Here is a 144,179-nt window from a genome sequence, read left to right on the forward strand (position 1 = left end):
AAGCTTCAGGAAGGAAAGAACGCATGGAAGAGTGAAAGAACACTGTGCATAACTGGTAAAGAGGAAACCATTACTGTACAGTAATCTTAATTAATTTGCTCTGTTCATTGTCATGAACAGAGCCCAAAGCTGCAAACATTAAATAATGTGTTGCAACTTTCCAAGGGTAGTTGTTGTGAGACACAACCAGCAGGTCAGTATAACTGATAAATGTCTCAGATTCGCTTCAGTTTGGCAGCTGTAAAAACAGTATTATCCAAAGTATTTGTCTGTTTTATGTACTTCCTCTTACCCAGTCAGGAACACTTTTTTCATGATCAATACTGGAGTTCTGGTAACTTATAAATGTCTTTATTTTGCTGAGAGACCAATAATTCTGGTGCAGTTGGTGGCAGAAATCTCTGGATAGGTGCCCTCTCTAATAGAAAAAGATATAGCTTTTGTTTTCTTCTTTCTGGTATTTCCTGAGTATCTGAAACTTTTCTACTTCCATTATAGCTGAAAGAAGAAAATCCATCTCCTTCAGTATTTTAAATCAAGAACTTTGCAGGGATAACATGCTGTGAAAATGAGAGACAGAAGATGTCTTATTTCTCCTCTGTCCAACTTTTATGGTTTTGTTAAATATTTAATATTATATTAATAATCTTAGTAGTGGCTCGGAAAATTACTAGAGGCTAGTTAAAGAGGTCAAGTTATTACAGGCATGTCGCCCTCTGAAACTAAGAGATCAATGGGTGTCTCAGTGAGCTCTCAGAAATGTCGTGTTCCCAAATCTTTAGCAACTCTTGAAAATCCAGTGAGCAGCTTGGATCACTCCAGGGAGGAATAAATGTGAGTTGCACAAAGAAAAGGTACAGTGGTGATGAACTAAACCTTCAAGACATCCAGAACAATCAATATACGAATGAAAGGCAGTGGAAATCAAACTGGGCAGTAAATTATTCTGTAAGAACAGTTCAGAAATAAACAGCGTTTTTCAAGGATAAAGAAATTCAGAACAGCAAAGCTGACCCAGAAACGAAACCAAGAACAGCATCTGGGTGACAGCTGCAAATTTTCTTGCTGCAGTTCCCTATTAAAAAAAATAAAAATGCTAGGGCTTTCCACATCTCCAAGTTGCTGAATGAAGGCAAGACTATCAATTTAGCTTCACTAAATTCAGTGGCAAAACATAGCTGATCTTACAGGAGGCAGGCCTTCACTTTACATTTCAGAACCAACTCTCTTGAGGTGCAGTTTGTCACAATAAGTTCAATGATCTCACGATTCACACAAAAGAACAAACCAATGAGATGGAAGCATATTAAACAGCACAGGGAAATAACTCAATGAAAATGCAATTGAGCATTTTTTTTCCAGAGGTTGATAGTGTATCAGCACTAAACTCCCTGTCTGAGTCTATTCTTTTTAACTGAATGTGATCATGGAAATGTTCAGATGTGGAAAAGCCTTCGAGAGAATTTCCTTTCATTCCCATCTCTTTTTCTAGAGCACGAAAGTGATGGATGTGCATCTTTTAACTAGCTGATCAAGGTAAAATGTTGACATCTGCAGAACACAGAAGGAAGAAAAGCTATTAAAAGCTGTGTTTTCTTCATGGCTGTAAGCTAGTCTGATCTTTTTTACTTTGAAGACCAGAAATACAACTACCTTCACATCAGTATGTTCAATGGGGCATCTAAAATAAAATGAGACACAAAAGATATTCAGTGCTATATTAAAAAGCTGACATGAAAAAAAAATCAATGTTTTCACAGTACATCTTCTCAAAATATTTTCCTATTTGTAATTTTGGTCTGAGTTGCAGCCAAAAGATATCACCACATTATTTCACTTCATGAAAGTACTGGACAACATCAAGGTCTCTGTGACTCCTTTAATGTGTTTTCCACAGTGGAATTTATTTTGGAAACATGCAAGCAAATAATATTGCATTTAAGATCTATATAGTTTGATCAAGTTATCACTAACATACCGATTTTTTATACCAGAAGGGGCCTTCATGGGAACAAAGATCAACTGTTTATGCTGTTGGTCTTCATGTCTAACAAAAATCAGTCATTGTCCCATTATCGTCTTCTTTTATGAGCATTTCTGTGCAGTCAGTGCCAAGTTATTCAAAAGTCTATCACAAAACCACAACAGAAGGAAAAATGAAGCAAGGCATTCTTTCAAATAAGGCTCTTTACATGCTGTTTTTCAGTTCATTTTTGCTTGTAATTATACAGAGAGCTCAGCAGTCTTGCACTACCCATATCACTTAACCTTCATAAAACAGCAACATTGCTTGGGTACTTGTGCAGTTTTCCTACCCATACTATCAAGAATGCAAAGAACTTGCTCTCTGAGCAAATGTTTGCAAAGCACAGAAATATTGTCTTCATTATGTTACTCTCTGCAACGTTCAGGTCTAATTTCAAAGCAGCAGCAGCCCTTTCCCACCTGCTTTTCATCTCCACAGTTTTTGAAAAAATGAGAGGAAAAGTATATACAATGAAAATTGAACTTTTAAACAATTTCCTTCTTTAAAACAACCAGACTACGCAAACTGCTCAATTGTGCATGAGATATTTGGGAACTCAGACTTGTTTCTATTTGTTTTGCATCTGTATTTCTCTAGGATTCCCTTGGCTCAGCTTTGCAACAGCTTTCCCAGAAGTGTCATCAGTACCTCTCAGCCCCCGAGAGTCATTCCCCTGAGAATTCTTGGAAATTGAGTTGTTCTTCCTTGTTGGCCTCCATCAGTAAACTCTCATTTATATGCTGTCCAAACATTTCAAGTATTTTCTCCAGATTTTGGATGAGACAGTGGAAGTCCTTTTTACTTCAAAATGCACTGCCAGAAGAAGGATGACTCTGTCAAGCGTTGTGGCACAGGTGAAAGAAACGTTAACCAGGTTTAAGCATAAGCATTTCTAATTTGTTTGTTTGTCTTTGTTTTGAAATGCAAATGCTTGTCAGCACTTCTCTAAGTTCAGGGATGGTCTTGATCCATACATTATAATTCTGTGTCAATAGGAAAATACACATCTTAGAACTAGTAGCCATCCTGCAGATCTGTGATCAAAATTTTGTCATTGAAATATACTGACTACCAATGAGCTGAGGTTTTATTGAATGCTTAAATATTTCAGGCCACCGGACAATCAAATAGCAGCATATCTACTAAGACTGGTAATAATAAAGAACACAAAGACTATGAGGCATGGCTAGCAGACACTGCGTATATTTTGTGAAGAAATAAAAAAATAATTTAAAATATAGACTTTAAATGGAATTGCCTCTGCAAAACTTTCTGTTTGGAAGACAGAAGGGAATCTTTTTTTATGAAAACATGGGCATCTGGTTAAGCTTGTCCTAGGGACATATTTAATGCCAGAAGAAGACAGATGGGAGATCAATGCAAGACAATTCAGAGAAATATTTTAATCACTTCTCTAAATTTCTGCCAGACACATGCGTTTCTTTATTGCACATCAGGCTGCAGGACATGTTTTTGATACTTAACTCTCCACAATTAGAAGAAAACATAAAGAATGAATAGCTTTGGTTCTCCTTTAAATGCTCCTCAGTTCACCCCAGAATTATTCTCCTGCAGTCTAAAGGGCATATGGCTATAATCAGGATCACTCTTTGAAATGCCATTTGTTTGTTCATTTCACTGATAACCAGCCAGGCAGTCTATGGAGTTATTGTATAATTTCCATTTGTGGATGCTAATATTTGTCATATAGCTTCCAGTGTGGAGTAAAATTCAGTGATCAGGAAGCCAGCCTGCACATCTAGCTTCACTTATGTGCAAGACAGATGTCTTGCATGGTCCTAAGAAATGACATGCCAGTTTTCCCAATGAAGTCAAAAGACTGTGTTCCAGGTCCTATGGCAAAAGGCATTTCTACTTGTAAGACAGACATTGGTTAAGATACCATGGACAGGAAGGCTCACCATCAACCCATCAGTTAGCAAGTGACTCTTCCGGTCCACTGCAGTTTTCGTTGTTTCTTTTTCCAAATCATCCTTGTCACTCTCTCTAGGTAAAGCTACATCACAGCCATTCCTGTGATCAACACTTGGCAGATAGAGATGACCTCCTGAGCAGATAGTAGTCAGCTCACATACGGTCCCAGCAGGATGGAGCTCAGCAAACACCAGACACCCATGTCCTCAGGCAAGCAAGCTGCTAATACTGGACTCAGTGCTGCCATGGCTACAATGCTCACAGCACATGAGGAATGAAGTTTGTGTGGCTTAAAATACTCATGGTAGTTCAAGCAGTTCCTCAGGCAGACAGTCTCATTCTCAGCAACAGCCATCAATCAGAAATCCAAAAAGAAATTGACAACTGAAGCTCAGAGCCTCTCATGTGTTTTCTTTACCAAATGCCTTGCAGACTGAATTTGTTAGAAGTTTTATTCATACTTCAGACAGGGGAAGTCTCTCCTCCTTCCATCCCCTCACCTCTAGATGTCACAGCCTATTTGAAGACTATTCCCATTCTAGTTGATTTTTGGTACTTGGCATTTCCAAATGATTGTGTGAATAACACTAATAGAACACACACACATCATTCTCAACACACCTTTCAAGAAATGAACAGACACATATAAATTTTCAGTAGTTTTATTGAAAAATGCCTCTTTCATTTCAGAAATAAATAATATAAGGCAGTGAAATTCACAATTTGCAGTTAAAATATAAAAGCAGCAATTCTATATCCATAGTCTTGCAAACAATTTCCAACTGCTTTTGATAACTAAGAAACATTGTATTCTGAAAAAAATTCCATACTAAATATACAACATAAACATGCAATTCCACCTCTGCAGGATTGACTGCAATTTGGCATAAATGTTACTGTGTCTAAAAACAAGGAGATTTTAGGCATTATTAAACTGTATCCAGTTGATACAATGATTTCAGCTACTTAATGTTTGTGGTGTTTAAAGGAGATGTATAAGAGCAGTATATGCTCTGCAAAGTGTAACTAAGAAAGTAAGAAAATGACAATGATACTGGAAGGAGAGGGAAAATGTTGTTTCCTTTTTAACTAGATTATGTAGACCTGTGATCTGACTGACCTGCAAACATGCGTTTGAGAAAGAAGAAAAATTTAGAGCTAAAGCAGACAGTCCTTAGAAAATTTGCAGCAGCTCTATGGTTATTTTTGGTTTGGTTTTTTGGTTTTCCTTTTTTTTTATTTGGTTGCTTTTACAGTATTTTAATGAAAAGGCAGCACTGAGATAACTGAATGCACGTTATTAACCTGTATATAGCTACTATAAGCAATAGTATTTTACAAGCATTTCCAGAGCAATATGAATTCTCTACGTACACATGTTGCTATCCCCACACAAGCAAGACACAACACAGGGGTGCGTCTGATATGAAAAGACCAGAAAGCTACACTGCAAAAGAACTGATGCACTCTCCCTGTGGGTATCTGCAAGTGCAAGTATAGCAAAAACCAAAACCACCAACCAAAAAAACCCAAACAAGACACAGATCTTTAATGGATTTGTTTATGCTTTTCTTGACAGTGACCTTTTCCAGCGCATGTGCTCAGGGTATTCTGGTGAATGCATTTCAACGCCATAGTCCTCATACTCGTCCTCTCTCCTTTCTGACTCCATAGGTACTACAAAGGGTTCACCTTCAGGTTGATAGGGTCCGCTTTCAGGCACGTATGGTTCTGGTTGAAAATAGTTGTCCGATTGAACATAATAGTTATCGCATGTCTTTGAATCCACAAACACAACGAAAGTTAGTTTGTCTACATAATGTTAGTCCAATCTTATTTTCACATAATAAATATATAAATTAATAGTTCATGGGAAGGGTAGTTTTTAGTTTCAGCCATGAATAATTTTTGGCAGTAAAATAATAGACTAGAATTCATTTTGAAAGGTTTTGTATTTATCATACGCAAAACAATGAAGAAAGGGTCTTAAATTAGGCAAGGGGACCCATTATTTTAAAAGAAAGAAAAACATGAAAGCAAATAAAATAAAAATATTATTTTACAGCTACTTCAGTAAATCAAAACACTGGACTTTATTTTAGACTGTGTAATTAATAGAAGGCATGGAACAGGTATAGTACACAGGTGGGTTTGGCATATACTAATTTTCTCTGAGAATGGGAAAGTAAGTGTAGACATAACTGTCACCAGCGGCAATATACAGTACATGTCATTTTCTCATGCTGTTCCTCGTAACAAACCGAGTTACAGCTGGTGCTTCAGGAACACCAAAAACTACAGCAAAACAGAAGAAAAATAATTATAAAACTTTGGTATTTATAACTGCAGTTACAGAATCCAACAAGATTACATATAGAAAAAAGACACATGCCCCGATTCAGACATGTTGGGAACAAGCAACAGACAGGTAGGTTTCATAGGCTGTCAAAGATGTTATTCCGGCATACAGCAAGCAGCAGCAGGCTTTTATGCAAAAGCATCATGAAGAGTTGTTAACAGATTTTAGCAGATACGGTCCCATACAAATCATTTACAAGCCACAATTAGTTTACTATTTACATAAGTCGTTTGTCATTTACCAGGTTAAATCTGTCTCTTCTAATGGCATTACCTTTGCTGGTTAGTAGTTTTATAAGCCTCCTTCACCGCTGAGGCTTTTGATGGTCTGGATCTTTTTTTAAAAAAGAAAGACTGTCTGTTTTATTATTGAAATGCAACAGGCTTAAGGAATTGTCATCACTGTCCTTTATCTCATTCATGAGTTGTGTTAGTAAAAAGAATCTCCCCATTCTAGGAGGCCAACATGGTTCAAAAACCATAATCCGTGGTGAAATATCCATACGGACTCATTTTCTAATAAGCACGTGCGCAAACATCTCAGAAACAGGATTTTCAGGTATTCAAACTGTAAGCAGCACTGGCGACTTAGAAAATGTGTTAGCCGAAACCTGAAACAGGTCAAAGATGATGTTAGTCTTTTAAAAAGTCCATCTGATGTGCAAAAACATACTTTCATTCAACTAAATACGTAACAGTTAAGTCATAGGCATATATTTATATATGTATACATAGCTGCTTACTAGAAAGGAGAACACTGATGAATCACAGGCACAATTTTCTTTCTTTTTCATTTAAGTAAGAATTTTGTGTAGATCTGCATAACAATCTGGCTCTTTAACCAACAACACTGAGTCTGCAGGTGTGTACATATATATATATATATTTAAAATATTTTTTTTTTCTTTTCATGGGTACATGCACAATATGCTATCAGCAAATCATATCCAATAGTAGTATCACATACACTAATTTTGAGATGTTGCAATGCATACATATTAATTTGTTAACAATACTGTGGTCCTGCAGGATCCCCATGTTAAAATATATTGCAATCTTTCCAGCTAGAAACGGGTGGCTGCTGTAACCCTTTATTTTGATTCCAGAAGCAGCCTACTGTTTTGAGCTAGAGTGGAAAGCTGATATGACCCAGGGCTAATCAGAGACTCTGCGGTGTTTAACTCTGCAGAATTTGTGTGACACTGGTGTTTTTCAGTTGTCTGCACTATATCATCAAATGGATTTCCTTTGTGGAAAAATTTTATTTCAAGTATCAATTTTGCAGAAATAACCCTGACATTGCTCAAAAAGAGACACACGGAAATTGCCAACCACAGCATTCTTTTTATTTTTCAAGAGAAACATGGAGAATTCAACCTTGTTCTGAAGACAGTTGGAAGGGGAGGGGATGGAGGGGAAAAAAGAAGAAGAAAATCGTCACTTAGATCCTATAAGCAACATTATCAACTAAGACTAAAATATTTAGTCACTACTTCCTATTTAAAGTGAATCACACATAACATCAAGTATATCTGCATCAAAGTCCAAATGACTGCTCATATACCTCCATATTACAAGGCAGCCCCGTTTATTGCAACCATTTCCTCCTGATTCAGTACGTCCAGGCTAGGAGGATTGTCTCAAGCAAAGCAGCTCAATATGAACAGCCATATCTGTGAAGGCTATTTAAGGCAAGTTTTGTTCACAACCTACCTGGGAATCCTTGGCCGTTGTAAGGGATGCTTGCACACTGGGATGAATCACAATATCCTGGTGGCCCTGGGGGACCTCGAATACCCGCATTTCCAGGACGACCGGGTGGCCCTGGTGGTCCTCGGGATCCTGTGGAGCCTGGTGGACCAGTTCTAGATTCTCCTTGTGGACCTAATTTTAGAATTGAAGGGTTGGGGGGTTGGTTTTTTTTAAGAGTTATCTTGATAAAGGAGGTAACGTTACTGCTGTCTAGACTGCACAGACCAGGCTATGTGTTTGGTGAGAAAATACTTGCACTTTGTTGCTATATGGAGGTCAACAGAAAGAAAAACGGAAGAAAACTAGAAATGTGACTCATCATCAGTTGCTTCCCTGTGTGTGGCTTATTTAAGGATTTATTCACAGAAACTGAATTAGTAGGGGTTGAGCCAAGTAAGAAAGATCAATGAATTCTCTGGTTTACTTCCCCTCCGTGTAAGATACGAAGATCTCAAGGGAAACTACTAGATTAGACAAGCACACTGGATTTCAATTAAAATATAGGAGCACATTAATTCTGCTACCCTGTAGCCCCAGGATAGATGAGGTAATGTTTTTTTTGGAACTAGTCTTATTACAGTTAGCAGAAAAGCAAAGCTTCAAGTAATTTGAGCTACAACTTGCAGCAAGCATCTTATGGGACTTGTAATGAACTACAAGCAGAAACAAATGATGCAGCTGATTTCTGCCAAGGCATCAGTGAACAAAATTGCATGATACAAAGAGCAAAACCAACAGTCAAATCATCTGACTCTGTCATTTGGTAACTCTGCATGTAGGTGTATTTTGTAGTCTGGGGACAATTTGTAGTTCTGTAACCACAATTTAAAAATAGAACTAGATACAGCAAAACTATCATCTGATAACACTTATGAAAATATCTGCCAAATATTTGGACAATGTATTTTCATGAAATGCATTTTCACACCAGGAAGCATGCCGGATGAGTAAATTACAAGATAAAATTAAATATCTATTAGTCACATCCAAAAATCTTTTTAAATTCCCCTTTTTTTGGAGGATTTTCCAGTAACTTCTAATACATATCAAAAACATGAACTGGATAAGGTAAAGCATGTTCATTCACCATATGTATTGTGGTTCCCTGTGAAGAAATGTTGTCTTTTTCTCTACTTTTCTGTTATCTGATAAAACCAGAAATATTTACCAGGTGGTCCTGGCAAACCTCGTGGTCCTTGAGATCCAGTCCCTCTTTCACCTTTCTCTCCAGGCATTCCTACAGAATTAAAAATAATAATAATAATAATAATAATAATAATAATAATAATAATAATAATAATAAACCAAAGGAAGGAAAACACACCAACAAATACTTCTTCATGCTTTCTCATCGATATTAATATTTAGTTCCCATTATTAATGTAACAAGGCTGGTTCAAATCTTATTTTGTACTGATGTCGAAATGTTCATTTGGGAAAATAATTTGGATGTAAAAATAAAATAGGATGCAGAGGTAATTTAGTGTGAATAAACTTTCTCAAAGAAAGAAAAATCTTTGAGATACTTAAAACACCATATAACCTTATTATTTTAAACTATAAACAGGAAGGTATATTCAAGGTTGTATACTTCTGCTAAAAAGGATGCTTTATACTTTCTTAGAAACAGTTATGAAATAAGTTTAAGAAAGAACAAGATGAAGAAGTTCATTCCTACTTGATTATTTCCAGTCTTTTTTAAAGATTATACTAAAAAAATACACTAGAAAACACAGCACTGGGTCTATGCAACAGTAGAGTAGCAGGAATAAGCAAAGGCCACAGCACCTTACAGTAAAAACACTCCATGTCATTGCAGTGATCCAAAGCAGTCACAGAATAGGTTTATCCGTATGCTCAAATTCAGTTCAGAGCTGCTTCCCTCTCAGAGTACTGCAAAGAGCCAAGGATGTGGACCTAATTCTTTCAGTTTGTACTTTTTATTCTTAGTAATGACTCATTTTCTTTCTTAGTCATAACTCTGTTCTGCAAAGAGTTGTGTTACTCTAAACAGCCTTTCAAGATGTAGCTGTTTAGTGCCAGAAGAGTTCTGAGAACATTCACTTTCCTGGGATATCCTGTGGGAGCCTGAAACAGCAGTGAAAACGTTACACCAACTTGTGTTTCATGAAACATGAGCAATGAGGAAAGCAGAGGAAATGACTGATTTAATGAACCTTGTCCTCCAGACCATCAGTGTCCCTCATGTAATCCAACTGACCTACCAGGCTACTGATAGGTGTGGGCTTCCTAGTCTGATATGGTCAAGGGATCAGCTCCTCTGGCAGCCTCTGCACTATGTCCACTGTGGAATATACAGTTGCCTTGGAATTTGCTCACCTCTTTCACCGGGTGGTCCTTGGACCCCAGGAGGACCTGGGAATCCTGGTCTTCCTCCAGGTCCAGGCTCTCCTCTTGACCCAGCAGCTCCCGGGGGACCAGGTGGTCCCGGTGGCCCTGGCTGGTTACGATTTGAGTAGTAATCATTCGGGATTTGATTCAGCATTTGATTGAACCGGCTCATTTGACCTTCAACAGGAAAGAAAATGGCTCAATAAACCATGTGAAATAAGTGAAAGTCTTTTATCAGAGTGGGAAGGAATAAAAAATTATTTCTCTCATTCAATAAATTAGTGGTGAACAAGTACAGATGAATTAGGAAGACTTAAGATGAATGTCTGTTAAAAAAGCTGAATGTGAATGGAGGAGGGAGAGAAGAAAAGTGAGGGGAATTCTGGAAGCCAATAGCATTGACACAAAATAATTTACAAGAAATTTACAAGAAATAATTTACAAGAAATTTAAATCACAAAATAAGCATTTGTTTAAAACACTCTTGCTCTCAGAATTCTGATTAGAGGTTGTTTCTACTCTGAGTAACAGAAAGGACTTGTTACACTTCTAATGGTGGAGTATCATATTCCTACGTACCTTCAGAGCTCTGAAGTTACCACAAACACGGTATAAATTATTCATGTGGAGAGCTAGCAGGACACAATCTACGAAGTCACTTTCTTAAGCCTGTAGGATGCACAGGCTTGTACCTATATACCTTCTGCATATAGGCAAATTTTATTTCCGAAGAAAGATGCCTGAATAAAAACATTAGCATTGTGAAACTATGCAGAAAGGGGCCCTTAACACGGGACCTGGTCTTGCCCTACCGGATTAGTGTACTGTGCCAGTCCTACTATGAGCCTGAAAAGATGAGCTGAACACAATAAAAATAAGGCCAGGATGTTCAAAAAAGAGATGCTAAAAGATCTCAGATAACACATTCTTATTAATAAACCTAATAAATTAATGAACGTACTTTCCTTCCTCTGTGACGGATCACTAATAAAAGTGTTTTTAATATCAGCCATCACAGACATTTTAAAGGACATGCTGTCCTCCTCCATGTACACAAGTGTTATTAAGGTCCAAAAGGTATATTTGTTTATCTCAGTCAGCACTTACTCTCGTTACAGAAACAATATTAAGAACAATTTATGGGCATATTTGTCTCTGTCCTCCTCAGCTGGTCTACTGATCACAAAAGCACTGCCTCAGGATCAGAAAGTTTCTCTAGAGAACACTTTCACAGGCTGCAGAGCTGCACTGTGTGGCAGCAGAGGACTGATTTTCAATTTGCAGTCCTTATCTATATAAATATTATTTTTACTTGCATAGCACAGCTTATTCTATGCACAGTATTTACCCAATAGTCCTCTGTCTTTCCCTGCTAGTAAAGTACCTGCAGCGAGTATTCTTTTTCTCACTGATTCCCTCCTTCTGAAGATATCTTTAATGAGAAAATGCATACTGATTTTATGACAAAGATAAAGTAATTTTGGACCAGACTGCAAAAGGAAGCTCACCTTCCTTGTACTTGCATTTAGTATTAGTCTTGCATGTGTATTTCCAAAGGTCACAGATTAGTTCATGATCAAGCTAGCCATTCGTATCTGGCCAAAATTTAGTGCTACATTTTTTCCACCAAATAATTGGCATTGGACAGCTATCAGATCACTCAAGCTCTTGCTATGCTCTGTGGCCGATATCCCTCACCTTAAACCATTGTTTTAACAAGCAAAGTAGTAAGTTGTTAGTGTGAGAAACAAAGCAAGCAACACTGTTTACCATTTATCAGTTGTTCACAAACTTGTCTTGCAACTGCTCGCATCATGTTCTGAGAAGCAATGTCACCCTAAATAATCAAAACCAAAACAAGTGTTTTATTAGCAAGTGTCTGTGCTTTTAAAGACATAGTGTTTACTTAAAAAAATTGGTGAAAAACTGACTTTAAAGTAGACTTACTCTGTCACCTTTCTCTCCCTTCATTCCAGGTGCACCCTAAAATAAATATAAAAAAAATAAAATAACTGAACAATTATGTTATTCCACCTCACCTATAGGTTTGGGACATGCAATTTTACAAAACATTTTGATTCCTTCAAGAAGACAGAACTGGTCGCCCTTGAACTTTACATTTCAGACATGCTAAAGCAGGTGCCAGAAAAGACTGGACAAGCAATGACCTTTTGTGCGTGATCAAATACACTGACAGATGCAGAAGAAAAAGATCTGAAGGAAAAATTCAAACTAGGGCCAAAGGAACTGATGTATTTTGACACTGGGACCACATTGGCAATTGGAAAGATGAATTTCTGGGATCACATTTCTGTAAATAGTGAATGGTCTTGTATGAGTTATATATGACTGTTTAATTTTAAGTCTTAAGTCAACTCATCATTAAAGAAGGCAAGCTAGGAAGAATAACACATCTAGGGAGGGCAACTGTCTCCTTGGACCCACAAGAAACAGACCCTGTGTTAAACAAAAAAGCACTATGCAGGGGTGATGTATAAGACGGAGAGAGATGCCATTAAGTTCTTATTCTATTTATAATGACAGCTTCTGTGTTCATCCTCAACCATTTCCAGTCTTATAATAGTCTCATAGATGTCTCAGCTTGAGCTGCTTTATAATTATTGACATTTGCAAGAGCCAACTTTTGTCGAACAGCAGTTTCTATTTACCTTTGAGAACTCTAGTAGTTGTTGTGGGTATTTTGTTTTTCAACAATACTGTGTAAGAAGCCAACCAGAAGTACTGATTCTAGTTTTTATATATGCATGTGTCTATGGCCAGAAAAAATCAGGTATACTGTGAAGATGTTTTTTAGTGTTGAACTGGATATATGAATGCATAGTCTACTCTGCAAGAAAATTGTGTGTGTGCTCTTCTCACACAACATTTTGAGATTTTACCCTTATATTTGCATTCCACTCCTAGCAAAGAAAAGCATTGAGAGAGAGCAAACCATACTTTCCAAAGAAAATGTAATTACAGTGCTTGGTATGATTGATTTTTAAAGAGTTTTTAAATGGACAGTAATAATCTGAGAAGGGTGTTTATGATTTGCTTTGGTCTATTTGGCATGATTTTGGCTGCTGTGAAAATTGCAGATGCCCATTCAAAATAAGTTGAAAATTAGGTTCATAGACATTTATTTTAGCCACTAGGCTGCCCTTTGAAAAATCTAAAAATCTGCAAAATGTTTTAAAACTATTATTTTAATTTTGACATAAAAATATAAAACAAAGTAGAAAACAAATCTTCATTTTCAGCAAGAGCTGCTTAGGAAGTTATCATGAATAGCCCTTCCAATGGTCTTGAATACTCACTGTGAGAAATGCCACATGTGCCAAATTCCAGGGCAGTACATTCAAAACTTTGCCCTAAACTGTGGCTCCTGGAGTGGCCAATGTGAGTTTTACAGGTGACTTCAGTGAGTCCTCTTAAAAACCTATTGTAAATTCACTTCCCAGAATGTGTCAAAAGAACACAGGAGCTTTGTTAGTCAAGCACAAAGGGTATGAGTTCAAATAGATTTTCACTTCTATCCTAAATTACTTAGCGTAAGACAATATTTCAAAGGTGAAAGACCAGTTTGGTCATCTGCTGCTCTGCAAGGCTCTCCATGTAGTTACACATATATCTTAAGTATTACTGCTTTTTACATCGTAGTATTTCTTTAAGGAGTTTGTTTATCACCATTATCAAAGCAAAGGCTAAGTGTGGGCAGCAGCTGTTTCTCATAACATTCCTACAGTACCCACAATTAATTTCAAGAACATGAGACAACAAATCATTCCACTGAGGTCACAGCAGATACAATTCAAATGTGGTGGCACTGTTTCATAGACTTGCATTGAGGTTTGGTGCAAAGAAATTCCCTTGGAGTATGTCAGGGTGTGAAGTCAGAATGCTGTTTGAGCTTCTCTGCAGCAGTGTTGCATACTCCTACCCCATAACACGCCACATAAAATGAGGCAGCTCATCCATCAGTGAGTTAAGTAGTTGGCATACGGTACATTTGCATCATGCATAACAGATTGTTCATGCAAAATTAATTGTATAGACTCAAATGAAAGATTTAGACTAGTGACACCATAAATGTGCCACTGGAACAAATTATGCCACCAATGACACAGTTACTAATATGTACACAATGTACCCATCAAACTGATGGGCCTTTCACTCTTTCACTCTGTCTTTCACTCTTTGATTTGTATCTTTTCTTATTCTGTGAAGTCCACAGGGGAAAGATTTGCCTTTGAGTTTTATCTTAGCACAGACGCATGCTGAAACAGACCATGGACTTGTAAATGCCATAATAAGATAAATAAACTAACAACTTAAACCATATGACATATCGACCTGTCATTCTCTAATAATTAACATTGTGGTAAATGCTGATGTACTGAAGCTCTAAAAAAGGTGTAATTTGACTCTTTATTCAACAGCCATTAAGATCTCAGTCAAAAACTACCACACATATCTGAAACAGCCGTTGAACAGAACTACAGTTCTTTCACTGTTCTAGCCTATAACATGAAAATCTGGGGGTAAAAAAAAATTAGCAGACTATATGGTGCTTCTCTTTCTGTTTGAAACTTGGCAACTTTTTGCTATTTTCTAAAAATCTATTAATTTTATATTACCTCCTGAGGACATATTTATAACACCTGCTCATTTTAATTCACATTCTTTTTATGGCTTTCATGGTACAATCTTGTACGATTTTGACCAGAAGCAAATCATGCAGTATGTTTTCTCATTTTTTCACTATGTAAGTGCAAGCATCAGAAGTCAGATATCTGGTCTACTGTATCAGCAATATTCTAATAATTACTTAAAATGCCTGGTTCCAATGAATTCACTCGCTGGTGCATTCACACACCAGAACTATAAACAGAAGAGAAGAGAAATGAAGCAAACTTAAAATGTCTAAATGTTATTTCTGGAAATACTTTTTCTGACCAGTCAAGAAAAGTTCTTCATGCTGTCTGCAGCCATAAGCCATGGTGGTAAGACAGGAAGGTGTTCTGGTAACAAAAGCACAACATTGCTTCAAAGTATTGCCAGCAAAGGCTCCCTAGCTAGAAAAATGCTAAGGCTATTCCTTAATTATAAGTGATACATAGTCAACTTTACAATTCACTGAAATCAAATGAGCCTCATTCTTCAACATGTGACTTTGCAAAAGATACAACAATTAAGCCTTATGATTGGAAATCTATAGACTTTTCCTAACTAATTTTAAAATTTAAAGACTAGAGGCTGACTGTCTCTGTTAAAAACATTTTCCATCTGGATATTTTAGAAATATGTTTTCCAAACTATAATTGCAATTGCAATTACTGAGTTGATATTTACATCTTCCTCCCACTTGGTAATATTCTTCTTAAATTTCATTTCATTTTCTTTTAATAGAGAAAAAGCTGCAATTTAGTCAACTGCTTGCCATCATTGTGAGAGTCAGCAGCTGCTGCTGACATTCTGTTTTGTTGACATCCTGCAATGAGGGAGTTACTTGGGGTCAGTGTGAGGAAAAGCTAGTTTATGCTGTATGTGGGATTTTTCTGAGCTGTGGGATGAAGGCCGAGACTGCAAAGTTCTATGGCTGAAGGAGGAAAAAACAAAGGAAGTTTTGCTATTTTTACTTTAAAAGATAATGAGCTCTATTGTTTTCCTCAAAAGAATGTTTGCTCCTCACAAGAACCACCAGTTAGCTGTTCCCAAAGCAGTTTCTTTTTGAGACCTCATCTGGGATGTCTTCATAGATGGACACAAGATCAGTGAATACATGGCAGCAGAGCATGGAAAATACGCAGAAACTGTATTTAACTCAGAACAAACATCTGCCTTATGTGCTTGGAATTACCCTTTAAAGGTTTTCACAGGCTGTTTGGTCTCGGAGGCATCAGTCTAACAGTACCTTATATATAAAGCATAAATGTCTTACACTGTTTCCTGGGGTCATTCTAGATCAACAAAGTCAGATCCCATTGTCAGAGTCCACTTTATAAACAAGACAGCTCCACCTTAAAATGGTTTTGTCAGCCTATCCATCTGTTGCCATTTTCCTTCTCACACCTATAAAACAACTATACTGGAACCTCTCTGGTAGTCCAAGATCTTCTATTTCCCATTACATTTATTTAAAAAAATGTTTACCCATTTCTTCTTGAGCCAATATCCTCTTTTAGCTCAATGACTCTTTCTTACCCTTGCTGGCTGTTACCCTATGATGTATGTACCAATTTGTCACTCTCTGTTTGACCAGAGGACAGATATATTAGCTTCATCTAAGACAGCCAATGCTCAGTTCTCAAGAGATTTACTGACTCATTTGTGTTCTTACTGCTCCTTTCTTTGTCACTTTGTCATTACACTGAAAAAATACATAAGTTTCTCTGGGTAGTACTTGTAAGCAGATTTATAAAGTTGAATTTCCTATTTCCACGACAATTCAGTTAGTGCTTCAAGTATCATCTTGTTCTAGTATAAGTACACATTGAGGTAGAGAAATGTTTACAGCTACATTTGTGGTGCGGTCTGCCTCAGCTTAGCACATTAGTGGTATTTAAGACATCAGAAAAGAGATGCATTCACTGCATTCACTGGAAATGTCTTCACAACATCAAGGCTCCTCATCATTTGCATGTAACTGTGTATCTTTTGCCTGAGATGTTCCTTGCTTTGTAGGGGTCTACCACCTGATTGGCACTGCATAGTATCAACAATATTGGTTGTTCAGGTAGAAGAAAAAAAGGCAGATGTAGTAAAAAATTATTTACTTCTTGTATTTACCAGAGGCAACATGAAACCTCATGATCTTTCTCCAGGACAGGAAGTTACAAATTCAGGCAGGCCTGAACTGTAACTCAGGACACTGCAAGTTGTTTTTGGCTGTTAAGTAGCACCTTTGGCAATTCTAATAGTGAACACAAAGAAAAGCGTTTAAATTCTGTCAGCCAGGAGTTTGATAAAACATCTGTGCAAGGTGCAAGCCAGAATGCCTGCTGGGATCTGTTCTAGAAACATAAGAAATGGCCAATATGATGCACAGTGTCACATTACAGGAAAGTGCAAGAATTGGGGGAAAAAAATTATTTCTCGCTGAAAGGAACTCTTAAGATTAGAGTGTAGAACTTACACGTGGTGCTTGGACAGGAGTTGACTGCCTTGCTTTGCAAAAGCACTGAAACAGGGCTTCTAGCAAAATTTCCTTCTATGCAAGTTATTTACCTGCAGAAGATCTTTGCTGCTGAACTGGGTCAGCTATCCAGTGTCCCAGGTGAAGGAAAACTTGGATACACCTGGTAGCATGAAGCTCTTGTCTGAACAAATTGCAGCACCTTGTGCCCCAACTGTGTCTATCAAGTATCTGACACGGCAGGAATATTACATTAGCAGTGTATGTCTAAAGGCAGGAAAACTTCAGTGCTTTCCTAAGACACTCAGTGTCCTCTACTGCAAGGAGAAATGGGATTTATAGTCTGGCAAACACAGATTGAATTCAACATTTGTATGAGAAAATGACCCATCTTCCAGGAGCTCCTGGGAACTTCCACACCATAACCATCAAGTTTCTCAGCCTACTACGTGTTCTTCCAAATTATCCAGCTGTCATGTACACAATTATATTGAAGTGGGATGCAAAATCCTGGCTGATTGCTAGTCATTAAGTACAAATCATTAATGACTTCCTATTTCAATTGCTGTCTCCACTCCTGACTCAAAAACAGTTTCTCAGAGATCCTATAAATGAATAAATTCCAATTTCTCCTGAAACTGTTTGTGGGAGGCAGCATCTCTTGTCCTTTGTCTCTGTTCGGGATACACTTGAAAGTTTAGAATAGAGCCTGCAGAAACCACCACAAAATAATCATAGAGTCATTAAATGGTTTGGGTTGGAGGGACCTTACAGATCATCTAGTTCCAATGGATCCTGCCATGGGCAGGGACACTTTCCACTAGACCAGGTCCTCAAAGCTCCATCCAGCCTTACTTTGAACACTGTCAGGGATAGGGCACCCACAACTTCTCTGGGAAGCCCATTCCAGTGCCTTACCACTCTCTTGGTGAAAAATTTCCTCTTTAAATCTAATCTAAATCTACCCTCTTTCAGTTTAAAGCCATTACCCCTTGTCCTATCACTACATGCCCTTGTAAAAAGTCCCTCTCCAGTGTTCTTCTAGGTTCCCTTTAGGTACTGCAAGGCTGTTATAAGGTCTTCCCAGAGCCTTCTCTTCTCCAGGTTGAACAACCCAAACTCCCTCAGCTTGTCCTCATAGATGAGGTGCTCCAGCCCTCTGATCATCTTTGTGGCTCTCCTCTGCACTCTCTCCAACAGGTCCATGTCCTTCTTACTTTGGGTGCCCCAGAGCTGGACACAATACCCCAGGTGGGGTCTCACAAGAGCAGAGTAGAGGGGGAGAATCACCTCCCTCTATATGCAGGTCACACATCTTTTAATGCAGCCCAGTACATGGTTGGCTTTCTGGGCTACAAGTGCACATTGCTGGCTCATATTGAGCTTCTCATCAATGAACACCTCCAAGTCTTTCTGAATCAATTCTCCACCCAACCTGTATTTGTGCTTGGAATTGTGTCAACCCATGTGCAGGACCTTGCACTTGGCCTTCTTGAAGTTCATGAGGTTCACACAGCTTCAGGTCTCAAGCCTGTCAAGGTCCCTCTGGATGGCATTCGTCCCCTCCAGCGTGTCAACCACACCACACAGCTTGGTGCTATTGGAAGACTTGCTGAGGTTGTGTTTGGTCCCACTGTCAATGTTGCAAACAAAGATGTTAAACAGGGCCGGTCCCAATACTGGTCCCTGAGGAACATCACTTGTCACTTGTCACTTGGACATCAAGTCATTGACTGCAACTCTTTTGAGTGCGACCATCCAGCCAATTCCTTATCCACTGAGTGGTCCATCCATCAAATCCATGTCTCTCCAATATAGACACAAGAATGCCATGCAGGACAGTGTCAAATGCTTTGCACAACTCCAGGTAGAAAAATAATTTTGAAATCACATTGTATAAAACACAAAAAGTTTTCATAACAGAAGTGATTATGTAATATTATCAAAGATTGTCCACCTTCAGCAGTGTACCACTTTTTCATTAAACACACACGTACACAAATATAAAGACTTTCAAGTCATTTTGCTGACCTAGTTCTTCATGCTTCTGCAGTGTAGAAATATATGTCTTGGCGCATAATAACCTGCAATCTTTTTAGTGGAAACCAAAGACCACAATTTCCAGCCCCAAATATTAAACTCAGCAAAATGGTATACTGTAAAAACAAAATTGTTCAAAAAAAGACTTGTGGTCTTCGGTCAGCTCCACCATATTAACCACTGTTATAAGTGTAAGACAAGTGTTTAAAGCAAGGAGAAGTCTCATATTCTTCAACAGACTGTAATTTTAAATTTGATACTGTAAGTGTATAATTATCTTACTGGTGTCCCACGATCTCCTGGCTTCCCCGGTTTTCCACTTGGACCAGCAACTCCTGGAACTCCTGGGGCACCCTAAAGCAGAAGACAAGTAAAGTGAATTGTGGAAATCCACAACAGGCTAAGCACTCATAAGAAATGTGTTATTGTATTGAGTACAAAGCAATACTGAAAATGGATCCTATCACGTTTTTGGTTTTGTTTTCGTTTTCTGTTAGGTACCTATCAGGCTTGAAAACTTTCCTCTGGAAAAAAGAGTTCGTTTCTTCATGGGAATGTGTCCTTTAACATAACACCACAGTTTAATGGGCATTTCTGAATCTAACAATGCAGAGAGTGTCTATATGTTTTTGGTATCACTCTTAATGACAGCTTCTTAAAAGAGTACAAGACAGTTTGATGTTCTAACTTCATCTAGCACATCTGTGATCCATGCAAAAGTCCACAAGTCCATAAAAGTCATTCTAGTGATACTAGATAAGAATGAACAAATGAAAGACCAGTGTTAGATTATGTGACAAAAGCTCATCTGCTCACGCACAAAACAACATCAGAAAGACAATTGTGAGGGAGAGGGGGCAGCCCAAATAATACCCTGACCCAGTGACTCCTGTCTATATAAATATATATGATGTAAATGTGTGCTCTGTGTATGTGTGTCTACTGGGAATACATCTTCCACCTTACTACTGGTTGGAGCCGATAACATGGAACTGCAGCAACTTGGGCTCTCTGATCCAGCATAATATGTTTTCTCTAACAACCAGCACATTTTCTAACATGGTCCCACAAAACACAATGAAGGAGCTTTTTAAGCAAAAACTAATCCTCAAATACTCTTGTCAAGAAAAACTTGTATTAATGTTGTGGGTTTTTTTCACTAGACTATGAGTAATGAGCTGATTGGTTTCAGTAGACCCAGCTGTGCATTCAAAGATCATGGCTAAAGAACCAGGCAAATTCATTGCTCCCTTATTTACACTGGCAGATACCATTTTCAAAACCACTCAATGATTGTTTGTGAATACATGCTTTCCACAGCTGTCTGATCACCTTGTACTGAGAGTTTCCCAGATCCATTTCAGAAACTGAAAATGTCAATGCGGCATTCTCTTGGCTCAGTTCTCTTACTTCAGAGTATACCAAAGACAAAATTATATTTACCGCTGGTCCTGGTGGGCCTCTGGGACCTGTGGGACCATCTTTTCCTGTGAAACCCTATTCAAAAACAAAAGCATGATCAGAGATTAACTTAAGACTGTAGCCTGATTAAAATGGCCTTTAAGATTATGTAATTGCAGTACTTCTGATTACTACTAGAATGTATTTTGAAACCTATCCACAATGTAAGTTAAAAAATAGCTATCATAACTAATGCTGGAGAAGGCTATGGAACAATGAGCTTCAGCCAATTTAGATCATGTTCAGCTGCTATTGTTTAACTGAAAATGAAATCTGTCTCTCTCAATATTTTTAAGAAAAGGAATCATTCTGTCCCAGAGGAGCTAGATCTTTCTTTTTGCTCTTCTCTTACTCACAGATTAGCTGGAAAATCTGAGGTTTCTAAATGAAGAACAACCTCCCTCTTGGATACTTCCTCTGCAAGAAGAGATGCTGAGAAATCCCATTTCAATAATCTAGCATAGCATTCACAAACACTGATGGTCCGTGGCCCACTAATGACCCATCAATCCAATGGGTTGTTCTTTGGTAAGTATCTATCACATGGTGGTCTGTTTTCATTTCCAGCTATCAACTCCCACTCAAGGATAAGTGTAAATGCATGTATCAGCTATTAATTTTGACTGTAAAGGTAAGATGTAGCTTCAATTATCTCAAAGATGATATGCCACTGTGAAGGCAAAAGAGATTTGCTTAGTTGACCTCAAATTAGGAGAAAGGGATTGCAACAACTCCAAAATGAAATACATGTGTGCATGCCCTTCGTTATGATGACATTTCAGAATCCCCCAACTAAATCAAAGATCTTAGCTCCAGGCAGTCAAAGGTTAAGGAGTAAACTTGACCTTCACAGTAAGAATGGCATAGACAGATTCTTTACAGATACAATGTCTCCCAGACATTGGGACAAGCAGAGTTTCAAAGGGATCTGCCTGCAGCAGCAAGTGTGTGGAAGACAGCAGGGCTCAGTTGACATGCTGTTCTATGGGTGCAGGCATATGAGAACCTAGTCAGGAGAGTGAGCAGTGCAATTTCTACAGAAGCTATTTGATTATCCTGTGGCTATCTGGGATGGTTTTCATCCCCATTTTTTTCCAGTCATTCCACTATAACCTCTAAAATTCAATCACAACTATTATTGTCCTCTTAAAGAAATCTAATCTAATCTAAAATTTGGATACTGATAAAATTACTCCTTTTGAAAGGCATTTGAAAACAGAAAAATATGATAAAGAAGTAAGAAAAAGTTGCTTGCTCTTTTCAGAAGATAAACTGAGGAAACCTTACCCTTTCTCCTGGAGGTCCCATTGGGCCTGGCGGACCAGGTAAACCTGGGGTTCCCTAGAGGGAAAAGGAATAATAAACTGTGTCCATGACAGAACAAACATCACTGCTATGTTAATCATCCCAGTATATATGCACACATGTAAATATTTAACTGTCTTCAATGTTGCTTTTTGACAATTGCAAAAATAAAACAAAACTTTAGGAGAAACCATTTATTTTATATACATGACACAAGAGTCTTCACCCTCACCCTACTTTTTACTTCCATTTCTTTACCAGCCCATAATTCACCTTCAAAAGTAATTTTCAGTACTGTTCCCATAAAACAGATATATCTAGTTTACTGCCTTTACAAGCATGTCTTAAGATGTCAGTTAATCCTTTAACACCTGGTACTAAAGCTTAGCTGCAGTCATCTAATCAGAGTGTATCTAAAGAAACAGGAATTTGACTCCTTTATTATTCTTTTCCCTGTATTGTATTACTGTTTAACACCCTGCTGCTTTATTGTGCACATTCTAAATTCTGTTTCTGTTCCTTGTAGGTTCTGGGTAGTGAAAAAACCTAAAATTAAACCAGCAGGCTATATTAGAGGACACTCAGGAATAATTTCACTCAACACTCTGTAGGATCGGTACCACTGTTGTAGGAACTGGGTATTTAACAGCCTTTTCTCATGTTGACATGTTCTTCCTCCTTTTCTACCTAATCTCACCATACGCTGAAATGTAGCATTGCTTTCTACAGGACATTACTCGGCCCTAAATGTACGTTACTCAGGCTTATAAAGACTAATAAAACCGGTAAAGAATACAAGGCCCTTGATCCATGACTGACCTTATCTGATATATGAAATTAAGTCCACACCACCATTTAATCATCTCCCATATAGTCTTTATATCCCCAGTGAAATCAAGGATAATATAGTAACCAACCACATGTGTAGATCAATGACCTTAGATTACCCAAATCTGGCTGCTTATCAAAAAAAACCCTAATCCTACTTTACAATATAGAAACCTGCAAGGAAGTGAAATGTAATATTGATTTCTTCTTTCAGAAAGCATACAATTAATGTCTCAAGACCATTTGACTTCCAAAAATAGAAAGCAATTAGACAACATTGCTGCAGACGGGTTCAGCAAAGGTTCTGCAACCTTTTTTTTTAGGAAGACATTTAACTGCAGGTGGTCAGAAGTTGAGGGACCTTCCTGAGGAGTTATCAGTTTACTTTTTCTAATCCAATGGTCTGTCTCTGTGCATTCACAGTTGTCCAGATGGACATTTGGCTTAACTCAGTACAGCTGTTCCTTCACTCTTGCTGTTTTGAATGGTTTACTATTTCTACATTCCAAACTCCTAAGTGTAAGATAATTATGTTTCCAAAACTATTGCTTAGGAAGGTATGAGAAGAGCCCATGACTCCTAATGATATCAAAGACAGCTGTCCAGCAGCCAGCCTGCACCAAGAATAGTGTAAAATGACATTGTCTTGTCTCAGCATCAACCTACCGATCGCCCTGGTAGTCCAGGCTGGCCAGCATCACCTTTCATTCCTTGACGACCCTATAATTTACATAAATTATTAGTAGAAATTCTGAATTACAGAACAGACCAGCAAAATCACAGAATCATTTGTGTAAATGGACACAATTTTTTTTCCTGCAAAATATTTAAATTAAGGAATCCGTAAGGCAACTGTGCATTATGGAATAAATCAAGATACACATACCTCAACTGAAGCAATACTGACCATCTCAGAATTGTTGGCAAATGCAAGATGACTTGTTGGCATTTTATTACAAACATAGGAAAGCAGACATTTGAAGGGGGTACATGTTTTCATAAGGAAGTGACACAGACTTTTCAGTAACAGAGACTGATGCCAATGTCTTTCCAAGCAGGAAAGTAGGGAAAGGTTGCATGTTTTCTCCCAACGGCTCTTATCTTTCTCAACTGATAAATGGAGCTGTCTACACTCATGAAAGCTAAAAGCTCTGTCTTTTAAAATTATCACTATTTTTCTCTAACCCATGATCTAAAAGGTATTATGCACTTCTAGGACAAAAGGGGTAGGAGCACATGAACAAGCAATATATTGCCTTTTTCAACTAGCTCGCATTCCTCATACACTACAGCAGTAGTATAAATGAACAGTTTAAACCCACATGAGCTAAATTTGACAACACAGTATTTATTTTCCACAGTGCTTTGCATGATAGTTCAGCATAAAGAACCATTGATGACATGCAAATAATCAAACAATTTGAAAACATAGCCTGCCAATGTGAACCGCAATTGATATGAAAAATGAAATTACATGATGCAAAAGTGGCGCTCTAACTTATTAACTAACGAGAAGTTCCATCAATGTTGATGTTTTTGTTCTTCAGAGGTTTTTAAACTGAATGTGACAAGTATATGTATTTATTGTACTCTAAATAGAAAAAGAATGTGTTTGGCCTTTCTTGCTGTTTAGCACCTCTACATCATCTTGATGAAGTTTTTCCTTCCGGTATATAACAAAAAATTGAAAAGCATCTACACTGGTTAACAAGACCTTTCTGCTTTCTCCTTACAAAAGAGAAGGTGTACCTAACATCTATCTTAAAACAAATTTGTTTTCCATTTCCAAAATTACATTACAGACTGAGAAGATAACCCGATTTCAAATGCAAACACAAATGACATGCAGACATAAATTCTATTTTTTTATAAACTTCATATTTTAATCAGAGACTTCATACAAAAAGGTCCTGATTATTTTAAAATTCAACCTAATCCTAAACAGGAAACATGAAAATTATGTTTTGGGTGATTACTTATTAAAATATGGCAAAAGCAGACTTAATACATTCAGAATGTAGACAAAGGGTTACCTATGCTATCTGCTATGAAAAACAATCTGGTGAGACTTCATCAGTGTTAACAGATACTCTGGCTTTCAAGGCATGTACATGAAATCAGAAATAGCCTTTTGCTAAAATGCGCATGATGTTGCCAAGAAAGCCCACTAGGAAGGAAGAGCTGGTTTGTATGCCTAGATCTAGGTACCTATTGTCTCTCTGAACTTTCAGCTACTGGTTTAAGTTCAGAAAATAGGAGTTGGACATGTAAATCTATGAGAAAGTCTTCAGAGTAATATTGCATGCTTGATTTTCCTGCACCGCAGCTTGTTAGCTTTGATTCCTAGAACTTGAAGGCCATAGCAACTCTACAGAAAAGCTAAGATTAGAAACATAGCACAATATATGTTACAATGCTTAGACTCTGTCCATTCATAGGCGTCCCATAAGCACATGTAACATTCAGGATAGAACATGCTATTGTATTGAAAGAAACTGTTTCAGAAAGAGACTTGTATCATAATACTACTGTGTTGCAGGGAAAAATGAATGTTAAGGAAAAGCTGTCACCCTCTTCCCAAGACCATCATCCCCACAGACAGCTTTGACTCCACACACATTTCCACGCATACTCAGAATGGCCACTCACCGGTTCACCTGGGATTGACAGCCCATTGGGGCCCTGCGGACCTGGGGGACCTTGAGGGCCAGGAGGACCTGTCTCACCACGAGGACCAGGTGGCCCCTTAAAGCAGAAAATTAAAACAAGATTATAAATGACAACACCTTCTTGGGTGTGTAACTGCAAAATTCTTTGGGTTAGACACTTAAGGTAAGTCAGAAGCCTGGAGACACATTTAATACTTCAGAACAACCATGGAAATAGTTATCCAAGAAGCATATGCTTTCATAAGCTATTCTCTGATTCATGTTGGTGGTCTTAGGCCAATACACACCTTCTGCTAGTGTTAATTAAGAATATAAATAAGTCTTCTCTATGCAGCAGAAAAGACTACAATGCTGCAAAGTGTGTATTAGGATGCCGATACATGTACTTGGGTTTCTTAGTGTGCAGTCAATACCTCTGGGGCTAGATACATACATAGGCTGTGTATATATAGTCTCAAATAGATAGGCTGTACCTAAATAACAATAGGCATGTTTCCAAGTAAATTGTTATTCTCCATTCTTAGCTCAACACAGAACTAAGTATGCAAATTATCATACAGGTAAACCTGTAGCAACATTATAGGTTCATTCCAGAAAGAAACTTACAGATGATCCAGTCAAACCTCTTTCACCTCTGGGACCTTTAGCGCCTGGACCACCCTAAAGTGAATATTTGAAAACAAAATGTATTTCACATAGAGAAAGCAAGGGTACATCATACTGGTGTGCATTATGAATCTTCTTTATCAAACTCTTATGTGAAAACCCAAAGTTCTGAAGTGTCTAGATCACACTGCTAAAAAGACTATTAGAATAACAGATGCATCAGAAAATCGGGTAAATCCTTGCTGGTTCAGCATATGAAAAATTATTGTCTTTTGTGTCTATGCAGATATAAACTTCTTCAATTTATATTCATCAAAATCTCTGGATACCTCTCTAGTAGACTGTCAGAAAACTCAACTGGGTTTCAATTCCTTGTGCAGCATTTTTTATAGCCTCAAAGTAGAAGGACTACTGGGTTGTGTGTAACTCCCTTATATTCACAGCACTTGGTAGGAGCATAACCATTCCATAAATTACTGTCTCTCCACATTTAAAAAAAAAAAAAAAAAAGGAGGAAAAAAAAATTAATTTATTTCCCTGACAGAGTAAGGAATCCTTCCTTGGAGTGAAATCCTGACTCTGTATTTAGGAAAAATATTTGCACAGTCCATTAAAAATATCTTGTACATGAAGTGCAAGGCAGCTGAGATTTGGCCAGATTCTTTCAACCTGTCAGACAATGAGGAGCTATTCACAATGATCACATTGGAAATATGGGAAAAGGATTTTTATATAACAAGTCGAGCTGCTAAGTACTGCCCAGCTGTGTTTTAAACTACGATGAAAGGGGAACTGATTACCATGATGTTATGGACATGTTGACAGAAACATTTGTCAGCCCCTCTGACTGATCTTTGTTTCACAAAACCACAACACAAACCTACTTCCATAAATTTAAAAATCAGAGAATCTGACTATTGCTAATAGTTCCTTACAGCTGGTCCGGGGGGTCCTGGAGGTCCCACACTGTCTTGAGTACAGGTGCAAGCATTTGGAAGAGCTGGACATTTTGCTTCATCTCTCTGAAAATTCAATCACAACTATTATTGTCCTCTTAAAGAAAAGTACTTGGTGGCAACATATTTTTCCAAAACAATAAAAGCAAGATTCTCTATTATCCTGTTTTCAAGTACAAGTAAAACTCATGGCTAAACAGAAGTTTCCAAATGTTTCTACAGGACCTTTCATGTTTTCAGCATATTTTCTCTGCAAGCTATACAAGACACTAACAACAGAGGCACAGGCAAAATCAAATTCATATTCAATTTCTGTTGTACTAATATTTAAATCCGTTAGACAATCAGCTTGCAGTGACAGAGAATAAACTAGTTAATTTTTGAATACCAATCTAAGAACAGATTAGATAGCAATAATATAGCTATTCCATTCATAATACCCAGGATCTTCCATATCACTGAAATACAAAATGTAACTGACATTTTTTCCACTATTCCTAAGGAACTCAACTCTAGCACATCATAATCTTTCTCCCTCAGATACAAAACTTTGAAATGCAGTATTATTCACTGACTGTTCTGACAACTGTGATTTAGATGTGTTGTCAGTACAAGGTATAATACCAGGCTAACACTGATGTTGTTAAATTTGCTATTAATAATGATTTTCTGAATAACCTCTGGTTCATTTATACTTACCATCGAAGGAAGATCACAGCATCTGTCTCTGCTAGTCCAAACTGGACTGCATACGATGTCAAAATTCTGTATTTCTAACTGTAAAAGAAAGGATGACTCTTGAAAGATACTAGAGGCGTTATTTATGAAATCTACTGACATTATCATTAAAAATTACTCCTCAAACAATCTATTTCTATTGCAGTTAGCATTAATCAGAATTTCACTTCTTTTTGGACACTGACAGAAAAACTATTTCAAATAATAAAAAAATTAAAACCAAGCCTACATAAGGCTACAAGAACTTGAAGCCCTGATGCTTGCTCTTACTCTGAGGCAAAAAGTAATGAAATAGAGTGACTTACGTAATATTTTGCAATACTTAATGGATAATACCAATGAACCACTACATCAACTGAGTGCCTGTGCACTTCAATATGAAATCTGTCTGAAAACTTCTGGGCCAGCTTTAAGGACTGTAGTCCTTGGGTCATATATTAATGTAGATCATGTATGGAACTGACATTAGTGGAGAAAAGTTCTGCAGAAAGGCTGAAGTGGGGATCTTAGGTAGACTATGGTAAAAGCAGTTTCCTCTCTTTTTTTTCACCCCAGGAGCTATGATTCTGCAGTTTGGTACATACAAGCAAACATTTGGTGATGAGCATCAAGAATCTTCAGCAGTTAAAGTTTGTACACATGGGTCAGATTGCAGACTTAAATCTTCTAATATGAAGCTGAAGTAATGGCACTGATTATATATTAAGTATAGTTAGCTATCAAGAAAATTTATGTGCCCTTCATAGCAGCAGCCACTATTATATTAAAGGTTTATGGATAATAAAGCCAGTTGGGATTACTCTGATCACCCAGTACAAAACAGACCATAGGACTTGCCAGAGCTAAAATTTGCTCATTAGCATTTGTCTTTTAGAAAACAAAACAATCTTCATTTAAAGATTTCTAATGATAGAAAATCCACAGTAAATGGCCCAATGACTAAATGTTCTCCCCGTTAAAAGAAAAACATTTCCACTCTTGTTTGAATTCACCTGAATACAACTTTCAACTATTAGATTTTTGTTCTTGTGGTTCTGCTAGAATAAGATGCTAACAAGACGAAACTTCTCAGTTAAGTATATTGCGTCTTGTAGTACAAACACTTGAAAGCTTTGGGTGTAATACTGGTTTCTTAGAAATCCTTAATCTCTAATTTATTTCCTCAGAAAATTTCAAGGGCTTACATTAATGAATGGATTATTGTTTATTGCTTACTGTTGCTGATCTCCGGTCACCTTTCATAAGTTTCCCAAGTATTTCATAGCCATCAGTTGTGATGTTTCCAGCCTCCTTAATTGGTTTTTCCAGTATTTCACTGCAGTCAATGTAAATCTTGACATTTGATGAAGTTACAACAATATGGACCTGAAAAAAAGTTCAACATAGTATTTAGAAAAGGCACTTAGGCATATTTAACACTTTAACAGTATTTCAGTGTTTAGGTTATAGTGTTTTAAATTTCCTTCCTAGTAATCTTGTTTTACTTTAAACTGGTGTAAAAATTCAAACTCAAGAAAAGTCTATTACTTCAGTAACCTATTTAAAATGTGTTTAAGGTCAACAAGATGAATACACAAGCACAGCTTATTTAATAAAACAGTTGAACTGCAATGATCTATTTTAAAAGCTTGCCTGAAAATTGCTTTAAGATGGCATAAAAGTAAAAAATAAAAATATTTTTTGAGAGGAAGTATATATAAGCTGTTCTTGTCCTCTTCTGATGGCTAGAACCACACAAGAAGTTTATGAGTCTGTGACTGCCCACTGGCTAATAGACTCTCTGTGTACTTCAGAGAGTAGATTGTTTCTGATCCAAAGATCCAGGGTTCCGTTTCCACAGATGACTCAACCAGAGGCATTAGTTGCATTGAGGTACAGGAAGTGAGCAGAGAAGCCTGCCCAGAAAAAGGCAAAATAATGGAAGATGCAAGACAGAAATTTCCATGAGAGAAATTTGGCTACAAAAGCATATGTCAAAGTAAGGAGAAACACGGAAGAAGAGGAAGAGATTAATTACTGGAAATAAGAGAAACTTAGGAGGGAGAAAAGAATGACTAACAAAGGGAGAGTAAATCTACCAGGAGAAGATAATTAAGTGTTTGAGTAAAACCCAGTAAACCTTAGACAGAAGGAACAAAATTGAAGCATAATTTACCATTCCAAAAATTTGTAGTACATGTGATGAATGTTAAGAAAATTAATTTCCTATGTATCTATGAAAACAGAAGACATTCAGGAGTCTCCAAGAAAGCAACAAGGGTCTGATTAGTAAATCTAATATGCAGTTGAAGGAAGAATATCTCAAAACAACAGAAAGGTTTCAGTGGCTTTATATGCCTTACATGCTGCATGTATTTTATATACACCATTTTAACATCTAAGTAATTGCTAAAATATCAACACAGTAAGACCATCAGTAAAGAATCCTTGAAGTATGTGTCTTTTTTAAAGCTTCTATTATCACAGTACATAACCCTTCAGAAACATATTGCTATTTGATGACTGCTTAAAAAAATTGGCATAAAGTTGAAACAGAGATTCCCTTAAATGTCCTGAGTCAACAACTGCCTGAACAAACTCCTAGGAATTCTTTTTTCCATATTAAATATTTTCTCATGTGGAGTGGTCTGGAAGGCGACAGCATAGCTTATCTAAAACTCTAAACACTATGTGCTTATGCTTTATGTATTGAAATTAAGACTTTTGAAACTGCTCTCTTTTTTTTGTAATCTGAAATGCAGCTGGCATCACAGTTTAATTCTCTGTGCTATATACACAAGTGGATTTTGTAATTAACATTCCTAACATTGTTCAATAATCAAATAAAATAACAGTGGAAAGATAAGTGAGTGTGTCCAAAGTATATTTTGGTATTAAATACCAAACTTTCCACAAAATAAAATAAGCACCAAGCCAAAATTTTATATTCATTATCATTTATACATCATATACTCAGTCATTTGATTATATGAATAAATTTTATAGGTTAACTAATGTATCAGTTTAAACTCATCACAGATCTAATTTACTAATTCTATCTATCCAAAGCAGTCAAAAATAAGCAGGGGTCCCCCAAATTATTGACTCGGCTCACTGCTGATTTGATGCTGGAACTGAATTTCAGCCTGAATCTCATGGCCCAAGCATAAAGCTAATAAAAATATGCATTTAGTGTTTACAGTAAATAAAACATTTCTGCATTCAATCTTGCTATATTTTGTTGAAAACAAAATGTTAACAGAAACATTCTCTTCAATTTCTAACACACCAACATAAAGCATCTCTTTGGATCGTTTCCGGTCCCAAAAAGCTCAGGTTTTAAGAAAGAAAACACACTTTAATCTTTCTCTCTGGACGCCTTTTAAGAGAAGTTTGATGTTGTTCTGATCTACTGCTAAACAAACCACATCAATAAGCTGAGAAAACTATTATCCCGTAAGTACATTAGCAGAAAGACATACACTCATAATGAGTTGCTGTGGCTAACTACTGCAAAACTGCAACCTAAAAGGAAGTCGAGCATGGTACGAACAAGGAAGCAGAAGTCATCTGTCTCTCCAATACATTCAGTTATAAATTTAAGGACTGTCTCAGGCAGTCAGGATTTTTCTTGTGGGACCTGCCAGATTCAACAGCTTTCATCATAGCCATGCTACGCAAAGTGTTCAAGTATGCCAAAGCAAATTCCCCCGCACAGTTAGGTGTAGTTAACTGTGCTTCGCTGAGTGAGCCAGTAAGTCATCGAATGAAAGCCACAAAAATGTTGATATTTTGGAAAACGTTCTCTTGCATTCTAAAGATTTGTCATTTTTTTGAAACTGAATGGCAAGAGAAAATGCAGAAGTAGCTTTTGAAATGTGTTAAACTTACTTTCCTTCCTTTATTCAGCTAAAACTACTGCTGTCCTTTATTAGGAGGTAATCAACATGCCTGATACATAGGGCTTTCCCAGCACATGAGGTGGAGAATCCCACAGTGCTATAATTAACAACCTGACTCATATAGCAATATCAGTAATCATCCTGGAGACAATCCAGAAGAGTCAACTCAGTTGCATGGTGAAAGATCCCAAGTAGAGTTCTTTAAATGAAGGCTACTCCAGTTACTTTAAATACTACCAAAATCTGAACTTTTGTTTCCTTTCTGGGGAAAAAAAAAAATTACAAACTGCACTTAATAACTGATGCTTTGTTAATTTTTGCTTAACAAAGAGTCTCACAAGCAAGAATTCATAGTTTGAGAGCTTTGAGATAATTTGCAAATGGCTGTTACTCCTGTACATGCTTTGGTATCTTAGGATTGATTTCTGTTCATATGTATGAGCGTACTTAACTATTAAAATAATAGAAAATGCTTGATTTCTATTTCACCTGTAGCTGGTTTTCACCAGCAAGTGTAACAAACAGTTCTACATGACTGTTAGTGTTGCTGGAGTTGAATGTTGGTCCCCATTTGCTCTGATAAATGAACAGAGATTCACTCTAAGTGCTGTCTGATAATTCTGCTCAGCTCTATTACATTTAGAGGAACTACAAGGAAAAACATGACTCTAAGTTTCAATTGAATTAGCAGCAGACTGCTGGCAGTACAGCATGTAGAAAGCTTCACACCACCAATCTGGAGAAGGGAAGTCTCAACTCTCATACTGATATCTAAAATGTGACATGCTACATGCTGCTCTGTGTTTTAACAGTAGTTCTTGGTGATAAGATGACTGAACTTTTACACCAAAACAATATCTATCCTACCCTTTATTGACAGTATTTCTCATCCCAGTAGATTAAGACATTTCCTCAAAATTCTGTTGTCCTACTAAGCTATCAAAAAAAAAAAAAAAAAAAAAAAAAAAAAGAAGAAAGGCAAAAAGTCATTTGCCAAGGAGAAAAGCCTACCTACAAGTTTCAGTCACAAAGCCAGTGACATAAACATGTCTTTGCATATGCAAAAATAATTAGCCATTAAATAATATACCTGAGAATAAATGAACATGATATCGAAGCAGTTTGGGAAATTATCCTCTGTCAAATTCTGAGGAAACCAATAGTTTTTATACCCTGTTTCCCTGAAAATAAGATCTACCCTGAAAATAAGCCCTGGCATGACTTTTCAGGATTTTTGAGGATGCTCGAAATATGAGCCCTACTTCAAAAATAAGCCCTAGTTACAGTTCATTTAAAATGTCAATTTAAATAGTGCACAGGCAGCTGTGCATATAAAAAAGCAATAAGTTTTGGAGCAAAAATTAATATAAGACCCTGTCTTAATTTCGGGGAAACGAGATAGTAGTGTGTGATTATTGTAGTCATCTCTGTTTTAAACAGAAGGAAGTCACAAAACATAATGCTGGCACCAGCCAGCTTTCTCTGCTTTCAGCCTAGCAGAGCTGGGTTGACAACGTGGCCTCCAGTATCTGCAAGTCGACAGATGCAACCTCTTATCTGTATCCTCAGAGGAGTGCTGGTAGTGACTAGTCATGCAGGAGAGGGTATCATAAAGAAAACAAATAGTATACTCCAGCCATATTTAGTCATCAGAAGAAAACTAAACTAAACAGAAGGGAGATAAAGGAAAACATGAGAATGTGCATTTCGGCTGGCTAAAAATGTTGCAATTGCAACTCACTTTCTTGCTTTAAGCATATACGCTTAACACAGCAGGAAAATAATTTTTAACTTGTGTTTTAGACATATATGTAACACGAGTCAAATCATCTCCCGATGACTAGAGGCAAGGAAACCTGGGAGGATCAAGTTTTCATCATTTCATAAAATTAGAAAAGCGAGCACACAGTTACCACAACTGAAGGCAGATGCAGTAACATGTAAGGATTTCGCTAGCCATTTTAACAACTCAAAGAACATGAATTTCATTATAAATTGCAAACAGATAATGTGATTTTTTTATGTGATCTCTGTTGCTATTGTTGCTTCCTCAGTTAATATTACTTTGGAGTACTTTGGAATATTTTAGGGCCAGTGAATGTAAGTCAAAAATATACCAATACATGCACACATACCAAATATATACATATATACGTATTATGTTCATTAAACCTGTGGATCTTATTCAACATGCTATTCGCCTCCCAAAATTGGTTCCCTGCCTTTTTATGTTAAGTCAATAGCTATTTGCTTCCTGTGGTTATCTCTTCTTCTCTGAATGATTCCAAATCACTACACACACCCCCAATCTTTTGTCATCACGACATTTTCTTCTTTTCCAGTCTGTCTTTTATTCTTGCTCTTTCATGTGCCAGGAATCACGCTATGATATCTTTTTCATATATATCCCTCCACTTACACAATCTTGACAAATTCTTGATGAAATCTTGATGAATCTCTTACACTTGTTCAAAGTAGGCCTTTAACTCAATTAAAAAGAGGAAGAAAAAAAAAATAGAGCCATAATTTCAGAGATCTAGTCAACTTACAGAAGTATACAAAGACTGGATAAAACTGACAGTGACTTCTGTTTGCTCATCTTTTGTTTCAAAGAACAGCACTTCAGAAAGCAACATTCATAATTTCAATTTTTTACCTTGTGGAAGCTTCCATAAAAGATTTTCTTTACTTCATCATTATCGAAAGTTACAGTTTGAACCTCTCCCCTTGTATCCTTGTTAAAGAATGAAAGCACTTTGCTGGCAGCTGCAATGAATGAATATAATACATTTCATTTTATACGTACTACTGAAACTACCATCCTAAGATACACTTATGGATAAAATGTAGGATACCACTCAAATGGGTAAACGTAGTTATAGGTGATGTTACTGACCCATAAGTACATAGATGTATATTCTTATAGTTTTAGACATAATATCAAAGTTGAAAAATAGCTTAGCTGAAAAAATAATTGACGTGCAAAGTAAAATATATATATTTTAAAACTAAAAACATATAATCCTTTTACCATGTAAGAATGCTTTGGTTTTGGAAATATTTGGGAAGAGTGTATGCATAGTAACGTAATCTATAAATGCACAATAAGCAAAATCATTCTTACGATCAAGCACAATTCCAACTTGTGGTTTGTAATCTCTGTCTGTAATCTGCCAAATTGCAAAAGGCTCATTGGGGGATTCAGGAAGAAGGCGGAATAACAGGATGATAGTGTACGACTGTGGCAATCCTTCTGGGTGAATCTCCCTGTTAAGACAATATGAGGACATTTTTTCACATAGAAACATATGAGGAAAATAAGATAATCATCATTTGCTCTTTTTCAAAGAAAGGGCATGAGAGTAACAGGGAAACCACAGTGTTTTATGGAACTGAGCATTTAAACTACTCTCTCAAACAGAAAAGAACTTTGTGATAAAAATCATTGTGTGATTTGTTAAGATGAACTTACAGCCTGTCTTCAATTGGCCCAGGCACCATGGTTATGGAGGAAGCCAGAACATGACCAAGAACTCTAGAAGGTGTATTACTGTGGCAAGTTTCTGCATAAACTACACATATTTTAAATTCTTTGATGATAAATACAGAAAATAGGACCATAGCCCTATTAGCTTTTCATCCAGCCTGTTTTAGACAGGAAACAGAAAACAGTGCTTAACGATTGCTGCCCTTGAGGCACAGATAGAATGAAGGATGTATTTAATGTATTGCCTGCAACTGGTGATGCATTTGGACTCCACCTCATTCATCAGTGGCTGAGGTTTATATTTGTGATGTTCAGACTGTTAGACATCAGGAAAACAGAAAGCCAAAAGTAAATAAAAACATGCATTAAATGGCCTCCAGCATTTTCTAATGGAGAAGGGAGAGAATGAAGGAAGGGATCTGTAAGGAGGTAGATTCTGCTTCTCCTTAATCATTATAACAGAACTGAGAAGAGCATTTGGCCTCATGAACTTTAACACGGAAATCTCAAAATCAAGCAAGAAGCTGCTCTGTATTCTGGGCAAAGCTTATATGATTATGAACACTGCAATAAAAGCACCATCACAAAGTCAGCAACACGACACCAAACACTACAAGAAATAAAATATTAAAGTAAATATAGCAATGTTATTTATACTTCAGATATGGAAACAACTATGCCATCAGGATCAGAATGCTTTTATTACTTTGCTAACTCAGTCTACAGTGAGTTTTATTTTCTGGTTTCTCATGAAAAATAAGCACCCAGAATACTCTGGAAAGTCTACTACACATCTTAGAGAAGACTACATACTATGTATCACAACCTTCCAAAAAAATGAAATAAATAGGAAGTCGGTCTTTTTATAATATTATCCTGCTAAATGCGGGTTAAATCTTAATGGAAGAGCAGTGCAAAACAAGATCCTGGTGACTGGGATTATCTGTACTTCCTTAGATTGTAAAAATCCAGGCTATCAGAGATCTATCACTGCCATCACTGTAATGGCATGTCAGTGAACTCAAAGAGTCCTCAAGTACTCCACTTTTAAAGTTGTGAGATCAGAAGGCTGCCAAAAAGAAACAATTTCTTCATACACCTCAGCTCCTGTGCCTGTGATCTGATCTTTACCTGATCTGGCAGATTGCAAATTTCAAGGGTTTGTGTGAAAAGATTAAATTTCCTTAAATTTAATAGGAACAATGGATATATTTAGGCTTCTCCTCTGACTCAGAATGACTTTTTTGAAACTTACTTAAATAGATGGCACAGAAACAAATGTAAAAAAAAAAAAAAAAAAAAAGAGAGAGAGATACTGTTCTTACTGTTCTCCTCTTCCTAAAACTAACTTGCTAATTAATTTTTTCTTTAGTCTGTGTGTGTGTGTGAAAAAATGTTGGAAAGAATGACCATATATTTACTTCTCCATAACCAAGCTCTAAGACCACAGGCCCATGAAAACTCTACTCCATTTGCCAAATACAGCAACTGTATTAGAGGAGAAACTACCCTAAGTCAATGGCGTCAATGTGCTGCCTACGGCTGCATGAATAATGTCCCTGCAAAAAGTGGTGCCCATACCTCCATATTGAAGCCATTTGCCTCTGGCAATGTGGAGCTTGGTTTATTAAGGACGCTGTTGCACAACTGCCTAAGGACAAACTGTGCATTTTATGTAACTTGAATGGTTAAAATGCACAATCTCAAAGAAAAGAAAATAATCAACTGGATTAATAGTGAACAAATTGCAACAGAAGAAATAGATTAGCATTTAATGAGAACAATGATAGATGTTCTTTAGAATACATTTCTTGGAATTCAGTAAAAAGAATGCTAAATCAATGCATCTTCCATAAGATTCTAATTCTATCATCTCTAAACTCTATTAATCCTTCCTCACCTTCTTTCCATAAATATAAACCTTTCAGGTTTACTTACCGTATTGGCTGACTGACAAAGGCATTTTTGTGGAGTCTATATGCTACGTAGCTTGGGAAAGAGCCTGATTCCAGTGATACGCCTTGTACAGAAGCAAAATGCTTCTCTGTTAGATTATATGATTCCAACATCTTGAAACCTTTAAAGACAGAGAGAAAACAGAAAAATAAAAACACTGTAGAGCTGTAAAAGGCATGAACCTATGCCAAAATGTTAGACAGTTTCTTACCAGGTGAAGTGTATCCATCCAAGTAAATAAGAGGGCAAGCTAAAAGACATGAAAAACATATAATTCAAAACTATGAAACCTAACAGGATATTAACACATATATACTTCATAAAGTTTTATTACCAAAAAGTCTGTACTATTATTAATTATCAGCTAACATTTTTATACTTGTCATGCTGTGTTCTGTTTTGTGGCAGAATTACAGAATTTTTACTCATTACTGTTAGTAGGATATTTCTGCAATGACAAATAGTATGCAATAACAAATGAACCCCCCAAATATTTTAAGAGTCTGATTCATAATAAGAAAGGAGAACAATTACACAGTCTTTCCATGAATATTTAAGGCATGAGTCAGGCTGTATAATAGCTATCAGATTCACAAGGAAAAACTGCAGATTTATACGTCTCCTCGGGAGCCAGCAGATGAGGCAGTTGGGGAGTACACAGTTGCACGTGACAGGCCTGAGAATTTCTCATTTTTGCCATAGAAGGATTTCACTTGAGTAAACATCTGATTTGAGAGAATTTTAAACCAACATCACACACTATAGCTGAACCTCTTTAGCAGGCCTAGACCAGTGATAAATAAGAGACCTATTGTGCCCCTGAGTTCACATTAGGCAAAATTCTACTTTCTTTTAAAAAGCAATAGGTCTCACTCACTGTTATATTCCTTTTGTTATATTAGTACTTTTAAAATGTGAGACAAGTTTACATAAAATGCAATACCTACTTCAACATTTTTAAAAAGTAACTTGCTCACTTAAACTCTGTCCAGTTATTGCAAAACCTAACTTTTATACATAAACATTTCTTTTGATGTACCTTAAATGGCATGGCAACTGTAGCAGTATGTAAATAAATAAGTTAATTTGGGAAAAGGGAAATTTATGTCTTCTACTTACTTGAGGTAGCTGTCTCACACACAAAGGTGACGAGGTTATCTTGAATCTTTTCAAAGGCATCAAAGTCATCAACAATAAATACATGACGCTCACTGGGCTTGCTGGCAATCTTAGCCAGTTCGTTGTAATCTACATCAGCCACGCCAACCACAAAGACACTGAAGCCTGTAAAAATAACACTTGTTACTTGAAATGTAGTAAATATGTGTTACCATTTTTCAGGTCAATATTTTACAAGCCATCTCTATCATTGATTTCCCAGGCTCTACCAAATCTTTTACCTGGCCTTCAGCATAAGCATGCAATCTGGAGATTCTTTCACCTTATCAAAGGTCAGGAGGGGTTAAACTCAGTTTTGGATCTTTCTTTTAAAACTTTCTCCTCCTTCCTTCATTGAATCAGAAATAGTGTGGCCAGTAGGACTAGGGAAGTAATCATCCCCCTGTACTGGCACTAGTGAACCCAAACCTTCAATATTTTTTCAGTCTTGTGGTCCTCACAACAAGAAAGACATGGAGGTGCTGGAGAGGGTTCAGAGAAGGGCAACGAAGATCGTGAAGTGTCTGGAGAGCAAGTCTTACAAGAAGTAGCTGAGGGATCTGGGATTGTTTAGTCTGGAGAAAAAGAGACTGAGGGGAGACCTTATCGCTCTCTGAAAGGAGGTTGTAGTGAGGTGGGTGTCAGTTTGTTCTCCCAAGTAACAAGCAATAGAACAAAAGGAAAAGGCCCCAAGTTGCACCAGGGTGGTTTAGATTGGATATTAGTAAAAACTTCTTCACGGAAAGGGTTGTCAGGCATTGGAACAGGCTGCCCAGGGAAGTGGTTGAGTCACCATCCCTGGAGGTGTTTAAAACACATGTAGATGTGGCACTTAGGGACATGGTCTAGTGGTGGACTTGGCAATGTTAGGTAATGGTTTTTGTTGGGCATTATGCAAGCTCACACAGACTTGGCTACATAGTCCCCTCACTCTTCCATACAAAATGTACAATTCTTTCAACTCTACAATGTCTTAAATTTGTTCTGTGTCCAAATCTCTGTGCACACCATTAGTTAACCAGTTCTCTAACTGTTGTCATCTCCTGCATTTCATGCTTCTCAGTTTCCCTTTCACTTTCTTAGGGTGCTAGTCATCTCACCAGTTTTTACTTTCCAAGTTAACAATAAGTTTAACCTAGTTATCTACTCTTCTACAATCAGCAGGGAGACATGGGCAGATTCAGAATGCAATTCATCTCACTAGGTGTGAAATCATAATCTCCTTGCTTTTGCCAAGAAAAGTTGGACCAGATGATCTTTGTGGTCCCTTACAAGCTGGTATTCTTTGATTCTGTGATTCTTTGTCAGGGTGGTTTTCCTTTTCTAAATCCTTAAATTAGTGTTTCCTTGCTTTCTGTGTCAAGTTTTTGTTTGCTGCTGTCTTCTAGCATTTACAGAATTCTGTCTATGACTCATTTCTTCATTTCCCTTCTCCTACCTAAGCCTCTCTTTGCCATAACAGAGAACAAGGGGAGGGGAGGGAAAAAAAAAAAAAAAAAAAAATCACTACACAATTCAGCACTATATAGAAAAAAAAAAATCCCACACAAAATTTCATCAACAAGCAAGTGCACAGACACTGGAAAATCTGGTTGGAGGCTAAAAGGAGAATTCTCACTTATTGCAAATGTGCAAATGACAAAGCTATCTTTGTCTATATTTTTAATTTTTCAAAAAGAAATGGGGGGTAATTATTCCTCTGTAGCCAATTCTGGTGAAGCTTTGGCTGAAATACTCTGTCCAGCTTTTAGCACAACGTTTAAGACTCAAAGAAACCAAAGTAAGTAGAGAGGACAGGAAAAATGATAAGAGGTTTAGAAAACATGGTCAAGAGGAGGTTGAAGGATATGAGTTTGTTTAGCCTAGAAAGGAGAAGATGAAGTGGAAATGACAACAGACTTCAAGCATGAAGGCCCACTGTAGTGAACAGTGATCAATTGTTTTGCTAGTTAACTAGGTAAATGAAAATAAGACCATAAAATCATTAGCATCAATAACATAAAGGCAAATTTTGAGGCAAAGCTTTCCAACTATTATGGCAGTTAAGTACTGAAGCAGATTATCCAGGGAGACTGTAGAGACTTATGAATACATTAGCCAAACATCTTTATAAGTCATCTAGACAGAGCTGATTCCTTCAGATCACAGAGGCAGAGAAGACCACCACTTGTGTTTTACATGCCAGTGATTCCCATAAGGAAGTACATAATCTGCTTACCCAGGGAAAAGAACTCCAGGTACATCATGCACTGAAATGCAAAACTGCTGGGTGCAGGGACAGGAATAGACTCATATAAGCCACATTCAGTAAATCTGAAGAGGAAGCGCAATGCTTCTCAGCTCAAAAGATAACGAAGGGGTCAATTCAGATCCAGCTCCACCAAAAGCAGTTACTTTAACTGGAGATCCACTGGTTTATACCAGGTAAAACATAAAGCTCAAAAAGCCAGGCCCATTGCACCAAAAGCACTAGAATGCTGTGCTGTATATTTCACAATGATCCCTGGCGTCCACACAGCAAGGAGAGAAAGAAGTAACCGAAAGTCACATCTGTGAAATGATATGCATGAGAGTTACTTGAAAGCCTTGGGAAGCCACATCCTTCCCCAGAAAGAAAGCAGAGGAAGAAAAAGTGACGTCTGGCCCAGGGTCTAAATTCTTTAAATAGTTTTGAGTTTTCCCCAAGTACTCAGAATACCCTTCTGAGTCCATAAATGATGAGTAAAGTTTTCCCAGATAACTGATGCACCACTTATAATTGCATTGCTTAACACATAAGGGAATGAAACAGCCAGGTACTGTGAATTGCTTACCAGAGTGCTGTATGACTGTTGCTGCTTTCCTCACCTCATCCTGAGACCGACCATCTGTGACAACAACAAGTACCTTGGGAACACCTCGCCTCATGCCACTCTCCCAAGTCAAAACCTTTTCTTTGATAAATGTTAAGGCTTTGCCTGCAAAGTGCACAATGAACAAGGTGTCAGCCATATTATCTACAAGAGAAGAAATCCCTTACTTTGAAAGGGCAACAGCCACAAATCTAAAACAAAAGAACATAAAAACCTAACTCTTCAGCCACGTAATATTACGATAATGAGGCAGTTTCTGAAATCATTTTATCTTAAAGAAATATAATTACCACTCAGAATTACCTGTCCTTGTGTTTCCTCCTCTGTACTGAATATTTTGAAGAGCTCCCAGGGCCTGGGCCTTGTCATCAAATGTATTCAGTTTAAATTCAGATTTCGCCTCATCACTGTACTGCACAAATGAAACCTGAAATGGAATATACCACAGTGTTCAGTCTCATACTTCCATATTCAGACCAACCCTCTCCACTGAAATACATATTGTGGTATAGTAGTAGGCATTAAATAATTGCAAAATCTTTTTCATATCTGTATGATTATACGCACACATAGAGATTTACAAACACAAATATCATCACAGATATGCACATGACACTTTTTTCCTTCTTTCTCTTTTCTGTAAGAAATATGATGTGACCTTAAATACACATGATTAAAATATTGCTATTACTATGATGCATATACATATAGTGTTTATTGTCTGCTTCTGAGCAGAGGTACAGTATTTACAAAAACTCTTCCTTTTTTTAAATTAGGAAATACAAAGTCTATTTGGCAATAATATGTCAACAAAATTGGATATATACAAAATTGTGTAGTATCTTGCCTTAAACGCTAGAATACAATCACTGAACCTGTATTCTGAAATAATCTTTAAATATTATATTTATATATTTCATTTTACTCCTTCTAATATTCTGTAAAATTACAATATTATACTAATTTGATGCTGAATAGACATCTCTCTATATGTGTATATTCACATGTATTTATCGAAGCAAATTCCGCTTTTTAAATTATAAATACCCAGTTCAAAACCTGAGATTGTTGCAATTATTTCAAGAGGTATGTGAGTTAAATATTTTACTAAACATTAGCATACACATATCTCTGTCACATGTCTCTGTCACCTCTATTACGCTTCTCTATCTCTAGGCTGGGGACCCATACATATTCATGGGAAAAAAAAATATTATAAAACAAACAAACAAATGGAAAGGAAAACTACCGGTATAGATTAGAGCTAAGAAGGATAAAGAATGTCTGAGACAAAGCCAAGTGTGAGGGGTATCTTTTCCTTTAAATGTCTGGAGAGTTGAAGATAGAGAATCAAAGATCTAAAAACATTCTTAGAAGATGAAAGGCAGTTCATGAGCAGTGTAAGTAGTTTTTATAGTTACTGGACAAAATCTCTCCCACAATTTCCCACAAAAAAAAAACAAAAACAAAACCAAAACAAGCAAACGAAAAGAAACAAACAACAACACACAAAAAAAACCCCACACCTTCAGTTCAGCCTTTTAACTAAGGAAGGTGCACTGCACCTGTAAGTCATTGCAGTGCTCCAGAAATACCTCTTGAGAAGCGCGCTCGCATCTCATATCATTCACTTTATCTTGTGAAACAGAAATGGCCATGGGAACCTAAGCAGTGATCTCATCCGTCTTCCCATAAGCGGAAGAAAACCAGTACTGGTGCAAGGCTCACAGTAAGAAGCCTGGCAGGAAATGTCTTTGACATGACTATGACCAGCCCAGAAATGCGGAAAGTCCTCAATGGCTATTACTGTTCAGTCTTTCAAGATGCATTAATTCATTAAGAGGACTAACTTTTCACCTTTTCACACTTTTACTATGCCCACTGTGGAGTGGACCCATGTTATCTGTCTTTAGGATGGGATGAAGAGATCTCTGGAAGAGTGTTTCTCAAGGGGATTCTGTCTACTTACTGCACTGGGATTCCAGGCAGCTCAACAAGACAAGGCGCTAATGGCCAGCCAGCTGGTCTCTACACCTACACGACTCCTTTCTTGCACTGAGAAATTAAAACATAACCCTAACTCAACAGGCAGGCTGCCCCCAAAACAGATGATATGACACAGACAAAACCTAGCATTTAACAACTAAGCAGTGTGCCGATTGTTGATGCCCTATACAAAGAAATAAAAATATAAAATTAATCATACGTTGACCATACATGACTCCAGTTTCTCTGTCTGGAGGATTCACACACACTACAACTTTTATCTTGTGGAGTAGTAACCTCTCATGATAGACTAAATTCCCTTTGTATTTACAAAATGACCAATATATTTCATAAATAGTTACACATGCACACTTGTACACATGCATTGTACGACAATCTAATTAAAAAAAAAAAAAAAAAAAAAAAAAGACAGCATTCTGAAAGGAAGTAAAAAACAGATGTAACTTCATTAATTCGGTTTCGTCTTTAGCTTCCCTCCAAAATATACCAAATGGAAATTTAAAAACCTACCTGGATTCCAGCAGGATTAATCAAGTCAAAGGCTCCTACTGTATTAAAAACAAATTTCACTACTTTGTTGAAGTTATCATCACCAATACTCCAGGAAGCATCAGTCAAAAATACTATGTCTGCTTTGGCACCCCTGCATACTGAAAGACCAAGAAAAGGAAAACTTAAAACACATCAATCATATAACTATGAAATAAAGTGCATTGCTCCAAAATTTTAAAATTCAAGAATGACAAATATTCAGCAAGCTTCTACTCCCACACAGTCAACCTGGCAGATGGCTAATGTTCAACACAAAAACATTTAATAAAAAATTTCAAATGAAAGTTCAAGAAATAAAGAAGAGCTCAAATATCAAATGTAAATGTTTTAAATTACTTAAATTACTTTTTTTTTTTTTTTTCTGAGTATCTACCATAAAACATAGATTGTCTGCTCAGGGCAGACAGACTCGCAGACTTGCTGCAGGGCTATAGAACATCCTTATTTTTTTTGCCCAATTTATGCACCTTTCTGTTCTAAACCAGGAAATGCTGAAGTCTCGTAAAGCTCGAGAGCAAATGGATGGCATCAGAAAACTGGTCTCAAACTTCCCTAAAGTGCTGTACTAGTTTTAAACATATTTAAATTTATGAAAAACAGCGTTAAACTCTGAAGCAGTGCAGCATCTACAGAAAAATAATGAATAATTCTACAAATAAACATACCATCTCGAGCTGGAGGAATTGTGGGAGGTGGAGGAGGGGTAGGTGGTGGAGTTGGTGCCTCTGTAGGTTTGAGCACTGAAATGAAATAATTTTTTTACTCCATGTAAATCATTTCATTCAAGGAAAAACTCTATGTATTATATTGCCACACAGAAAGTTTCTAATCTTTTCTCACTAACCTAAACAATACACAATTGACAAGGAAACATTCATTGTGTTACAACAATAAAAATATTATAATTATTGTTTAAAAAGGTACATGGTTTCATTATAACAGGAACATTTTTACATGAGCTGAGTAACACTGTACTTTGATAATGCATCTGTTTTTCATCCAAGTGCTAGGAAATATTTGGTTTGAAGAAGAGCATAGGCATTTCTCTTTCCCTCATCAGCTGTAGTTGAAATTGCACTGAGTTGAGTTGAATTGCACTTAAAAAGAGGTATTGAAAGGCACTTAGGAGCAAGACAAGTTCTAGAGTTGAAACAAGACAAATTCTAGAACCAAAACTTAAGCTTCACAGTATCTATTACCTACCTGTACGCTCCCTCATAGAGACTGGAGGTCCTTCGAGGTTAGGGGTCTGTACAAAGACAGTAGCATTGTATTCTGTGTCTGGTGAGAGGCCAGTAAAACAATGGCTTGTTTCTGATCCACGGACAGTGATTTCCTGTCCCCTGGAACCTGTCAAAAAAGCCCAATGGAAACAAATTTAAACCCCAGTATTCCCTTTTTAATATTTGTACAAATAACTGTAGAGATTAGACACTTCTTGAGGGGAGGTTGGAGCAGATGGGACAGCAGTCTTGTCCCATAGAAGTCTTTCTAGACCAAGATTATGTGGTGACTATGCACCCTGGAGCATACTGGAGAGTCACACTGCAGTGTATATATGAAACCCAGGTAACTAACAGATTCTCACTAATGAATATTAACTAGACAATGAACAGCACTCCCTCTTTGCACCTTTTTCACCACTCTATAAAAACAGGTCATGATGCATCATAGCTTCTGGTGGGTGCTTGCTGCCATCCCAAATAAACATTGCTGTCACTGAAATAAGGTAATTATGTTTCCAGAAAATGCAAAAAATAAAATTCACTTGCCATCAGTTGGGTTTAGCTTCAGTCTGTACGAAGTTGCTGACCGATGAGGTGACCATCGAATACAGAATGTATTCCAACCCACATTGTAACTTGTTACATCAGTGACATTCAAATATACTATGAACAGAGAAAGAGAGAAATTGTTCTCTGGAAAACAGTATGTAATGGATGAAGCACATCAAAACTATAGTAGCAGTGCTGGTCCAGAACTTGATTTTTAAAGTACTCACAGAAGGAAAGAGCAGTTATAGTGAAATCTCTTCATTTTCTGTTATGCTTTAGAGAATCCAGCCTAGCTATTTACAAAGGCTCAAAGTCTGATACCCTTCCTGTTTTAGGTAACAGTCCATTTTTATGAGATTTCACATAAAGTAAGTTGAGTTCTTGATAAAATAAGAAACTTCCAAAAATCAGAATCTGACCTATATATGGCAGTATGAAAACAATGTACTGAGTCAACAAAACTCAGGATTCTTGATTCATCTCAACCAAATAAATTTTTAGAAATTTCTTAACTAAGGCCATCAATAAAATCATCTCCTTCCAAAAAACTGAAGTTTCAATCACTGGATATTCCCTTGAGATAAAAGCAGAGTAGCAAAAAGCCAAGACCTGCTTAGTGTGATTAGATTCTGTAGTACCCCATAGACAGTCAAAGATTGATTCCAACTATAGCTGAAAAAAATTTTAGGAGGCAGACTAGAAAATTTTTTGTCACCAAATTGTAATTTAAAACTGTATTTCCATTACTCTTCCCAAACTTAGTGTCTTTACGATCTACACCATGGACAGATGATAAGCATTCTCCATGAGAGGATATTCAGACTTTCTAACAACCAGACTTAAAAATCCTTTCTTAATCAAAGTTATTTCAGATCAGCATATGTATCTAACATGATTACCAAAAGAAGTCATTTTGACTCACATGTAGTGCCTTGATCTGTCAAGGGTATGCTCATTCCAGAATCATACTGGGCATAAACATTCACATCGTAAGTAGTACTAGGAGACAGATTATGCAAGGTGTAGGAAGTCACTTCTCCCACAAAAACCTCCATGGGCTCATTCGAACCTTGAGTTGAAAGGAAGCATTAAGTAAGTAAAGAGAGGGAAAGGCTCGTGATTAGGTGAGCTACAAACCCATCCACCATCTTTTACATCTCATTATTGCAAATCTGAGTTTTTTGAAAACAAAACATACTAATTTATTGAATTTTAGTATGTTAGACTGTTGCAAACAGAATGTACACACAACTTTACAAACTATTGTGCAATGTTAGTGGTTAATTTAACTTATAGGAAGGTATTTACATCGTTTCACTGCCACAGAAAATTAAGGTTCTGAAGGACATTAGTACCTTAATAAACATCCAATACTCATTTCATATACACCAGTTCATATCCCCAGAAGGACAAGAGGCATTACAGAAAATAACAAGCGTGGCCCAGGACTTGATCCACTCACTGTATTAAATTTTAACTCTACAATTCAATCAATCTCTGTAATTGAATGTATGAAACATTGTATTTGATAGTTTGTGCTTCTTCTAAAATACTGATAACAAGACTAAAGCTTCCATCAAAAGTCCTATTCTGATCTCCCATTAACCATTCAGTGATCTGAAAGTGAACTCAGAACAAAGAGGTTTTCTTACCCACAGGTTTGTATACAATTTTATAGCCAAGAACAGGGGACGGGGAAGGATCCCAGGAAACTCTGAATCGTGTATACCATTCATCAGTTATATACATATTTTGAGGGGGAAGTAGTCCAACTAAAAAGGAAGAAAAGCACTCTAATTAGACTAGTGACTGTTTTTCAGCCTCTAGAAGCTTACATTCTAGCTCTCATAGGTAATAATCACAATAATGTAGTGCTCAAGGAATATGTGTCATACATTCAAAAAGTGATATATAATATTAAAATTAATTACCAGTTCTGCCATTTCCAGTCAGTTGTCCACCATCTCCATCTTCATACACAGCCACAACAGTAATTTTATATGGCGTATCTGATTGCAGTGGTTGTAGTATCACATTATTTCTTATCCCAGGAACTGTTGTCTATAATACAAAAGAAACAGAACTAAACAAGCTCACAGTCCTGTATCTGATCAATAATAAGAGTAACTAGGAGTAAAAATTTGTTTTGACACTTGGCACACTTTTTTTGTGCCACTGTAGATAAAGTCATTTGGGATATCATAAGGGTTATAGCCTATAAACAATTATCAGTATTTGTTATTTTAAATTATAAAATGCTGTGATCAGTGCAAAAAGATAAAACAAATTGACTCTTCAGTCCCTACCTTTACATCAGACTGAGATGCTGCTAGTTCTTCACTAAGAATTCCCTACTGTTCCCTCATAGAAAGGAAAAAGTAATGAAGATGTATTTCAAGACAGAAAAAGAGAGGGAAAAGCTCCTAAAATGAGGATAGAAGTCAAAGTGATTCACGCTACTCATCAGTTTCATTTCTACTTTTTCATTATCCTCATCTTAGGATATCATTTTCTTGGCAGAAACAACAGTTAAGTCTGAAAAGGAAGATCTAAATATTTTAATATGTAAAAATGTGTCTGTTTATGGATCTCTCAACCTCTCAACTTCTGGGTGCAGCCATGAGGTATTGTCCTCTTCTAATGAGAAGATAGGTGTAATCCAAAAAGGGACACTGCTCCATAAAATGACAATAAAGCGCTGAAACTACAGAAAGTAACTTGAGATATCTATCTCAAAAGCATATCCCAGTCAACATTTTCCATTATTACTTGACAAAAATTTTCAGTTGTTTGAGTCTTGCTGCTTTTATGACATGTCAAATATTTTCTACAAAGAAGATATGTGTGTTGAAAAATATGTGTGTCCTGATTAACAGGTCCAGTAGGGAATTTTCAAACACTGAATTTTCAGCCTGTCCTGTACAATAACATAAAAGCAGGAATAGCATTTGAATGACGCTCTGTACATGTTATATTTTGGCTGGTGACAGTCAGCAGGAATTCTGTCATTGACCTCTAGAAGGTCTGATTTTGGTTTTGCTATAAACACTCAGAATTTTATAAACTTCAGATTAACTTGTGCTGTCATTAAGCTGCAGGAAATTAAACACAAACACAATTCATAGTGAATCTTACAAAAGCAAGTGAGATGCTGAATCAAAGTTACCACTGCTTTATTATTAAACTCTGGCAACCCTTTTCCATTTATAAAATGGAGTTTATTCTGTATCTTAGCACACTGACTTCATAATGAATAGAGTATGAAGCAACAGATGGCTATTCACTGTAGCACAATGTTTGAACTAAATGTCAGAAAGCAAGTTCTGCTCAGAATCTTCTGATTAATGTGTGACTCACATATTTAACATTATTTTACATACAAGATGGTTCATTAAACCATACATGTTCTGCAACTTTGTGGAAAAAAAATGTTTCATACAAGCTATGTCTTCTCAGCATTGACAACAATGACTAAAGGACCACAGGGTATGCAGAGCATACTACTTATAGAGCAGGTATCTGTTTTTCCGTACCCAAAAGAATCAACTGAGAATGTCGCAATCCATACTAAGGAATTACAGAACTTACATATTCATCGATAGGGTCTCCCACAGTGGGTGAATAAATTATTCTGTATTGCTGGACTGGCCCATCAGCATGGTCCCATTGTACAGAAAGGCTGTTTGTGGTCTCATCGAACACTCTCACATTCCTTGGACCACTGCGTGGCACTAAAGAGAGAAAATGCAGAAGGTTGTATGTAGCATGAGTCTTCCAGCTCAGTGTCACTCTCCCTGATTCAAACACTAAACTGAAGCCAAAGCTAAGGGCCCTCCCTGAAACCCTGAATAAACATATACAGGTAGATTTTGTCAAGAATAATATAGCAGTGCCTGAAGACCTTAAATAGAAATAGGGCCTTAACTGGATGAACTGGAGCAGTATGGAAGAGAGAGAACATCAGAGGGATGTGCAAAGTGAGTATCCACAAACATGCTGCTTCTCAGACTTTTGCAGACAAGTATAACTATAGCCTGTCACATCTGCAAGTTTTAGATGAATATGGGAGTTTAACAGAGGAAGTATAGAAGCAGAAGAAGAAAGGTGAACTATTACTGTCAGAGACAGTTTCTTTACATGTTACTTCTAAAATTAAGTAAAAAAGTAATAAAGAAGCCAAGCCTAAGCCAATCAAGATCCCACAAACTAGGTTGTAACAAGGACATTTTGGTGTTTAAGAATTTCCAGGAAAAAAAAAAAAATCTGGGAAGGTTGGCATAGACAGTTATCATGTAAGACACACAACAGGAAGCACAATTTTTTTTCTCTTGATGGCAAATTCTACCCATCTTAGTGTGCTATTTTTTTCCAAAGGACAAATTGTTATTTATCTGCAATCACATTTTAAAGAACAGGTTTTAAACTCTTCAACATTCAAATTAGACTTATTTCACAAGTGAAAATTACATTAGTGATTATGCATGTACCTCAGCTGCCAGGCAACATAGCAAAAGCACCCATCCATGGAAGCCTATAATTGCTTCAGCCATAATTCAGATGCATTGATGTAAGAGTTGCACTGAATGGCTTACATTAATTGAGGCTGCAATCAATCATATAAACCCTTCACACACCAATTTTAACATATCATTCACAAAGAAAACACTGAACGCCTCTTACATGTTCTTCCTTGTGCTTGGCTTGGATTTCCTTCTCCATCTGCATACAGAGCTATAACATTTATTGAGTAAGGAGTGTCAGGAGCCAAACGCTCCAGCATCACATCACGAGTGTTGCCTGGTACCACAATCTAAAACAGAAACAAAAGGCACCTTTATTTAAAAAGCTTCAGTTTATACCATATCTTGTTCAAATGAACAATTTGAATGAAATACAGGAATACAATCATGGTGCACACTTTCAAAGAAAAACAATACAAGTTTAAAAATAAAAATTCAAGAGCAGGTGTAAAATAATGACAAATACATAAGGAGTTCTTGTTCTGCAAATGGAATTGTTATTTTTTTACATTTTACATGAAAATAGTTCAGAGGAAAAAAAAAAAAAAGAAATATTCAGGAACCGAAACCAAAAAAAAAGTAAATCCTGGTTTACCGATGTATAAATGGCATACTCTAATGGGTACTAATAGACAGGTTCCCACTCATGTGTGAAATAATATGCAGTTTCACTTTACAGATGCAAATTCTTTCACTTCCGTACATAAAAATATATTCATCAGTATGGGTACAATATAGGTATACATTTTGTGTGAGACCATTCAAAGGCTTAGGCCTAAAACTGTACCTATTTCTATACAAATCCAAGAACACTTCACATCTGGAAGACAAACTTTCACCCATATCCAGACTTTGCTGCTCACCAAGACCTACTTAACACTAATAATTTGAGGTAAACAGATTGTTTAGTGGTAAAATCACATGAACTTGGCATCTGGTTTCATAATTAAGCATTTTGTAATAAATCTCTGTTGTTCCCTTGTCTCTTCTTAAAAAAAAATCTCTCTCTCTATATATATAGATTTTACCTCATCTTTACCTGCAGTATGATAAAGGATACTCAATCCTCAGTTTTAAATGGAAGGGTCTTATTTCTTTTACTTCACCAAATCAAACATTCATTTACAATGGACTGAATTCCTATAGACACAACGTTTTCAGTAGAGGGCAAACAGTTAGTCTGAGTTTATTATTATTGTTCTACACGCATTAAGGAAGCAATATCCTCCACAAACTTTTAAAGAATAGTATAAAAAACAGATTACTTACAGATTCTGACGGCCTTGGGCCAGACAGTGGAGCGTAATTAATTCTATATTGCTGTACTGGACCTGGAGCAGGTTCCCATCGGACATTCATGCTGTTTGGTGTGGGATTGTAAACCTGAATGTTTCTTGGTGTTCCTCTCTCCACTAGACCAAGGATAAATTAAACTATGCTTTACAAAGTTGCTTAGGTAAGTTCCAGTTCTACTTGAATTTACAACAGTGCTCAAAGGAAGCTGAAAAGCACATCAGCCCAAGATAAATGCATCACTTTTGTTACCACAAAATCTACAAATCTGAGAATCTCAGTGATTAGTCTTTGAGAACATCTCTGTCACGCTGCAAAGTACATCTGTTTATACTGCAAATTGAAGGTACACAACACTTTGTCACCATATGGTTAATCGGACAGGTATGAAATATAGCCACAAACTACACAGTGCAGGTCATGTTGATGTTAGGAGCTCAAACTCCCTGGAAAATTTTAAGTACATGGTAAGAATATTAGCATGGATTAACACCAATGTTTGCCATTTGTTCACCAGTATTGCTACTGGCACTACAATTAAAATTTTACTATTGAGTGGAAGCGAACAGTGAGTGGGCTGCACAACATAAGAGCTGAGCTTACTTGAGATATGTGGACTGAAAGTCTCCACTTGAATAAGCAAAGAAAACAGAATAAGTTACAGAGCTGCAGCCATAAGCAACCAGGTAAACAGATTTTCTTACACTTATGCTTTGGGGAAAATAAATTTCTACTTTTGATGTAAAATCAATTTCTAATGATCTGAGTCACTCACACAAAAATATCCTAACATTTTCTTGAAAAGGACTATTTTACTTACAAGTTCTTCCAGTGTCAGAGGTACGTCCACCATCCCCCTCTGGGAAAACTGGAACCACAGTTACAGTGTAAGGTGTGTTGGGTTCAAGAGTCCTCAGGATGACATAGTTTGTGTTTCCTGGTACTGTGGTCTACAAATTTAAAAAGAAAGGTAGAGGCATGACATTTACATAAATATGTAAAATTTCAAGCTTTTTGTATCTCTCTTACTCCTCTGCTGCATCTAATTTCTAGACTGGATGTGATAAAATCTTTACAAAAGATGAAGCCTGAAGTAACAGGGTGCATGGTATATTCTGGAATTGCCTTTTAAGAAGATTCTGTCTTGGGCTTAACAAAAATGGTTATTAAATCCTATGCTCTCCTATGTAATCCCCAAAGTTTTCTTCACTTTTGGCTCCAGAATTTGTTATACTAATCTGCAGTGATCTCTTTAATAGCTACTGTTTAGCAGCTCACAGGCATTAAAAGGTCACTATTTTAATTTAATAAATAAATAAATAAATAACACTACAACATGCTAATGGAAATACATAATGAGCAACTCACTTTATTTAGTAAAACTCCACAGAATTTAAGAATATTTATCATCAGTATCTCTCTAGATGCTATTGAAAGAGTGGCAATTCAAGTACACTTCATTTCACGGGCACAGATTGCACAGATGTGGAAAAAGTAACACAAATTGGAAAGAATATTTTCCCAATCTGCAACAAGGGTTTGCTCTTTAAAAATTTAGTAATTTTAGGAGATTAGAATAAGAGACCTGTATGGATTTTTCTGTCTTCACTAATATCATCCTGCTGACTGCCTACAGCCACATGACTTCTTAGCAATAAAAATGGACTGAAATGAGGTCTGCTGACCTAATAGCCTTTTGTACACCCTGAAGTCAGTTTTACATTTGCATTCACTTGCCTACGAATAAACAAACAAAAAATTGTGTGTGCTGTTAAGTCCCTGTGCTAAGAACGAATCCCTGAAGGTTTACTATATAAAATCTAACATCTCTAATACCTATGGGAGTAACTGACTTCCATGAAGGTGCTCTGTATTTTCTCCAGGAGAACTATGAACAGAGAAAAAGCCAGTGCATAGGCAAACAAGACCCACTTCACTCAGCAACATTTCTCTCACTACCACCATGAGCCACAGTTTATCTGGGACAGTGAGATACACATGAATTATTTACCATTTCCTCTGCACCTCCAGCTGTAGGTCCATAAAACACTTTATACTGACGAGGATTTCCTTCTGCATGATCCCATCGAACGTTCAGAGTACTGGTGGTTGGGTCATAAACTAGCAAGTTCTTCACAGTAGTGAGAGGCTCTGAAACAGATCAATGAGCTATCAGAAATGTGGAACCACATTCTCTCACCTGTGCTGTCAGATCATGCCTATGTAATGTATCATTAGGAAATTTAAAAAACAACAGGTTTTTCATGTTAAATGTTATTTCTCTTAATTAATGAGAACACATTAGCCTCATCTAATAGCATAAGGAATGCTAAACATAGTAAGAAAAATTTATTTCTGGACAGTATTTTAGAATTAGACAATGAGTTAATTAGGATTTTCTTCTTCATTCCTCACCAAACACATTGCTATGTCTGACTTTTCACTGCAGACTCAAAAGTAGACTAATTATTTTTCACTACATTTATAGTTATATAATTAATTGTTTTAAAATAGTTAATTGTTTTTTATGCCTGAAGTGCCTCTGATAACAAATCAATGCTTTCTATAGCAGGATCAAAATAATGCCATCATCATAAAACGGTACAGTCTCAAAGCGCACATTGTAAAGGTCAGTCTCTGAACTGAAGGTGCTGACAGGAAACTAGTAAACTTACACTTAATAGCACACATATGAGAGCCACATGCCTTCAGATGCTTGAAGGTGTTTGCTAAATTGTGACACAGGGCAATTAAACAGATTAAAATGAGGGAGAAGTTCCATGGTAGCACCAAGGTCTCTCTCAACCTCTAAAAGCTGGGCATCCAGTCTATGGTAGTGGTCCAGGGTTTCTCTGCAGCCAGTAGACTGACAGGCCTTCTTACTTCAGATATTTGAAACCCATCAATGGACAAATATTGATGGGATTAATTTCACCACAATAATTTTTTCTCAGCTAATTTGACAAGCAATGTATCAATGCTGTTTCCCATCTAGTAAGAATATCTCAAGAAGTTACTTACTGGTTCTGCCTCGTCCTGTCATTCGTCCCCCTTCACCATCTGCGTACATTGATGACACAGTAATAGCATATGGTGTGTCGGGCTGCAGCTTCTGTATTACCACACTGTTCTGCCGCCCTCCAACCATAGTCTGCAATAAATAAAAGGAAAATATCAAAATCACTTTTATGCTGCCCCTTTTATTCTTACTATCACAGTGAAGAATGTAAGCATTTGATGCAGAGCAGAAAACGCCATGATATATGCTGCAATGCTCTTGTGATTGGCACTGACAGTAGACATTGAACAACAGTAATATTTAGTACAAATTCATCTTAGCAAGTTTAGACAGAGTCCAGTGACACAAAGCCAGTATTCTTTAAGACCTCCAGACTTGCATATAACCACAATTATATATCAACTGCCAGTTTTGTGCCAGCACAGTGTTGCCTCTGACTGTATCATGTTGAAATCAAAGACAGCCTTTTATTCAGTTTGACAGATTTCAGATTGGTTTCTTTAGGCTCTACTCTCAGGTACAATCCAGGCATGGAATAAATTATAACACTCTGTAGATCTCTAATGTACATTTGATAGAATATCAACATTGTCTCTCCATAATTTCAAATATTTTACAAAATGATACTTCAGCTTCTAAAACATCTTTGTTAAGAGTCTAAAATTATTATGCATCTTTCATTTCAATTTTTCTTTTACATATACTCCTTCAATCATAATCTCCACCAAGTAAAAGATTTACAGTGCACTGAGAATGATACTTAGATTCTTCAGTCATGAGCTTTCGGGGTTTTAATTGTGTGAAATTACACTTATTCAAGAGCATTCTTTGTACTTTTAAGACCATCTGCACATTTTCAAAGCCTATTCAGCAAATACGTTTGTCATAACACTTAAAAGCTTCTGGTGATGAAGAACTGATAATGAGCAAGCATTTAAACATCTTCACATTTCATAGAAGTAGATTATTTTAATTTACAAGGATACATTTTATTTGTGCTCAAGCATACAAAGTTCGGTTCAAAGAAAAAACTGCTTTTAGCATCCCATCGTGGCTGTCTTCACATTTTAGTATCTGTTTGTCTTTCAAAATCCCACCGTTAATAATCATCGTGGTCCCTGGAGTTCAGTGCTCAGCTTTTGCAGTGTTGTCTTCAGGTAATCTGTACTCTTTCTTGGTACTAGGGATGTTAAATGTCAGACAGCAATAAAAACCTTCTAGAACTTCTATTTTAAATATTTCAATTGGGCCACTGTTACTGCCTACCCAGCAGCTGCAGCTTAATAAAATATCACAGTAGCAAAAAAAGCAGACAAGGAATTACTATCATATAACTGAGAATTATTTGTAGATGGATGTTAAAATGCCATGAATAAGTAAGTAAGTGTTCTGTGTGCTGCCCTCAAAAAGAGGTATTTTCCCCTGGAGTGCATCCGGTTTTGAACAGTTAAGTCTATGAAATCTGTTCTTTGCATAAATTTCAGCAGAATGATCATAATTCCTTTTTTATTCCAGTACCAGCAATTAATTACAGATATTAATCAACCTTACTGCTGTTCTTTATTCTTCCAGTGATTTCTCACTAAGCTTGTATTCAACTTCTCAATTCAGTCAACAGCTCAATTACCTCAACTTAAATGCACATTGTTCAGACTAGAGTAAAAATGGGTGCATGTGTCCAACTGATTCTAAAGTAAACATTCCTCGATAGGCTTCTAAATGTGTGATCTCCGATTACAGGAGCAAGTTAAATGTGTGTGGTTCTCATCTGAAAGTGTTCCTCTGAGTCATTTGGCAGTAACCACAACACCCTCCCACTGCAGAACAGGGCATTTTTAAGTAGCACACATTTCTGATAAACAGGCTGAACGAATTACCATTCCCAAGCTGTGTTGTGTAGGCTGCCAGAAGTCAGCACAGCTCTTGCTGACGACTCGAGGAAAGCTGGCTGATCATACAGTACTGGCTCTCCCTATCATCACAGTTGCTCAGTCATATTAAAAGACATTATAATACGTAAAACACTTCTCCAGCATATGTTTTACATGGATTTGTTTCTGCAACTGCCACTTCTGGGCAGTTATTCTGTCCCTAGCATAGTAAGTGACAGTCTCTACTGTCCACAGTATGTTCCACTGCAAAGTCCCTCTGATAGCATGTGAACCACACCATGAAAACAAATGGAAGTAATCATGGTAGTTCATTTGCTGATTGTTGGCATAACCATGTATCTGTGATTTTTAGTCTTATGTGCTGATTGACTTCTTCCTCAACACTTCACTTAGTTATATCCATAGATTATGTGATTTTCAAGAAAAGAGGCTGTATCCAAAGTTAATGTTGCTCCATAAAGAGCATTCTATCTGGGATTTGAAAGGGGAGAAATAAAAATGTGGGAATATATACTTATTCACTACAAATATAAAACTTCATCTAAAAGATGATTAATATATACACTGTTGTGCTTTAAAAATAAATTATTTTAATGGATTACTTTGCAGAAGTATCATTTTAGATTGAATAACTATAGTACATCAAAATTAGTTACCGACTGTTCAGGGCCATCCCCACTGATAGGCTGGTAAATGATCCTGTATCTCTGCACTCGACCACTGGCAGGATCCCACTTCACAGTCAAACTGTGTGAAGTTGCATTATACACTTGAAGGTTTCGTGGGCCACTCTTTGGGGCTGAGAAATGTAATAAATAAAATAATAAGTATGTAATTCAAGCAAAAAGCGTGGACAAAGACTTCATTCATAGTTTGAGGGCTGCATGAATTCCTGATCAAGAGCAGAATGCCCTAATTCTAAGACGACAAATGTGTAATATTAGTAAAATAATAAACATGTGGTAAACTAGTGTTCAATATTCTTCCAAATATACAATAATATATATTAAATTATCTCAGTTTTTTAATGTCAACATTGCTCACAGTTTAGAAAAAAAGATGGCTATGAGTTTTCTTTAATAACTCCATACCTGCAAATTCAGATTCTTACCTTGTGTGGTGATAGGTACCAAGGGTACTAGAAAAAAGTAGAAAGAGTTTTCAGAATTCTTGTATATGTATGCCTTCTGATTTAATAAGTATGAATATCAACATACAGAAACCCTTTATTTACTTACATGTTCGTTCACTGCCAATGAGGTCATCACTTTCTGACTCATCAGGATAGATGGCAGTAATTGAGATATCATATAATGTATCTGGATTCAGATTTTCAAAGACCACACTATTCTCATCCCCGTTTAAGATAGTCTTATGGAGAAATTTAAAAAAAAAAAAAAAAAACAAAACAAAAAAAAAAAGAAAAAAAAAAAAAGAAAAAAGGAAGCAAATAAATAAAGACAAAACAAACAGAGAGTGGGATATAACTTGAGTAAATTTTTACACAGTAACATCACTAAAAGTGTCTCTAAGTATGTGTTCTACACCTTCTTACTGAATTTCCATTGAGCACAACAGGAGGGCTTGCAAGTTATAGGCCACTTACTAATTACACTTCCGATTTTAAAAATATAACCTCTGAGAAACTGCCCACAAAATCTTATGGTGACTAGCCTTACCTCCTGTTTTTCTGGTCTTCCATAGGGTCCCCAGGTTATTCTATACAGAGAGACATCTGAAGCTCCATGATCCCAAGTTCCTCTGAAACTGTTTGTGGTTACATCTGTGATTCTGAGATTGACTGGTGCTGGCACAGGCTCTATTATGAGAAAAGAAAAATTATTCCACAAATATAACTACAAAATATATACAGTTAAACCAAGGAATTACTCAGACAAAGAATTTAGATTATGTAGAAGATTGACCTCCCAATTACCATGCTTCTAATGACTACAATAAAATTCTGTAGTATAACCCAGCCCACCTACACTAAGCAAATGATAGAATCATAGAATCACAGAATCATAGAATCATTTCAGTTGGAAGAGACCCTCAAGATCATCAAGTCCAACCATAAGGTTACATCACCAGGTCATCACCTGATAAAACAGACACATCTCTACCAACCCCCATAGAGGTCACAACTCACATGCCTACTCAAAACAACTGAAGTCCTGGCTCTTATGTTTTGGAGTTAGGAGGAGTGATTATGAACTCCCACACACAGAGGTCAAGCTCGTGCGTGAGTTTCTCACAGATCTTGAAATTCTTTATATAAGCCAAATAAGTCTTGACTGAATTACACCACGTATTTAGAAAGAATTCACAGAGGTTAACTGTAGGTTAAGGAGGCCAAATATTATAGTCACTAGGAAGAAATGAGTAAATAGGTAAAACCAGAGTTCTTTGGCAGAGCTTTTCTCTTTTTTCTTACACACATATTCACACAAAACCACAGCTATAGATGAAAGGCAAGCACACAAACACATTCTTAAATACACTAGGCTACAAAATGAAAAATTCAGAAGTAAAAAAAAAAAAGACATCATATGCATGTACATCAGAGTGAGGGACTTAACTTTGCTCATTTTTCTTCTAGCTCTTCTGGTTAGCTGTCTTCTTCAATCAGAAGCCAAGATCAGAATGAAGGCTTCTCTGAGCTTTCTCCTTTCAGTCTCTCACCACTCTTGTACAAAGATCACCTCTTACCATTTGTGCGACATCTTTTCCCTGCCTCTATTTGTTGAGTTCGCTCAAATGCTGCCTTTGTGATTCTCTAAAAGTACGGACTGTTTAGCATTCCATGGCACAAAATCTCTCTTGGATCAGAAGCAAGATCATGTCTCTGTAATCCTCAAACATATGCTCCAGCTTCCTACTCACTTTACTTGACTCCTGCAAGGACTTGCTAAACCTTTCTTTCACCCTCACACATATTTTCTTACTAATTCTACCCCTACACTCCTCATGCAACCACTAAGCAGAAATAATTTTGCTTTAGTTGCTGGTCTGTCACCTCTCTGCAGACTGCAGGCTCAGTGTTTACTGCAGTAAGACACTGAACTCATAGAAGATTTCCAAGGATTATTATATTGCAAATAATGCTACAAATGCAAGTAAAATACTTCTCAGATTAAATTACAATTCCACCTAAACTCAGAAATGCATTGTAACACATACAACTTAAATAGAACATAAGGCAAAAATAACCACAATAAAGCTAAACTTACGAGTGACAGCTTCTGCATTTACCGGTAGGGATTCCCCTTCGTCATATACAGCAACAACTTTTATGTTATACAGCGTTTGGGAGGAAAGGTCAGAGAGAGTAGTGCTTGTTTTGAGTCTGTCAATTTCCACCTAAGAATAAAAGCAGTGACTTAAGAATTGAAAATTGCTTTATTCTGACCCTGTATTTAATTAAATGGCAGAAATTCATGTACTGACAGAGAAGTATTCTGCACTAAATTTTGCCCTTTACTCCTAAATTTATACCTGAATATTGAGTGTTATCTACTAACTCCCCCTTGCAAAGCATATTGTCTCAGATACTCATACTACTTGTGGAGCTTTCGCTGCTTCATTCTTTTGGAAATAAGGATGCAGACTGAATGTCCAGGAAATTCTCATTCCCTTGCAAAAACACACTTAATCCTCCAAGAGCTGATTCATGCCTAGAAGTGCAATTATGGAAAGCTTCCACATAACTCAAAAACATCTCTAACAATGCTCACACATTCTGACAGTGGACAAAGGGGCTATCATATCTCTATTCCACTACCCTGTCCTCCTAATTGTAAGCTGGTTCTTAGGGCTAGGCAAGATAACAGGCAGAGAGTAGAAATGTCTATTGATCAAAGTATGGGAAAAGTCTCCAGGATTTTTCCTCTCTGGAGGAGGAGAAATAGGGGAGTACGCAAAGAAATCTATCTCATGCTAATTCAGTTTCCAAGAAATCAGTACCCTTTCCTGACTGGAGTCACCATGAACTTTATTCTTGGTAGTGGCTTGTTATACTACTTATACTATTATTTTAGTAACCTAGCTCCTCAAAATAAAACTGTTTTCTAGTACTTTCAAGACTCTTCCTGTCATTTACCTCCTTTACATCAGCTTCTTCAGCTATTTTGTATCTTAGGATGTATTTTCGAACATTTCCTGGGGCAGGATCCCAAAGGACATTCATGCTGCTGTGAGTAACATCCTGAATTGTTAAGCCTCTGGGTCCAGGCAAAGGTACTGTAAAAATAGCAACAGTAGCAAGTGAAAATACTGTTCATGGCAAAGGGATAGGTCTCTCAGATAAATAATTGAATTATTTTCATGGATTTCGTTGAAATGGAGACAATAACATTCTGGGAATTTCGTTGCTCTGACCATTAGGTGAGATAACTAAGTAGTTTATTGTCCCAGCAATGAGCAGAATAGCTATAAACTCCAGTAGCTCCACCTTTTTAAATTACAAGCACAATACTTTTGGAAGTATCAGTGCTTAGATCATAACTTTTGTTGGTAACAGCAACTTTTCATGTACAGTTAAGGGTTTAATATTTTTTAAGAACATCCAAATAACCGTAATGAGTGCATCTAGCCCAGAAATACCTCTGCCAATAGGAAATATCTAAGGAAAGACATAAAAAAGTAAACCATGTTTAGATCAATTTTCTCTTGATATGGGATGTTTCCTTAGCATTTCCTATACTTTAAAGAATGTCTGAATTCAGGAACAAGGTTTCTAAGTTAATGCAAGAAAAACTGAGACATTATTTAAAACACTATAACCTGGAGATTGTCAAGACAACTTTCTTCATTATTCAAGGAAGAAACTTTTTTCTTCCTCTTTTAATAGTTAGTCCCTTTTAATCGAAATAATCTCTAAGATCTTTTGGAAATGTATGAGTGTTAGTAAACATGGACAAGATGGTCTTCTAAATAAAACAGACTGTATAGAAACTCTTTCATGAAATAAAATTGAAATTAAATGTTGCTGAAACAATAACAAGGCAAAAATCAAGATGTCCATACATGTCACTTCCTGGGTGGTGAGTGGGTCACTGGTGATATCACCAAATAATACATAAGCTGTTAAAGTGTACTCAGTGTTGGGGATGAGATCTACCAGCTGCACTTCATTCACTGATGGTCCAACACGCATCTGCACATGAAAAATAACACACCATGTTTAAAAACTGAAGGAAGCAATGGCAGAAAAGCAAGCAATGATTTAACCTCAAGGGAATTTTGTTTGTGAGATTCACAGTATATTTTCAGCTTCCTGACTGATGTAATTGTATACAATATCCCAGTAAGTTAACCATACTTCAAGAAGTACATGCCATTTTCTTTTGACTGTTATGATAGATCAAGAAAATCTATCAGCTTTTCTTAATTTATTTTTTGTAGAGAACAGGTAGTGAAGATAAGTTCTCTTACCTCTTTCTCTGTGGTTGGGACTGTGGCATTCGCAGGTTCATATGTTAACAAATAACCAGTAGCTCCATTGAGAGGTTCCCATCTCACTCGCATGGAAGTTGATCCAATGTCATAAACATTCAAGTTTCTGACTGAAGAGATTGGCACTGTCAAGTAAAAAAAGTACATATTAATTTATTTCCTTCACCTTCTCCTTTCATACTTCACATCACAGGTAGTACCACTGAGAATATTGTACATGGGTATTAGGGTACATTACAGGTAGTGGAAAGGTGATCTGCAAGAAGTGGTACTTTAAGTTCGTTTAAGAATGAGGCAATGGTTGTCACATTTTGAACATGCTACAGATTTGCTATACACACAGCTAAAACTGTCTTACACGTCTGCACTGGAACACTTGAATGTTCTAAAAAGCAACATTAGCTCGCATAAATGCTCTAATATGAAACAATATGACTGATTTGGGATCTATACTTGTAAAAGGAATTTTTGTACTTTCTTCTTGTTTTCTATATTTCTCAAATTATTTAATAAACATCAAAAATTGTCACATATTTCATATAAATAATGTACATAGTTTAACAGTTCCTGACAAGCCTAATACAGAACAATCAAAGAAATGAAATAAACATCTAACATTCAGTATTCTTAAAGGGTCAGGAAAGTCACTCTATGTTGCATTTAGCACAAATATACCTAAATCCATCATATAGACCACTAATAGTAGAAATGTGCCTAAGTTATGTCTCATAGAAGTGATGTAATTACCTTGAACTGGATTTTTGTTAATCTTATAAAATTAAATTGAATTACTATCATATTCTGGCTGCTAGTAGCAGAAATTAATTATCTGGCACAGAAAAAAAAAAAGGAAGTAAATGTTTGTCTATGATCAGATTTCAGGAATTTATAAACTCTGTCTCGTAATTCATGTCTGTTGCTCTAGTCTCGTACAGCTGTGCTTTATGAGCCTGGAGAGAAGCTGGGACAAACATTTTTTACCACACTGCAGTTACACTTTCTTAAAGTTTTCCAGACAAGATCTGAACAACCGGTGTGACACAACACAATTTGGTCATTCAAATTAAAAATGCTGTTGCCTCTAAGAAGAAATCCCATAGTGCTAAAAGTTCTACTGGGCAGTTACCCAGATGCCAGCTGCATGTTAACATGTTACTCAAGTTCCATTTGTAACTTACAAGTTGTTTCCCTGCCGATCAGAGGTTCACTGCTTTCATCTTCTACCACAGAAAACACATTAACAACATATTCTGTTTCAGGTTTCAGATCTTTCAGAACTGTAGTTGTTTCCATCCTACTTACATAAAACTACATAAAAGAGAAGCAATATTAACCACTGTACAACAAATGCATTTGTAATCTTTTCTCTAAGAAAAAAAAAATCATTCCTTGTGAAACTTTTCAGAAATAAATGGCATAGAACTAAAAACAAGTATGGTCTTAATCTTTTGTGAATTTTGTCTGACAATATACCATTATTTTTGCAAAGCAAGTTGTAGGGAAATCTCAGACAGACAGTCGTTTTCAATAGAGCTGGATATATCTAGGAGAACTCATTGCCCATTCTGCCTTCACACACGGTTTACATTTTTATATTACACAGGAACATAAAGAAAGTGCCAGGGATATATGTTACCACCTTGGAAAAAAGTTCTAACACTCAGAATAATCTAGATGGTTACAGCACATGGCATTAGGAACACCTTGCAGAACAGAAATGACAGCAAGCAGTCAAGCTCTAAAGTCAGTGTGCACTGGAATGACTGCTCCAACCTTAATCAAAGGTCAAATTCTGAGGTTGTGATTTATCAAGATGGAATTCTCCATGAGTCAAATCTGAGTTAAGATTTAAAAGTCTCATTCAGAGATGGGAAATTCAGAGTTAGGTACAGAGAGTCATCTAACATCATTCTCCTAAATACTGTTCTCTCTGGTTGAAGAAAGTGATGAGTAATTCAGATTGCCTAGAATCAAGGGTTGCCAGTTAACGGCTCTCTATGCAGAGAACTAATAACCACAAGATGAGTTTGACCATGTTCATTAAACAGTTTGGAGGATATGCTTAGGCACAGATTCAAAGTACCATCATGTAGTGTTAATCTAAGCACTACCTCACAACCTGTATCACTCACTGTCTTTTTTTCTATTAACAAGAAAAAGTACTAAGAAGACAGTGAACCGTGAGTATGCTCAGAAAATTTATGCTACAGACATAATTAAATCAATATATGACAGTGGAATATGAACAGAAAGGATTTACTAGAAATACCAGTCAACTTTTTTTAAGAAATACATTTTACTCCTGGATTTATGATTTAAATTTTTAAAAAATCATTTTTATGCTCCTGCTTCTTGTTATTTTGTGTGTCATTTACCAAGGCAAGATATTCTTGACCTTGGGAGTCTTTTTTCATTTGCTGTTATACAGCAAACACACAAACTTCAAAGTGACATTAATGTGATGTGGAAGCCCAAGTCAGAGATGAACATATAGTACAAACCTGTTGAGGGCTACCTCCAGAGGTAGGGTAATATTCAACTCTGTATCTATCAACACTCTCAGGAGGTGGACTCCATCTCAGCCTGAAAGAACGAGGTGTCACTTCTGAAATAACTAGGTTAGAAGGAGGTGGCAAATCACCTACAAGTGAAAGCAAATTAAAAAATTATTGATTTATCTTATATCATCAGAAATAAAAACAGGAGACAAAAAATACTTAGGAAAAACAAAACAAACCCCATCACACTAGGTGCTTGCTTATATTTTTGTTTCTTCATGAATTTCTAAAACAACTGTATGAAGAGATAGCTCACCATCACTCCTTCAAGACCAAACAAACCCACTATCATTCCTATTCCACCTTCAACACCAGTGTTTCACTGGAGAACCATCAACTAACATCACTGTTTTTTCACACCAGGCTTTGCTTTTGGGCTGTCAGACATTAATACTTGAGCAGTGCAGCATCAAAGAACCTGCCACACCGAGCAAAAAGGTGACACACTGAGCAACATACTTCCCAATTCTGGGAGAGAAGGCGGCACATCCAGCCATGTCATGCTGTGTTAGGTATAACACAGTCATTGTTAAAAGGAAAGGAAGAACCCCTGCAGGGTAGTCCAGGTGGTCTGCACAACTTCCTCACACCAGCAGCTGAAAAAACAGCCAAGAGCTACACAGTGCTCCTAGCAAGTAATAAAAAGGAATTAGCAGTGCAAGCACGTAAATGGAAAAAATTATGAATTAGATTGAAAATATCATGTACCTGGACCTTTCACACTGTTACACAGATTCGTGGTTACATCATCAACAATGCTAGCCAGGAAGGAGAAATCTGCAACGTTGTAAGCATGGATGTCATCTGGATCCGTTGCAATCTGCTTCAATTCATTTTCATCTGCATTTTTAATACCTTACAGAGAAGACATGAAAACAAAACTTGATAGAAATGACAGCCACGAAACACAAAGCCATGAACTTAAGTTCCTAAACACATGCTTTGAATACCCTTTTAGGTACTTATGTATGTTGTCACTTCCCTGTGCAGATGAGTAGGAGGGGGCTGGCATGGGCCACCTCATCATATAATACTTACCAATTGCATAAAGTTCCACTCCCTCATCTCTGAGTCTTCTTGAAGGGGTGACTACATCATCTTGTGATTTGCCATCAGTTATGAGAACACCAATTTTGCGAGCTCTGGGCCTTAAGCCTGCATCTTGTCTGAAGCTATTTTTTAAGATGAAATCCAAGGCCATTCCTAACATGATGCAAAGAAGGCAACCATCACTATAAACTATTTCCACATAGTAGTCATAACAAAGGAGTATTTCATCCTAGTGATTTCACCCTGACAACATCATTCCACAATTTACTTCCTTCTAGAATCACTTGGAATCTAGTTGCAGCCCATCATCTAGAGTTACCAGCAACTGATACTATTTCAGCCCTTTCAAAGTCTCTAATCTCTTATCTTTTATGCATCACCCTCCTATCTGATCTCCTCTAGCCTCCCTTCTGGGTCCTCACCTTGTCTTCATCCCAACCTTGACAAGGAGCTGCCTTTTCTTCTTCTTCTATGCTCAACAGCAACACAAGCTCTTTATCACCCAGGCTCTCCTCCATCACTTCTCTTCAGGTTTCCGCTGAATTTATGTCTACGTGCTATGCCTGTTCTCTTCCAAACATACTGAATTGAACTGTAAGGTCCTTTCATCACAGGCAAATTTGAGCTCACTGAACATTACTGAGGTCAACTACTGGAGTTGTTTTTATTGGAGCTTGGGGAAAATCCTGGCAGTGTGACATACCTGTTAGAGTATTGCCTCCTTTGTATGGTAAGTTGGCTACAGCCTCTAACAAAGCCTGTTTGGTTTGGTAAGCATTGAGATTCCATTCTGTCCTGGGATCTCCACTATATTGTGCAAGACCTGGAAGAAAAGCCATCATTATGCAGTTATTATGTGGCTGTGTAGTAGTTATACCTCATTTTTCCCTCCAACGTATGAAGACTTACCAATCTGTACTTTGTCAGGACCAATATCAAAAACTTCAACAATACGGGCAATGAAGTTCCTGATAGTTTTGAAATTTGGCCGCCCGATACTCCATGAGCCGTCCACCAGCAGCACGATATCAGCTTCTGCTCTGGTTCTACATTCTAGACCTGCCATGTCAACCAGACAAATGAAACCTTAGCATGATAGCTTTCAACCAGGAAAATATAGCCTTAGCATGATAGCTTTCTTTCCCCATCCTTTTATGTGACATATGTTGAGTTAGCTTCCAAAATAGCTCTATTTTCATTCACTGGCAGTCTTTCAAGTATGACCTACTTGTGAACATTATTCACACTAGTCACTGGTTCCATGGCAAAAGCTGTATAAATTTGTTCATGTATGTCTCCTTTTATAAGTAAGTCTTCACAAATGCCAAGGCCAGTGCTGCTCTTTGTTGTCATGCCATCATCTGTTTCAGTCTTTAAAGACGGTTGATAACTTGTTTTCAGAGATTTTGAAAAAGACTACTAAGCTAACCACTGACATGGCCATGAGCATTATCAGATTATCCAAATTTACAGTATTTGCGTCTGTCATGGTTGACTAACATACTGCTCAATTTCAAATATGTAATAGTGGAGTTAATAACATATAATACAACCATTTTCAAATAAATAACATTTCTGAATTTTCAGGGGAAAAAGATATAGTAAATACAGGTGGTATAGAAGTTTGCACATCCAGGAAAGAAAGAACACAATTTAAAGAAAATACACAAACATAAACGCAGGTCAAGAGATAGAGATGGGACAAGAACAAACATTTATATAAAGCTGCAATGTTCTGAAAAGGTAGGAAGTTATATCAGATATCTGCAGTTTACAAATTACACAATAAAATATGCATCATATTGTTTTCATCACAAGGAAAATCACAAAATATTTGTACAAAACAGAGAGACACAATTATTTTATCCACAGCCATTTGAAAAAAGAAAAAAAAAAATAAAGATCCTTGCTCTCTCTCTTTTCTTGTAGATTGTGTTACCAGCTGCAAATTTTCTGGCTTCCAGCCATCAGAGCTTCTGGTCTTTATATGGAAGAAATCCCATTGAGAAAAATCAGCCACACTCATCACAGTTGAAAGATATTGTGATTTCATATATGTTCCACATAATTGATCCAACACTGTAGGCTCATGAATAAAACTATTCCATGTACCTGGGGGTTAAAAGCATGATCCTCTTCTGCATAGAAAATATAGATCTAGTCTTTAGTCAGGACAATAAAATCAGTTGGGAGTAAGGTTTAAGTAAAACCATGTTAGTTCAAAAAATTACATGCATAAATTTAATATGGAAGTTAAAGTTAGCTTCATGTACAATATAAAAGTTAAATTATTTTGACTTTTATTTTTCTTCCAACTACCATAGTTCCCCACATGGAAAATTCCAGCAAAGGCACCAGATCTAGGGTGACTTTTTTTCCCCTATTAATAAATAATGTACTATTACATTTACAGTCCCAGATATAAAATTCATTTTTCACATTAACCATGACTCAAATCCATGCATTAGTAAAACTAATTAGCTTAAAGAATATAACACTGGAGACAGAAATGACAGCTGCTGTAATAAAAAATAACAAACCACCTTTGGTGCAATTTTTTTTCTGGCAGACTTATTACAGCGTTACTCTAAAGTAACTGATGGTCTGTTATGTAGTTTTTCTCAGTTTTATCCTCTTGTATTAGACAGAATAGGACAGCAATTAATTAAGAAGTCTCTAAAAATGTTGTCAATAAAGTTGCACAAGGGGAATATTTTTTGCACAGCCCAGTGTGGAACCAAGGCATCAAAGAGGTTAAGTGAAAACAATATAGAGTAAATTGTTAGAAACATTTTCTTTCTTTAAACTCTGAAAAGCCTTTGCAGTTAGGTTCTTTCTCCTAACAAATTCTCTCTGATGGATATGCTAGCCTCAGAATGGCAGAGGAGAAAAATCTTTACATGTATACTTGGCTACTAATAAGCAAAGACCTGATTTCCATGAAGGAGGACTGAGCCCCAAAACTCTCCTCATCCAATATTAATTAAGAGTATGGAGACACAACTACTAGCATGCAAAGGCCCAAGGAAGCTGCTATCATAACATTCATAAAAAATTTGACTGGAAGGTTTAGCTACACAGGGAGAAATTCCCAAACAGACAGAGGACAGCACTCAGCAATTGCATTTCTGAACTAAGTCTCCTCCTTCTATATTTAAAAAAAAAAAAAAAAAAAAAAAATTAAATAATGTTTCATACCATCTCAAATAATACACAACAACACTGGGACATTCCCAACTATCAGATCTTTGTTCATTATGACATCTTAGTCTTAAAAGGAAAAGTCACCATATAAGGACAAGCCAAGGGCTAAAGATCTGCTTAAAATCCTTTGTTCTACTCCTGTGAACACCCCTGTAGATAAGCCACGATCTCTGTTCAAGAATTTGACCTTGTGATTTAACACAGATGTGGATGGCTTGAAAATGTAATGCAGATGGCTTTGAGTAACCAGCAAAACGTGGTTGCCTGAGTTACTGTCTTCATAAGATCATCTACAGGGTGCAGAGGATTAGAATTGTGAAGTGGGGCATACTTAGTAGTCATTTCAGACTAGAGGTTATGTCATCAGGGTAGGGAGTATACTGAATCCTGTAAATAAGTATTTGTGTACATTAAATAAATGATAAAAATATTGGTAAATTTTTGGTCTTTTTTTTTAATCCAAAAGCCAAGACTGCCTTTTCTTCAATTCAATCACGTTTACCTCTAGATAAAAATGGCTCCGAAGTGGTATCTGAAAGGGTGGTCATCTCTTGTCCAACCAGAGGGCTGCTCTCTCCTCCATCAAACATTCCAAAAACATTTACCTTATAGGTAGTTCCTGCCCTGCAATAGTTAAAGAAAGGCACTGTAACTAAAGTTACTTGGCTAACTAAAAGCTGACATTTCACTTATGAAATTCTCACAGAAAAACATCCCCCGTGGAAAAGATGTTAAAAAGTGAAGCCCAAAGATTTCCACAAGAGAATGAAGTTTTGACAATGTAAAACCTGAATCTAGATTCCATACTTAAATTTATAGCTTTCTTCATTCAAGTAATTTAAGACTAATTAAGGCTAATATGATAAGTAATTAATGATTCTACTTTAGTATATTTGCATAACAGATTTTGACGTGGTCTTAAGCCTACTTTATAAATCCAGGCCTCCAGGAAAATAAATCAAGAACTAAACTAGGCTTTTTTTAACATGAGGTAAGGAACTTTTGGGAGGAAACTTTAGAAATCCCAACTTTCTCCAGTGTCCCATTAGCTTTCTCATATGTGAAATGCAGAACACAACCTCTGCCCACATCTTTGCCTCCTTCAGTTCCTGTGAGAAGTGGTTTGAATAAGCTCACAAAAAGCCCTGCCAGGTGCCTTTCAGAGACTGCATAACAAGATCCTTGTAGCTTATTGACAAAATTACTTCCTTACTTACAGTAGATTTTGCCAGGCATTTCAATCCCAGATCATGATTGAACAAAACCCTAAGATGAAGTTATTTACAAAAAAAAGGACATGAATTATTATTATCCATACCTAAGCTCCTCCAATACCACTGTGCTGTCATATGGCCCAACTATTAATTCTCCAAGACTCCTGTCATCTTCAGTAGGGTGGAAAGTTACTTTGTACCCCTTCACTCGCCCTGGGGCTGGCTCCCAGGTTACTCGGAAACTTGACATAGTTGAATCAGAAGTTCTCAGATTCCTAGGTGGCTTAAAAGGAGATGCTGCAAGGATGGAAAAATGGATTTAAATCAAGTCTGGGTATGGAGAAAAAAAAAAAAAAAAAAAAAGTATGCTTTTATGTAAAAATCTATAAAATCTATATGCAAATCTAGTATTAGTGGCAGCCCTAAACTCTTTGTGTCTTTCCTTTGACATAAAGACAAGTATGAAGAGGTGAAAGGTGAGATTCGCTTCCCCTAATTTTAGCCATCTAACCAACAGCTAAGTGGGTATGTTTGTGATCAAGGCTCCCTCTACGGTCAACAGACTGAGGGATAGATAGTAATTCATCTTGCCTATCTTAAACTTCCATCTGATCTTCCAACAAATATTGGCAATAGGTGGACTAACCACCATCAGTCTTCCTTTTCATTAATTATAGACTAGCCCTCTCTCTTTTAAATGGCAACAAGAGGTGAGCCATATAGATCAAAAGAGAGATATGGGAACAGCTTCCACTCAAACGGACACTGGAAAAATCAGAATTTACTGCGGGCAAAAGTTACAGCCAGCTTATACTCAGTCATCAGTATCACTTTTCAATTTGCTCCCTCAGAGTTCTGGGTCTCACAGGTCAGAGCATGGAAAGGGTGGAAGCAAGGAAGTTTTTGTAGAAAAGGTCCTGCCAACAGTCCTCTCCCTTTACATGCTCAGAGCCTGGCAGTTCAAACAACTTCACCAACCACAGTATGTCAAAAAATAATTCTTCAGGGGGGTGCCAGCCAAACAGCATGAGGTTTTTAGGTCAAGAGCAACTTCCTCTGAAGACTGATGGCTACCCAGTGCAGGTCAGTACTCAGAGACAGACAGTGGTCAATAAGCCTGCTGCTAGCTTCTGCATCACTTTTGCTCCTGCATCAATCTGAAGTGCAGTCATAGAAATACTGCAGCAGCATAATCTCAAAGTTGTAAAAATGGGAATCAGAGTAAATGGAAAGTCAGCACTATAGCTTTGGAGTGAAAATGTGGAGGGGAAAAAGTGAGTTTGTCTTATCCCTGTGCCTATGCAATTATTTAACTATAGCTGAAAGGTCATCAATATCTTCAGATTGTGAATTCTGATAAGAAACAGTGGACATAAGTCCAGTATTTTCAACTAGAGTTTACACTGTATTTACACTCTCAATATCAACACTAAAAAGCTGTGCCCAGACTATGCCATAGTGAAGTTTCCAATAAATCAAACCTCTAACATTTTCTTCAGTTTGCATATAAATTCATGATCTTGGCAGACTCTGCTATACTTTTCTGTGTATCATGGTTATTAATTTTAAGCACAAAACTTTAATTATCAAATCTTGTACTAACTTGTAATACATACCTGTTGTTCCTTCTGCTTTTCTTGATTTTCCTTGTCCAAAATCATAAATTGGAACAACACTGAGGTCATATGTAGTTCGCGGCTTAAGTCGCTTTAACACTATGCTTGTAGCAGGGGCATTTACTCTTCCAAACATCTGTCTTCCTCCAGTGCGTGGTCGGTAGTACACACGATAAGACAAGACTTTCCCAGGTGAAGGCTGCCACGTAACTCTCATTGAATTTTCTGTCTCGTTGTCTACTGTCACAGTCCTGGCATTTGGTGACACTTTTCAGTGTAAAAATATGGATAAATGTTTACTTTGTCACATAAAGATATGTTCAAATGCATGCCTACAAAATTCCTACAAAATGCCATATTAATAAAATTTAAAAAAAAAAAAAAGGTGCCCTCTTTAAAATGACAGTATTTTATTGTGGGGAAGACACACGGAAATGTCGGAGACCATTGTTAAATTATCTTTTAATTGCAATTGTCTCAACAAATATAAGTGTTTTTTTCCAGTACAGAGGAAAAAAGAGGAAAAAAAAAAAAGGAAGTATAGATTACATGATGACACAGCATAATTGGGAGTTTTATTTAGCCACACTTTTCAAAAATCTGTTAAGCAATGGATTCAGCACTCTCAAAATGAGAGTGATAAACTATAAAGCCATTGTTTTTTTATGAACACAATGTCCTATACAGTTTAGATTTTGTAAGTTTTGAATTTGCAGTTCTGATAATCTACTGGTAAATACCTAAACTGCTGGGTGTTGGGCTACATACAAACTATCCTGCAAATTGTGATGAGTGACTTTTCAAACGCTTGGAAAATCACTAACCACTGTTTGCAGGATAGTATATGTGCTGAAATAGGCACATCAACTAATAAAACATTTTCTCTACAAATTGCAGCACTCAGCTTCTAGGAGATATTTTCCAGACTGTACAAATGTTACAAATGATCTGAAGTGAACTGAAAGGTATGTAATGCTGGCTGTCAGCTGGAATAAGCCATCTAGGTTTTGGCAAAACAGAACCTTCTTGGCATGCCAGAATTGGTCCATATTTCATCACACGGTAAGGCAGGCTTTGCAGGCTGCAGTATCCTCTCCCAGTCCTAGGAACTAAGGCTTTCTAATTGTGTTTGCAAAAGAAAGATGCAGTGCTAGTTAGTCTCAGGTCTGGGTCTATCGATAGGCCTGACAGCAAGTTCCTTTAGGAGCAACAAACAGCACGACCAAGCTGTCTACTTAACCTGTAGAAGGCTGGAGAGCTAATGTTGCTGTTCTTGCAAAAAGAAGGAAGATGGAGGGTAGCAGTCTGCTTTGGCTCTGGGGAGTCAGCTCTTACCAATGGCAGCAATCCCTACTCTTGCAAGGCCTTAAGAGCAGCTCTACTGGGTCAAGGACAAAGGTTAACATAGTTCAGCAGCCTGTCTCCAACAGTAGTCAAAACAGATGCTTAGGAACGAGAACAAGAACGTGTAAACACATATGTTGCTTGCCCAGAGCACTCCCTCAGGCTTTGTCTTCACATGACCCCTTTAGGCAAACAACAGAAACATCAAGGCTGATCCAGGGCATCCCTTCATTCATTTTGTCTTGTCTACTTGCCAGTTCTTGCTGTACAGCAATAACCTATCCCTGGCCCCTCAGTGTTTTTCAATTTGCCTAAACTGCAGGAGAGACTTGAGCCTGCTTTGACTAATAGTACCTAATGTTTATCAAATAAGAAAAAAGACGAGCCTCAGGAAAGGTAAATAACAAACATCAAAATCACCCAGTGAGCCTCAGTTTGAGGACTGTGAAGACTGGAAAGGGAAATAGCTTGGAAAGGAAATTCATTGATTCTGTAGGCATTTACCCCACCATTTCTCCTTATTTTATCCATAATATTTCTTCCACCTGATTTCCAGCAGTTACACAAAACCTATGACAGTCTGGCTTCGGAGTAATTTGCAGACAAAATCACATCTAAAGCTGGAAGTAATTGTTGCTGAATCCAGATCTACATGACATAGAAGATGTTTTCCTTGTTTTTCATGGTCAAGCAAAAATCCAGAATTGACTGATCCAAGGTGGCATTTTGTTCTTAGGGGGAGGGGGAACCACTTTTCAGAAAAAAACAAAACTAAGAAAAATAAGGTCCATTTTCTTTAAAATACAATGATTTTACCAAAAACAGAACGTTACATATGGTAGTAATGTTGTGCTACACTCACCATCAGTAAAAGCCTCTCCTTCTACTGGGTCTCCCTCTCCACTGCTGTAGGTTGCATATACTGAAATCCTGTATTTAGTCTCTGGCTCCAAGCCTTCTAGCACAGCATCCACTGTTTTTCCAGGGACCCTCTTCTCTCCCATTGTATCATCATAGAGTGATTTCCATACTATCCTATAATCATGAACTGCTCCTGGAGCTGGTGTCCATGATAACCCAACTGTAGTGTCAGTTATGTCTGTTGTAATCAAATTACGTGGCGAACCACGTTCTGCAAGAAATAAAAGAGCGAATTGTCTTTAAAGTACAAATAGTGACAGTTAGCAAAGCACAAATGGAGAAGCAAATTGATCATAAGAGCAAAATCAAACTTTTCACATCAATATTAGTTTGAATAACATATATTTGTAGTTTCAAGAGGAAACTGATGGAATTTTCAACGAAATGTTTAAAGCTGACTTTAGACTGTGAATCATTCTAACCCTTATCATGCAGGATATTTAGCAGTTTTGCTTTAGAATGTGTAAAATAAAAATGGCATTAATCAAAGACTTGGAATGTGCTTAGATGTGCTACAGCTCATTTGAGTAGGTTTTAAGTCTCAAGTAAATAATTTTATTTCATTCATCTTCATCCTCATATGTGTAACTTTCTTCTGAGGAGTAAATAAAAGATTTTCACCTGAGTGAAACAGTCCTTTCTCCGACAAACTTATCTTCTTATCTAATAGCACTATTCTTATCTTCCAGAGTACCACTTACCAGATCTACCAGCTATGTCATTTTATGTTTATAACTAATGTGCAGTGTGTTTACTTCATGCCACAGTTACAGTAGAAAACATTCTCCATCTTTCCACTCATAAGACTTGTACCTCTTTCCTCCCTGTAGTTTGTTCCAGCCAGCTTGGAATGAAGGAAACAGCTCATTAGTCTGTGAAATCCAGTTGTCAGCTGAATGCATGAGTGTCACCTAACACACCAGAGTAATTCCACTGCTTTAATATGGAGCTTATGGCTCTGAAGTGGTGCAGTGAAAGATGTGCCTCTGTTTAATGTTTAATGTACATTTATAACATATGTTCAATTTTCCTATTCCAGTGGCTGGCTTTTGATGGCAGGAAAGGAGCACGGACTGGTGGGTTTAGTGCAATGGCTTCATGTTAGCAAAATCTGCAAAAGGGATCTACAAAACCAGATCCACATACACACAGAAGCGCTTGGTTCTTTGGTGTGTATCTGTGTGGCCTACAGGACACTCCTGAGAGACTGCTTAGCAAGAGGACTTCAACACTTGAGGTGGTCTCACGGCCTCACAGTTAAGTTTACCTACACTGATAAAAATGTATCCCTATATTATACCACAGCAGCCACAGGACCAGAGTCAAATTTTGAACACAGAGAAATTAAGTTCCTATCCAATTTCCACTGCTTAGGCTCGTTACAAGAACAGGCCTCACTGTTTTCAGAAGCATAAAGAAGCTTCAGTCCAAGACTGAGCAACTAGTTGCTCAGTCATACAACGTGTTTTCACTTTTCATATTCATTTGTCTTTTGTTTCCACCACAAATCTGCAACATTTCCAAACTTAATCCCACAGGACCAAACAGAACTATTAATACCCATAGAAAGGCTTCATTTTGGAAATATCTCATAGCCAGCACAACTTCATTAAAACTGGGTGAACGAATCCCACTTGGCTTAACGATTAATGGAAATTAATATCGACCTATCTGAAAACAAGGTTTACAGTATAATAAAGATTCATCAGATACACAGATTACAGAATCAGAGAGTATCACAAAGCTGACTCTCAAATATAGCAAGTAGAGCATGTAACAGTATTCCTTTGTGTTATGGAGGGGTTTCTGATTTTAATTCACAGTCTTGGGACATCCTACCATGTTCTTCTGGAGGCGATTCTTTTTCTACCCTAACTCTACATCGGTTCTTACAATTTTACTCTTCAAACCAATTTTTTTTACAATATAAATCACCACAACTTATGGCATGTTCTATTAAAAAAAAAAAAAAAAAAAAAAAAGTTAAGATACAGTGTTTTTGGTAAAGTTAACTTGTTTATCATTTCACAACAGCCGTTTCATATAGTGAAAAAGTTTTAGTGAAAAGGTCTGATTCAACTCATGCTTCATGCAGTCTCACTGAATTCAATGACTACACTAAATGAAAGCCAGGGCTGAATCTAAACTCCAAAGACCAATTTTCCTGGAAGCCTGAAAAAAAGATTTGCCTTCAAAAGTAAATTACACCAATTTTTCTGTCTGCTCTTAAGCTTTTACTCCCAAACCTTGGCTTTTTCATACAATAAAGAAAATATTAAGGCAATCCAAATGGAAAAAATATGGAAAACCTAACTTGATAGAATGCACAGATGTCTCACAATAAAAACCTTTCTTTCCATATTTTAATGTAATATAAATATACAAGTCACTTTACTTTGGCTACTTTAAAACATGGCTCTGCCACAACATGATTTCAGTATTAAAGTATCTGCTACCACAGCACAATTTTTTGCAAGCCTACTCCTGGATGCTACAGCTAATGATACATGTTGGAAACACTGCAAAAATAAGTGCATATTTAAAACCATTATTAATTAAGTCATTACTGAGATCGTTAAATAACAGAGAAAAATAATTTGTTTGGAATAGACTGTAATGAACACCAGTTACTGTAATATGTTGATTCTGAAAGAAATATCCTTTGGAACTAAATGTCTTTTTTATAAGGCAAGGTAAGAGAGGGAAAAGGGACTGGGATTTCTACCAAACCACTAGAACTAAATGGAAAATTTTTACTTCAAACAGTTGGAAACTGCTGACAAGACAACTTACCTACTAAAGGAAATTAGACTTTTTATATGTTACCCTGCAACTGAGAACATTTCTTTAACATACCACACTAACTTGATTTGCACCTCATGTGTGAGGTGGAAGTTGACTGACAGCTTTTTTCTGCTTCATTGGATCTCCTACAAGCGTTTTTGTATTAGGGGAGCAGCTGTGTTTAAGATGCAGTCCAACTGTAAGTCTTAAATTATTAGGATTCCATCAAGTAAGCTGCTACACTCAGGGTCAAGAAATGTATTCATGTTCCACAGTAACACTGGTATATTGTAGTGACTAGCAAACAGCAGTCAGACCTGTGAGATATTTTCCCTCGGATTAAAACAAAATACCTAGTTACTTAATTTATGTTTTAAAAAAAATAAAACAACAGTAACACCTAAGCAGTCATTCTATTCTTTGTTCCACATGTTCAGAAATGCCTGTTGTACACCCACTTCTTGTTTGCTTGTTAAACAGAATGGATAAGGAACATGGAAAGACAATGCAGACTGTAAGAAAGAAAACCGCTGGCTGGCTGGCTGGCTCACAAGTGGATAACAATCAAAAGACTCCCACTTTTTCCTGACTTGAAGTAAAAGTTAAAGTGCCCATCACTTCATACAGCCCCCAACAGTCATCAGCAATTATCCCTTAACAGGCACTAGGTCCTGTGATGCTCTGAAGCACTGAAGCAGCTGGTGTAAGCACAGCTGTAAGCCATGGTATGTACACAGTAGAACAAGGTGCTTGCACAGACAGGCCAAACCTCTGCCTGGGCAAGCAATCCAGTCACTGGTTTCAGATTCTCTTCAACAGTCTTTAGCTCAGAGCTACAGTCTGCCTCCAGTCCCTCATATGTCTCTACCATCACTCCATGCAGACACACTCTCAAAAATTAACTTCATAATTTTCAGACAGGTGCTTTTACACCCAGTTCTGGATTTTTGCTATGTCCAGTTTTTGTGCTAAGTTTTCCCACTATAGTATGCCAGAGACACAATATAGTATTAAGAGTTTCCCTGTGTCCACTTGGCCCACTTCCCATGGTTCTCCAACAGTCACTGTTGTTATTGAACACAAGACTGTGAATCAGCTAAAATTAAAATGTTGACGTACATAAAAATCAAATGGCTTTATTCAAATGGCCTTTCCCCTCAGAAACATTTACACAACTCCAGCTGATTTCCATAGTAGCTGTACATGCAGTTAAGGCCCAAATTTAAAAAATTTTCTGTATGTGCTCTTAAAAACAACTTTCAAAATCAACCTGCAGCAGTAAATTTCATGCAGAGCCATGGATTTTTTTCAGCTAAACATAGGATTGATCTAAGCCAGCATCCTAAAAGCTCAGAATCAACTAAATAAATGAACCTCCTCTTGCACTCTTGCAGAGACATATACCAAAATTTTATGGCCTGAGTCCTGCATTGTTTACAATGGGGATACGTCAGGAGTATCCCATTAGGTCAGCAGGGTAAGTTGTCACAGCCAAGGATCCAAATGCACACATCAGATGAGATGGTAGCAGATGGCCCTGTTAGAGCAGGTCTCTTGCTCTTCTGCTAGCGGAAATGGAGAAAGACGAGAAGCTGCAAACCAGGACAGTTCTGACCCAAAACAGAGGAACTTTGGCCAGAGCACTCCTGAGTCCCTGCTCTAGGATAAAGCCAACAGGAATTCATACTCAGTCCCTTTAACATTTTATCTGTCTTTTCCAACAGTTAACCAGTTAACACTGCTCTCGACTGTCTGGAAATATCTTCTTATTTTTCATTCAACCTTCCCCGTGCTTTTTTTTTTAATACATATTTCACTTCCTATATAAAACAAAAATAATTGTCCACAGATTATCAAAAGTCAGTTTCAAATGCCAGACTCCAAAATCTTGGAATGTATAATTTTAACAATGCATGAAACAGCATTAAATCTTCCGAGGACACTGAGTCCTTGTTTCTCTTGGGACGGAAGCAGCACTATGCAGTCTGAACATTACGTAAAGTCCCTGTGATTTGCTAAAAACCTCATTGTAATGAAATGTCAGTTGAATTTGTACTAGTCTGTCTGTAGGAGGTCATTCATTTCTAAAGCATTCTCATGTTGCTATAGAAACACCCCAAAGAAATAATTTATTTACCAAAGAACTTCTATCCATTTTCTGACCAAAAAAGAGCCCCGCCCTCCCCCCCCCAAAAAAAAACCAAAACACTAAAATAAGAAATGCTTACAACATAAAATAAAACTGAAAAGTGACTCAGTGACTCAGTCATTACAACCTTTCTAATATATTGCTTTAGTACAGCCTAATTCTCACAGCACAAATAGCTACCCATCAACAGGGTGGCAGGATTGGGCCTTATTTCTCTGAAATATAATGATTCTCATTCTAAAGGGAAAGAGACTATGACATAATTATTTCTCGAATTTATCTCCTTAACATAATGCACCAAACCTCTTATTGTTCCTTCTAAAACATACAAAAGAAAGAAAATGGGTTGTTATCTCTGCTAATGTAAACTAGCAGTCGTATTTATTTAAAAAAACTATGTCCTCTTACACCAACAGTATTTCTATCTATCTTAGGAATTTCACTTTGAAATTTCTCAGTACAAGCAAGATGGGAATGTGACCCTTGATTCTTTTTCGGGGAAAAAAAATAAAGGCTTTTTTTCTAAATTGCTCTTAAACTTGTATTTAAAAGTGTAATGACTCCCCTGCTTAGAGTCAGTAACTGAAATACTCTCAAATCTGTTCTGAAAATTATATAAATGCCAGCAAAAAAAGACACTCATAAAATAGATATGCAGTTTTCAAACTTTTCAGACATTCATTAGGATTAAATATTTATGTGTAGATTGCTTAATCTAGCAATGCATTTGTTTCTCTTTAAAACAACTTCACATTATGAAAGTTAATCTCTTTAGCAGCTAATGTACAGTATGTTCTTTTCATCTGACAGCACGCCTTTGGGCAGAAAACCAAATTCTTGCCAGACTTGCAACCATCTCTTTTATTAAAAAACAGATTAGAAAAACAGTAGCTCTTGCAAACTGCTCGATGTCTGTTGCATTTATGCTCACTGCCCTCACCACATTTATCATTGTATTTTATTTCTAGTAAATGATGGCTTGGATAAGACCATATGATCACCAAGAAACTTGAAAGCCAAATGGTTTCTTTGGGGTGTTTGGGGATAAGGGGGAGACTTTTCCCTTAGGCATTTCTGTGGGTGTTTCTTGCTTGTTCTCCAGTCTGTATTACGCATCACTGAATACAGCAATCAGTGCTAACTTGTTTAGTTCCCTCAGTTTTCTTGTTCCATCACACAGCAAATGGCAGCCTGCACTGATTTAATTTACTTTAGCAGTTCCAATGACTTTGTGTGAGCTGAGGGGAATCACAGCCAACAAAATGTGTCTGAGGAAAGTTTTCCATGGCACCTTTATAGAAGGGCTCCAACTCAAAGCTGCCTAGTGAAGGATCACCATGCACTTTTGAAAGTGAGAGGATAAAAGTGGAGAGTTTTCTACAGCACATATTTTGCACGTGCGGTTATGTTTAATGCAGTATGAAATATAAAGCCCCAGAACTTTCACCTCCGGACAGTACTTCATATATGCAGACAAAATCAGCCAGTAACTGAAGTAACTGAAAGAGGCTGTGTAAAAGATTGGAACACTATAAATTTTCTAAAATCTGGAATACTGAAGAAGAAAAGCACACTCCCTCAACAGAGGAACAAAAAAGTTGTTTCCCTTTTCCCACTCCACAAACACATAAACAACATAAAGCCATTATCTCTGAATAACGATTACCTGTATGGTATGGAATAGCACCCTCAGAAATGAATAATTTTCTGATTAGTCACTTGCTAAACTCTCTGTAACATGTTGTCTGTGAACAGTTCATAAAATTCTGGTCCTCTGGCATGTGTTTATCTTTGGGCTGGACCAGATAGCTATGCAAACAGTTTGTGGAAGAGATTATCTACAGTTACTTGGGGGGGTATTTGCAATCTCTGCTTTATGCAGAGAAACAATAAGGGTAAGCGTATACTTAGCAAAAAGAAAAACAAAAGGAGAAGCAGAGATTACCCATCTGGTACATGATCTCGAGCACACAGAATGGTTGATGGGTTTGTGTGGTTTTCCTGAGCAAGCCATTTCAAAACACCAAAAAACTGCCCTGCAAGGGCAAAGCAGAGGAAGAGGAGGAACTTCCAAGGGCCATTTGTAACTGCTCCAAACTACTTTGCAGAAAACATACATAAATGAAGGACCTTCAATGAATGTCTGGGCAGACATGTTATTGCAAATCATGTTAAAGCAGTCTAGAAGATTATCAGTTTTTCTTTCTCTGCTGAAGGCTACCCTTGCAACCAAGACAGAGTAACTGACCATGTGGGTTCTCCTACTACTTGCAGAGTAAAATATATCATTACTGAAGGCAGTAAGAATGTTTGTCTACACCCTTAGTCATAGGAGACCATTTAGTGACTCATTAAAATTCCATAAGCATCCAAGACCTTGGATTTTGCATTTCTTGCCACTTGATTATACGATTGCTGGAGAAGCTACTTTATCCACCTCCTCTTTACCCACTTTCTTATTAATTCTGAAATATTCACTACATCCAAACTGTTTTCTCTTAGACTACATATCAATACCATAAACTAACTGCCCCAGTTTGAAAAGCAATCTCAAACATTGCTCTTGATATGATGATGGCCTGCAACTACAGTATCACTGACTGAATAGGTTTGGTGAGAATTCATATGGTGAAGACATCAAGTAAACCCCACTGGGATTCCTGATACAGGAAAATACTGAAGTGCTCAGTACTTCACTGCCGTTGGCAATGAAAAACACACACCACACTATTTTGTTTCTCAGACACCATGGCTCATGGAAAAAGTAACTGAAAAACTAAACACTTTTTTATGCTTCCTTTCACAGCTTTTTTGTCATTACTGTTGATAAGTTTATTTCTCCAGGAGTTAAGATCTGTCCCATTCCCAGCCTGAGTCAGACAAATTATTTCAGCTAATACTTAAGTATTCTCTTCACCAACCTGTGTAACTTTTCAGCTGAGTCCAACCATGTTTATTTTAGCTTCACAGGCAGCATGACTTATTTTTTCAAGTAAATTTCTATACTAAGCTTTGAAGTTTTAATGTTACCTTTTAGTTCCAAAACTGCAATCGTTTTATTCTTAATTGCCTGGTTTTCCTCAAAGGTTTTGTCTTTTTGTCATACAATGAGGTAAGACAGTGCCATACAATGAAATATTGTCTTATATGTACTTCAACAGACATTCTGAGAACCTTTCACAACAATAGTCAGAGAGTGTTTCAAAATATCTATGGACCATGTCCAGAGAGTTTTGGCCTAATTCAAGTATTTTATTACCACATGAAACTGCAGATACGCTGATTACTGAAATACACGGTGGATGTTCCATAAGAAAACATCATGATTTATGCCTCTGCTCTACAAACTGAAGTTTGTATTCTATTCATTACATTCGATCATCCAGTAATGACTGACATCTGTATATGCTCTTACCAAAATTTTATCTAACTGAAAAAAATGTAATATACAGCTTTAATGTGAAGAGTAATGTTTTCTTGAGTGCAACCTGATAGGATTTTCAAATCCAGTTGAATCTTCAAAGGATATGCATTTGAGTCACAAAGCTATACCTGTCAAAATTATGAAAGTAATTTTAAATTTGGGGTTCTTCCAGCTGAGGAACTGAATAAAAAGCAATCCGGCTAAGTGACAGGATGCTCATTTATTCATATTTATCACAAGACAAAGTTGGTCACAGAATGTTTGGCATAAGGTTTTAATTCAGTTGTTTAAAGTAAAACCTCTTGCAGGAATGCTTCTGTGTCTTTTTAAGTGCAACATCTACTTTAGACTCCCTGTAGTTGCATATAAATACATTCATGAGCTATAGCCAACTGTCCTTTTGAATTCTTTGACTCTTCTTATTGACAGTTTATCGCTGCAGAAAGTCCAAATCAGAATCAGAGCCCTCCTGGGGTTTGGGGGGAAGCACTGAAATGACAAGACAGTCTCTACCTGGGACTGAATTCTGGTTTTCTGACTACTCTGTCCTTTTTATTCTGCTGTATATCATTCACTGCTCTCTCTATCTAGAACTCATTTTAACTGAAGGTCTAGGTAACGCCTTAAAATACTTTTCTATTGCTCAAGTTTTATGATAGGGTAAAAATCTAAGAGCTCCATGCTAACAAAGCATCTCTCACAGGTTTATTACAAAGATACCAAATACAAACCTTTTCACTAAATGTAAACAATTAACTTGATCAACCCTTCACTAAAATTTGGGGCATCTCCATAAGGAAGTGGACAATTCAGTCTGTTTAACAGAGAGACAGAGGCCTCTCAAGATTTCCAAAGTAAGACCAAGGCATCTCAGCATACACTACAGCCCTCTGGGATGCGGAGATGTGAATTCAAACTCTCCCAAACTGAGCAAGGCCTACATATCCATGCTCCCTCTTCTCCCAGTAAAATGTTAGACTTAATAGACTACCATACAAAAGGAAGTGGCAGCACCACCATCAACAGGAAAGTTCACTAAGCCCTGATCACCTCTGGCTTATGTGGGTGATACAGGCAGAACCCAGCTCCCTGTTCTCCTTTATCTGGATCTCAGCAATGTTCTGGGCAGGAGGCAGGTTCTTGTGTCCTGCAAAAGGAGCGCTTTGAATCTTGCATGGGTTGAGAAAATGAGAGAGTTAAAGAACTTTCAGCATTAATTGTAAGGTGCCTGATTCTCTGGTGTCTGCACCCTGTCTCAGTGTAAACAGGGGGATTGGATCATTGTCTGAGACTTAGGTAGTGAAGCAGGCAGGGAGTTGGTACCTAGCTCTCAGTTGCTCCTTCTGTAGTCAACAAACAGACAAATGTTCTTTGAAGGAAAAATGAGATCTCAGATGGACTACCTGCCTCCCGGTTGTGTTTGCCTTTCTTCATCAATCACAGAAGAATCCTAGAGAGTCCATGATGTGAACTGTGATTTTCACATAAGTGTCTGAATCTTAGTGGGATGAATTGAGCACTTTGGTGAATCATTGCAACAGATTTGTTTGTTCATTTGTTTCCTATTTAAACTAGGTTTTCTGGTTTGTTTCCTAACCTATGTCATACACAAAAAGTTAAACTGACAGAGAAACTGAGAGCCAAGTATATCCCTACTATAACAGCATTAGCGTCAATGGACGAGTTTTGATTCCACATAAATAATCTGTAAGATGTTTTCAAGTGCTGTGCCTACACAGCTGCAGTGTCAGACTTCAGCAATACATACCTGGCCAGCACAGAACACAGTCACACTTCCTTTCATGGCCTAGGAAGCAGCTTTCCTTGTCCTCTGACAATTAACAGATGACACTGAGAATGCTCACAGAGAAGAAGTCTGGGAAATTCTCTGCTCAAAGGCAGAGTGAGAGCAGCCTCCCCTCCTTATAAGAAAGTTTTTGGCTCTGACTTATGCTTTTGCCAGTATTCTGTTAATGCTCTGCTCCATATTCTTATTCCTAATAGTTAAAAGCAGGATATGATTCATTACTCCTTTGCCTAAGCTTGACATTGCCTAGACTGAACATCTTTCAGTCTCAATACAGTAGAAACCCTGCACATTTTAAAATGAAACATTTTAACCCCATTAATTAATACTATTATATTAAGGACAATCTGTCACTGAAACTGCTTGGAAATTGAGTTATAAGACAAAATATTTCACCAATGCTGGTGTAGAAGTGCAGTCAGTTTTGGCTGGTGCTTTTGGCTGGTTTTTGGCTGGTGCTCTGGCAACACCTTTTTCAAGAGAACAAGAGTCCCCTCCACAACCAGTGATTTGATCCTACTGTTTTCTCCAATGGACAGCAGGCTTGAAAAAATCCTATGAAGTAGGAGAATGTCTTTATGCCTATATTCCATTTACATATTTACTTCTACAGAAAACTCGGGAAGGCAATATACTTTAAGGCATCTTAAAAGTAAATCAAATAAATGAATAACTGTACAGAAAGAATAAATAATTACCTTCAAGTGTTTCTCCCTCTCCAGAAAGGGCCTCTCCTGCTCCAGAAGCATACAGGGCAGACACAGTCAAAGTGTACCTCGTGGCTTGATCTAAGCCTTTCAGCACTTTGGAGGTAGTGTCACCTTTCACAGTCACTTCCTTAGTTTCACCTCCTGTGACTGGAGTGTATGTTATAAAGTACTGCTGCACTTTGCCAGGAGCAGCACTCCAAGACAGCTTCATTGTTGATGTTGTAGCATCAGAAACTCTCAAATTTCTTGGATTTCCTCGGACTGCACATGTCAAAAGATATTGAGAACAACTTGAAGCAAGCCTTATTTCTTGGTTTATTTTTTAGGTTACCACAACATAAGACTTAATGCTGAAAAAATAATTCTTGAATAGCATGCACTAACACTGCTACAGTATAACTTACTGTAATTAGGATTGTGTAACTCTGTCCCCACCCTCCTTAGGCAAAAATGCTCAATAAAGTCTTTTTTCTCTCTTTTTTTTTTTTTTCCTATTAAAACCACAGACCCAGTTCTGGAACACTTATACATACTAGCACCTCAACATATGCTCAACTTCAACATGTCGAGAGCCATGTTGAAGAATCTGTCTGCAGAATCAGGTCAAAGATCACCAATGAAATGTGAAATCAACACATTATGGTTGCCTATGAAGTTCTTTTTGATGATAGCTTTTCTGGTTTCTAATATTTATAATCTCAGTGAAGTTTCACTAGTGATCAAGACATTCGTAATGTCTCTGTACTCTTCAGATTTCATTTAATAAGGCATGATACTTGTTAAAGGATCATACATTTTCATACAAGTTAAGGCTACAGTGATAACTTCAGTAAATTAAATGTTCCATTCATTCCTTGCTAACCATTCAGAACAAAGCACAAACAGGGCCTGAATTTGCTGAAAAGATATATAATTTATATCATTAACAATACGGAGAATCAGGAGGGTAACCAACTAAACATACAGGTAAATTACTCGAGTTACCTTGCCATATTAGGTGTTGCAGGATTGATATACCATATTTTAAAATAACATTAAAATTTTGATATATTGTCTTAAATTATCTTTCAGCTAGGTTTGAGTAATTTTGTAATTCCCTGTTCATCTGGGACAATACATACAGCCAATATGGATTATGATCCTTTCAGTATGAACACATCAGCATGCAAGGTGTTCTCAAGCTTACTACATTCACAACACTGATCATGTACCTTCATCAGTTTTCGCATATCCACTCAGCGAATACCCAGGTCCAGACTGATACTCTGGAATAACAGACACCTCGTATCTTGTATCTTGGATCAAGTTCTGCAGAGTAGTTGATCTTTCATTTGCTGAGACCGTCACTTGTCTCCTTTCTCCTCCAGTCAGCGGTCTATATACAAGCCTGTACCGTAGGACATTTCCTGGAGCTGGAGTCCAACCAACTACAAAGCTATCAGTAGTTTCATCTGTTATCCTTAAGTTTCGAGGAGCACCCTTAACTACAAAAAATGTAGACGTATAATTTGTAAATATTTGCTTTTAATCAAGTAATATCTGAAGTGAAACCATTCCAAACATTCTGTTTGTTCATTTTAGCTCAGTTTACCAAAACAACACTTTATATTGCCCTCCCATTGTTTTAAGGTACACAAATCATTAGTCATTTCTAAATATTTAGGGCCAGAGTTACAATCAGCAGTGTAAAAAAGTTGTCCGCAAAAGTACGTTAGTCCCAGTTTATATAATTGCTTCTGAAATTTAAGACAGTATGACTGTGTTTAGCAGTAACAGTAGAAATGAACCGTGTAAGAGATATTTGGGCGTAGTGGAGAAATTTCTTAACACAAAAAAATAATGTGAGTTCTCTGTCATGAACATTTGCTTTTGCACCACCTCCTTTTGCAGATAGCTGTTCAAACACACCTGACTATGGACAGGCAGCTCTCCTATTTTAAAGAAATGATCAAGGTAAATGTACTAGGAAAAAAAAAATCCATTTCTGTAAGTTGAATTTTCACAATTCACAATTTCACAATTCACAACAAAAAATGCATTCATTGAAATAATTGCAATATGAGTGGCATCTAATATTTTAAAAAGGCTTCTGAATTATGTCTCAAACTAAAAGATAAAAAATAGTTTATTATCCTGGAAATTAGGGAAAAAACATGATGAATCATTTAACCTCGGCTTTTATCCTTGATAAAAGATATAGCAGCTCAGGTCATTTCATACTAATTCAGTGTTTTCTATTAATCAGAAACACAATACTCTATCTCAAATTCTTTACAAGCCTGAAACCAAAGTTAGTTGCCAAGAAAGCTATCCAGCCCAAATTGTTAGCTAGAGGCGTATGAAGAGCTAATGATGTTTACATGATTGCAGAAGGACTCTGTCTTCTCTGACATGTCGGGATTTCCTCAGATCAAGATATTGACCATTATTTAAGGTAGTATCGGTTACAACATGGTAACCCTGATTATTTTCATTAAAGCTATTCCTTCTCTTGTCCATTACACTCACAAGCTACATATTCTATCAGCCAAGAATTTTTCTGTTTTCCTAAGGGAAAGTTATGCGTGGCCAAAACATTCTGACTGGTACAGTCATGGAAATAGGCACACCAACAGTGAAACCTGTATCTTCCAAACTTAACATTCAAACTAAGCTATTTTATAAATGCGTATTCCTATCAATCCTAACAGGAAAGAACAAATAAAAAATTTCCATGCTGTATCTTTTGCTCCCTTGGAACCCTTTACATCACCAAAGGTCACAAATGACAGCATGGAATAATGAAAAAATGTGGATCAATATTTTGAAAAGCATGATTTAGACTATACTGAGTATTCAACTACTGGTATATAAAATCAGATTTAATATTATCCTTCTGCTTTAAATCAGTGGAAATGAATCGTGACAACTCTACCAAGCTGTACCAAGTACAGCTACTCTGCTTGAATTTTCAACAATCGATCACATAAACTCACATTGACATCAACACAAGTTTTGAATCAGTAAGAGTTATTGGATCAGACACATGACATTCTGATGAGAAGCAGCTGATCAAAAACTCAGCAGCCTTTAAGCCTATATATAAGCCTGTATATTCTGTATATAGAACAGAATTTCTGTTAACATGAGTTAGATGTAGACACAGCAAATTACATGGGTACATTCTTGACTTTAAATATATTAAAGTCAACATACATTCCTGGATCTGAGTCATAATTATTAAATACAATAGAATAGTTAATTTGGAAGGGACCTACAATGATCGTCTAGTCCAGCTGAAGTGTATATCAAGATTAATACGAGGCAATGAATTCTTGACAACACATAATTTCATTCAAAAATAGGCCACTGAAGAGAAACAGAGCAACAATTCAACTTTCAGGAAAAATAAAATTCAATCTTAACGGTCTAACATTGGCCTAGTATTGGAATTGTATATCTATACTAAATGCACTGAGACACAATAATGTTTATTCTGATCCTGTGTACCAATACAGGCTGTCAGCCTTAGCTGGCTGTTCTGCATATACTCATTCTCTCAAAGCAAATTCTTATTTGAACATATGATTTTTTTGTGTCTCAGAATAATGGGAAGCCTACCTTCTAAGGTAGTTTCCTCTCCATCCAAGGGAGGGCCGTCACCATCTTCATATTCAGAAATCACACTGACTGCGTAAGTAGTTTCAGGTAGCAAGTTGGTGAGAACTGAGCTAGTACTTGAAGCTGGTACTGAAACAATGAATTCCTCTCCACCAATCGCTACTTTATATTTAATAAGATAGGACAAAACCTCAGATCCAGCTGGAGACCAGCTCACGTTGAAACTGTCAGATGTTATGTTAGAAAAGACCATATTCTTTGCAGGCACATAAGCTGTATGGAAATAAAAATGCATAGATAAGGCATACTTTCTAGAACATTTTTAGCACGAAATCTCTAGAATAAATTTAAAACGTTCATCAATAATTTGATTTATTCTAATTGAATATATCTTTTGTTGCACATGCAACAGTATTTGTTTTCTATACTTGCTTATAGCTGTCCAATTCCATGAAGATATCTAGGTTGCCCCAAATCATATGACAATGAGTAGAAGCAACAATTCAGTGATTTCTAGATCAAATGAGAACAGTCCATCTAAAAAAATGCACTTATAAAAACTCAAGTTAGAATCTGATGATACGTTGGGTTCCCTCCTTCATATGTCCCATGAATAAGCAATAACATTATGCCTTCAATGGGAACTAAGAATCCTTGTAGGGTTTTTTTCAGATCTATTTATAGAAATAGGACAAAATAAATCCCAGTATTTTTTCAGGAATGAAGTCAAAGGGGAAACAAGGAACTTGACATGAGGCACAAACACGAACCTGACATCCTGGGCTTGTTTTGGTTGGCCTAGTGAGTCTAACAGTGGGGATGTTAAGACTGCTTGAGCCCTCTAAAACAAAGGCTGCTTTGCTGGTTTGTTCCTCAAAGCTACCCTGAAACAAAAGGCTTATTTTTAAAGACAGTGGGGTTTTCAATGCTGGGGACTATTCAATGTTAGTGTTCTACTAAACATAGGTAGGGACACTGAGGGTGCCACTAATCATAAGTAACTTTAGGTGACCAGAAGTTGGTCATTTAGAAATCTTTTAAATATTAAACATTTTCCAGGCTTGAAAAATTTGAATGTATTGAAGACTTTCATGTGCTACATCATTTCAGTCTTTACAGCTAGATTGAGATTAATATCACCTAGCATCTGTTGTCTCAAATTGTCTTATCTAAGCCCATTTCAGACAGTTATTTATTCTACCCTAAAAATTAATCGAATCACCCTCTGGAGATGTCGACATTGCTCCATTACCTTAGAAATTCTAAAAGACAAGCTTAGACTAGCTATCTGATTTTGGACAGCTAAAGAAGAATGGCCCTTGTAAGTAACGGTTTTACTCAAGATATTGAGTGTAAAAGCAGAGCACATACATGAAGGTCATTCCAGATAGACATACACTTCAATAGCTTTCTAGGTACGTAGGAGAGGAGGCAAAAAAAATATTTCTGCAATATTTCTTTTCACCTCAGCTTCTTCATTAGATTCCCCCATTGCTTTTAATATGTTTGAAAACGAGAACTGAATCCCCAGTTATTAAAATTACAATTTGCAGATGGACAATTTCATCGATATCAGTTCTTTAGGTGACTACAGGTACAAAACATTGGTTCAGAGCTTTTTTCATTGCATCTTCTACATTTCTCTAAGTAATAGTAGTTACTTACATTTTTTCCTTATAGCTGCCAGTTCCTGCTCAATCCGTAAGCAGACAGACTGCGTAAGTTCAAATGATATTCTTTGAAAAGCGTCAAAATCTTCCACTGTATAAACATGAGTTTCAGCAGGAGGAGTTGCAATGGCTTCTAACTCTGTACGCACTGCATCCTTCACACCAACTGCAAATATTTCTACATCTGCCTCCCTTAGCTTTATTGCAGGTTCTTTAAAAGCATCTGACGACTTTCCATCAGTGATAAGAATCATGACTCTCGGCACATTTGGTCTTGATCCTTTGCTGGTAACAAATACTTTCTCTCTTACATATGTCATCGCTTTGCCTGTGTTGGTAGATCCACCTCTGTAGGGGAAGGTGTTAATAGCATGAATTATGTCTTCCACTCTGTTGTATCTGTTCAAAGAAAACTCCATATGGGGATCTCTGCTGTACTGGACAAGACTTATCTGTACTTTTCGAGGCGATATCTCAAAGCTTTTAACTAAAACTTCCAAAAAGGCTCTTACTTTAACAAAATTGGCGATACCAATGCTGTAGGAACCATCCACTAAAAACACAACATCAGCTTTTACATCGACACCACGTGAGCATTCTGTAAGGAAAAAGAATTGCCACTATAAACAGATATTCAGTAGCCACAGCACTATAATTTCATCTGTAGTTCATGTATTGTATCTAGTTGCTCATAAAGGAAAGAAACCATTTTAAGTAAAGGTCTTTCTCATAAATAATGAAGGTATGACATTAAAACAAGCATCAGAGATTTCAACAACAAAAAGCTACCAGGTAAAAATAACATAGTAGCTCCTAACTCACCCACTTGAACTTTTACTTGTTGTGTTTTTTCCATTATTGTTATTGGCTCACTGGGGGTCAGTCCTTTCATTGCATAGACATTAATTTGATATTCTGTGTCTGGAGAGAGATCTTTAACATTCAGAGCAGTAGTCTGAGGACCCACACTCAGTACATGTTGTTTTCCACCAGCTATCATTGGAATGAACTGAAGCCGATAGCCAGTTATTTGGCTTGTGGATGGATCCCAGGTGATCCTGATAGATTTTGAGGAGATCTGGGTGGCCACCAGATTGGAAGGAGGCTCCACCACTGAAAAAAAAATCAAAAGCAAACCCAAAGTATTAATTACAATTATACATATTATATTGCACAATTTTATTTCTGCAATAAATTCAGTCATCTTTGCTTAATCTTTAATAAAACCCCACTTTTTTAGCACAAATAAACACAAGTGAATTACAAGACAGTCTAAATGGGGTCTCAGTGAGAGGACAGAAAGATGAACAATGCATTTGTGGTCCCCTGAGTGTAGTTCCAGGAGAAATGCTGCCTTGCTTTAATACTGTTTCAACCAAAAGTGAAAGATCCACTGAAACACAGTAGAGACTGTGAACAAATGCAGACCTGAGCAAAGCACTGGGACAGTGGAGCCATCTCTGCTGCCATTCTGGTCGGAGAATAACTAGTTACTTAGAATCTTACAGGGCCAGAAAGCTTCAATGGCACAGCTTAACATCCGTGTTTTCTCAGTATTTTCCAGTGTGTTTTCTTTCCTTGGTTCCTAACCTATTACTTATTCTTCCCATTCCCTAAGCAGGATTTTTCCCTTCGGTACATTTTCCATAGAAGTGATGCCTGTGTCCGGATTTAACCGTATGAGGCTCTGATAATTGCACATCATTGTGTGACCCTTGAAACTGCGGAATAATGGAGATACTCCAAACCTACTGCATCACGTGTTCTGCTCTCCTGCATTTAAATGGAGAAAGATGAGACCAGCTTTCCACACTTGCTAGATGAAGCAACGGATCAAGCTCCAGAAACAAAGAAAGTAGGGATAGGCCCTTAAATACATATCAGAATAAAGAGAAGACAATAAATATATTTGTATAAAGTATCTTACCTTCTTCTCCACTAACCAGTTCACCTAGTTGTTCGTCAACACCAGAGCACACTTGCAAGATAATTTCATTCTGTATATCCACAATTCCATCAAAATTAGCCACATTGAACACATGCTTTAGTGAAGGCTGAGATGCAATTAGCTTGAGTTCCTTTGCGTCTGCTGCTTTGATTCCTAGAAGTTGCAATAGACAGGACTGTGTTAAGTGGCCATAAAATACAGACACTTGTGAATGTATTCATGAAGTATCAGAACATCCTGGGGTATAGATGAGTTTAAGTTAGTTCTGTCTTCTGTCATCATCAATAATCCAGCTACAAAATAAGATTAATGCAATGAGATCACATGCTCCATTTCAGCCTGAGAAAATGATGTGGTAGCTTCAATAAGGCCAAGGTTGAGACAATGCTTGTCAGTCACTTTAATCTTCATGCAGCAGCTACAGAATTACTATCAAATTAACACAACTGACATGTTCCACTCTGAAGGAGCAAATGACACATTTCAAGGCATGCACATGAACATAGTGGAATAGCAAAACTCATGAAACACAGAATCTGTAAAACATATAACTTCTTTAGAGACATTAATCTCTCAGTCATCAGGAAAATTCAACATACCCAAAGAAAAAACTTCAACTCCTATGTTGCGAAGCTCTCTTGCTGGAATTTCAACTTCATCTTGAGCTTTTCCATCCGTAATGACAATTGCTACTTTGGGAAAGCCTTTTCTTGCTCCAGCAGACTCAGTGAAGGTGTTTTGAACCAGGTAATCAATAGCCTCGCCTAAAAACAATACCACAAGTTATTTTATTAGGCTTGAATGAACTAGGATTTAAAGCAAATTTTAATTTTAAAATGAAATGCTGTATAAACACATATGTGGGAAATCTGTACCTGTCATTGTGTTGCCACCTTTGTAAGGTATCCTTTTAATTGCGTCAATAAGATCACTTCTTCTGAAATACTGATTTAAATTGAATTCTGTTCTTGTATCTGAACTGTACTGAACAACTCCAACTCTCGTCTTGTCTTCCCCGATATCAAAAGCTGATACAAGAGCAACCATGAAGTCCAGAATATATCCAAAGTTATTTCTCCCTACACTCCATGAACCATCTACCAGGAAAACTAAATCTGTCATTGCACTTATGGAGCATCCTGGAACACACACACACAAAAAAAAATCTGTTAGCAAATGAGCAAATGCACTCTAACAAATCAATGAGGAGTATCTGACAGAAACTTAGTAGACAAAGCCAAAACAATCAGATATTTAATACACTGATATTGTGATCTGGAATATTTTGCTTGGGAAACTATTATTCACATAAATGAACACCCACACGAGCCTTCTAGCTGCCATTACCAAAAGTGAATGGTTACCTTGATACTCAGCTTTCAGACGCCTCTCACACTTTCCACAAGATCTGTTATGCCATAGCAGATGAAAACTCACATACAAAACTTTTTACAACAATTCCATGTTGTGCTAACATTTCATTTTGTTACAGTTTCTGCTTCGCATCTTTATCTCCCTATATTAGCCACACAGGTTGTTCTGCAATACCTTTTATCCACAGCACAAAGTCTTTTGCCAATAGTACTAAGACAACCATGGACTTGCTCACATTAGTTGCATGAAATTCCTGGTTTAAGTACCAACTTATTCTTCCAGTGTGGCTATAAATTGCTTCCATCCCAGTCCCTTCCCAAGTTTTCTTAACTCTGTACAGTTTTACAAGTTAACTTTATTGCTAGGTAACATAGGAACACAGTTTATGGGGCCCCAGACCTAAACATCACTTAACTCTAAAATGTCAGATAGCTTGAAAGACAAAACACCTTACTTTGTAATTGAGCCTCAACCTTCTTTTCCTCTGGTATTCCTGGACCACCCGTTTGAACTGCATAAAACACAACATAGAGAGAATCAGTTTAAATTTGTTAACATACAAGAAAAGCATGTAGAGAATTAGAGACACAAATTTTACTAGCCTCATAATTTGAAAATATAAATGTAAGTTATAAATATATCACCTGTACTTCCAGATTAGACAACATAGCATTCAGGACAACACAAAATATAGAAAACGCAAATAATTAAGGATCCTCTGTATTTGTGTGTCTTGTACAGTAACTTCCTGAAAATTAGTTATGACATCCCTAGATGAAATACCAATATTATCCTGCTCTAACACATATGGGATCTCCTCATAAGTAATTTTGCTGTAGTTCTTTGGGAAACCTGAGACATACGATAAAATTTGTCATAGAAGATAGTCTGCTGTGTGCAACATTTTTATTTAACTAAATTTATTTTATGCTTTATTTAATTACTAAATATTAAATAATAAATTTTAAATTCCATATTTTATTATACATCTAGATATAATGTGTTTACAATTTCTTGTTTGATTAAGGTAGGCAGTTGTTTCTTTTTTTTTACACACACAGGAAGCCAGTTGGATTCCTTTGTTACTGAGGTCAATGAGAATCTTCCCCTTGACTTCAGCAGATGCAGTTCATAGGAAGTACATTTAACTCAAAAGTATCAGTGGCCTCCTGCAACAAATTCTATAGGGGTTGTCAGACATGATACATACCTGTTAGTCTCCTCTATCTCTTACAAATTAACTGTGCTACTACTAGGGATGATGCATAAGGGAAAAAGGCTGTTCAGACAGATATTAATACATCTGATCACAGTTTAGGTATATGGCAATTTTGTTGAGGAACTGGAATAAAGCCAAGTTTTGTGAATGACAACTCAGTTATCTTAGTTGGTTTTCTAATTCTGTTACAGGTACTCACTTGTCAGCTGCCCAAAAACAGGTAGACTCTCCTCTTTTTCATCATATGAAGCTATTGATACAACATACTCTACATCAGGTGTAAGATCGGATAGGACAGTCTGGGTAGTGCTAGGTGAAAGAGTAAATTCTTTAGTAGGTCCATCTGCAATAAATATACAAAATAGTTAATGTGGCCTTTAAATCTGGTAATATCAATGACAAGGAGATCATTTAAAATTTAAAAATAAATAAATAAATAAATGAAGAATAAATAAATAGACAAATAAATAAATAAAACAAAACCAGAATAATCTGTCTAAAATGCAACTATAATTTTAGAATTATACGCTTCCTTTTTTTCTTGAAGTAGGATTTTGAAATACCAAACTTCAAACTAATGTGTTTTCCATAGTGAACAAAATTACTGAATTGTTTAATGAATTCCAAGAAATATGAAACTTAAAATGCATATACAAAATGTATTGTCATCTAACAAATCATGGTCCAGTTCTTATTCAATGTCACTTTTACACTGATTATTTTTCAAAGTGAAATAGAATAATAGGTATCTTACACACCCATTATCAGGCAGTAATAGGACTTGACTGCATCATTACCTGACACATGTGATATTTCCCCTGGGCAAAGTACTTGAAAGAAGTACAATTCTCTAACTTTAAGGTAAAAGCATAGAAGAGGAGTAAAGTGGTGATTCTACCTCCTTTTTTGCTGCTTGCAAAGGAAGGGCATGCAAAACTTATTACTTGCAGTACCCAAAGGGTAAACAATATGTTAAGAAAAATTCTAACTTGAAACAATCACTGTTTTTTCCTGTATGCCCTTTGCTGCTACCCAGTCTTGATCACAAACTTCAGAAAGATGTTAATAGCTACTTTCAGACCTAAGTTAGATATGAGGGAAAGTAAAGCCAAGTTTTTAAAAAATGTAATGACACAACAAAATTTTACAGAACTCACCATGTGTTGGAACCACAGTTATCCTGTAACCCACTATTGCATCTGGTGGCCTTTTCCATGACATTTTAACATTATGTTCATCTATAATTGTAAAATTCAAGTCTGACGGTGGATTTACTGCAAAAGATTTATACCATGTGGATGTTTAAAAGTTTGAACAAGATTTGGCAAATGAATAAATAAAATAAAGTCGAGCAAAGCTTACTAAAATTGTCTTTGCATAAATTTGTTTCCAACAAATATAAAGATATGTTGTTGGAAAAAGAATAAAATAAAAGCTGACAAAATATGACGAAACATCAAAGAGTATACACATTACAGAGGACAGCACAGAACATATGTTTCTTGAGTTGCCAAGACATTCAAGAATGGCCAGCAAAATCAAGCACAATAGAAAACACATTTGAATACATGTACAATGAGTTCACAGATAATCACCACATATGCAAACATTTCACATAACAATTAAAGGAATTTTTTTTACATGCTGGGTGCAATCCGTACAAGCATGCCAAATCACAACCTGCTTACAATACCATGAGATCATTTAGGACATTGAGAACACAGAATTCTTCTTAATTAGACATCAAATAATTGATCAGCTTTTTAATATAGTCTCTGCATAGTTGTATTTCTCATCAATTTCACTGAATCTAGAAACTTGGCAGAGAAAAAAATATTTTTAAAAATATGGGAAAAGATTGGGCATTTAATGTTTAGTAAAACTATTTCTGTTAGGGTCCAGATATGAATATATGTGTAAAATGTATATCAGTAATAATGATATACTGATGTATCATTTTATTTCAAAATATGGAGAGCTCCACCCCTTTGTTCCTAGAAGCCACTGAAGTGACATACTTTGCATATGGCTGCAAAGGATTCAGGAACTAAGGGGATAATAAGTGGGGTTAGTAATGGTTGCAATTTGTTGAAATATTTGAGCTGATGCACAGGATCACAAAAATAAGATTCTACCCGTTTACACCAGATTGCTGTAAAATTTCAAAGGTGTAAACTATCGTTTTCATGTTCCCTTTGCAGCAGGTGTACCCATACTAGTAGTGGCATTTTAACATAAAATGCCAGTATGGTTCCAAACAACACAATGGTTAATTATGAAAAGACAACATCAAAGTATATTTATGGACATTTATTTTACAGAATTTATAGAGAACAGCAAAGAGGGCACCAGTGATCTGAACAAATGACTGCAAATAAAACTTGTAGGAGCTGATGACAGAAGTAACTGAATAGTACAGAAGGAAATAGTTTACATACGCTATTTTGCAGCATCATGCATACGTAAATGAAATGTTGATTATTATTTTTTTTAGCTTCCCACAATGGACAAAAGCCTCCATGTACAAGGTTCATTACACAAAGAGGTTTCATAATATTTTATAATGATATTCTCTTTGTAAAATTGTCATGCTTATTCATGCAGTATTTTACTGACTCACTGTCAGTGCATGGTAGGTGTATTATATATTATTGTTTAAATAGGTCTACAAAGTAAGATTAGATTCAGCCATACTTTCCTTAACTACTTGTGAGACACAGGAGATCTCCATATATGTCAGATTTTGTTTTAGTTTTCAACATAATTTAAAGAGCAGATAAAGAAATAAATGCTAGAATATATACTTATGAAAAGACATTGTCCAATTGCAATAAGTAATGTTGAGCTCAAAAAAGTGGCAACCAATTGTGTAGGCATTTTTTTCCTTTTCATTTACTGTCATTTCCAACCATAGGATAATATGGCTTTGTAATACTGATACAATAGATACACTAGTACTAAGTAAATGTTATTTTTCCTATTGTCCATACACAGGCAGTGAGATTAGACCATTAACCTGCATGCATACTTTATTCATCATTCAGTTTATGAGTATCACAATGCTAGGGACAGCAGGGTAGTTACTTAGTATCACAATCATGCAACATGTGTTAATAGTCAAATACATTTAGATGATAAGAATATCATTATAAAATATTGTTTCAGTAGCAATGGCTCAGGACAAATTTAATGCAAAGGCAGAGACAACTGACCTGAGCATGCTTTTAAAAAAAATTCAGTACATGGAAAAAGTAGCGCCACCAACCTTGCAAGTAAATTGGCATGTTGCAGCAGAGGCTTTAGGCTTTAACTGCTGAAGGACAGCAGCAGCCCAACTTGTTGATATCCAAATGACCGGATTCCAGATAAACTGAAAAAATTGACTGTGAGGAAGAGTCTTTAACATTTTAAAGGATTTTAATCCACTTTATGAAAATTCAGATGTGGATCTTGGCAGTTAACAATAATACTACATGGATACATAAGTGAGGTATCCATTCATCCAGGTGTTCACAGCCTTTTAGAACAACGGCATTGCAGGAGACCTCAGAAAGGCCCCTCGTCCATCCCACGGCCAAGACATGATCAGCCACCCCATATTATTCCTGACATGTTTGCTCAGATCATTCTTAAAACCTCCACTTTTGGCAAGACTGCCAGCTTCTCATAGAAATTACTCCAACACTTCACTCCCTTTATCATCATAGAACTATTCTTGACACCTAACCCCGGTATTCATTGCTGCGCTTTAAATCCATTCATTCTCAATCTGTGAATGGTTTATCAAACTCAGGCTCTATGCTTCTCGCATTGAAATCCAAAGGGGAACCTTGCCTGAGTGAAAAAAGCCAGTTTAGATCCAATGTTTTCAAAACGTCTTATGGATGGTCTGTGAGCTTTCAATACTCAAAGACAACCTCAAAAGCATCCACAGACCTTCACACAGATCAGATTTCACCCACGTGAAACTGGCTGTGGAGTGAAGACCAAACCATGGTCATACAACCGAGAGCAGTAAGTTGATCTGAAGTACAGCAAAATGTTTAGATAATAAAAACCTTATTGCGATAATCAAACACGGCAACTGTTAACTCCACCTTATTAAAATTCTTCTTGAAGTAGGGAATTCACCACTGGAAATATAGTACACCTTCAATGTGGAGTCAAATCAGACTTCCAGGAACAAAATGCACTGGATTGTGATGGGAGTTTGTCCCATGACAGGCACAAACCTTAAAACTCGGCTCTACTAAGTCTTACATGTAAGCACAGCTTAACTCAAGAAAGCAGCCTTGATTTCAGTCTACTTATACAAGTGAAGTTGCACATATGCTGACAATGTACAACATTGCTGATCCATCAGATCCTGTGTCCATCAAAATCCACGCCAAACCTCTCACTGGCTTGTCACGGTACAGAATCGTGATCGTAACATGTGATGGTGTTATAGTATTGCCTTAACACAGTGATTCCACTGATGATGCACAGAAATGTATGGCTCCCCTGCAGGTTTCCAACATAGTAAAAAAACAGCTTGCTGTATGATTATAATGTTTAGACTGTGTTACTTTCCACCACTTTTAGAACTATGGTATGATAACTTCCTCAATCAGATATCCTATCAGATATCCACAAAAGCAAAAAAGAAAAAAAAAACCCGGACAATATACTTAATTAGTTTCCACTCCTTATGTTATATATATGTAAAATAACAACATATTTTCTGAAACAAAAAATATAGAGCAAGGCAGCTTTCTTATGCTATGTAAGTCTTATACTAGCTTGTATTACTTAACAGGTAATACAAACCCAATATACAAAAGTCTACAGCTTTTTACAGATAAAACAATGTGACTGCCAGAGAATCACAATACCTTAACAAGATGGAAATAAAATGTAATCAGAAAATCAAACAATTTAAATCTAGAACCAGACTTAAAAGTGATATAACCTGGAAGTAGCTGCCATCCACAATCCCTATGTGAAATAAAAACTGTAATTCCATCACTAGAAAAGATTGACAATAATTAGCATGTGAAATAACATGTTAACCCGTGTTAAAATAACATACAGGCCATGGAAGGTGAAGAAAAAGCCCAGCCTTGCTCTCCCTGAGCCCTGCTGAGGCTGGAAGAAGCCAAAACTCCTCATTTACTATTTTCTTCATATATGGCACATGTTTGACAAAACTAACTAGATCACAACCCCAGTGAAGCTCCTTTGAAGTCAGTGTTGCCAGTGTGAATGTGAGAAAGAATGAGCATGTAGTAAAGAGCAGCTTCTCAGCCTTGTTTGGTATCCATTGCTGACCACAACACAGAAATATTGCCACCTATATGTTTGCATTTTTGTATTTTATACACGTATATGAAATTTCTTCAAAATACAAGATATATAGATCATAAGTGCATTTTGGAAAAAATCATTTAAATATACATACTTATACATATAAAGGTGTATGTAACTAAACATAACCGAATATATATATATGTATATGTATCTCCTAATTAGCATTGGTAAAAACATATAGCCACTGTCAGGTATATACAAAATTCAGTTTCACATATCAGTCTACATTGTTCTCTTTTTAGGAACTTGGAAATCAACAGCTAGTTTCTCGAAAGATAGAAAACAGACATCTAAAGGTAATAAAACAGTGGTCCCACCAACAGCTCCAAAGCTGAGAAGGTGGTTAACTTTAAAAGTTTCAGCTATCCCCGATCATCTCTAAACCATTCAGTCAATTAAAATTAATGTACTTGACACAAGTTTTATTACATGAGAAACTTTCTAATCTTCTGTAACTGCTGTTCTGCAATTATTTGTCACTTACTCCATTGCATTTCCTGGAGACAGATTTTTCACCTGACAAACCTTTTTCTGCACTGCACTACACAAAGGTCCCATGCTTGGCTCAGTGACGCCCTCCTTCCCTGCATCCAGCCTAGAAAATGTACTTTTCTAGGTCTGAACCAGTTCCTGAAACACTGAAAAGTCAGCACCTTCACATGGTCAGTGAGGTCACATAGAACCAATGTTTTCTTCATTCCTTTCCTGTGCCTTTAAAAATCCCCCTGCATTAGGAAACACAACACACTACACAAGCCATAACATCATAGCATTACTTTAAGATTACAGCTAACAGGTTATTCACATACTATTCTACTCGGTTTAACTATGACTAAAATAATGAAAAAAAGTCTTATCTAGCCAAAGGACATAGATTTCCCACTGGCTCTTTGTGATCACAGATGGAAAAAATGCTGTGACAGAAAGAAATCTTGACATGACGATGCACAAGGAATGTACTGCAGTATTGCAGTGCTGGACTAAGGTGGCAAGAAACAACTTAAACAGAGCATAAAATACAGCATCACACACAAGAAGTTTAAGTTGAGACATCAGAAGGATTGCAAAACAAAGCTAGAAGAGTTTCACTGCAAAAGAAAAAAGTAAAAATGAGCATGAAACCAGATTTGTTCCCTTGTCCAGCATACAGAAACTTCCCCAGTGAAATGCATTTAGACTATATGTTGGGTTTGCCCTGTCTACTGCTACAGTGACTGTCCAACTAGAAACCCCTGCGTTGCTGTATCTCTGTAGAAAACACTAACATTGTTACTGCAAATCACTGCCTTGCCAACAGCACCAGAGCACAGCTCTCACAAAGGACTCACTGAGCAGCTGTCATGCTGATGAAAAACCAGTTTCATCCTGGAAGACTTGGGAACCTACGAACAGCAGTATCAGATAAACACCAGATCTACTCCCAGGGGAGACTGAAAAATGAAAGCTGAAGGGAGGCAGAAAAATAGAACTAAGCTTTTCCTTCCCTCTTCTTTCACTCCATCTTCTGACCCTCTATCAACAATCTTTACCACATCAAATGGCCCTACCCCTTATCCTCCTCTCACTTTTTCAGCCCATCAAGGGAAAGAAAATTCAAACCACTTCTCTCATGAACACCACAGGAAAAGCCAGAGGAATAAAAATAAAATAAATCAAAATTAAAAAAAAAAAAAAAAAGGCAGCAGCAGACAGGACGGAAGAACTAAAGTAAATACGATTCAACATGCAATTTACAAGGTGATGCAAAATTGAAGCACAGAATTAAAACAGTGCAGAACCATAACCAGTATAGTGCAAACAAAAAACACACTGCGAAAAGCTCTATGAAAGCTCCACCAGAGCAAGTCCTAGGGTACTCGCAGCTTTGAACTTCCATTTTCAGCACCACTGTTTCTCACTGCATTTCCTATTCAAGACAATTTTCTGCCCTCACTTGGAAACTCTGGAGCTAGGAAAAGTTCCTCATAAAAACCTGATTGTTATAAACCAGGTATTTTATTCAATACATTACTCTTTGCTCAGAAATATGTAAGTCATGTCCAGGAGAGCTCTACAATTCACAAGGCCAGGCTTTATCCACTCTTTTGCTTAAAATTGCGCATCCTTCAACATCAGATCTATATAAGCTTGGTCAGCTTGTCTGGCAATGCTTCTAGTTTTACTAGTTATAAGATAACTGTCTGCTTCTCCAAATATATTTTTATAGCTTTCATTAACAGTACACAAGCTATGACTGGTTTAGTCCACAGTATAGATAAACAAAACACCTTTGCTTACATTTTGAAATAGCCTACTCCGTACATGTAATCAGTGGTGCAGGACCACAGCAACATTACTCCAGCTCCTATGGAGCTCCCTCCTAAGATGGGAAGGACACACTAATACATTCACTCCCTCCATCAAAACTGCACATTTTCTCTGCTTTCTCTGGCATGGTGGTCCTGTATTTCAAATGCAACTCTGAAATGACTTCAAATGACCTTCTTTGGTTCATCAGCCAACAACAACGCAGTGCAAGAGGGAAGCAGCAAGCTGATTCTCTCCTAGGGTGACCAGATGTTGCACTACTGGCAGAAATGTCATCTTTTCCCAGAAAAACAATGTACTTTGCATCTGTGTGCCCCAAGTAAGCACCACTACTAGGGGGTCAAACACCCCAGAGGCATCTCTGACATGCTGTGCTTTTAGTAGCTATCAGCCAAGGTGATCAAGTCCAGGTACAGGAGCCTGCAGCAGGCCACAGTCAAAGAATTTGTTTCAGTTTAATGCAGAAAGAGAAGGAAAGGAAAAAAACTGAGTTATCAGATGCTGGGTTCTGTTTTTTCCCAGTAAACCTGGGGGAGTTCACAGCCAGCAGATCGGTTCACCCCACAATGGGAGTCAGGTCCCAGAGGTCAGATCAAGTCATTTCAGCACAGGACACTCAGCATCTCTAATTCCCCTGGCAGCCACTGCTGGCAGAAATGTTATTACTACAAACAAAGCCGTGCAGCTCACACAGAGTGTGAAAGGGGAGGTTTCCCCCACACTTGCTGTTAATCCACCAGGGAGGCAAACATGCCAGGGCTAGGCCATTTTGAGCCATGCTGTGATGAGTGTGGTGGCCATGATGAGTTTCACCCGGTCTTCATCCCTGCACCTGGAGGCAGGACATTGCCATGGGATGACAAGGACCTCAGCCTCCAGAGACTGGGCCAGGGCCCTGCAGGGACAAGGAGGAAAAGAAAAGTCCTTTTGGGGGTGATGGCACCACATGCATGCCAAAGCCTTAGGGCTCTGGCCACCACAGCAAGGCCCAGCCCAGGCCCAGCCACCCTTCGGTGATGCCCAGGACACATGTCACGGCAGCAGCAGCAGCAGCAGCACCTCCCCGGCCATGTCTCCCAGTTCAGCCCTGCCATGGATGCTGCAGTATCCCCAAGGGAGGGTATGACCACCCCAGGGCTTGGCAGGGGGTCGCCCCACCAAGCCGGGGAGGCCAGTGCACCGGCAGGCCGGTGGGACAGAGGCGAGGGGTCCAGCCTGAACAAAACACACAGGCGCAGAGAGCCAGACTCTGTTGGAGCATTTTATTTCAAAGCTGTGGGTTTTTTGGGTGATGGACTTTTCGTTTCATCTCTCAACATAACTAAATGAGACTCTACAGCACAGAGCCCAGCCATTCTTCCTCAGTCAGCAGGGCAGCACCACAGGCCCCAGCCGTGCCGAGCTGCCCACCGGCGGCAGCAGTGGCAGCGGGCTCCTCGAGGCGCTGGGCCTGGGCAGCCATGCCAGCTGGCCCACATCCCGTCTGCGGGGCGGTGTGGACAGCACACCAGAGAGACAGAGAGAGGGAGCTACGGTCCGGCTGGCTAGCCGGGAGAAACAGAGCACAGAAGGAGCTGGGCAAGGAAGGAGAGGTGTTTCTCTGAAGGAGAGAAAGAGAAGGTGAAGTAGTTACACTCAAAATGGAGAGAGTCTGTAGGCCAGGGCTGGTTGGGAGGTTTGCTTGTCAGCAGGGCATGGGGGACAAGGGGACAGGGAGGGGAAGGTTACCTTCAGCCTCGATGGAGGAGAGGAGGGCGGCTGCACACAGAGCAGCGACTGCCGAGCACAGCGCTGTCTTCATTTCTGCCCTTTCAGATCACAACAACATGAATGAATCTGCAGTGATGGGGTGGGGGGAAGAGAGAAAGGAGAAGGAAATGATACGCGTGGATTAGAGTATTGGCGTGGGTGTATTCATGAAACATAAAAAAGATGAACCGTGGATTTCACTTTGTTCCCTTATCCCCAGCCCCCACCCACAGGACCAGGTTGAAACCTCTAGACTTGAAAGCTGTCCAGAAGGATGACAGATCTGCATGACTAACTGGAGAGTCTCGTCTCGCAATAATGTGCCTTTTGTTGCTGAACCCTTTCCAACTGCGGTAAGCACACACAGCTTTAACCTAGTCGGGGTTAATTTGATCAGGGAAGCGCGGTGAAGATCCGTGCCTCCGCATGGGCAGGAGCCAGGAGGGAGCTCCATGACTTCATCGCCGAGTGTGATGATAGCTAATTCAGAGGTCATTCCTGCCTTGGATCAACTAAATGGTTCTTTCAGCTGGGGATTTTATTCGGCTCCTTTTTCATAACTGTTGAAGCACTTAGTTAGCTGTGTTTTAGTGGTCTCAAGGCAGTTTGGAAACTGTAATAAAACTCTTTTTGAGGGGTTCTGCCTACAAATGTGCTATTCCTCATTTCTTGAAGGTCTGAAATAGATTATACAGAAGTGTGTGTAACACACAACTGAAACCTGACACATCTGTCTAGCCATGATGTTTCAACATCTGATAATTCATTTACACGTTCTGAGAGAAATAGATTTAAAATACACTATAAAAAGCAGACAAGCAAAAGAGGCTCACAGTCACTGCAGGTCGCCCAGCAAAATAAATGGGATTAGGCCAAGTTAGTGGTTCCTAATTGCAAGCAGCTATACCTTCATAACTATATGTTCTAGGTCGTGTCAAATTATTCCAAATCACTCCAGCAAAACTTCCAAATTATTTCCTTGTCTAAGTAAAAGATAATATGAACAGTCCTCATTGCATACGCATATAAGTATTTCTAAAGTTTGCGTTTTTCAGGAAGCAGGGGAGGGGTAATTTGTTTGAATAAAGTCATAAGTGCATCATATATCATAATTAGGCTGGAGGAAAGAGAATTCCAAAAGCAATTAGGCAACAGATTTTATCAGGAAGGTGCCAAGAGCAAAACAAAAGAAAAATACATAAATCATTAGTCCACAGAAACAGCTGAAGGCTAAAATAATATTCTTCTGCCATCTAGAGAACTAACCAGCAAGGCACATTTAGTGGGTAGATGCTATGGAGATCCAGGAATTTCCCAGTTACTGACGCAGAACTTAACAGGCTTCTGCGGGGCAGCTGTGTATGCTTGCCTTAGCCAAATGCCTTCACTGCACATAAAAATACCAAGAGCTCAAAGAAAAACTAAGCAATGGTTTCAGTCCAATGGTACCTCCAGCGTGTAAACAGAAGAGTAATATTAACCATAACAACTCCATGACACTAACACGAGAAAGACCAAGGTTAGCATTAAGTTCTCCTGAAAAGCTCCAAAATCATATCACTGCTCTGCGTGGGAAACGTCTGTCCCTAAGCACATCTGCTGCATTCTGCAGTGGGTTTAAGGATTGCCTAAACTCAACGTAAATGGACTTTTGTCCCAGAAATGTTGCGTGGGCTTGGAGTGCCATCTTTTGATCCTTTTGAAAAGCAACAGAAATTAATCATCTCACAAAGGCGTCTAGGACTTCACTAGTACTGCAGGGCTACCATTCCTGATGTACATTTTTCTTTCATTAAATACAATGTCTTGGCCAAAGCATTAGTTTGCCCACCTAGAAACTGTTTCTTTCTCGCAAACTTAGGTGCATGACAGAAAGCCTGGAGATGACAGAGGAAAACACCTCTCACTGGCTCAGCAGGGACACAAGAAGACTTTGTGTCAGGACTAAAGGTTTTCTCATTGATCTTTAGAGACCACTTAAAAAAAAAGAAAAAAAAAGGGCCTTTCACAAGTGTCAGTCCAATCTCATACTGATTCAATCTACAGAAGCTTAGCCTAAGCATTTCTGAACTGCACAGTGCATGACATTTCCCACTTTCAGTAAGAAAAAAATAAACCACCACACAGGAGAAGCCCACTACCTATCAAAGGCATAAAAAACTGGTAACAGGAGAAAGCATGACCGGCAGCTGCACACCCCGGGGAGGGAAGCGAGAGCTGCTGCCAAAGCCGCAGCGGTAGCGTGCCTGCGGCCGCCCTGGGCGCTCACACCGGGCTCCGGCTGCAGCCTCCGGCCGGAGGGAACCACCGTGGCAGGGACACCTCCACCGCTGCCTCCCACCGCGTTTCTGCTCCGCCACCCGTCCGCCGGCAGCGCCCGGGGCCGGAGCGCCCGTGCCCCCCCGGGCCCGACAGCCAGCAAGCCCCTCGGGGCGCTCCGCTCTGCGCCTCCACCCTTTCGGCCTCACTCCTGCAAGCCGGCTCTGACATGCCCAACAAGCACACACAGGCACACATAAGCTCTTTGCCCCCTCCTATGTCAGCCTTCAGCCCAGCGCTGCTAATCTCAGCCTAAAGTGCATCAAAAGGGGCTGCGTGCGTGGTGCGTACGGACAGGCAGAGGGGGTCGGCCGAGGGGGCAGCAGGGGATCCCCGCTCCTGCGCGGGCACAGACCTTCAGGGGAGGCTGCAGGGTGCCGGGGTCGGTGATGGGGCAGCTCCTCCGGCGGTGACTCCGGCGGTGCCTGCAGCAGCAGCCGCAGCCGTCGGACCTGGATAAAGGGAGGAAAGGATGAAGCTCCGGGGGCACCTTGTGGAGGGAGCAGCAAGTAGCAGCGGCGGCGAAGGAGGAGCAGAAGCAGCGGCAATAGCTGAGCGCAGAGGAGGCGCCTCGATTACTGTAGCTCCCGGTGCGAGGGGTCCGTCTGGGAAGACTTGCCTTCTCCAAGTGGGAAGAGCCTCCTCTCAATCTGCTACTTAATAGAGGGCTGTTCCCAACTCTCAATTTACCCTCGTAAGCGGTTACGAAACTGCAGGGAAGGTGGACTGCTGCCACCGGGTGATATATGCGCTGCTCTGCTCCAGCAAGGAAGGGGATCCACTTCTGGAAACTGGCGCATACCTCCGCGCATTCCTGCGGCATGAGGCGGGCGGCCGCCGCGGCAGCGCGCCCGCGGGCAGGGGCCCGGCCCGTCGCCCCCTCCCTTCCCTCGGCTTCCCAAAAGGGGGGAACATGGGAGGGCAGTGGAAAAACTGAGTTCCCGGGCACAGCTTCGATGGACGGCCTTGCGGAGGGTGTCCCTTGTGGGGGTTTCTAGGCAGTCGCCCCCGTCCCCCAGCGAAGGGCATGCTCTCCCTCCCCCGGCCGGGGCTGACCCCCGGGACAGCCCCGCAGTGGGGCGCGGGCAGCCCTGGTGGCGCGGCCGGGAAGCCTCGGGGTCAAAAAGAATACAGTCATTTTAATATAATTCAGGTGTGTCTGGCCTCCACCTTGTGTACCCTACCTAAATTAAACTACCTCCCTCGCTGCATAGGTGTTCTGCTTCGAGCATAGAGCACCGCCGGTGCTGGGTGCCGCCTGCAGCGGGGCTCTGCAGGCAGAAGGGACGGGGCGCACGGTCCTCACCGCCTCCTTCCTCAGATCCGGCGGGTAAACATGCGACCGTGACCCCTGTCTGAAACCGGGTGTCTTCAAAAGAAACTGCACTTCCCAAAATCGAACAGCCCTCTGGGCGATAGGCTCTGCGAGGGTCTCCCGTCTCTTGCTTCCCAGAGCCTGCCCGTGGCACCCGGCGTGTCCCAGAGGGTGACACGGCGGGACACACGGCCCCTTTATCTGGCCAGGGGGCCAGGGGAGGCAGGTAGTCCCCGGCCGGGGCTTCCAGAGGCCGCCGCCGGCTCCGCGCCGCAGCGGGGTCTGCTCTTGCACCCGTGGGGAGCGGCAGCCCCGGTAGAGCTCTGGGAACGGGCTCCTCCGGGGCCATTTCGGGCTAAACTACGGGATGGCAGTGTCCCCGTGGAGCGGGTCTGCAAACGGGGGAGGCGGAAAGGGACTAGAGATGGACGAGGAGCGGGGACAAACAGCGAGAGAGAACAGCTGCGGGTGTCTGGCCGCCGCGGTCCCGCTCCTCCCGGTCCCCAGCGCCACCGCCCGCCGCGCCGCGCCGGAGCGGGGCCATTCACGGTGCCGGGGCGCCCCCCGGCGGCGGCGCTCAGGGACGACCGACCGTCCGTCTGTCCGTCCGTCTGCCAAGGCTTCCGCGGGGCCCCCCAGGACCGCTGCTGGTAGAAAGCAGCTTTCAACGGGAAGGGACAAGAAGAAAAACAAAAGGCTGGGGAGAGGGGGAAACGGGACAATCCCTCAGTGCGGGATTTAGAACCTCGCTTTGGAGGGGCCGGTAACATTTCGGGGCATCTTGTCCTCGTGTCAGCTTTTGGACAGACGTGAATTTCAGAGCAATCAGCACGAAGTCCAGCCGGATTGGATGTGCCTCACAGTGGAGGTTAACAGTTTACCGGGGGACGGCTCCTGGGCACTTTTCCGGAGGACTGGGAAATCAAGGACATGTCGATGGGATATTGTCTCTTCAAAGAGGTTGTCTTCGTTTCTGTAATAGATCAGTTATCTGCCTGAGAACCCAAACACTGAAAAGAAAGTGATAACCAGAAGACGTGCGCTGACATTTCCAGACACTCTGGAAGTGAGTCAGCTGCTCTTAGGGACATGCCACAGCTTCAGTTGTCTGGTGTTGATAAAATGCACTTCCCAAAAGCAACATCTCCGCTGCTGATAAACTTTCAAATACTTCTGACCTTGCCCAGCTGTTGAGTTGGATTTTCTCTTTTGGCATTTTGACATCAGGAATTTAATTTCTTCTTCTTCTTCTGCCCAGATCTGATATGTGAAAGCAATATTTCTAAGAAATAATATTTAAAAAAAATAAAAGTTTTCTGAGCGAACACACCAGGAACACCAGTATAAATGTGGTGTGACCAATAGTTTCAAAATAATGGATATCAGGGATTACAATGAAATATCCTTCCATAGGAAGTTAATGAATGCAAATGAGGTATTTTAATCACTTGTGCACTGAGTATTTTTTACAATGTACTGTGAATTTTTGTCATCACGGGTTAACCAAGGTTTGATGTTAACAGCTAAAATCAATTAATGCAAATAATGAGTATGGAAGAAAATATGTATTATTCTATATAAAAGTTAAAACACTCAGAACAATTATTAAGCATATACAAGTAATTTGGTACTAATTCTACAACTGACTTTATATTAGTGGAGACTTTAAAACCAAAGAGTCTCTTAAGGGTGCAAGAATCTCACAGACTGTCCCTTGCAGACTTTGGTGCTGCTGAGGGGACCATCTCCCAGTCCTCTCAACTGACCAGCTTTGCTTAATTTCTTGTCATGAAATAAGACACAGAGCTGGCAAGAGCAAATAATTAATCGACTCCAAGGGCACCAGGATTTCATTCTTTAACTCTTCGTTCTAACCATGTTTCTCCCAAGATGTTTTACATGTAAAATACAGTAACAAATTGCATTTAGAGTGTGTGCTTCCATACATCACAGTAATTAAATGGGTTGTTTTTAATCAGCTCTGTTGCTATGTACATTCATAGTCTGAGTACACAATATGTGCTCCAGAAGGCATTTCTGAAATGCATAAACATTTACTTACACTCTCCTGTCTGCTTGTTTCTCAGACAAGTGTTAAAAACATTAAGACCATGTACTCCAGCTCTGCATTTTTCTCTGCTAAGCTGAATAGATTGAAATAGGGACAAATTTAAATACAAAAATCAATATTTTAAGTCAGATCTATGCTTTTAATAACATGTCCCATTTTTAGTTCAGGTATGTGATAGTGATATTGCAGGTAACCAGGAATTTCTTAAAAATTGTAGACTTATTTGGTGTCTGGAGTAATTCAAGATATTTTGTGCTTTGGGCTCCTTTTTATTTTTTCTGTTTCCTCAGACAGCATTGCCAGAACACAATAAAACAGGACACCCTGCATTTCAGCATGGTAAACCTTGAATATTGTTTTCTATGTGGATATCAAACTAGATTTGGCCTCTGTGGCTTCCTGACCAATTAGTTGCATCTGTTGGCCTCTGTGGCTTCCTGACCGGTTAGTTGCATCTGCTTTACCTACAAATAGGGTAAATGCCTTGTTCATAGGTATATGTATATATTTGTGTATATGCTTTACACAGAGGAAGAATCAAAACAAGTGTCAGCTCTTTGAATGTTAAACACTGGACAGATTCAGCATTTAAATGTTGTCATACAGGTGAAACTGTGCTGCTACCAGTGACTTACCTACATCTACCCAGGAACTACTTTGCTGGTCCATCTTTCACTGCAACTATCACTACAGTGTATGTAAATTAGACATTGGCTTAGTACAGACATTTAGGAGGCCCTTTCATTCCTTACAGCACAAAGTATGACATTTCCAGTGTATTTTTTTATTCACTATTAATAGTCATAAAGCTAATGTTGCACAGTATTCTATCTGCATCCATAAAATTCAGAAGGACAAAATACGGCAAACTGCTTCCTCCAGTCTCTGCCTTCTCTGAGAGATTTCCAGTAAATGGCATGACAAGAACTCTGGTTCTTGTGTCTTGAGTCTGGTGTTTATTTATTCAGATAATTTCATTTCAGAGCTGGTATTCAGAGAACAGCACTAGTCTGACCTCTCATAATGAGGAATGGCTTCTTATATTAGCAGTGTTCAGAGAGGACTGGTTCTATCTGAAATCTACTCGCTTAGTGGAACAACTACGGAAGCAACATCCCTGGAGAGTGTCACAGCCATTAAATAATTATCTGCCTCACCAGGTATGTTTTCCTTAGCAACTATTTATTCCCTTAATTTCTCTGATTTTTCCCATCATGTCATGCTCTGAAAGTAAGAAATGATTGTGGCTCTAAATAAGTAGAATTGGAAAAGTAAATAAATCGTTCAAAAGCAGAGGTATAAATAGAAAGGAACTGGCCTTCTGATGTGATTTGGGAGTCTTATAAAAACCAGTTAATTTGTAAGCAGTCATTTTTTTTAAATGTCAGATCTTTAATACTAAAATTGGAAAAAAATAGATGCAACAGTTTTATAGTCACTTTCATATATACATACACAAACATGTTTTATATTAAAATGAAGTTGCTTTGTTTCAAACAAGTTGGTTCATCATTCCCAGCAGAATCCTGATCTATTCAGAAAGCAGTCCTCAGTGAAGCCAGTACAAAACTTGCTTGATTGAAGAGGGAAAGAAAATAAATTAACTTAGGACAGTGACCCTGTATATTTGTCAGGTATCATGTTATGTCTTAATGTGACCATTCCTGTCACAGCAATGGACAAACAAAAAACCCTCGCAGATGTGGGTCTGAGCATTCCTCTTCTCCACATGGCTAAGGGGTCTGAACTGGAAGAATGATGACACACTGAGGAAATACAGCATTTTAAAAAAACAAAACACTTTTAAAAATCACTAGCCACTAGTTGCTACTTGCAGAACAATATAACACAGTGTTCTCTGAGTGCCTAATTGGATTCAACATGATGAAAGGTTAATAGCCATGGGTTCCCCTACATTTGGAAAACTTTCAGCTCTTTCAATGTAACCACTCCCCACAAAGACACACAAAATATTAAGCTGCAATAAAGTCTGAAATGGTGCAGTGCCAAACTCTGAACAGAACATTTTGCTAATTCTTCGTAGTCCTGCTATGTCAAAAAATATCAATCTATACTGTAACAGCAGGGTCTGCGTATGTGCCTGAATGTACAAGGTAGTCAAAAATATTGAAAGTTCAAGCTGCATTAGATAATGAATGACCGGATCACACCATTGCAGACAGTGGAATAACTTAGTATATTGAGGGAATTTTAAGACCAAATACCTTGTCATTAGGCCAGCTGTTGATGCTGTTCTTCCCTCCCCTTAGGCACAAAAGGCATTGAGTGCTGAGGGAAGCTGCCATTCCCCTGCCTGAGGAGCAGGTTCAGAGGGAAGCTGTCAAGGGGAAACACTCAGATGCTGCTGCGCTCTCTCCCCATACACAGATTTCCAAGAAAGTTTAGAGAATGCAAAGGTCAGCCCCAAACCTCCTGCCATTCCAGCGGGACAAACATCCAAATGCTTAAGCACTCTAACTACTTAATCTGGTATGAATGCACAGAATCATGGTAAATGAGGCTGGAAAAAATCCTGAGAGGTCATTTATTTTGTCCCCTGTTATTTAAAGTAAGTAGGACTTCAAAGAGAAATCCTCCATACAATACTTAGTACTAACAACACACTTGGGAGCCTTTTCCTAGTGGGTGACAATAGATAATAACTTGTTTTAGGTGAGTCGCATGTTACCCATAGTTGGTCTATGAGCACAGCACTCAAAAATAAGTTGGACTGACATAGTAAAAGTCAACTCTGAAGTGAAAGGAAAAATTATATAGAAAAAACTACACACACCCCCCCTGCACCAGAGAAGCCTGTATCTTTGGATGATTCCACACAAATAGTCTCAGTTTAATATGAAAAAAATAATTGCCTTCTTAACGAGTGTCTCTGCAAACTCTCAGCCTGAGAACAAAGAACTAAGACTGGGAGATTCCTTCCTGCACGTGACTGTCAGAGGTACAGACACCACCAGTTGTGCTAAAAACCCCTTTACTGTTGCAGTATGTCTGCACTTGACAATCATGTAATTTTTTTACCATTTCTGAACTTTAGGGGAAATGGACTCCATGGTCATCATCATCCCTGCTCCCCTTTCCCCTGACCTTCCCAATCTCAGTGGCTTGATATCCATACTGGTGGGTTGTAGCAATCACCACAGCTCCTTCCTCTCCAAAAGAAAGTGCACAAAGGGCAAAACTTGGGCCAGGATGCAGTGAGGGAATATACCAGGCCCAAGGAACTGGATAGCCCAGGATAAAGACTTCCATGAGACCTGCGGGGCTCTTATCTACATGTCACCTATCACAGGTGGTGGTGGAGTTTTTGAGGCTTTGTGGAAAAAAGAAGCAAGAACTTAGGTCACAGGCATTAAAAGCACTGCCTAGGTATCACCGGGCAGGACATTATGAACTCCACACAAGGTAACTTTAAAAAATAAATGTGTTTCTTTTGCACAAGTCTTAATTGGCTAGTGGCTTAAGGGGAAAATACACAGAGAAAAACAATGCAGATTTAAATCAGCATTTCTTAATGCGGTCTTGTGGCTGCTGCTTCCCAATAAGTTGAATGCTGACAGTTCCAAATACCAGAACATAAGATTTATTTGGATTATAAATAGATGTTGCCCTGTGCTTCAGTATCAGAAGCACTGTGTTGTGTAAACAGAAAACTATTGGGTTTTGTTTCTACTTTTAAAGGTTACTTGAAAGCTCCTACCCACCCTTTGCTGCCAGCCTTTTTCACCTGTTGGAGTTCAGTATCTCCCTTGTGTATCAACACCTCTACAACCTGCAGAGATACTTCACAGAAAGCTGTGTAAATGTCTCCTCTCATATGACCTTTCTTCTGCTCTCTTGGATGCTTTCCAGCTGGCCTCACTACCCTGTTAATTTTTAGCCACCCCAGTTTATTGAACATGTCTTGGTTTTGGCATTGTCCTGATTTTTGTCATAATGTAGTTGTCTCTGGAGGAATGTGTTTGGTACTAGCTGCAGTCTCTTATTGGTTTTACCAAACAATTTTTTTTAGGAACAAATTACACTCTGAAATGTCCCCCAGCTTCTTTTCATCCTTTGCTATCACATTTTCTGGAATGTGAATGTTCAGCTGTTAAATCTGACCTGTTGCTCCTTTGCCTTCTGCCCAGTGCTCTTCCAAATGTAGTTTGGTGATGTGCTGTTTAAGGCCAACACAACATGGGGCTTTACTGCATCATTATCTTCTCCAGTCAAAAACAGGAGCAGCTGCAATGTGAGGAGTAGTTATTGCACCTTATTTTTAAATAAAAAGGGCAGAATCTGCTTCTTTTTCCTCCAGAGAAGCCTAGAAGGGGTTGCACTTAACTCATGAACCACCACCATAGCTCAGCTGCTTGGTCATGTTGGCTTGCACCCATTACTCTGTCCTGTACAGTCATCTGAGGTGGCTTTTGATTCTGTGTTCACATACATTTATGTGCCAGCACATGGGCCCAGCATCTAAACTTCTGAAATGACTGATGAAGATCTGGTTAATAAATTCAGCAGCGCCTGGGCAGTTTGGCCACCCACCATCCATGGGACTTGGCTCAGCTGCTGACACATTGGGCTCTAGAGCCATGAGTGCCCTGGAGCATCTGAGACCTCTTGTGGAGCTGACAGCTACAGACCATGACCCATATAACCCGGCACATGTCAAACTCTACTAGACCACTTAGGAGGCAGAGGCCCCAGTTCTGTTTTGGGTGCCACAGGCATCCTGCTATGCCCCCTGCTGCTATAACACGAGTCTGCAAGTCTCCTGCAGGTCCTCTGTTTGGCAGTCCCAAGCAAATGTCTCAAATATAGCCTCAGATGGTGCCAGGCACCCAAGTTAAGGCAACTGTATTGAGGACTTTTACTTTTCATCTTTGGTATTTTTGCCAGCCAAATCTTCTGCTAGTGCCAAGTTTTGTAGTCTCCTTATGTAAATAGCTATTTACTGGGACCTAGAGTGAAACCAGCAATTGTGCCTAACGTTGGTCAAATGATGTTTAGATGATAGTGATTTCCAGTTTCTACCCATCTGCTTTTGGATCTCAGACCTGAACGGAGAGGTGAAGTTTGTGACAGAGGTTCCTGCCTAAATCTGTAAAATACAACATAAGCAGCTTTTACTGCCTAGCCATACAGTTCATATCTCTCCTGCACTGCTCCCAAGCTTTGTGCCTTCTTTTCAGAAGCTGCATTTACACCCCATAATTAATTAAGCTGGGGTAAACAAAAATTGTGTTTTCCCCACAAACCCAGACATACTTTTGAGAACTATTTCCAGAAATAATAAAATTATTTCTTGTTGTTGTTAAAGATTCTTTTCTATTTTATGATTTTAATAGGAGGGAATTTCTTGGTATTGCGCTTCGAAAAAAACAGGCTATTTATGTAAATGTCCGAGTGTGGATTTAGGAGTCTAAGTTTAGGCACTCATTTCTGAAAATCCCAGCCAAAGGGAGAAGGTGCACTAACCTCCCCCTGCACTGCCCTCTAGGTCTGCAACGCTCCACACAGAGCATATATTAGAACACTGCACTATATTTAGATAAATGTGCCCTACAGCTCCTAAGAGATGACTGAATAAACCTTGATAACAAAGCTGGCCTGGCTCCTTTGGGACTTGTAACTTCCCACTGGGCAATAGAGATTATTAAAATGTTTTAATTATATAAGTCCCTGTTCCACAGTGTTATGATAGATAAGATTGCATGTGTGTGCCAGCCTTTCCATTATAAACCTCAGGTCCCAGGACATTAGTCACTCAGAGTAAGTGCTCATGTTGAGATGAAACAATGTGGAACCATTTTGTTATTCCAAAAAACATTGCTGAATATCTATGCATTATGTTATGGTCACATTGACGAGAATGATACCAGGAGATCTGAGTAGAAACTCTTAGAGGAATTGTCATTTGCAGGTAACAACATTATGGGCAGATCACATGCTTCAGGTCCTGCACAGCCCTATTTTCTTGGTTAAAAGGGAAAACCATGGAAAATGAAAGACAGGCATCTAAAGGTTGGGGGTTGTCTTTGTTTTTCTGCTGTTTCAGATTTTGTTAAAACCGGACAAACCAACGTGTGTCTCTTTTTGGTCTTGAGAAATCCTCTAAAAACTTTTTAACCCAAAGAACTAAGAGACAGTTCAAGTTGTTTCTGGATCCTTGTGGCAGCTGAAACACTTTTGGATTAGCACATATAAAGTATCTCAATTGAACATATTACTTTTCTTTTCAAGGAAAATACTCTGCTGCCACTCCTGGTGAAATCAGAAGGAACAGCATCTCCAGGAGAACTAGACAGACAGCCTCAAGAAATGAGCTTTTCTTCAATACACCTCTAATGGTAAGGATACCATTTTACTAGATTGACATATCACAAGATGCTCTACTCCTCTCTTATTTTACAACTCTGTTAACAGTCAAATGTGAGTTGCTCATAGAAGAAAGAGAGCATAGATGGCACAATATGCTTTTAAAGCAATACCAAGACCTTGCTCGTTTCATATTTAGTTTGTAACAATTCTACTTAGGAAGCCTTAATTTAGGCAACTCTAAACCTCCAGGCTTCCTGTAGTCTTTTCTGTTGTAGCTCCTTTTGTCTTCTGGTATATGTAGAGCTTAAGTATTACCAGATTTTACCAATCATCCCTTCCAATTAATTTCCATGCCCACCAGACAGCATCTTACTTTTTTTTTTCCTAAAACCCGCAAAGACCCAAAAAGACACGGGACAGACAGTTTCACCAATGAAAATACCAAAGCTATTAGCATATCAATAAAGTAACAAAATACTGGGGAGGGAAAGATAATTATGTGCACTGCATAAACCAGACAGAGGAAAGATCCTTACCTTTCAGAATGTTCAAACTGCTGGATTGGGAACTATAAAAAATAAAGAAACACATTAGCAAAGGACAAATCCATCTCTCTTTGGTAATTTTCTCTAGGACATAGCAGGCTATATTCAATGGGAATGAATGTTTTATGAGTTGAGTGAATTGTATACAGGTACTGGTGTTACCTACAGAGATAAAACCAGGACTGCTTGACTGGGGACTCCATGGGGTAACACCTTTCTCTCAAGTACCTCCCCAGCCCCTGTGAGTGAATTTGGCTTGTCACATTTATAAACAGGAAACCCAGCTAATTAGCTTTTTTGCAAAGATGTATCTTTTTGAGAAAATAGGTACAAGTTTACTTTAGGTTTACATGTGTTTTGGGGAAACCCACAAGCAGTTAGTCTAATAGAAAACCTGTGAATAATAAGAGCAAATCTTGAGAAATATTGAGACAAGACCAAAGCATATCTCACAGACTCTATGTGCTGTCCACTAAGTCCAAAGACTTGAATACTCACATTCAGATAAAAACAGTACAGAACAGCCAAGAGATCCTTCTCAAACTGTATTTCTGGACAATCCATTATTTTTACAGCAGAATTGACCAAGTACTAAAAAAATAAGCAGAAAGGCACAGGCAAGTTAGACTAGAAAAGGTGGTGTTATTATTAAAAGGAACGTCTTTAAAAAAATAATTGCACAAGCATGCACATGAAAAGATATGTTGGTTCTGACTTACTCATCACCTGAATACTTTATTTAAGGTCAAGTCAGGCTGACGAGATTGTTTTTGCATGTCTGATTCACTCTAGCAACTATGAAGGTCAACCTCCAGCTCTTTGATATGTAACAGAATTGGGAAAGAATGGGAGAGTAGGGAAGGAAAGCTCAACACAAAGGATGCCAAAAAAAATGCAGCATGCTTTCTTACAGTATAAAGCAGAAATAGCCAAGGTGAGCAACATGAGAAAAGTGGTATTTTTACTCTGGTATTTGGGAAAAGAAAAAAGTACAGATAAGATCATACATTTAGAGATCTTCCTGGTGCTTCGTTTTTACTTCTGAGGGTTTCTTAACTTTTTTCATGTTCTCTTTTGGGAAGCCGATGCTGTGATATTGTATTTTATTAGTCCTTGGATTTTTACCGCAGAAATTTGCATGTGTGTGAGGCTAACTTGATCTATACGCATATTCAGCAACCAATATAATGTAGCCCAGGGCACAGTTCTAAAAGTAGATAGTTTTGAGCTACCTTCCCAACAAAGAAAGTAAAACATGGTCTGTACATCTGAAGTCTCAGAAAGGATTGTCTGACCTAGAACTCCAAAATTCCAAAATATCTTGATTTAAGGGTGGTAATTGAGCACTACAGTAATAGAATCAGACAAGAAAAGAACATAATTGGAGTACATCAGGTGCTAGCAATCTAAGACTTTGTATTACTGGCCATTTTCTTTTTTTAAATTTTTTAACTTCTCACGTTAACAAGAAGTAACAGAAGTTGTTTGTTTTAATTTTTCCTACTCATAAAATATCCATAGGCCCATTGAAGGTAAGTTCTTCAGGTATTTCTGAAATTTTTCTGTTAATTTTAGCCCTACAGAAGATGCATAGCTTTATTCTTGCATTTTCCTAGGGAAAGACAGTATAGGCAGTAAATGCACATCTTCTGGCAGCTTGGCATGTGGACATACCTGCAACAAATGACACATATAGACTGAAGAAGACATGAGAATTGCCTGGTTAGCTTTATAATGTGGTCCCAGAAAATGGTGCTGAGCAGCTGACCGCAGGTCTTGCTTGTTCTCATCCTCCTGCTGCTCCAGAAAAAACTCCAGAAGTGCTGTCAGACACACAACTTGTGTTTGGTGTCCTGCAAACACCCGGCAGTGGCACAGCACTCTCCCTCCTGCCTCCCACCACAGACCCCACAGGCATGTCTTACGGTGATGAGGCACTTTACAGAACCATTTTTTTGTCATCAGAAGCTTCATTCAAACAGCATTTCAAGGCTCTGTCTATAAACACCTATCAATTCATAGTATGCAGATCTTTTCCATAGCTTGCATTAACACCACATGCCCTCCTAGAAGGGCCAGAAGCTGCCGCCATTCCTGAGATGGGGGACTGAGATGTAGTTGATTGTGAGAACAAGAACGGCTGTATGTCCTGCTTCCACTGCACACAGAAGAGTACATTCACAGGATTTTTATAATTTAGATTACTGAAACAGTTGTCCTTCTTTCAATATTCTTCCCCATTCCTGCAGGTGGGAAAGGATGCAGGCTTTTTAAAGATTTTGATCTTTCTTTATGCTGCCTTCCAGATGCCGACCACTTTGTGTACATCATAGTAATAAACATGGGCACATGGTGACAGCAGAAGCCTTACCAGTGTTGCAGAGGGCAGACTGATTCCTTCATATACCATGAAACACAATTCCTTGTGCTGTGGGGTTTCTCTTGCTTGTAGGCATCAGCATTCATCTCAAGATAAGCTGTACTCTATTGCCCAAAACTTCTGAGACATCCATCCAGGCAGTTCTTACTCTTTTAGTCATGCAGTTGGCCAGACCCACCTTTGCAGAGAGACTACCGTTGAGGGGTATTCCTCCATCCCCCTTTTTCAAGATTTTTGGTTCTACTGATGAGTTCCAAGTATGTTGGCCCTTTTGTTGCAGTTTGACTCAAGTTTAACAAGCAATGAAAAATTCTACACAAACTTAATCCACAAGAGGCTTAAAAGAGTATTGTGGGAAGCTAGACTTTTGTGCTCATTTTAATGTTTTGGAAAAAACACTGTTTCCTTGAGAGGAGAAACAAAAAGATTATTTGAACCACAAAGAGCAACTTGACAGGAAGGCTACAAAGACACAAATTGTGTTAGAAACCTAAAACCTAACTAGGGGTGCACAGTCTACCACTGGCTACCAGAGAAAACCTAATTTCAGGCACATAAGTTCACTTTGCTGCCAGAAAGTTTGTAGTTACCCAGTAGAAATTACATGGGAACAGAGCTGAAAGCCTCCCAGAAACCATAGTGTTGACTGAGGTTTAGAAGCAGCAGCTACTGACACCCTGACATGAAGGAGCAGCAACAACCTAAAACTCTGCCATGCCTACAGCTTCTGCCTCATTTTCTGTGAAATGTCTTAACAGAAGACATTGGAAGATACCCACTTTTCCCTTTAAGTTTGTAAATTTGTGGTTGTCTAGGTGGAAGTAGTCAAGTGCAATTTTGGCTTTAAACACATGTATGCCTGTATCCCAGAAAAGGAAACACACTCTTCAGAGCAAGGACAGTGAAACTCTGGAGCAGGCTGCACAGAAGTTGTAGAATCTCCATCCTTGGAGATACTCCCTGTGTGACTGGTCAAGGCCCTGGGCAACCAAATGTAGCTGCAAGAAGTTTGGACCAATTGACCTTCAGAGGTCACTCCCAACCTGAATTATGCTACAATTGTTTGAAACCTAATCCACTTCACAGGGTCTGTACTTAGGAACTAGATCTGCTCCTACCCTATGGACACAGGTCAGCTCCTCTTCTCAAACCACAGAACAGTACAATTTGGAGACGGAAAGCAATGTCTCTGAGCATTTAGCCTGTCCTTGAAGTTACAGAGACCTCTGGAGAAATTATTCCAAAAGGACACTAAAGACCAACAGAAATGATTCATAACAATTTGAAGCTTTTATAAACACTGCCTTCAGTATCTTCAGTTTCTCTGGCTTAATAGAGTCCTGTTTAGCCTAGATCAAATTAGCGATCAAATGCCAGAGTATCTGCCGAATTAACAGCCACTGCAAAACTTTTGAACCAGTAAAGACATTCTAGCACTGCACTACTACAGTGTTAGTAGTATTAACACTTATGTGCCCCTCCTTTATTTTACTGTTTGCTCTAGAACACCCTCAAATTCTCTAATAAACCTTTTTTTTTTCTTTTTTTTATGCTTAAGAGTTCATTACTTACCCTAGTGACTGAGAACAAGCTGTTTTGTGAGGCAGTGTTGGAAGGTTATGAAGTCTTAATCATGATTGACATATATATGTTGATTTCATGGACAGCAAGATAAATACATGATCACTTGCTGGTCATATTTGCCTGCTTACAAATCTTCATTCTTTTCAGGAAATATTATGTTCCACTAAGCTGTAGCAGAGAAAAGCCACTGAAAAAAGAAATCTATCACATGAAGGTGCTGAGTTCAACTGAGACTACTTCTAAATTCCTGAAGCTGCAGAGGACAGTGTTAGCACCACTATGTAGTCAGAACTGTCAGCTTTGGATGGTGTTCAGGAATCAGATTCCTCTATTTCTAGACGTATTAAAGACAACTTCCAGCAGTTGACAGCAAAGATACAGCATAATCAAGCCCTCAACATTCATTTCCACATAAATTGAATCTAATCCTAGTCATTTATTGTAAGATTAATTTGCTCCACTAAAGGAAACTCCTATAATAAAGACATGACTGCCTCATAGGGATTCAGGGCATTCCACTCACCTTTGAAGTACCAACATAGACCACATACAAAGAAAAGAGGCTCACAATTCAAACATCTGCATACTGATCAACTCAATGTACACTTACTAGAAGTAAAAACCATTCTAGTGTAGAACATGTGATACATATGCTCCAGGCCACCACAACACAACGTAAAACCTGCTTTATTGATTGCAGTTAACATGTTACAATTAAATTATGATTCCAAGCATTAAGCCAGCTGCTTATGATGAGTATAAGCTGCCATCATAGTCACATGGAATTGGACGAAGAGATGCTAGTCACTGAGGCATCTTCAACTGGAATCATTTCTGCTTCTTGGGCATTGAAGCAACAAGCAGCTCGTAAACAACATAGGCTGTTCCTGAATTAAGAGACAAAAAAGATATTTTCATAATGGTAAACAGAACTCCTTTCAAGTCAGCTTTCCTTTCTCAGAAGTACTGACAATAAGCAACTGCAATTCAGACACATTTCCATAGTCAGGTCTCAACTTTTTTTTTCCCTTGGGAATACATATTTTAGAGAAAAAAACGCTTAGATACCTCTCCAGAGACTGCATAAACATAAAGAAACAGGAAAAAGGAGAGAGGCATGTTTGTGGAACTTACACAGATCATCATAAAAGTAATGATTCCTTATTCCTAAAGTAAATGAACTGAAAATCCATTAAATCAACATTTTTAAGATAGAGGCTATTACAAAATATATGTAATAAGCAAAGTAAAGGTTAAATATATGTAGTATCATAAAGTTTGGATATATTCTACTAGTTTTCACAGCATGTGAAACCTCAGCACGTCAGTTATCACCTAGCACTAAAAAGAGTCAGGCTAGTGAGAAAATTGGTATATGTATGTGCTATAATTACGTTTTACTCCTTTTCAGAATAAGCTAAGTAGTTCTAGTTTTCTCTAACATCACACTTGAATTCTGAAGGAGTAACCAGCCCACAGTACTGTCAGTCAGGGGAAAAAAAAAAAATCCATTTGAAAATCTAAACTTGACAAGGCACAAATAAATACATAGTATGCCCAAATGTTTCTTTGACCTCCCTACATGCATTTTGTATGTTCTAAAGATCAGACTGAAGGAACTGCATAACTAATTTACAGAGGAAACACCAGGCATATTGGAGACTGTACTGAACAAAAAGTATTTTAATATTAGCACATTGGAAACTGTACCCAAGCATAAATAATGTTAGCCTTACCAAAAACCGAAATAGCCATGGTGGCTCTATACAACAGAACATCCATTACACCACCTTTAAGATGCACTGGGATGCCATTTTCTTCCTAATGGAAATAAGCAACAAAAAGGAACTATTTAAATACAGTTCTTGCAATATTGTGTTAATATAACCAGAATTACCCAGAACAAGAATTACTTCCCCAAATTATCTTCCCAACAGGCATTGAACCTTATTTAGATTCCACTTTGCCTTTCAGGTCGGTGTCAGGTGATCACACACTAGGTTAGTATAGAAAATGATGTGCAAGTTCATTTCTAAATGCCCGCTGATGGGCAAACACCTAAACGCTTGTGACATCAGCCACAAGCCCCCTCAGGGAACAATATACAACTAGCAGCCCTGGAACTCCCCATCTGTATCGAGCACAATCAACCCCTGCTATAGGGAGCGACAAGGGGAGAAGCCTCTGCTGTCACCTGGTGTCACACAGGAAATTGTTCTGATTCACCTGAAGTGAAACACCCAGACACCAGATCCACATGATCTTTACCCTTGTCAGCAAGTTCACGCTGTTCTGGAATTCAAACTGGGCTCCAGTGCTGGTGAACTGCAACCCAGACCAGCTTAACTTGCTGCCCAACAAGTAAGGAATGGGAGGAGAAAGAGATATGCCCAGAGATCTCCACCAGCAGAAGCAGAACTTCTGACCTCACCCGTTGCCAACATCCTGTTTCCCCTTGGCACACAATTAACAGTGTGCTCCTCAGGCAGTGTCCCAACAAGACTGGCTTTCTCTTTCAGGGAAAGGAAAAGCAACAAGACACAAAAACTATTAAAAGTGGGGCTTCTAACATACTTTTGTCCTTTCACATTGCTGAAGCCCAGCCTACTCTATCCTCAGAATGAAGCTACTGCTCCAGGTTATGGCTCACAATTGGGAGTACGCTCCTGCGTATCCACTGCTTTGACATTTGAAGAACCACTAGTTGTCACTAGATGGCCCTATCAACCAGGAAGAGATGAATTCAGAAATCATTTTTAAAAATTCAATAATTTTCCAGGAGTTAATCCAATTCCTTAAGACCTTTGCTCTTTTCATAAGTGAGAAGCACAGTTATACCACATCTTCATTAAGAGTTATGGGGCTCATCTACAGGCTATGGATATATCTGTAAGATTGCAGGTTTAATTTTTTTGCTGTACTCCTGTTCTCTCACTTTATTTTTCTTTATTTGTTCTCAGGACATACTCCCCCACCTCATCCCATTTAAGGGTACTTTGTCTTTATCTCTGTACAGTATCTACAACTTATAAGAAACTCAGGTACATGTCATTTCATGGGGTAAAAAACCTCCAGGAGTCAGCAAGTCAAGTATGCATGTACAAATACTCTTAATTTCCATAGAAAATAACTGATTACTTCAAACACTGTAGACCAACAAAACTGATTGCAAGAGGTCACCTCAGATGTAAAGACAACTTTCACCACCTCTTTAAAAACAAAATGTAAGCAATTATAATCTACTAAAACCTTGTTATTCTACTATCATTCTACTATCAGTGCTCACTCAATACCTGAAAAAACTTCTGCTTCTCAGCAATTCTATTTTCAATCTGCCTGCGTGAAGCAGTGCTTATGGTCCTTTGGGAAATTTGGCGAAGATTCTGAAATAAGAGATAAAAGTGTTTTAAAAACAGTGAAATTTTTCAGCTATATCCACGAGGGATAAAAATTGTTTCTTTTAAAAGTAAGATAGAAGTGGAAGGGATAGGAAGAAAGAAAAGTCTATAAAAACCCAACCAACCACACACAAAACAAACAAAACTTCACCCAAACCCATTGGTTTTGAATTCAGTCAGTCTTTCAACTGACTACATAAAGGACTGATAGACCGGTTACCTAAAAGGAAAAACAAAAAAATCAGGAAAACTACTTTCAATAAGATAAAATAGATTTATGGATCTGCAGCACAACCTTGATAATTAGCATCCTTCTGGGGGAAATCTTGATCTCAGCCCTTTAGATCTCAGTTTTAGGCACCATTTGCTCTGTCTGACTCTCGTGATGGGGACAACAATATTTAAGACAAACATGTTTGTGTAGACAAGGATCTTCCGTCATAGCTGCAGTTCGCCCGCTAGCCACCAGTCCAGGAGCTACCTTCACAGAGCTGAAGAAGGCATCACCCCTCCCACCCCCGAGTTTAAAAACACCCTCCTGTGTTCTACGCTGGAATCTGTTTGCACAGGCAGATCACATAGCTTGCTCTTTGGTGCAGGTCGGGCCACCAAAACCAATAATCTATAATTCTTCAGTGGTTCGAAGCCTGCCTTCGTTAACACGTATCGTGAGAACTAACTGTACCTTTAAGCTCCCAACAGTTTCCTTCAAGCAACATTAACAACATGGATCCTCCCCCGCCAAATTACCTCCGCTAGAAATGCAGCCACGGGGCAAACAAACATCCAGACGATGCTGGTTGCAAATAACGGAACAACACACCGACACCTTCTCACCCACCCCAAACAAACACACTATAACGTTTATCTCCTTAGAGACGGCCCAGGCGCACCACAGACCCGCTGACTGGGCTCCCGTCCCTTCGCTCAGCACCAGGCGGAGCCAGCGGGCCGGGACCTTGACGGTAACGCTTCACTCCAACCGCCGCAGCGCCTCCAGCAGCTCTGGGCACCAGCGCGGCCGGCAGGGACCAGGCGGCCGAGTCCCGCAGCCCGGACGGGCATCCGGGATGGCGGTGACAGGGCCCCCCGACGCCCTCCGCCCCGCCCCGCCCCGCCCGGGAGCGGCAGCCCCGCAGTGGGCTGACAAAGCGGTAGCCGCGGCCGTAGCGGCTGCTCCCCCCGGCCCGGCCCGGCGAACTCACCAGCAGATTCCGCCACATCGCGGCTCTTGGTCCCGTCACCTCCCTCCGACAGCAAGGGCAGCGGAAGCGGAAGCAGGTCCCCTGCCCACACCACTGATACCACAGAGGCAGGCACGCGGCGCGCCCAGAGCGGCACCGCGGAACTTAGAGCGCCACCCCGCCGGCGCCCTCAGTCCTCCCGGGGAGGGAGGAGATGGCGGAGCAGGGGCCTGTCGCGGGGAGCGGGCCGGTGCTGAGCGCGCCCCGGCGCCGCCCAGGCTGGTGTCGGAAAGGCTGCTCCCTCCCCCGCGACGCTCCGTGCATTAGAACGCTTCAGAGGCGCAGGGGCTGGAAGCGGGTCTTGCGGGACAGCACCGCCACCGGCCCCTGCTATTCACACGGGCTGCCCCGGCGTCCCCTTTGCCGGGGCCAGGACACCGAGCCTGGGCCTGACCCAGCTGCGTGCGTCTTCACACCCTTGGGATGGATATTGAGCCACTACACATGGAAAACAACAACATCTAAAACAAGTAAGGGGCTCCCTGCCTCACAGCCCAGTAGCAGCAGATATACTGAGAAACTGAGAAATCTGCACGTGAGAAAAGAAAACACGACTTCAGCTTCGTGTTTCACAAACTACAGGCAGTGAGGCAACGCCAGACTTCTGTGAAATGCAAGCCTATTTCATTCTAAAGGAAGAATCCATTTGCCCTTCAGGAAAGTCCTCTGAGAAGCCCGTGCTTTTCCTGCATTGCAGATCTGGCTTCGTAATTGCATCTTCTCCTGCTTCGACCTCACACCGAGAGACAGCGCTGCAGGAGCGCTATTTCCTGGCTCTGCTGCAGTTGTAGGGCACTCAGGTTTTGGCATGACCCAGCTTTTGCCCTGGTGCCAAACCTCTGTTTTCATGGTGCTGGGCCAGCCAGACCCCTCCTGGGGACCTGCATGGGAGTCCTGGAAGTGCTCCTGGAACGAGGGGTTGACCCAGATGGTGTGGATGGTGTCATCAGTCCCCTGGGAAGACTGGGACCACTCTTTGCTTCTCTCATCTTCCCAGTCTTCCTCCTTCACCAGGGCCACTGGTTTGTCCTCTGGCACCTGCAGGAGGGCCCTCCCTGCTTTCAGCCCTGGCTGCTGGCTGGGTCCACGGCACCCAGTGAGAACCTTGTGCAGGACTTCACTGACCATGCCCTTGACAATGTCCAACAGAACCACATCACTGGCTGTGGAAGGCAGGTGCCTGTCTCTCTGCCTTGGGTTCCACCTGTGTGCCTGTGCTTCTGGGCCACCCAGACCCCTCCTGTGGACCTGCATGGGGTCCTGGAATGGGGGGTTGACCCAGATGATGCAGATGGTGTCATCGGTCCTGTCAGAAGACTGGGACCACTCTTTGCTTCTCCCATCTTCCCCGTCTTCCTTCTTCACCAGGACAGCCTTCCTTGCTGCCTCAGTCATCTGGGGGCCAAGTCCCGGGCTCCCAGTGACAACGTTGGCCAGGACCTCATTCACAAGGCACTGGGCTGTTCCTTTCACAGCTGCACATCTGTCCCAGACACACCTCCTATTTGCTGTCTTGCCGCCCCTGGGCAGCCGGCCAGGCACAGCCCAGGGGCTCGGCTTGCTATGGGGCTGGACGGGTGGGATGTGCAGCAGGAGACACGTGGGCTCGGCCTGCCACATGAGTAACGTGTCAAACACAGCAAATTAGTGCTCAATCTAGTATGGAGATAACAAGGATCATATCTCAAAGCACAGCACTTCTCAATCTGATGAACTGCCCCAGAAAGAAACTATTTAAAAACACAAAGACAAAGAAGTATTTATAGGTATAGTCTTAGCTGAGCAGAATATTAAAAATACCATTTACCATAGTCATAGAGAAATATGATGTGCTGTAACAAAACAGGAAATTGGATGCATTATTTAATAGTTTTCAAACATTCAAGCAGTGCAATTACAGAATAACATTAAGAATACATGACTGCTACTGCAAGGTAGATTTTCATTCATTACTCTTGCAATCTTTCATCTTATGAGTGCATATAATATACATATTCTGATGTTTGTATACTTAGTTGTATTTAGATGTTGGTAAAAGTCTCATAATCCCCAGACAAATTATTATTGCTTAATTTCTGCTATGTGGACTATTTCCTGGTATTTCTGAATCTGAGCTTCAGTGCTATTGTCTGTCAAAACACACTTTACAACAGAAAGGCCACACTTGAAAGCTTGGCCTGTGGGTTACGTACCAATTGAAGCTACAAAATGACTGCTCAGCAAGCACAGCTGGTGTCTGCAGTGTTGACTAATTTATGGAGAAATAAAAACTTGAGGGAAAAAGAAACAACAACTTGGTGCCTCAGGGTGAGGTTATTGCACTATAAGCAAACTCCGACTTTTTTACTAGCAGGGCAGAATGGAAGAATAATTAAATAATTATTAAATCAAAATTCATTGTTGAACGGTTTTATTTAAGGCAGAATGAAAACAGGGCTGTTAATCTAAATGTAATAAACATCACAAAAAAAAAAGTTTTACCTCTTAAACCAATAACAGAAAGGTATGTAAACCCCGCTAAAGAGATCACACAAACCATGTTCAACCCAGGTGTGGATGTGGAAACCCCTGGTGTGTCAGGACAGCTGAAGACGGCAATTTTTTAAACCTCATCTTGAGTCTTGCATGCCAACTGGTTTAGTTTTTTTCTTGCAGACAAAACAATTGACTTCCTAGTTAAAAGTTACATTGTGTATGAAGAGAGCAAACACACTGAATTCTCTCTAATAATTTTTCAAGTTACTTTGAGTTGTATAATACACTAAAATTGCATTAAAAGCAGTTGCTGACAGAAAGATTTGTTCTGAAGTACACAAGCATCTATTGTGAAGCATTCCCTAACTTCAACCACACAACTCCAGACCTCAGTAGGCAAGCCTGGAGACAATTATGTTTTCATTTCTTCCAACAATATTACAGTCCAATCTTTCCCATTTTTATAGCAGAATTAATGAGGTCATTATACATTCCTGGCCCTCTAACACTACTTAAAACATCTCACCATTATTTTGCAAAATTTGAGCACAACCTTCAGGTACAAATTCAGTTAAACTCATACTAACCCTTTGGTTGGCTGGAATTGTTTCTTCTATGTCAACTTTATCTGAAATCAGGGTCCGGTGAGAAAGAAAGCCACCTAGTTTCAACTTTTTTAAACTTATTGAGCTTCATTAATTATAGACTTAAGCTTTTATTCTCTTCATTTTACTCTAGATTTTCTAGCAGCAGTTGGCCTAACTCGATGGAAAGTATTACTTTATTATCAAACACAGGTTGAGCGCATTTGGAAAGGGAGGCTTACAGGAAGGTAGTTTCTTATTTGAGACTTGGGTCACATAAGGACATGTTGATTCTTATCAGGCCATTTCGTAATGGACTTTAGTCCTAATTGGAACTGTCAAGTAAGATTAGACATCACATTTCAGCACGGAAGGCAATATGGTGATTAGAACAGATTCTGTGAGCTAGAACATCAGGCATTTTACATGAAAATACTTCCGCTGAGCTGGGGAAAACGTAATACTACTACTAAAAAGAACCTTTTTGCAATTGGGTTTTCTACTTCAAGAAGCAGCCTCTTCTTTAAACTGGCCATGTTGCTGAGAGCAGGAATAAAACTGGCTTAGATTTTATTTTTTTTTATTCCTACTATAAAAGTGAGTATTTTTAGCAGGTTGTTCAATATAGAGAACTGTTTGATATGTGGAACATTTTGAGGTGTTTGGTTTAGTGTTTGGGTTTTGTTTTTTTTGTTTGTTTGTTCTTAAACTATGTCAATAGAACCTCCCCCCACGGGACTGGCCTGATTTTAAGATTGATATTGCAGACTTTCCTGAAGGCCTTTACATTGTCACAGTCTTCATTTCTAACTCACCAGGTAACACAAATACCAAACTTCTATAGAAAACAAACTTACCGCGTACCGAGCGTAGATCACAAATTTGCAGGCAAGATCAGAAACCATATTCTCATCATGGGAACTCTGAAGATCAGAATCATTTGCAGTGTTGCCAAATTACACTATGGTTACGCCTTGTTGTCTTCAGCAGCATCATTCCAATCGCTAACTTTTTTTTTTAAGTAACTGTAGGTATATTGTGCTTTAGACTTAGTCACATTTTTCCACCAGACGCTCACTTCAACTCAGTCTTGGACATCTGTCTGTCTATAGGCATTGTAACCCTTATCTTCCCACTGCACCTGGGACACCTAAGAGAAAAGTGCAGTCAAAAGTGCTTCCCATGAATCCAATCCAAATGCCACCCACATTCATTGCTCTATTTGATGGATTCAAGCAGATAATATACATTTGCAGGTGTTACTTGACCCTAGATTGTCATGGCCTTTCCCCTACAGGGATTTCTATAAAAAGAGACTTGCATTCTTCAAGGTTTAACACCCATAATTGAAGCAAAACCATGCTGGTTTTGTTTCATTGTGTTTTGTTTTTGTTTTCCTGAACCTGGTTTCCGTACTAGCATGACCTTGGGAAGCAAAGGCTGTGAAGGATCCTTCACATTCCAGTTATAAGCTGGTAATGCTTCCTTCCGACTCCACAAAGCACAATCGACAGCTCCCCAAATAGCCTGGTGCAGTTAAAAAAAAACCCTGAGGTAACAATCTGCTTCGTTACAGGGATGTAGATTTTTACAAGAAACCAGAAGGAAGCTGTTCTTGCCCAAGAGAGTTTGTTTGGAGAGCTCTTACATAAGACAAGGACATATCTAGTTCCCTAAATTACTCTCTCCAGGAAAGATTTAGTAATAAGCAAACCCTCATAACAGCAGCAGCCTCCAGAAAGTTCATAATATTTCACACTTTGGGCACCGCTCAGTGGGGTAAGACTTGGAAAGCACTGAACTTGGAAAGCCAAGGCCTTGATATTCGTAGGTCTGAACCCTGGTGGCAAACACCTCTGAGGGTGCCACTGAGGAACCAGGTCACAGGTGTTCAGATCCAAATTCAACACATGACACTGAACACCTGGACAGTGACACCTGCCCTGAGATGAGTCAGGCAGGGACTGTGGTTTCACCTTTGAAGGCACAACATGTGGGCAATACGTAGGAAATACAAAATCCAAGGTTCTCCACAGTTACCAACATGACATCAAGACAAATGAGTATGAGTGAAGGAACAGTTTACAAATTTTACCTAGTATTTTACACTCTTTTAAGCATTTTAGTCTTCTCAGGCACACTGTCTCTTAGGCATATTGCCTGAGAAGTATTTCCTGGAACAAGCTCTCAGAGAAAAAGCTTAATTTTAACAAAAAACCCAGACAGCAATTCTCATCCCGGTGCACTTTATCAAGAAGATAAAAGCAGCACTGACATCTGTAGTCAGTAGAAAAAAGGCATTGAAAAATATTTTAAGGTAAAGATAGAAAAATACTTTGTTTTTAATTTTGAACACAACCCAAACCCCAGCATTTCCTGCTTGGAAAAGGATAGGGATAATGAATGAAGCAGAATACATTTTCATTTCAAGTGACAAAGTTTAAAAATAAAAAATATTTAAGAACCAGTAACTTGGAGACATCCCCTTACTTGCTTTCTACATTTTGGACTAGCAATTGCTTCACAAAGCAAATTTAACATTCTGTGTCAGTTTTCTGCCTGGCAATATACAAAGGTACATACCCTTATTCTATCATTCCAGCAATATACATAGAACACTAAATGAACTCTTAATGTGTTTTGATTATTCAAAGTCCTGTGCTGCCACACTGTACTATGCAAAAAGATTACTATATGGAGTTACAGAAAGCTAGCACACTGGGAACATTGCCTCATTCCACAGTTCATACACTTAACTTGATGGCTTAAAGAGACTACACGAGTAAATCAGTAAAAACAGTCGTGTTTGTGATAAACTGTGTCGTGTAAAACTGCCTATAGATTAAGCTATTGGACCATGAATAAACAACTTTTTGCGACAAATAGGCAATCCCAGAAATACAACTCAAATTGCAATCACACTTAATAAGAACACATATTTTCATCCAGATGAAAATAAATGCATGTTCAAGAACAAAATAAAATCTCTTATTAAACAGTTTGCAGATTTTATTAGGTCTTTTTTAATATGCTCAATACTTTATCAAGCTAGTTGCATATAAAGTGATCTCCACCATATACATTACAATTTTTGTGCATCATCTAAAAAAAAAAAAAAAACAAAACAAAACCTCACCAAAAAGTAGTATTTTACAGGTTGCCGTTAACTTTGAATGAACCTAAAAGTGAACCCTTCTGTGATTTGCTTTAAGACACTAACCTGCACAACGCTTCTAACTGCAATACTTAAATTAGGTTTCACAGCAAGCTCAAACTGCATTTCAATTGGAAGATGTTACTGCCATCCAGCTTTCGAATTTCTACAGTTTACTGTCTTAACACTGCAAAAATTTAAAGTGATGTTTACTCCAAATAAGGAAAAAGTATATGACAATTCCTTTACAACAAAGCCTGCTCAGAATACACATGCCTCAAGAAAATCAGGAAACTCCTCCAGTAAAAGAAATTCTGCCCAATTTGTGAATGAAAAAAAAAAAAAACAAAACAAAAGAAAAAAAACCCCCACAAAACTAAAAATAATAATAATTAAAAAATAAGGTTCTTCTTGATTAATGCTTGGAGCTGCTCATAAAAAGCAAAACCAGCAAGCACAACAGGTAAACTGGTATTGGATATGAGTTAAAGCAAATAAAACTAGAGAAAAGCAGATTCTACCTGCAACAAGCATTTCCTAATTTAGAACAAACTTTAAAAGGGACTCACATAGATCATTAACCAATGGGTTTTTTGATAGCTTCATAAGATGCTTGTTTACTGGCCAGGCACATATATTGTAAATATACAAAGAATCCAGAGTGCTGAAATTTACGCAGCACTTAGAGGATATAACATAACAGAGGTGGGTAGGACGCAGGAAAAATATTTAACAACTTCTATAAATATATTAAAATCTCAGCAAGAAATATAAGAGCCCATGCACACGAGACAGTTAATTGAAAAAAACATTTAAGACTTCACTTCTCCTTTCAACAGCACTGACACCTGAATTCTGGAAGGTTAACAATTTACAGTATCTTAGAACAGCCTTTCTCCACACAATCTGTATGTACTGAATCATACCAATATTACACAGCACATGAACAAGCAGCAGATGCATCAAGGGAACAGGAGCTATATGCATCATGTGGCCCGCCCAGTTAGAGGCAAATATCAGAAAAATTGTTTCTGACATAGGCAGAGATACAATCGATCTAGCTAATTGTATACCAGTCAAGAGTGAATCCACAGTATGGGAAAGGGGAGCTTTAGATAAAAATTATGTACCCAGCCTCAGAAGTGACAGAGGCAGAGACTGATCTTTCAAAAACTGGGTCCATTCTGGACTGGCCTTGATGCACATGCAGTACATTTGTTTTCAGAATGCAAGATTAATTGGGAATGTCTGCACTAGTGTTTCGATTTCCATATTTGTGATGGATAATCAGCAACACAACTCCTAAGAAGAAGCATATGGACCCAACAGTGATATAAGCAATTCCCAGGAAGGGATTTTTGCCTCCCATCCACGAGATGGTGCTTAGGATCATTCTTTTTCGTCCATCAAAACTGTGTACAGGATAATCTGAAAAAAATATATAGGAAAACAAGAAGCACATTTCCAAATATAGCTTTATGTGGTCTGGCACATTACGATTTTATGTCATTTCACTCAGGTTCCAAATACAAGCTGCTGCCTCTGAATATTGGAAGGGAAAAATTTAGCTATTCCTGTAGGCTAAGACTAATCTGGGAACTGTGGAAGCTACTCCAATAAAATTGCCACGTTAGGAGATGTTAATCTTTTTTTAAGGGAAGGGTAAGTGCATGATTTTGTGGGGTTTTGACAGCAGTTTCAATAAAGTGAGAGAAATCTAAATTTTAATTCTTGAATATATTTTAGAACAAGATTTTTCTCAGCGAGTTTATATTCATTCAGTTTTACATGTACTCCCCTCAATTTTGCAGCAAAGGAAAATACTGCAGTAGCTATTTTAAATTTATCATTAAGTGCTTTCAAATTTTACGAATTCAGTAACTATGACAACCCTCCTCTTCTAGTCTCCTACACTTCTAGCTAGTCTTTAGTTTGTCCAAAATAGAATGACAGACCTTCCTACCTGATCTGCAGTGCTGGCATTTTTCTAACCTCCAAAGTCAGTCTGCCCTTGATTATCATTACATCCTTAAGTTAAAGTTCTCAAATTTCTAGGCTATCAGCTACCTCTATTCTTTCCTTTTTCCTAGGCTTCTCTCAATTCCTTTACAGCACCCAAGCAATCTGATTTCCCTCTCACTATGAAGCTACTAATTTAATTGTATACACAAATTTGAATAATTGCACAGCAGAGCAGGCCGCTATGGAGCAAGTCCACAAGTAGAAAGTAATCTGACAATATGTGAATCCAAAAAGGACCCAAAGAAGGGCCCAAACTCCTCCTGAATGAATGTTAATTCCTGCACCCATGAAAAGTGTCTCCCCCGGATGATCAATATTCTTCAGTGTCAATGCAATAACTATGCGTCCATAGGAAAGCACAGGAAGGCAAAGACTTAGTAGTGCATACACTGATGAGTAAAAATGCACACTGCAAATTGGCACATTATCACCCTAAGGGTAAAGAAAGTGTGCCTACATATAGTATTTTGCAGAAACTAGAACTTGGCTAACGCTCCATCCACAGACTTCAGCCTCTGTTCTACATGAGGCAGCTAGTGGAGACCACAAGGACCCATAAATGTGAACAAAATGTGTGAGAAAAAAGTGAATGAGACTGACCGTACACCTGTGAGAATTCAAGTTAAGTGCACACAGAAGACACTGGTGTCCTCTAAAATTTACCTACTAGGTAAATTCTACACTGAAATCTTCCCTAGGATTAACATCTCCATCATTTCCTCACAAAGGCTTCCTCTAAAGAGGAATTGGTTTTTAATTGTTTTTTACTGAACTGAATGCTTTCATCGTGGTTTCAAAATGGCTTTGTATATGAACTTCAAAATAGCTTAAGAATGGTATGATTAAAACTGCACTTTACACTAAAGAGTGTAAGTCTAACCCAGTCATTTCATTTATGAAGGTTAAAAACCAGACTGGATTTCACGTTCTAACAGCCACACACAATTCTATAAAAAACTGCACAGAAGTACAAGATGGTAGTTATTCCACCCAGTCCTCACTACCAGTCTTCAACCACAGCTCAATACCATCTTTTTTTTTTAGACATGGTAAGAAAAAAAGCTAGTTCAATTTGAACTTGCACAAGTATATGCCTGCATAATCCAGATAAGGTCTTTAGCTGCTTTCAAAGGTTTTTCAAAGGATACTGTATCCGATATGCAAAGAATATTTTCCAGCCTGCAAGGTAGGCTGTAAATTATTCTTCCTTTCAATGAGACGATATAGCTTGCGAAATGTTGGCAGAGCCGCAGTACGCATCCACACAATGAAGTCTTCGTTGATAAAGCCATTGTTGTCGGGCTCTGTGTCCAGCATATAGACTGGCTTGGGCCAGTTTACAGGTTTTGTTGTGCCTAGAATTAAACAAAAAAAAAAAAAAAAAATTAAGTATTTCAAATACAGGACTAAATAACACACCGGCTCATCAAAATTAATTTTAAGATTACACAAAAAATTACTGCTAAACAGTATGGGCAGGTTGGCTTGCTATTATTGCAAGACACTAGGCTGTTTAACAACTTTTTATTTTGCAGCTTAATTTGTAGTGCATGTCCATTTATTCTGGACAGCACTGTCCATTCATTTAAACAAATTTGCCTCCTCTACACATTTATATAGCTAGGAAGTCTTGTCTCAAAACATTACTCCAGTGAGATAGTTCTCCATTATGATGATAGTTCTTCTGCAGATCTGTGAAGAGTTTAACTAGCACTTCCTGGGCCACGAGCAAATAAAATTATGTATGATATTTTAGATGATGCCATATAAATGCTTTTGTTAGTTTTATTAGAAATACAATTCGACACTGTATTAGTATCTGCTTTTCCAAGGGTAGCATCACGTTGGTAACACATAATTTGGCTGTGACTAAGCAAGAAATTGACCATCAGGTTAAACCTGAAATTATTAGATACCTTGCATAAACACACCCACACACTGTAGAGCCCTGAGGAAGATTATTTTCAGACACTGGTGGCCAAAGAAAACCTTGATTTACCAAACTGCATTTAACCTAACAAATGAAATAAATCTGTCACTTCTAACCACAAAATCAGGTTTTTAGAAAACTTTGTAGAAACATTTAAATGAAGAGTTTGTTTAAACAACTGAAAGATATCTTTTCAAGTTAAATCCAAGCATTATAGCAGTTATACTGGTTTTGGCTGGGGTAGAGTTAAACTTCATAGTAGCTTGTATCCTGCTATGTTTTGGATTTGTGATGAAAACAGTGTTGATAACACACTGATGTTTTAGTTATTGCTGAGCAGCGCTTACACAGCCTCAAGGCCTTTTCTGCTCCTCACAACACCCCACCAGCAAGGAGGCTGGGGGTGCACAAGAAGCTGGGAGTGGACACAGCCGGGACAGCTGACACCAGGGATATTCCACACCATATGAGTCATGCTCAACAATAAAACAGGGCAGGTAGAGGTAAGCAGCGGCTGCCGCTGCTTGGCGAGTTGGCTTTTCTTTTTTATTTTTTTTTTTCCTTACAACGTGAATTTTTAATTATTAAACAGTCTTTATCTCAACCCACAAGTTTTCTCACTTTTACCCTTCCAATTCTCCCCCACATCCCATTCGGATGGAGCAGCTGTGTGGTGCTTAGTTAGCAACTGGGGTTAAACCACAAAAACAGTGCAGCTATTAGGCTTCTCTCAGTATTTAAGGTGGAAAACAAATATTAAAAAAACAACCAAAAAAAAAAAAAAAAAAGCAAAAACCCCCCAAACAACCAAACAAAAACCAGCAACAAATCAACAAATTAATGATTACAGTAAAGGTAAAACCCAAACACTTCCATGTGAAATTTGCAGCTTTCATTTTTTAAAGACAACCTTTCTAAATAGCAGAGTAGTCCTTAGGTTGGATTTCTTCAGAGAGAACCACAGTATTTTTAATTAGCATGTTCACTCAAAGGCTGTCAGTCAGGTAAAACTTACTGGAATCAAAATGTGTTTGAAGTGGTTTGTTCTTAAAATTTCACATATTTCCTTTTTTTTTTTTTTTTTATTTACCTTGGAAAAGTGCCGTTAAGTTATTTCCATCTCCTGTAGGATTCCTGAACTTTACATTTTTATCTGTCCACCACGCAATGCCTTTTTTAATCAAAGTAATAGGAGTCTTTGTGTCATTATCAATGCGGTATAATTCCAGTGTATCTAAGGAGAAAATCAAATTAGAAAACCAGCTGGAGAAACTTTCATTAGACAGATGATCCTGATAGGCAGTGAAACAATTATCTACAGGAGAAACAAAACAAAAAACTGGACAAGGCATTTATTAACTGCCTGCCACAATCACAAGCTGTTCTGTAAGAGTCGATGTACATTAGATAGTAGTGTGTTATCCACATATATCTATATGTCTACTCCAGAGCAATAACAGCTTTTCACAACAGGTACTTCCATCCTTTGTACACTATCAGATTAAATGAATTTTGATAGCAATTTTGAAAAAAAAAAAGCAACAGCAGTACAAGATATTTTATTCTGAGCAAAGAAAATGTGTTAATTCAAAACAAAAAAAAGCCCATGATGTCTTTACTCAAAACAATTTGCAATACAACACAAAACATACACTAAAGCACAAAAACATCTAAGTGATAACTTAAAATTCTGTTACCATACCATTAAACATACTGTTGGCAATAGCTCCACAAGGAGCAATGGGTTTGTCCTCATTTGTGCGGTAAGGCTCACATTCCTTACTTGGGTTCTGACAGTTAGAAAGAAAAAAGGCAGATGAGTCTGTGCTATTTTAACCAACCAACCTGCTTTTTACTACAATACCTCGATAATGTGTTCATCTTAAATGTACCACAAAGTAATCTTTTTGCAAGTCAGGTTATTTACAAATACTTCAGCATTCAATACTAGTTAGCATGATTGATTTTTCTTTTACAAGCAGGAATAAAATCTAAATAAAACATTAAGTCAGAATACCATCATGGTCGTACTAAAAATAAGGCTTTTCTTGGAAGTTATTGGAACTTTTTTCTTTTATCTTTTAATAGAAACGGTTTTCCAACATGAAGGACTCAAGCATTCTTTCATTGAAGTGTTTGTTTTCCTTTTGTTTTGTTTTTTTTTTTTAAGTATGCATCAGTGTTATAGAAAGAGGATAATAAGAAACCAAGCGTAACATAAAACGCCAAAGACTGCAAGAACTCCAACAGCATGTCAAAAATGCAAGCAGAAAAAGGCCCCTCCAAAACCCCGTGTCAGTCATCAGATATAACCTCATGAGATGGTCTCCTTCACAGGTAAAAAGGGAGAATCATTCTTGCTGGAGCAAGAACACAACTGTATTTCCATTCCTCATAAAAATTACAAGAAGGATTGGTCTGGCCCTAAACATCACACAGTGGCTTGAACAGAGTACACAATACTGATATTTTCCAGTATCACTGATGTTCAGTATTGAACCAGAGTCAACAAAAAGAGATGCATTTAGCTACAATATACCAAATAATATTTTAAACTGAAAACAAGAGCTTCAGACTGTATGGATATAGAAAGATACTACTGACTGAAAATAACAAAACAGTTGAAAATTATTCAAATTGGAGAAGTGAATGAAATACTGCATTGCTGTGTGCTTAATGAAATGACTAACATGAAATTTTATAGCATTTTACACAGTTACTTTCTGTAAACAAAATAATAATTCCTTATGGACTGTCTTCTGTTATGCAAAAATTCTAGTACCTCATTACTATTAAACTAAATACTCTGCTATGTGGCAATTTATGCAATCATAAGAAGTTAGTTGCTTATTAATATCCAAGCACGAATACCTACAAGTAGTGAACTGTTATCTCCATTTAGCTGGCTGTCATCTCGAGATTTCACATAACGACGATGGTTTTGATAGAAGTTGGAAAGTCCATAATACATGAATACATTGCTCTACAAGAAGCAACATGGGGCAAGAGGGCTTTTCATTCACACAAAGAACAGATCAATAAAACATACAAACACAAAAGTTTTAGCTGCTTAAACTCTGTGTTTACTTTACATTCACAAAATAGGAGCCTCAAGCCTGTCTTTATCCTGAGTACTGTCCTAACATAAGCTGCCATCCTGAAGTCACAAAGTATCAACATGCAATAAATTATCACAATGATATTCACCAGCACTAATCCCAACATCTATCCTGTCTGACACTAAGCACAAAAGCCTCATTATTTGGCTCTAATTTGTCAGAAAGCACTTTTCTGGTATTTCCAATTCTTGAATTCTGAGGTTCTCTAAAATCATGCAGGACTAGCAGATCTACTCGCCAACTATATGAGAGATACTGTAAATCTAAAGGTGTAAATCATAAGCATGCCATTTAACCTTGTACATTTCCAGATAAACAGAGGCATTAAAAACCATCTCACACCTGCTACTGAAAGGCACACAAAGATCAGGTCCAAGCTCATAGGAAAAATAGAAATAATTCTTTAAAATAGAAAAAAAAAAATGAAGTGATACAGCTTTCCTATTAGTTATGAAATAAACCATATAAACTGTTCTAATTTCACTTTGCATACAGGGTAGCATACCTCAAATGAATGTTCCAGTGTGAAATTGATGATGCAAGTACAAGGTGGTGTGCTGTCCCAGGACACATTTAAACACTTGTTGCAGGGACTAGAAGGCTCTGTTCCTGTATAGTCAATCTATAACAGAAATAAAAATAATTAAAAAAAAGTTATTAATTTACAATGGGAGAGTAAAGAAAACTGATTAATAAGCCAGAGAGTTGTAGTGGCATTTGTTTTGCAGTCTTATTACACCTCAACTCCAAAAGCCCATTCAGGCCTATTTGATGATCTCAAGAGGTCCCTTCTAACCTAAATGATGTTGTGATTCTATCTATATGCTTGACTTCAGCCTCAAACAAATTTAATATTGAGATGGGCCATTACTGCTGAGGGAAAATGAAACAAAACACACCAAAAGACAAACAGCAAATACTCCAGACAACATGATGTTTCCGAACACACACACACACACACACACACACACACACAATATGACAAACAGATCTGAGATTTCACATGGTTTCCAGAGAGACTGAAGTTTAGATATTTAATAAAAAATGTTTGCATTAGAAAATTTGCTTTGTTGATCATTTTTAGTGTAGTCAGAAAACTAACACAAAACCAAACCAAAACAACAACAAAAAAATCACTTAATGCCCAAGAACTCTCCTAAAATAGACAAGATGAGGACACTAATATTGTTTTGCCAGGCATGGAAAAATACCAGTAGATGGACACAAAAGATGATCAGTGTTGATCTGCCTTATACAATATTCTCTCTCTTTTAATAACATAGCTCAAAAACAAGCCAGTATTTGAAATCTGTACATACAGGCTACCTGGACAGTATGCATAACATACCCCGAGCAGCCATGAGCTCACCCTATGGCCCAAGCCAACTGAAGTCGCCTCACCACATCAGCTCCCTCTCTCTCTCATGTATTGCTTCAGCATGTGAATGGCAGGAAATAACTTGGGCTTAGCAGATGAACTGCAAGTGTAGGAGAAAGCGTCCACCTGCCTACAAACTATGTACTTCTACACTTACTATGAACCTCCTATTTAGCATTTAGACTCAGACTGGCGCAACATACACCAAGTTATGGCACACCACTCAACAGCAGTATCATTGAAACTACAGGAACTACACAGTTTTACGAAAGGCTGCTGCAAATGGTTTGCCCTGATTTACGCTTGTAGTGAAAAGCATTATCAAGCATTAAGAGGGATCTATGATCTGTCTTAATACCTGTATTAAGGTTAACTAAAACAAACATGCAGTTTCCAAAGTTTAGGGAACAAACGAAGCCTGTTTTCCTCTGGATCTTCTTCAAGGTCTCTCTTCCTGCCATTTCTTTGATATCTATTAAGCTGCAGCCCTTTCCTCAGCACTTTCATTAGTATCTGCTCTGCTGCCAGATTTCTGACAGATGAGCCCTATACGCTAATGGGCCCAGCTGAAACAAGTCAGCTCCAGAAGCTATTAGCTAGCGGAGAGAGGATCACATAATCTTTGCTTCCTTCATTGAATGAGATATTGAGTTTATGCTGATCTAGAAATAGCACTACTGCAGCAGTCCTGTTTAGCTACAGCAGACAGACCACCATGGCTCTCAACAAACATCTCATTTGTTCAAGGGTAACCCCATGGGTTCTTTTTCCTGTTAAAGTAAGCTTAAGTAAAAATTTCCTTTAGAAAGAACTTCCACCTGCATATCCTGCGCTAGTTAGTTCTCCAATGTGTGGAAAAGTTTCAGATCAAGGACAAACTCAAATACTCTGAGTTTGCAAAATATCTAAAGCCTTCAGTTTTAAAAAGATAATCAACTAAATTCTGTGGAGCATGAAATTGATGTATATTGAAACAGAACCATGACTTCGATGACTGCTATCAGCTTCAGTGCTATCCAAAAACTTTCCTGTACAGCAACTATCAATACAAGTGTTTTATTTCTGCATCCACATCTACAGGTCACATTCAACAGAGAGCTTATTTAAAGGGATGGACGTATCTGTCTTCACCTCTTGACAAAGTGAAGCAAACCGAGAACTGAAGGAGCGACTTTGAGGTCCATGGCAGGAACCTGCCTGACTCACTGTTCTATCCCCAGGATCAACCAGCAGCTGAGCAAGACAAAACCAAACAGTGTCCTCCCCAACAACCCCTGATCAGTGGATATATACAAGTTACCCATCACCAACAGCTTTCCAGGCTGTTGATGTCTTTCTCAGTCGATTTACATGTCCACAGTATAGAAATAACGTAACTATTGCATATACATGTTCTCAAAATGATTTAGGATTTTGTAGACTTCATACACTGCCACATATTTATCCTACTCTGCTTGCCCACTTGTTGTATAAAAGGCATCCATAACTCTGGTCCTCTCTGCTATCCCTCTCTGTAGGTTTTATTAAGTTCTGTATCATTTCTGAGACAGAGCTACCAGAGCTGCACACAACACTGCAGATGTATGCAACAGTAATCTATTTTCTTTCAGTTCTTTATTCCTAGTCATGTCTTCAAGTCTATCTGGCTTTTTAACTATGATTATGCTTTTCACAGCAGCAGTCTGAGCACAAAGATCTCTTTCCTACACAATGGTTTGGATATTCCACAAATTTTATCATATATTAATATGGTCTGTCAATGCTTCTTATCCGTTCAAAAATAAAAATAAAATCAGGAAACACAGAACCCTCTCACTCTTTAGTAACAGGGCCAAAAGACACATTTACACAGTCAATTCTCATTTTCTACTCAACTGAACTGTTTTCACAATAGACACAAGATAAATGGCTGTTTACATCCTTTGAAACAGCAAGAAAATTCTAGAGAAAAACCAACACAAAACTCCCTGTAATTCTAGTACACTTAAGCTGTTGGAAATCTTCCACGTTTGGATTCAAGAGAGCTTATAAAGGAAATCAATGGAAAAGCTACATTTTGCTGCTCAGTCTTTGCACCTGTACGAGAGCAGCACAGTTCACAGAGATGGTAACGACTGCAATATCTAGTTCCAGGCAAGGGTGATTTGAACTGTACATAAGTATGTATTTCAGGGCCATAAATTATACATACTACTCAATTACAATACACTAAGTTTACAGGCAGCTATATATATATATATGTATATATGCACAGACACACTTAATAAGTATGCTATTGTCTAGGAGGTAGGTGTAAATAACTACCTCTGCTTCCTTTCCCAATTACATTTTTAAAAGAGCTTAGTCACTGTACCCAACTTCTAGATGGCTTGTCTCCCAGAGCTAATTTCACAACTATTTGTAAATAACATTTGGAGGTTACTAACAAAAGCCAACATACTAAGCAGGGACGTATCTCAGCTAAGCATACGGGTGACAGCAGTGTGTGAAACTGCATCCCTCACTGGTGTTCAGAGCATAAATGGTAGGCCGTGAAATGCTTCATCTACATGTTGTTGCTGCAATTGTACAGTTTGATTTAAACCTTTTTTTTCAAAATTCAGCTGTCTTTAGAACTATACACTCACTCACAGAAGTTCTACATTATAACACTTGATAAAACAAGAATGAGGACCAGAGAACAGAACCCAAGTTTCCTCATTCTTACCTGCATAACTGGATGTCTGATCATACTCTCAGAATTCAAGAACTCTGTCCCTCACAAAAATCTAATGATCTCACATGTGAGAGCTTCACACAGGGTGGATGGTACAAGAGCAAACCCACACAGTAAAACAAACAAACAAAACCCTTTCCAATCTTGAATATCTTGAAATTAGAAAGGGTGGAAAGGCCAGCACCTACTGACTGGTTTCCAAATATAAATGGCTATTACTGTTTTATATATGCAATCTGATTGTGTAGGGGAGCATCAGTTACTCTCCCAGCTCACCTATGGATTTTTGTACTACATGTCAGGTGGGAACAGCTAGTATTGGAGCTTATCAGGAGTACATGACTGAGCTGCTAAGCAACAATAGTATATAAAATTCTGTATATGCATCCAGCAGCAATATAGGCACAAGAAGTCGCTTACATATCCGAACTCATGAAACTCTGATGCATTTCCTGTCCCCTATAGATCAACACAGATCCAGTTGTAATGAAAAAAGGAGATGTATTTATCCAATTATATTTACCTTACAACCATTATGATCTAGAAGTCTGTATTACTTTACTATGGAAATGGCTATTTTAAATGCAACTGTTAAAAAAATCAAAGTTAGCAAAGATTTTTTTTTTTACTTTTCTCTCCCTGTTGAAAACATGTGATTGTATTTACCTTAAATATGACTATAATATGACAATTTAAAAGTCTGCGTGCCCATGACAATTTGGCAATGTTCTCTGCGGCATTTGTGTCAATTTCCAGATGTTCTGCCTGTCCTCAAACCTTGACAAAAGAAGCAACTGGTTTTCAAAAATATGCTTACATATAACATTTGGACTCTGTAAAATACACTTCAGCTTTGTTTCTTTTCCACTTCTGCTTTTCTCCTTGACCTGAATTTTAGTTCTTAACATAAGAGAAAGGTGAACCTTAAGTTGGTTTTCTTATAAGATTGTTTGCATTTTAACAGAAATATGAAAATATAACACAATTTGTTGTCTGCATCAGGATTTCTTTATTTAATTGGGCTTCCATGCCACATTGCTGTCACTAGCCAAGCCACTGTCTTAAACACTACTTATATGAAAGTGACAGCTTAGTCTGATAACTAGAATAATTTGTTCCATAACACATTAGAATTCAAAATTTCTCCAATACAGCAATTCAACAAAAAATTACACTTTTTTTTCCTACGATCAATCTTGGTCGCATTAGCTCACTGAAATCAATCATAGCTGACAACTTGCTTTTCAAGGTTGTCCCTGAGCCCTTTAGGTTGTTTCACAGAATCACAGAATGTTAGGGATTGGAAGGGACCTCAAAAGATCAGCTAGACCAATCCCCCTGTTTCCTCACAACACAAAGTAACCGTTAGCAAATGGACCCAACTGTGAAATATAGTTTACTTTTCAGTTGATGCTCAGCAACTTTTTACAGCAGTGGTGTGGTTAATTAACAGATGTAAATGACTCAGTTTTTGTAAGTGTAATTAGAAAAAGCCACACTCTTCCATCTTTGTTTCTAAGTTTAGCTGGGACACCCTGATCTCCCATAGAACATCTAAAACATTAAATCATTATTGCACATAAAGATTATAATACAGAGTTTTGTCTTGAAACT

At 38.3% G+C, this 144,179-nt stretch overlaps 3 protein-coding genes and 1 long non-coding RNA gene across 17 annotated transcripts in view; all 4 read right to left on the minus strand.

The window, feature by feature from the left end:
* Positions 1 to 4,607: 4,607 nt before the first annotated feature.
* COL12A1 (collagen type XII alpha 1 chain) lies at positions 4,608 to 107,155 on the minus strand. 13 transcript variants are annotated; one of them, XM_065056315.1, is made up of 67 exons: positions 106,943 to 107,083; positions 106,679 to 106,775; positions 103,984 to 104,091; positions 95,757 to 95,873; positions 94,799 to 94,942; positions 93,835 to 93,891; positions 92,882 to 93,145; positions 92,606 to 92,770; positions 91,986 to 92,159; positions 90,881 to 91,171; positions 90,054 to 90,656; positions 88,389 to 88,661; positions 86,000 to 86,272; positions 84,777 to 85,049; positions 73,856 to 74,125; positions 71,650 to 71,916; positions 70,138 to 70,330; positions 69,322 to 69,443; positions 66,525 to 66,674; positions 66,319 to 66,438; positions 65,604 to 65,768; positions 65,274 to 65,420; positions 64,509 to 64,648; positions 63,186 to 63,315; positions 61,987 to 62,132; positions 61,579 to 61,708; positions 60,653 to 60,792; positions 59,784 to 59,913; positions 58,233 to 58,372; positions 57,792 to 57,924; positions 57,665 to 57,691; positions 57,210 to 57,352; positions 54,664 to 54,793; positions 53,654 to 53,793; positions 52,463 to 52,592; positions 51,619 to 51,761; positions 50,510 to 50,639; positions 49,418 to 49,560; positions 47,761 to 47,890; positions 47,482 to 47,601; positions 46,752 to 46,898; positions 45,827 to 45,943; positions 45,258 to 45,404; positions 44,720 to 44,794; positions 44,013 to 44,152; positions 41,799 to 41,922; positions 41,457 to 41,600; positions 38,605 to 38,769; positions 37,697 to 37,735; positions 37,468 to 37,606; positions 35,167 to 35,309; positions 34,699 to 34,808; positions 29,377 to 29,526; positions 28,123 to 28,200; positions 27,403 to 27,489; positions 26,468 to 26,521; positions 25,842 to 25,937; positions 23,859 to 23,912; positions 22,347 to 22,400; positions 21,042 to 21,095; positions 19,881 to 19,952; positions 12,371 to 12,406; positions 12,194 to 12,260; positions 10,412 to 10,600; positions 9,240 to 9,308; positions 8,033 to 8,203; positions 4,608 to 5,692 (listed from the first exon to the last, which is right to left on the minus strand). In XM_065056315.1, exons 3-67 carry the CDS (start codon positions 104,054 to 104,056, stop codon positions 5,523 to 5,525), a joined length of 9,357 nt encoding a protein of 3,118 aa, XP_064912387.1. In that variant the 5' UTR covers positions 104,057 to 104,091; positions 106,679 to 106,775; positions 106,943 to 107,083; the 3' UTR covers positions 4,608 to 5,522. The 13 variants fall into 13 exon arrangements, with proteins under 13 accessions (XP_064912387.1, XP_064912388.1, XP_064912389.1 ...); XM_065056316.1 differs by lacking the exon at positions 106,943 to 107,083 and adding an exon at positions 106,903 to 106,932; XM_065056317.1 differs by lacking the exon at positions 106,679 to 106,775 and having other exon boundaries at positions 106,814 to 106,955.
* A 3,990-nt stretch (positions 107,156 to 111,145) lies between these two features.
* Positions 111,146 to 117,217, minus strand: LOC135578999 (uncharacterized). The gene is made up of 3 exons (XR_010471206.1): positions 117,080 to 117,217; positions 116,573 to 116,604; positions 111,146 to 111,282 (listed from the first exon to the last, which is right to left on the minus strand). It is a non-coding gene; the product is annotated as an uncharacterized LOC135578999 (long non-coding RNA).
* Positions 117,218 to 121,216: 3,999 nt separating this feature from the next.
* On the minus strand, positions 121,217 to 125,366 carry LOC102084227 (cytochrome c oxidase subunit 7A2, mitochondrial). 2 transcript variants are annotated; one of them, XM_065056341.1, is made up of 4 exons: positions 125,149 to 125,366; positions 123,839 to 123,928; positions 122,282 to 122,366; positions 121,217 to 121,432 (listed from the first exon to the last, which is right to left on the minus strand). In XM_065056341.1, exons 1-4 carry the CDS (start codon positions 125,164 to 125,166, stop codon positions 121,374 to 121,376), a joined length of 252 nt encoding a protein of 83 aa, XP_064912413.1. In that variant the 5' UTR covers positions 125,167 to 125,366; the 3' UTR covers positions 121,217 to 121,373. The 2 variants fall into 2 exon arrangements, with proteins under 2 accessions (XP_064912413.1, XP_005506799.1); XM_005506742.4 differs by lacking the exon at positions 125,149 to 125,366 and adding an exon at positions 124,694 to 124,744.
* A 5,866-nt stretch (positions 125,367 to 131,232) lies between these two features.
* TMEM30A (transmembrane protein 30A) overlaps positions 131,233 to 144,179 on the minus strand; it is a 14,220-nt gene continuing 1,273 nt past the window's right edge. Inside the window, exons 2-7 of the mRNA XM_065056340.1 lie at positions 138,977 to 139,093; positions 138,228 to 138,335; positions 137,055 to 137,142; positions 136,443 to 136,586; positions 134,571 to 134,777; positions 131,233 to 132,828 (exon numbers count right to left, since the gene is read on the minus strand). Of these exons, the coding sequence (XP_064912412.1) occupies positions 132,635 to 132,828; positions 134,571 to 134,777; positions 136,443 to 136,586; positions 137,055 to 137,142; positions 138,228 to 138,335; positions 138,977 to 139,093 (858 nt within the window). The 3' untranslated portion in view covers positions 131,233 to 132,634. The remainder of the gene's footprint in view (positions 132,829 to 134,570; positions 134,778 to 136,442; positions 136,587 to 137,054; positions 137,143 to 138,227; positions 138,336 to 138,976; positions 139,094 to 144,179) is intronic.

The sequence above is a fragment of the Columba livia genome, chromosome 3, assembly GCF_036013475.1.
Source record: "Columba livia isolate bColLiv1 breed racing homer chromosome 3, bColLiv1.pat.W.v2, whole genome shotgun sequence".
Lineage (NCBI taxonomy): Eukaryota > Metazoa > Chordata > Aves > Columbiformes > Columbidae > Columba > Columba livia.

Bases quoted from the DNA above. Each gene is read 5' to 3' on its own strand.
- COL12A1 (XM_065056315.1), bottom strand. From the start codon at position 104,056: ATGAAGACAGCGCTGTGCTCGGCAGTCGCTGCTCTGTGTGCAGCCGCC. The intron at 62,133-63,185 runs GTAAGTTACAAA...TTTACTTGACAG, and splicing joins GATCGGCAGGGAAACAACTT to TGCCAATCTCTTCAGTCAGA. The intron at 52,593-53,653 runs GTAAATAATTCA...TTAAATTTGTAG, and splicing joins CTGGAGGTGCAGAGGAAATG to ACCACAGTACCAGGAAACAC.
- LOC102084227 (XM_005506742.4), bottom strand. From the start codon at position 124,729: ATGTTTGTTTGCCCCGTGGCTGCATTTCTAGCGGAG. The intron at 123,929-124,693 runs GTAATTTGGCGG...CTCTTATTTCAG, and splicing joins TGGCTGCATTTCTAGCGGAG to AATCTTCGCCAAATTTCCCA. The intron at 121,433-122,281 runs GTAAGGCTAACA...CTCTTAATTCAG, and splicing joins CATGGCTATTTCGGTTTTTG to GAACAGCCTATGTTGTTTAC.